This window comes from Haplochromis burtoni, unplaced genomic scaffold (assembly GCF_018398535.1).
Source record: "Haplochromis burtoni strain Fernald_Lab_line unplaced genomic scaffold, NCSU_Asbu1 Contig_199, whole genome shotgun sequence".
Classification (NCBI taxonomy): domain Eukaryota; kingdom Metazoa; phylum Chordata; class Actinopteri; order Cichliformes; family Cichlidae; genus Haplochromis; species Haplochromis burtoni.
The window spans coordinates 293,565-414,476 of record NW_024582560.1 but is presented as its reverse complement, the minus strand read 5'-3'; the positions used below and the strand labels follow the sequence as shown (position 1 = coordinate 414,476).

Here is a 120,912-nt window from a genome sequence, read left to right as displayed (position 1 = left end):
TGTGTGTGTGAGTGTGTATTCATATATTTGTGGGGACCAACAGCCCTTATGGGAACCAAAATCCTGGTCCCCACAAGTACAGTTGGGTTACAGTTGGGTTATGGTTAGGCATTCATTTTTCATGGTTAGCGTTAGGGTAAGGGAAAGCATTATGTCAATTAGATGTCCCCACAAGATATGAATGCCCGACGTGTGTGTTTGATTGCATGAGTGTGTCTACTATTAGACCAGCAAAGACCATACATTTGTGTTTCAGTTTTGCAGGGTGAACGTCTACTGTGAATTATTTTACACTAACTGCACGTGTCTATGTTTGTGTAGTTCACCCATGTGGTCTATGGGCTGACCCAAGCTGACCCATTTCAGAGTTCTTCATAGGTCTTTATTAATTACTTGTATCCCAAAATATGTGTTTATAAGGAAATTGTTGTTTCTGAATAGGTCAAGACTCCCACTACATTGTTTATCCAGTTCAGCTTATTAGAGTCTTAAATCCAAGCATTAGCACGTAAACGCCACCTATGTCTTTGTACAGTGTACTCAGTTCATTTGATTGTCAACTAGTTCTAACTAGTAACTATTCTGATATTTAAGTACAGTTTTTAAAGTGGCATATACTGGTTATTTTCCACTCAGTAATTTGACTCTTGGAACCTTCTAGAGAAACTTTGCATAATTTACAGTTTAAAATAATCTTTTATTTTATCTTATAATGGGCCTGCAGTCCCTCAGGTCATCTTAAAGAGGCCTTAAAGAATAAAGGCCAACTTTCTTCTGATTGGCTGCTTCTCGTAAACAGAAGGTCCAGACAGCAGCTGGGTGTGGCTGCTGTGCTCACAGTAAATAAATCAATAAAACTGTGGAAATGTAAATCTAAATTGCTAAAACTCTGATTTTGGTCTATACGGATTACATGCACACACTGACCACATGAATTGAAATCAATGTGAAAATCCACATTATATAGATATAGTATATAGATGGCTGAACATAAGGAAAAGCATAATAGAGCCACATTAAGTTATAAAGCCTCTCTCGATCTGTATTTTATGAGTAATCAATCATGAAAACGATCCAGTTAAACTTAACCAAATGTTATAATTTCAGCTTTACTTGAACCATGTGTTGATTGTATTAATTTTTTTATTTTTTGGTGAATGTTCCTTTAAATGATTACATCATCCACTTTGCTCCTTTTTCCCCTTCACCATGTCCCTCTGTACTCCCAGCCTTTTCTGCCCAGAGACAATTGGCTAATTCACCAGTGTATAACACTGCCACCTCCTGATCCACAGGACCGCCAGCTGTCTGGCACACCTTTCGGTGGCACGCTTAGTCCATCCTAACATTCAAAATCACATCTCTCGCATCAGAATATGCAGACTCAACGATGTTAGCTGCAGGTTTCTTTACCACATGACTTCAGCCATATTTTCATTAGTGGGGGGGGGGAAATGGAGAACAGATTCATTTGCCTCACGGTCACAACCAACCCTGTCTGGGTTTATTACATGTTATGCTGTGTGATGGTGCTGGCGTGCCATCTAGTGGAACAATGAGGAAAATCCCATCACACCGTTGCCTAAAGACACCTATACTGTGACATTCCCTGCTAAAACGTCTGCATTTTCAAACAAGGACAGTGTAAAAAGTTACAGCTTGATTTTGCGTGTTGATCGCATTTTGTAGCATTCGGGTCACAAGAGAAAGCGTGCAGTTGCAGTACGTCTTTTGTTTTTCCCACAGGCTCAGCTGACATCCACGAGTCTGTGACTTTAAGAGATGACCAGGACACACTGCAAAGCTTCCATGAACACTCAAAGTCTCTTTGTTATCGGCTTCATAAAAACAGGTGCTGGAGGGGAAGAAGCACAGAGCGATTTATGTAGCAGTTTATTTTTTGTTTGGAGGTCTTTGATTTTGCAGCCACTCGTTTCACATGATGTCTAGTTTCTCCAGACAACTGGTGGTTCTTTTATGGCGATATGTTTGCTTTGATGTTCGTTTTTTCACTTTTTTCTCCTTTTTTGTAAAAATAAAAAGAAGACTAGAGGGGAAAATGGGGGAGAATCGAAAAGAAGCTGTTTTCTGGTTTATATATAAATAAATAAAAAAAATAACCAATCTGCTTAAGAAAGTATTTAATAAATATCAGACAAAAGCCACCGTAGCCAGGCCTCATTTGCCATCTATTAATGTTTTATTTCTTGCACTTCCACAATCAGTTTTTTAGAGTTAATAGGCCGAGGTGGGTGCATATTAAAAGCATTTTTTAAGCAGTCTATGATGTCAAATATTTAGATGCTGTGACTGATTATAAATGAACATGTAAACAACATTATATTATAGCTAAAATATCAAATTAAGAATGTATTAGATTGCAGTGCCCTACATATAATTTACTGTTCACTTATACGTCCTCATTTTCCTTACTGTTGGAACTGTGGGGATCTTTTAAAATATGACTCATTAACAAGGCTGATTATTACGATCACTCTGAGCCACTGTTTCTGAGGTCCCATATAACAAATTTCAATGATTTGTTGTTTTTGAAAGTAATGCAAATAATGTTTAAAGCGAAATCAAAGTTACTCCCGAAGGTTTTTCTGACTACGGGACAGTAAATATGTTTTGTCAGATTTTTGTAAGTTGACTGTAAAAAAAACAAAAAAAAACAAAGAAAGAGATTAAATGAAGATGTATTTCTGTTGTTGATGCTGATATGTGCATAAAAATGTGCAATTCACTTGCAGTCTGCAAACAAATGTTCTACAAATATATTTTTGAGCGTCATATGTGAGAGTATTGTTGCTGTTCTGTTTGTTGATGTTATGTCGTTCTAGTCTTTCTACTTGGAAGGTGCGGTACTTTTAAAGATAGAATATAGGCCGAGCATTAATTTAAGCACTGCCTCACCCTGAGCCTGTTCAATCACTATTTGTAACATGGATCTCATATGAACTGTTTTGTATAGTTTGCGTAAATGTGATGACTGAATGAACGATTAAACATCAAATATTATTTTTTTATGTCTCACTTTTAAACCCATGTATCTATCAGATGGTAAAGTGGTGGAGTAAATGATTGTTTCTCCTTTAATCTCCTAAAATGATTGAAGAAACCAGAAAATTACACTTTTGCCCTGCAGCAGAAACATGGCCTCTATGCCTCTTTTCATAGGCGGAATAAAATAATGGCTCTTGGGAGGGAATGACAGACATGTGATATAGTTTAAATAATAGCAATTACAGCACGCAGTCTTTCCAGAAAGTGACAGTGCTTTTGGCACATGAAAACTGTTTCAACCAGTTCTGAAACTCACACTTAAAGGTTGAATGGAGCAATGGAAAGACTGTTTTGTGGCATATTATGATAATACATTAAAGTGAAGGTGCAGTGTAAAGTTCATCAGAGCTAAAAAAAAAAAAATATTAAAAATTAAAAAGTCATAGCTTAGCTGGACAAGATGTGGAAATAGTGGGGACATAAGATTGAAACAAGAAGGTAATAATGTGGAAATAGTACGTTATTACCACTTAATTACCAAAGTAATGTCTTCTCTTTTCTCTCCTGTCTCCCCTCAGCCCCCAGATACTCACAGCAGATGGCTGCCCCTCCCTCAGCCTACCTTTCTTGGGGTTTTCTCTCTAATATTGTGGAGTCTTGACTTTACAACATAAAGCAACTTGGGGGCCACTGTTGTTGTGTATTGGTGCTATATATGAATAAAACTGAATATATTTAAATCAAATACTAAACAGCAATAGTTTGCACAGGTGTACCTAATAAAGTGGCCTCTGAGTGTAACTTCTGTAAGGCTTGAGTAACTTTATTCAGCAGGTGGCAGTATTGAGTCACTAAGAGCGAAAGGATTTAGTCCTGTTGCAGCTTCCTGCAGTTAGATCTCTGTGCAGGCCGTCATTAAAATTCAGTCTAACCTATTTGTACACTGTGTGGGACAGCATCGCTACAGCCTCGCACATCTGCGTCTGTAGACACATGTTTACCTAAATAGCTGTTTCTTGTTTTTGTCTCACTAATATTTGTGATCTGTTCACAGCTTTCTTTCACTCCTGTCTCTCTGACACCCAGAGCCCAACAATAGCAGTAATGCCAGGCTAACAGAACAACTCACACCTCATTCTCCTTGTGCTCTTCTCCGTCCGGCTCTCCTTTGCTAATCCCACTTGCCATGACCTCTGAACCCTGGATGTCATCTTACATAAGAGGCTGATTGAGGGAAGCACGCGGGTGCAGCCTGAGGTGTGTTGTGCCAGCTCGTTTAAGCTCATTAACGGTTACTCTAGGATACAAATAAACAGCTACAAATAAACTTCAGTGGCAGAAGCTGGGGAAACTTATTCCGGTTTACAAGCGTCGTGTTCAGCTTCTGGTTCTCTGAATATTTTAGGTTCCAAGGTTTGGAACGTTTCTTGTTTTTCATTTGGCTGCCATAAAGGACACTGACTCTTTAGTTGTGTCTGCATCTGATTACACTCTGAGTATACACTTAGCATAGAACAAAACAGCTGAGGGAAAGAACACACGCTTGAATTTTCTACTGTTTTAAAATTATGTGACCTCCACAGTGGGGTCTCTCCCCAAACAATCACACACACACATACACCCACAGACCCATCTGTCCTTGCTGTATCGGTGAGGGTGAGTCACTCTGCTCCAAATGTCCAGCACGCTGCCATTAAAGCAGATGAATAATCAAACCACTGCTTTGACTAAAGCAATTGGTCTAACACGCGCACACAGTCATAGTTTGTCCTTTGTCCTTCCCGCTCTTGCTTACTTCCAGGCTAACATTTGGGGTCCCTCCTCCCAGCGAGCACGTCTTATGATTATAGCTGACAGGGTGTACTCTGCGGTGGTAGATTTTCTGCTGTTCTCAAGTGGGACACATTTTTAGCAATAGAAATAGTCTTGCAGCTTTGTGAAGTCAGTATATTGCTCTTGTTTTCTTTCCAGAGAACCAGCAAAAAAACCTCTGAACCAAAAAAACTCCCAAAAAGTGTGTCTTCAGCATTTTCCCCCCACAAATCAAAACCTATGTGACTGAAATTGAACAAATGATCTCCTCTTGTCATCCTCTCGCTGTTAGATCTGATTGCAGCCCTCCACAGCATCAAAGGCATTATTCCAATCCACCTGCTAAAGCTTAAGTGGCTCACTGGTTCTGATTTGGACTTGTATTACTGATATTTTCCAGTCAGATTCCACTGGGATTTCTTGTTCAGCTTCTTTTTCCTGAAGGGCTACCCTTTGGATGACTCTTTCCATTACTGTGTTTTTCCCAATAAATTCAATGGTCTACAAGCCACTAAACGTGTTTAGTGGTAAATTAATATTTGTAGTAGCTGCACAACTGTTGTCTGATACTTCCTAACTTCCTAATGAATGGAAGTTATTAGCATCTAGACAGACAAAATAAAAATAAAGCAATAAACAAATGCAGGTTTTATGGATTGCTTCTTGTTTTCCTACACAGTATGGGAGAAAAGGCTGAATGTAAAAGCTTCTTTGTTTCTGTTTTCAAAGAAGAATCACACAAATACAGTCATGAAAAGCCGTAAGGGATAAATGTAGGGTTGTACCACATTATTTATGCACATGCTCAAATATTGATGTCTAAAAACAGCAACAGCCCCACCTGAAGAATGGATTAAATATATTTTTGTATTAACAGAACACTCTATATGAGGAAAGTTTCAAGGTTAGGTTTCATGATCAGCCACCAGCACAGTGAAGTGACCCAGTATAGGCACTGGTCCACTTTTAGCTGTAGAATATTTGCATGAAAAAGGACAACATAGAGCTTTAAACTCAGTTTGTGTGGGTGTTTGAACCCACCGGCCTGTGGGGGGATCCTTCTGTTTGGAGTTCTACCTGTACCTCTGTGGGTACTCCAGCTTCCTTCCACAGTCCAAAGACATGTATGTTAGGTTAACTGGTAATAACTGGTGATTCTGAACTGGCCTTAGGTGTGACTGTAAGCATGAAAGGTTGCCTGTCTCCCTGTGTTGATGGCGAGGTGTTTCCCGCCTCTCGCCCCAGCATGTCTGCAAAGAAAACGGATGGGTGACCTTTTTGCAGTTCAGAAAATTTTAATGAATTTAATCATCATAAATCATAAAAAAAAAAATACAACAGATTTATTTTCAAAGCAAAAGCAATATTTGAATTAATTCAAAATAAAAGAAAATAGTGTATTGTATTTTATAGGACCTTGCATAGCATGTAGTGTGCCTGCTCAAGGCAAGCCAAGAGGTGCTTAGGCATCAGGGGACAGCAGCCATGTGACCGTGGTTTCAGGGATTGGTTTAGTGCAGATGTGACATCAGCAAGCCTCCCACTCCCTCCCTCCGCCCCTCTCTCCCCTGGTCTTTCTCTGCCTCTCTCTGCCCCTCTATCTCTCTGTAGCGCTCTGTTTTTTCTCCCTCTGCCTTTCCTCAGCATCCCCCCTCTCAGCGATGGCGTGTGTCAGTGCCGCTCGGCCGTCTGTGGCCTAACGCACACAGAGAGGACCCCTATTCCTCTCCCGATTTGCAGCGCATTCCTCGGGTGTCTCTTCTCCCCGTGTCCTTCACCGCTCCTGCTGCCTTGCAGCTCCCACCCCGCCTCCCCGTGCGGGTGTCTGGGAGTCGGGCCCTCGGGGGTGGAGGAAATCAACATCGTGCTTCGCTGGGGAGCTGTGCAGAATTAGCTATGCCCTGCCCAGGCATCTTTTGACCGGTCGGATTCCTCCATTTCTGCCCGCCTGCAATCCAGAGGGCAGCGTAGGATGAAAATCTGCAATCATGATGCAAGGTAAGTGATGTGTGCACTCCTTTTATTTTCCACGTCCTGTTTCTCAGCGTCCTCCTCCTGCCCTCTTGTGTCCTGCTGGGCCATTAAAAAAAGTGAATGCAGTGATGTGATCTGTCATGCCGTGCGGACCTCTGGTACGACTGAGCTGTATGCATGACCAGTGTGACAATGTGGCTATTGTGAGTACTTGTGCGTATGCGTGTGTGTGTGTGTGTGTGTAAGATTTATAGAAAGGTAGCTGTAATGCCGGAGAAGATGTTTGTGGTGTAGAAAGGGGGAGCTGCCATTCACAGTGGTAAAGTGTGTACAGAGTAATGTCCTTTTGGGTTTGTGTTTGTTTTTGCGTGTGCCTGTGTGTGTATGTGTGTGTGCATGCTAATCTTGCAGTTATGTCATATAAATGTGTATGTAAGGAGACATGTGACCACTCCAAGTAGCTGTACTCATTCATTACTACTAGCTGTTGCTATCAGGTGATCCTTCAGCCTGAGAGCATTTAGTGCATGTCTCATATAAACTGAAGTAAAGGATGCTGTCCTACAGTTAGGTGAAGTACATTATAAACCATCCTGCTCTGCATGAGAGATGCTGGGTCTTTATCATCCATTTGTGCCTACGTGGTAATGGAAGGTGGCTATTATTAGCAGAGGGCCTGCAGTCAACCTAACATGATATTGTACTCGGTTCACAAGCTGGAGGAAACTCACACAGATGTCACAAGCTCACTGTAGCCTTTGTTAGCTACATGTGCACACAGTGTTAGCATGTAGTTAGTGACATTTAGTGAGGTCTGGACTAAAATATAGGTGTAGTAATATGCTTCTTGGGCTTAAGATAAAATGTGGCACTCTCTATAAATCAGAATCATTAATTGCAGTAGTGTGGGCAGTAATCTTGGCCAGGTGGCCTATTTGTACTAGAAGTTTATGCTTTAAAGACCACATTGCTAGTTTTACAAGTTTCAGACACTTAAAAAAAATGTAATTCCTGCTGATCATTTTCCATGGCATACCATAAGGTATCAAATTGATCTTTTCTTCCAGGCAGGAGTAAATGTCAGGAGTGTATAAAAATCAACTTGCAGAAACTTGAAACCTACTTGAGATAGGGCTGGAAGCGCGTAAAAAGAAGAAAACCAAGGGAGTGGGTGGAAAGGATGGACGTCGTGGAAAGGGCAGAATTTATTGTCTGCTAACATAAAGTTAAGCTACTGTAAGAAACTGTAAATATCTAAAATACTGAACAAAAGTCAGAGGATAAGATGTGAAGAGAAAGCAGAGAAAACCTGTTCAAACCGCTCATCGGAGCAGAACTGTTCTTTTTCCTTCTTTATTTGAAACCTCCTCTGTGTCACTGGTAACAGCGGCATGCTAGTTGAGCTACACGCAACTGACAACCAAGATAGCTGACTAGCTGTTTGTTTTAGGGATTTACACAAATTATGGATGCCATTCTTCTGTTTATCGAGGTTTGCGTTTATACAAACTGTGTCATAGTCTGAAAGAACTTGACAGTGAATCCAAGGCATCGTTCTTGACAATACTTTGTCTAAAAACATTAGTCAGTTTCCACTGTGAACATTTCTCCTACAGCTTTAGTCTTATCTTCTTTCCTAGATGCAGTTTCCTTTGTTGTAAATAGCTGTGTGTAGATGTCAGTGTGTAGCTTTCTTCTTGAGCTTCCAGCTGTATCATCTGCTAATTAACTGTGTAAAATGTAGAACAACAGTATATAGTAGAGAAGAGACTATAAGCTGCAGAACAGACACTGCAAGGATACCTGAGGTTAAATTTGGTCATATTAAGAAAATGATATAGCTGTAAAAAGGCTGAAAGTCTTGTAGCACATTACCAATAAATGCAAATCCATTTGTATTTCACGTGCAGAGTAAAAAAAACCCAAAATAACTTGAATTTTAATCCTCGATTTTGAAAGTGGAATAATGGCACTATAGGGAAGTTACATAGTTAAATTATCAGCAGTAATGTGAAGAACATGTTATTTGTGAGTAAGTAGGGTGACGTGTGAATCCATCACTTTGGTCCTTGGAAATGTTTTGCAGAATTGTGTCTAAAGATTGTGTGTCTGTGAGTTGGCATGAATGAGACCCTAACTCAACTATATTTACAGCTAGTATCATTAATTAGTATGATGCCTCTGTTTAATGAGGCTCTCCTCAGGCAAACTCTGTAAATGGGTTACAAAAACAACACAGTCCTGCTGTGACGCACAGTGTGATCTGCATCGCTTTGCAGTCAGTCTGACCAGACCTCTTGTACTCGCTCAGTGTGTCATACGTAGTCGTTCAACAGGTTTGTTACTCATCAGTGTTGGGACTGATCTTTACCAACAATGTCACATGCAGGTTAGGACTGGAGAGAAGAATCGTGGTACAGACCTGTGATTGACTAACAAAGAGACAGGATGCAGGAATAATATTTGCCAGTCGAGCCACTAATACGTCACATCACAGACCCTGTCAGAAGAACGTGAATGCTACTGATTAACATTTATATTTGTTAGGATTTAAGTATGAGTGAAGGTAATCACCACATCAGTGACTCGGTATTAATTTAATTTTGAAATGAGTTTCTCCTGTTTTGTGTTTATCTTAACGACACAATATCTGTGACATGAATTAAAAAAGTAAGGCACAAAAAAAAAAATTAAAAGCGGTAAGTCTGTTTAGAAATTGTGATCCAGTTTAAAGCACAGCATGCAGATTACACAAAGGGATGATGAGCAGAGCAACACACAAACGGTATCAGCTGCTTCTGAGTGGCACAAAATGTTCATCCTCCCAACTGTTCATCACACGTGTCCCTGTCGCTCTGGATTTGACTATCAACTGCGCTCACTTCTTCTAAAACACAGTTATGCAAACCTGTCGGTTGCTTATTGGGGGGGGGGAAAGAAAATGCGTGCACACACACTCAAACTCACACTCAAACACACAGACTTTTTTTTTTTTAAAGAAAACTGCTCTTTGTCAGAATTTGTGTAAGGTGTCTTTCAAAGATTTTTAAGTGGAGTGCATTTAACTTTACACTTATTCAGACTTTTTATTTAAGTGAAAAGTTACATGTTATAGTGTAATAGTACGCAAGTCAAAATACATTAAAATACCTAAAGTCACTCATCTTGGTTAACTGCACTTTCTGGAATATAAGTACGTTGAATTATTGAGCCAGAATAAGTGATTCATTACTGTGACTATCACAGTAAGCGCTCTAGACCAGTGATGTTGGACTGGAGCACTTTTGACCCATTAATTCACTCATTAAACAAAAGAGTACTTTATCTTTAATTATACCAGCAAACAGCCTTCATAGATAACACCCAGAGAATTTTTGTTTAGCATGTTAGCTAATTCTCTCCGCTTTGTATTGCTAATTAGAGAATGTTAGCATGCTAACATTTTATGCTTTAATTTGCTAACATGTTAATAGATGTGATGAACTCCAAACATCAGAATGCTAACACTGTAAATGCACGTTAAGCTAAAGTTATTATTAGTCGGGCCTAGTTAGCCTCACGGACCTGTTAGCATGCTAGCATGGCTATAGACTTGATGTAATTTTTAAATCAATACACTCCTGCAGCATGGAGCATCATTAAACAACCTCCAGTTATTTTTATTGTCAGTTGATAATAAGTGCTCCAAATTACATTTGCATACAGCATGTTCTGTGTCCTAATCATTTCAAAAACCTTTGAAAAATCACCATAAGGTGAAACAGAAAAAACGTTTTTCTTTGTGTTTATCGTTCTGATTGCATCGCTGCATGTTGCCAGCCGACAGTGCTGCAGGACTTTTGGCATTCAGTTTGGCTGATGGGACGCTGTACTAGATCCCTGGCTGCTCTGCTCTGAATCGTGCTAATGAAGTGAACACATTGATCAACGGTTGTTCATTTTTTCTTAACAGCCTACATAGTCAGGAAGGGGACACTGCTTCGTTTTATGTGGAGGCTCTCTCCAGATTGCCTGGGGTTTGTTCCAAATCAATACGTTAATTTTTATCTCCGTATTGGGGTTACTGTAACTTCTCTGTATCCACTAGCCCGTACTCATCCCCAGGCTCTTATACACCCAGCCCATTACTCTTCTTTGTTATTTGCTTTCAAGTGCATTTTAATGTCTAGATAGTTAATTTTATATTTGGCTATAACAACTTCAAATGAGTTCTTAATGATAATGTTCACACGCTCCTTTCCTGTGTGTGTTTCTATGCTAGGACTGAAAAACCGAACCAGGAAAGCCCTGGGCTTACGAAAGAAAGACAAGGACAAAGAAACAACGTGAGTTTCCTCAGACACTCACTGGTAACAGGAGAAAATCCCTAAACCACTTTGAGAACTCATTGGTTTGAGAATGTGAATGCATAGAGATGTAAAACAACCCAAACTACTGCTATGACACTAATAAAGTTCTTGTTGGATTTATAAAATTATAGGAAATTTTGTGCTATAGGTCTATGCGGTACCTGCAAAAGATACCAAAAATAATCTGAATACCACAACATGGGTATTTTACATTAAATAATTTAAAACAAGACCTGGACCCACTTTTTTAAAACCACATACAAATGAAGAAAAATCTACTGGTATACTGATACCTAATTTTTCCATCTGCTTGTTTTGTCAAACAGGAGCTCACCTGACAAAGAAGGAAGTGGAAGTGGAAAGAAAGGAAGCGTACGTACATACACAATGAAAGTGTTTCCTTTAATTTACCTGGGTTCTTTTGGCCCTCTAAGTGTTTGTGACTGTTTAACAGAGGAAACTATACCTAGGAGATTATAACAGCACAACAGGAAACTACAGCACAGTGACTTTAACAAGATTTAAATGGATTAGTTGGAGGTCTCTTCCTGTTAAAAGGTAGTTTTTCTGCACCGCTGTTTCCAAGTGCTGCTTTTTGGGGATAAAAATTTCATTTGGGTTCTTTCTTTACCTGGACATATAAACACTTTGGGAAGACTGTTAACTGGTGCTATGAATAAAATTACATTTAACTGAACTGGGCCTGCAGCAATAATTTATTCTGATTATGGTACATTAAAAAAAATCTAAAAGTATATTAAAAAAATATAATTTTTGATATTAAAAGAATTTTAGTTTAACGTCATAAGCTTTTATCGTTTTGCCTTCTTTATGATCTCCGTTTTGATAGAAAAAGGCCAACGGGGCTCCCAATGGTTTCTATGGGGAGATTGATTGGGACAGATATGTAAGTATCCACAGCCTACACCTGCACATTTTCTCTCTTTGTCTCTCTTTTTGCATGGACTCTGCAGCTCTGGCATTGGAAATACTTGCTGTGCTGTGCAATCAGTGTCATGTGACGCTAGGTTTAAAATTACAGAGTAAAGGGTACAAATGTGTGTGAGTTATGGTGGTGCATAATCTGTGAGTCACCAGGAGCTTCATCTACCAAGTGGAACGTCTCCAGCAAGACATCTGTGAAATCTAATCTGCATTTCTATGCGCTGCTGAAGAGTTTGAGAGTGGCTAGAAACGACCGTCACCATTTCCCTCTCGCTGTCTCTCTTTTACAGGCCTCTCCTGATGTAGATGAGGAGGGCTTCAGCCTCCGGCCTGGTGACGAGGGTGATGATATCCTTTTAGTCGGAAGGAGAAGTAGCACTCTTAGGAGTCTTCGCCAGCAAAAACTATTGATCTGTTTGGCTTTGTGACTCATTGGTTGAGTGCTTCTCAGCATTAAATAGGCCAAATCCCTGCGTATGTGCACCCCTGCTGCAAGGCAGCCGGACACAGCCACATTAGGTCGAACCGGCTTTACAATTGTCGCTAAACCACAGTTCTCATTAACCACTGACGCTCAGTTCTGCTCCCACAGGTGTCAGCAGTGGGAGTATATGTTTGAACTGGATTCATAGATAGTTGACACTGTGGAGACCTTCCCTGAGCAGGAAGATTTAGTGGAGGTGGAGAAGGAGTGTCAGTTACAGCAGTTGTAATACTGGTAACTGGGACACAGAATGGATATCGCACTCCTGTCCTGCACCGTTGTCCTTGCTTTAAATGCTACAGAAGGTTGAACTATCTGCATTTTTGTACAGCATGTTGTACTTCCTCCTCTTTGCCCTTTACAAGTGTTCACCAGCCTCCAAAGAAAAGCACTTTTTCTCGTCCAGCGACTCAGAGGATGACGAGGACAGCAAAAAAAAGTTCAAAATTAAGATCAAGCCGCTGGTGTCAGACAGTGCCAAGTGTGTGCTTCCATCCATGGACGAGCTAAAAGCGTCAGTGGGAGGCCTGGCGCTGTCCCCGTCTCTGGTGAGTGCTGCTGATCTGCAGTCCTGTTCTGCTGCACAGTTGTGAAGAGCACAATAGTCACGCTCAATGCAGTTCATATACTTTACCAGCTGCTAATTTCTCTCAAATCTGTTTGACTCTCTGCCTGCGCTTGTCTTTTCTTCTCACTTATTTGCTGCCCTCTTGTAGAGGAGAAGTCCGGTAAGCCTGTCACACATTTTCACATCTGTATCAGCACCCTGACAGATGGCATGAGATGTGGTGAAAACGCTTGATAACGTGTTCCCTCCTGTCGTAGTGATCTCGTAGACTGTCTTCGCTGGCTTTTTTTTCCCTGGATGCACTTTCTTTCCCAACCTCACTGCCTCACAAAAATCACAACTTTCTTTTTCTTCTTGCTTCTGTTCCTTCAGTTTTTTCCTGCTCAGCGACAGCTTTACTTAAACCTTTGTGGCAAAGCGTGTGCGTTACATAATGCAAAGCAAACCTAACACACATACAGTTCCAAACCCGTTGATCTAGAGACCCTGCTGTCTTCGGTGTGAGGCTGTGTGCGTGCTGATTGTAGGTGATGCTCGTATTGTCCGCATAATCTCCAGGGAGTTACGGCTCATGCTGCATTATTGAGGCTTTGCGGTTAAAGTAAAGAGATGCGGTGTGTGTAGTTGTAGTTAGTGTCCATTTGACTGATTTGTCACTCACTCTCTGACCCAGGTCTGTTCTCTCTTCCTTTTTGCTGGTCTCAGAGACGCAGTCCGGTAAGTTTTCCCTCTGCTGGCTGTTTTACCACTGATAGCCCCAAATGCAGCTTTCTGATCTCCGCTGCCTTACTCTGTACAATGCAGAAAATAAAGAGAAACATTTTTACCTCAGGCTGTAGTGCTGTTCATCCGTTGTTTAGTTAGCGAGTTGCCTTGTCCACCAGAGATACCGACGGGAGAAATTTCCGCCTTCTCTTGAATACGTGACACTTGACTTTTGCCTCTCAAAGCTCCAAAAAATGTACCACAGCTCTGCAGAAGGGGTACGCCATTAATGTTTACACCTTGTCATGCTTTCATGTCAGCATGAGCCTCCCATCACGGGTAGATGCACACTTCCTTCTGCTGACTGACACAGTTAGCATGTGTGCTTCATTCACGAAAAGACTCACACGAAAGTATGTATATTTTTCTGATGATCATTTCTGGAAGGAGGCATTTCTGCTTTTCAGATGCTTTTTTTCTCTCGAATGGAGTTGGTAGTTATGATTTGGCAGCACTAGACAAAGCACAGACTTCTCAAGCTGATGTCTCCAATTCTGTTCAAGTCACACCAAAACTATCAAGACTGATGAAGAGCACTTAAGCCAGAGGAGTAATACACAAATTAGATTTCCTATAATCGTACTGTGTTTTGATATAATAAGAAAGAAGAACATCTTAAAGGACTGAAGATCATGTGTATTTGTATACGGTGTATAATATGATCTGTAGCCTTACTTTTTCTTTTGTTTGGATTTCTTTTTTTTCTTTTCTTTTCTTTTTTTGCAGGGGCAGATGAAAAGGAACTTGTCCTGTAAGTACACATCTCTAAAAATCGCTTTTTAAAATTCCTCCCGTATTCCTGTACTTGTGCTCATAACCACATTGCTACTGCACGCATATTAAAGAGGATATATTATGCTCGTACCCAGCTAGGGGTAGAGGAGCTTTGCATGACTCAGGGTTCAAAATAATCATTATTTAACTTATTCTAAGCGTCTGTGTAGTCATTTTTTAAATTCTATGTCTGAAACAAGCCTTTTAAGCATCTCTTCCTTTAAACCAACTTTCTTCTGATTGGCTGCCACTTGTGAACAAAAGGTTTGAACAGTTGGTGGATGGGACTTCTCCACTCCTAACCAGAACAACATAACAGTAGTCTCAGCAGAGCAGGAGCTGAGCATTTGTTAATTTTCTTATAGGTGAGGAGATCGCTAGACCCAGACGCTCAACCCCGATACCGAGTCCTGCCCCAGAGACGCAAAGGTCTGTCATCCTTTTAGCAATGTTGGCAAATTAAACGCTTCTTTCATTAAGATGGTATGCTATTGCTCTGCTTCAGATGTCCCTTGAGCAGCTATGTGTGCTATTTTTTTACTTGTTGCATGTGTTTTTTTGCAGTGACAGGCTGTCACAGAACACTCCTGCCTTCTTTGAGCTGCCTTTAGAGAGAAAATATGCCAGATATGATGGTCAGTCCTCCATTGATTGGATATAACTTTACCCAAATGAATAAACTCCCTTTACAAAGGTGACACTGTTCCCCCCTTTATCCAATGACAGTGGTACCTTCGGATGCGTGGGGAGATTCTAGACCCCGATCAGAATCACAGCTGAGCAGAAGTTTTCCAACAGGGGGTGAGCAAACATGAGTGAACTTTATCTCTGTTGTAATTCGTGTTTCTAAAGAAGTTGTGCTGACCTTGAATTGTTGCACCTGTCGCAGCTCCGCCTCCACTCCCTCCAAAAAACATTCCATCGAGAAGTCACTACGGCTATCCTTCAGAATCTGCTGGTAAATTTATTTTCAAACATCAGTCAAGAATATAGTTAGATCAGTCAGCTGTGATCTCACTTCTCCAATATACTCTTTGCAGCCGATCTACCCAATGGGAGGGCGGCTCGCAGTTCGGCACCAATCTACCTGAATGTCCTCTCCCCAGCCTCTTACCGAGGCTCCCCTGCCCCCGACCTAGACGACGTCTTTGGACCCACGAGTGAGGACACCATGTCTCCCAGATGGGTTACTTTCACTGATGACAGGCCCCCACCGCCCGATGAACCGGCTCCACCTCCGCCACCGGACTCTCCTCCGCCAGACACACCTTCATCCACCCCTTCCACCCCCTGCCTCTCGCCTGGACCACCTCCAAAAGAACCTCCACCTTCACCTCCGCCGTTTTCCCCTGGGTCTCCTCCTCGTTTCACTCCGCCAGACTCGCCTCCCTCCATCCTACTCGGACCTCCTCCGCCAGATGAACCAGCCCCTCCTCTGCCCCCAGAATTCTCCCCCTCTAATTCCCCTCCTGGGTGCCCTGAAGAGGATGCTATTGATGAAGAGATGCTGCAGTTTGCAGAGTACTCTTCCTCCCCTGCCCCCATCAGCCCTGTGCCTCCTCTGCCAGCGGAGCGTAGATCCCCTCGTGCTGGAGTCACGTCTCCGCTGGTCCTTGGGGGTTTAGGGGGTAAGAGGACTCCAGAAGGTGTAAACCTGAGAGAAGATGTACCAGACTTTGTGGGTTCCCCCAGAGAGCTGACGCCAAGCTTCAGGGGCACGCCACCTCCTCTTCCTCCAACTACCTACAGGTCTATCATGTCTTCCCCGGGACCCTACTCAGGCAGCAGTGAGTACTCTTGTGTTGCTGCAAACACGCACAGTGGCCTCTTCGAGATTCATTTACACCAAGCACGATTAATGTTTTTTATTTAAATTCTGCAGTGTCCTTTAATTTTGTTTGCTTTGAAAAAAGTGAGAATGACGAGGCCACCAGCACAGCCACAAAAATAAAAATCACAGAGATGAGCAGGTCAAACTTTAGTGACATCTAGTGTTGTGATTCTGAAATGACAGCGTTTTGTTTGTAGTGCATAACAGGTCTTATCTTTCCAGAAATATAAGGAAATATAATGTTGATATTTTAAAGGGGGACTGCTGAAAATGCTTAAATGGTCTTGTTTAACATATACCATCATTCAACTGGTGAATACCGAGAACAAGCATCCCACATCAGACCAGTATGAAAATTACAGGATGCTTTCTATCAGCACAGAGATCAAGCGGTAACGTCTTCCTACAGATTTTTTTTCCCCCGTGAATCAGAAGAACACCTACAAAAATCTCAACAGCAATTTTATTTCATGCCAGAACCAACCAGAGTCTCGCACAACAGTTTCTCTCCAAACACAGCTGATAGAAGGGAAGTGCGGCAATAAAAATCTCCGTCACTGTGAACTGAAGGCTGTGCTAACCACAGACACTGGTATGTGCCACAGGCCCCTCATCTCCAGCTCGTCCTACCACACCTCAGTCTCGAGGCAGCCCAGTCCCTCCGCCTCCTCCTCCTCGTCCGTCCTCCCGACCAAAGCTGCCCCCGGGGAAACCAATCACAGACCTGGTATGTGGGAAAAGCCCTTTCTTTTCTTTTACCCTCTCTCTCTCTCCCCCTCATTTATCTTTTGTTCCTGAGACTGTGTTTTTTCATTCTGAACAAAATAACTTGTGTTACATCTCCAGACCCGGCCATTCAGTCCGCCAGTTTCAAGCAGCCCCCCGCCTTTTGCCCCCCTGGCCCGGGCAGAGAGCTCTTCATCAATCTCCTCCATTACCTCACAGAGTGCAGCGTCCACCCCGACTTTAGGAAGGGACCTCAACTTGTCCACCACAGGTATGCTACCAGCAAGATGGCTGTCACGCTCGTCTCTGCGGCTTAGCTGCGCATCTCAGTCCACATGTTGTCTGTCACTCATCGTGTCCTTGCCTCACAGTCTTGTCCCTCTCCATGATTCTCTCTTCCTGATGTCTCTGCTCACTCAGAGGCCTCGCAGCCTCTGGTATGGTTTGACCACGGCAGGTTTTATTTAGCTTTTGAAGGTGAGTTGAGCTATAGTGCTGCTGTAGTGACACCAGTGCATGCACTGTACGCACCTGCCCCGTTTCTTTACTGGCTGTGTCCACAAGAGTGCTGCCACCCATCCCCATCTCCTGCTCACTTACTTAGAATCCAGATCCATGATCGAGGCTTTGGTTTTGCTTCAATTGTTTTTGAACTATTCTGTCCTCTGTGTGTGAAACCCACTTTCAGGCAAGTAAGATATAACCCAACTACGGTTTTATAAGGAGATGTTATAGCAGTGTCACTTGTGTTTATGTGTGTTTTAGGGTGCTCCAGAGGTCCCAGTCCACTCACCATGGGACCCCAAGACACTCTGCCAGTGGCAGCTGCCTTCACAGAAACCATCAATGCCTACTTTAAAGGCGCTGACCCCAGCAAGTAGGCTTACATTAAAAATGCACTGACATCATGTCAGCATGGATTTATGCTAAAACTGAAACACTGCACTGCTAATAATTGCAGACAGGGGAATGTTTCTAAGGCAGACTGGGCTAGGTTGTTTTAAGCCTAATTAGGTACACAGTTCTTTGTATTCAGGGTTTTTATACTGAGAGGGATCCGTGAGCTTTATATTTTGTTTAGTTTGAGTCCTCTCTCTGCCTCAGATGTGTTGTGAAGATCACAGGGGAGATGGTGCTGTCCTTCCCCGCTGGCATAACCAGGCACTTTGCGAGCCACCCAGCTCAACCTATCCTCACTTTTAGCATCAGCAACTACAACCGACTGGAGCAGGTCCTCCCTAATCCACAGCTGCTGTGCTGGTAAGATGAAGATTACAGACAAACACATATACTGGAGCGGACAGTTGCCCATTTTTACAGTCCAAACAAAAGAGATTCATAGTGTTACTTCATGCTGGCTGAATCAAAGATGTTCCTCTCATCCCTTAGTGATTCCACTACAGACAGTGTAGACAGAAAGGAGTTCTGGGTAAATATGCCAAACTTGATTAGCCATCTAAAGAAAGTGGCTGAACAGAAGCCTCAGGCGACATACTACAATGTGGATATGATCAAGTATCAGGTATATAATATCCGTTAATATTCAAGGATGTGTTTTTATATTTTTTCTATCTATCCAGTTATCTCACTGTCTTCTTTGTCTTTGCCATTTAGGTCTCAGCAGACGGGATCCAGTCCACTCCTTTGAACCTGGCAGTGAGCTGGCGTGGCGATGGCACCAACATAGACCTTAGAATAGACTACAAATACAACACGGAGGCTCTGGCTGCCCCGGTGCCGCTTCACGACATCAACTTCCTGGTTCCTGTTGATGGAGGCATTGCCAAACTACAGGCCATGATCCCACCTGCCACCTGGTGAGGATTCCTGGTGACAAGGACTCTTAGTATGTGGTCGTATTGAGAGGCTAAGGCCGAGATAGTATTGTAAACTGAGCAAACTGACGTGTATGTTAGTGCATCAACCGTCTACCTTTTACCATCTATTTGTAGAAACTAGGCTATATTATTTTCATACTCTGTATTTATATAAGTGTGTATAAATATTGGCACAGTTGCCTGTGTATTATTGATATGCACTGTATTCATAGTATTATTATATCTGCTCTTTAGAGTACATGTGAGAGAGTAACATGTAACATGGAATTTCTTTCCTCATATAGGAATCCGGAGCAGCAGACAATACAGTGGAAAATCCCAAGCCTGTCTCACAGGTCTGAGAATGGAGGCAAGTATTCATTTTTGCCATGTTCATAATATTTAACATTTTTAATTTCTACTTCATCTTCTTCTTCTTTGGATTTTAAAAGTAAAATCTTTTGGTCCCGTTACACAAATATCACATGTCTGGCAGGAGTAGGGGCTCTCCTGGGCCGGTTCCAGATGATCGAGGGTCCCTGTAAACCCTCCCAGCTGACAGTCCAGTTCACAAGCGAAGGAAGCACTCTGTCAGGCTGTGACATCCAGCTGGTCGGGACTGGCTACCGGCTATCATTGGTCAAGAAGAGATTTGCTGCAGGTCAGTTTAAGCATCAGAAACAGTGGCTGACTGTCTTCAGTCTGTGGTTTGTTAATATAAATGCACACGGACACTTCCCAACTATCTGACATGTCTTATTTTGTTTCACAGGGAAATATTTGGCAGATAATTAGCGGACCTGTTTGCGAACAGAACCAAGAAAATCAATGGCTTTTGACTGTGAAGACTATGGATCATCCCATGTTTAGTGCATTTGAAAATTTATCTTTAGGAGCCATTAGATTTAATGGCTGGAGTTCATTAGAGTAACAGATAACAACACAGAGGTGAAATGTGACATTCTCGGTCAACTGACTGCTGCTGAGTTTATGCAAGTAAATACAAGTCATTAGTTTTGTGCACTTGGAACACTTATGAGCTTATATAGAGTAACGTTTAGGGAAACCCCAAGTCTATGTTCTTGTTAACTTAAAAATAATTGTGGATTTCATACAGTGATCCAGCTTTATTTGTTCTATTTTCCTCTTGTTTCACGGGTTATCACTTCGAATGCACTCTTAAAGATGATGTGAATAATTTGTATGACAAAACAATCTTAAACGAGGTGGAAAAGATGGAAAACGTTTTAACATAGGTTTGCTTTGCAGATGTATTCCAATTAGTTATAGTCACATGGTACTGTCTGATTTGCACTGCCACCTTTAAATCAGATGTTTTTTGTTTATTTTCAACATGTGTGACTGTCGTGATTGTTGTCCAAGCAGAATGTATTCCTCTGTGTGGACAGCTTTGACACCGTCATATCCCTTTTATCTGTCTTATGATTAAAGGTGACAGTTTAAAATGACCTGCAGCACTGGAAGAACATCAGCACTATGAATCCTAAGGTGCTCTTGACATGGAATTATGTTTGCGCCTCAGTCCTGGGAACTTTAGGGAACAATTTGATCATGGGTCATGATCATTTCCTTCTAGCACATAAATTCGATTTTGTAGGGAAACTTGTCACAATAATAATTAGAGCAAATAAAACTGTTTGCTCTATGATTTGTATGCTTGATCCATTTAATCATCATAAGCCCACGGTAACCAAGATCCAAACTTAATGCTATTTTGCTTCCTTAGACTGAATGAACCATTTTGACTTGGTTAGCAAAGTTACATTTTGATTTATAGTCGTCGTGAGTGTTTTGGATTATTGGAGCTATATTTGTGGCCATATTTGTATGACAGGGTTGCGGGCTAAGTTCGCTGTAGGTTCACTCAAGTAATATAGAGCAGAGACTTCTAGGACATGATGTGCAACACGGCAGGAGATTTGGCAGATGGCTCAGAGAATGATCAAAAAGACACCCACATGCACGACGGGTCCAGTTCCTATTAACTGAGGTGGTGCCTTGCAGAAAACGAGTGGCATAGTTAGTCCACTGAGGACACCACTGTCATTGGAAATGAAAAGTTTTTTTTACTAAACTGTAAATGTTAAAGGTGGAAATCACCAGACGGTTGGGTGAAAGTCACATATCTGTTGATGTCTTCACAGACAAATTCACATTTGAGCCGATGTGAGTTCACTAACTAACATTATCTCAGGATGATGGTGGTTGAGCTGAGCGCTTTTGTTCGTAGTATTCAGAGTATTTTCATTCATTTCGTAAAATATCGATATTTGGTGTTTACGTATTGATAAAATACTGCAATAATATGCAGTGTCGATTTTTTTCCCCACCTCCTAGTTTATGGGGATTGACTCATTTTTGGAGGCAGCCTCGAGTGGACGTTAAAGGAACTGCAGTTTTGGTCATTTCAAAGTCAAACATCAGGCCTCAGTTTGTTGAGTGCAAAAGAGTTTCTTTACAAACCACACTTGATGTGCTGGAAAGACTGTGCTCAGGGCTGAAGCGCATACATAACGCCATACTTTCACACACACAGCCTTTAAACACTACTACTGGAAGCATTTTTACCATTAACGAGTCGTGTTGGCAGAGAGTTAGAGCAGTGTGACCTGGTGCACGACAAACACATCGAATTACCACTAAAGGGCAAGTGCAATGTTGAGATACATCAAAGGTCTCACATTACAGGACACAGGTGGAGTTTGTGGTGGTGTTTTGTGGGTAGAATTGCATTATACTGAGCTGACGCTTATGTGTGAAGCTGCTACTTTCACTGGGACAGCTTGGGTAATTTATCCAGAAATTATATTAGGAAGTCTAGAGATGCAAGAGTGCCATACACTGAGGAAAAGGACCTTTAAGTTTCCAGAGAAATCTAAAGGGACCAGGGCTATGGATTGTAGGAGTTGCCTTTGATGCTGCTTATAAACTCTGACAATAATCTTTGATGGAGGACATCACAGAGCAATGAAAAGAAGTGTCTATCAAAAAGACAGCACTATTTATTTCCCTGCTTTATTTTCTCCCTTTTCCCACCATGTCGAATAAATGTTTTATCATTTTCTAATAGCAATATTTAAAAGACTTAAGTGTAAAAAGTGTACATAAAAAGCTATGTTTCAAATATTTCTCTGAGCATATGGACGTGTCTGTGATCGTCTCTTGGTTTCTTGATGTCAGCGCTCATAATGCATTTGGTTCTGCGTAACGACACACAACACTCTCTTCATCTAACGTGGGTTTCTTGTAACAAAAAAACAAAGAGAAAAAAAAAGAAAAGGTGTTGATGAATAACTCCAAACAGTGGCGCATGAAATCTGCACCTGTCCATCGCCGGTCTTATCAATGCAATACCACTTTATCCATTTCAGTGAGGTCATGATGTGTGTGTTGTTGTATCAGTGTGCTTTGAGAAGAGACTCCTTTGACTTCACTTGCGCCTCCATTCTCTATTTTGCTGGTGATGCACCTTCAGAAACTCATTGTCAATCAAATCTGGCATGCGTTCAATGACGTACCCATCCCATGCATCCGATATAGGTGTTTGACATCCTCCTGTGTTTGACTTGCACACAAAAGCACACCTTCAATTTTCTTCATGAAACAAATCGTTGCTTCATGTCACATGTGTGTGTTTCACTTTTTTACAGAGCGTTTCCATGTGTTGACTCACACTTTGGACTCGGGCGAAATTCAGTTCCTTAGAAAAAGAAACATGGCTTTTTTTTTGGTTGAGTAAGAACGACTTTTGTTTTTCTTCTGTTGAATATGCTTATATTTTTCTTTGCCTTATTTTTGAGTGTACACTAATATTCCAAAACCAGAGGTTTTCTGTAAGTTTATTTTTTCTACAACTTTTTTGGCTGTATGTATTCTTTCACTGCATTAGGATCAGAATATGCAAACATTTCATGTAAATTTCCCATCCAAAGATTTTGAGAGTAAATATATGAAAAAAAAAGTCATTATAATGTAATACCTGTTTTACTTGGTAATAAAGAAGAGGAAATAAGAGTCATTTATCTCCTTCTCATTTGTTCAAAAATGTAAAAATATAACACCTACAGGCACATAACCCGTAACATTAAATGTACAACCTGGCGCTTCAGCGACACTGTAAATTATTGTCTGTCATAACTTAATAGTGAGGTCAAATAGGCTGAAAACCATCATCATCAGTCATCATGTTATATAAATAAACACTCCCAAGCAACTACAAAAACAGTCCTTAGTGGGATTATGGGAATTTTTTTACCCCGTCATGGTCTTATTCCTGCACATGACGACAGTTTATGAAGCAGGATGAAGGATGAAAAAGAGAATGAGCTGCCTAGTTAGTTAAAAATAAACTGTATTATAAGAATATACATAGATATAGATAAAAAGCTTAATTTACTCATATCCAGTTATTTACAAATCATTATCTTTTAATTTAATAGTTATCTTAATTTGATTTAATTATCTTTTAATATTTCTTTCATCTATTCCATATTCTTTTTTAAAATGTATTTAATACACTCTTATCCTATCTTAGAAGAGTGTTTTCCCCCACATATGTTTCTTTTAAGGATGCATTCAAGGATATAATTTTTCCACAGCAGCTATTTGCCGTAAAACACAGGTGTTGCTAATCACATAAATTAAGGATCTGTGCATAAACTGGCCAGAGCATGAATATTATATTTTTTTATTGTGTTATATGATATTATTAGATTATTTGTAGCTCCTGTGTTTATCTTTTTCATGTCAGTATAACGTTTGTGAAAAAGGTATATTGTTGCCACCTCTGTAACTGTTATTATAATTATTGGCCTCCTTTAATAAAATGCGGGGTATCAAGCAAGAAATATTCAGAAATGGTACTTTTTACTGACATGAGCCCAAAGTGCTTTACAGGAACTAGTTTACCACAACACAACGTTAAAAAGGGAAGAAGATGGGAGATGAAAAGGGTACACAACTTTGCCTTTAACGTAAGGTAAGGTGAGCCTTAAAATTATATCTACTGTAAAATGTAATTAACTCAGCCTCTCGTTTCCAAGCTTGTCTCGGTCGTTCACCTCGCGAGACTTTAACAAGCACTTCACCGGAAACCCCTCCCACAGCTTAATGGACCGTTTCCATAACAACACCAAGCCATACCAGACGACTGGTTCGGCTCAGTTCAAGGCTGGTAAACTGGTAATTTGGCTCAGTATTCTAATTTTATAATCTGTAATCGATTTTGTAATTAAAAACTCTACTTTTCAAACTCGGTCTAGTGACTCTGAACGCAAATGACACATTTATGAGCGTATTTTTTTTGTACTTTGTTAGGGTCTACGTGCGACATTCAGGTCATTCAGAAACCAAAAATAAGGAGAAGTGGGGATGTCCGATAAAGAAAAACAGCAAAGGAAAGAGAAGAGGGTAGTCAAGGTGCCTTCTAACGGGAGAGGCAAAGACACAACTGGCAGGACTAAGGAGTGAGTAGACTATTAAGATAATATGGGCCAGTGTCCATCTTTTAGCTTTTTAGCTTCCTGGTAGGTTATGAATGATTTTCAAAACAGCATTCCCAGTGCAGCATGTTTGGTTGTGAAACTGCTGGTCAGTCCACATGGCATCTGTCCTGGTATTCTCTTCAGCATGATTATGTCTTTCAGCTCTATAAGCACTGTGTCATACATTGATGAACTGGGCCACCATGATGACAATGCTCGCCTTGCTCCAACAATGGAGAACACCTACCAGATGGGTGAGTTAGCCTTTTTAATTGCCTACAAAACTGGGGCTGAGTTTTAGGTTCTAGGCATCACAGAACTGACAAATAAACTGAATATATTTTGTTTGATCATTTTAAGCAGAAAAGTAAAAATTCAGCCTCACAGTGGTAAAGAGTGGCCTACTGTTTTGTGTAGGATATAAATTGAGATGGACAAAAATATGAATTTTTCTTCTGTTCACATGCATCCATCATGTTTTTACCCCACCATCAAAACTACTAGACAAATATAAAATGGGATTTTTGTTAGTAATAAATGTTTTCTGGCTTTTTTCGCACCACAGGACCTTACAAACGCTTCCCTGCCAACGCTGCCACAGACATACTTAAAGACGTCCTTACCAGTTACCTCCAAGAGGAGAAATATGAAGTAGAGTGGTCTCAAAAAATGACCAAAACATTGTGCGAGGTAAATGAAGAATAGATGCAACTCTTTCTAAACATGTTTAAATTTCTCCATTATTCAGACTGACTCTTCTTCCAGGTAATAAGAGCCCGCGTGAAGGAACTAATGATCCCCAGATACAAAATTGTCATCCTGGTCCACATCGGCCAGCTCACCGGGCAATGCATGCAGATCAGCAGCCGCTGTCTCTGGGACACGTCTAATGACACTTTCGCCTCGCACTTCTTCAAGAACAGTTCTCTGTTTGGCGTGGCGAGTGTTTACGCTGTTTACTTTGAGTGAATTCTCTCTTTCTGTGCTCTGTTTTTGAGTAGTTGTAAAGAAATTTAAAACAAATCTTAACCAAACCTCACAGTGTGCTTTTTTTTTTACATTTTATTTATTTTTTTACATTTTTGCACTCAGAAATGACGTCATCCTTACAGTGTTCTGTACAACAGAGATTATGCCAAATTAGGAGTAACTGTGACAGACTGAGAACTTCCTTGAGATGTTCCTCTGCTCTAGCAGAGCATGGACAGGTCGCTTTTTTGACAACCCTGTTGGCAGCACGTTCTCATCAAGGCCGCATTTTGGTCCCGCAATTGACGTTCCATTACTGACACATCTATCCACTTTAGGAGGTTTGCCTCTCTGTTGACTGCCAAAGAGGTAAAAATATTTGTTTACTAGAAGTCTCTAATTTAGGTTAGATGAATTTAAAAAGGAAAATAGAGGTGAGTCCATACTGACCTTCTGGGAAAGTATCCTCTTCTCCCATAAATCTTCTCCACCTGGATCCTCCGCAGTTGAACACCACTGCCCTTAGAAAAGCTCGACCGCACAGCTTCAGTGTGTTGGCGCTCTCCTGTGTCTGAACCTGCGCCGCACACAACATGCACAGCAGCACGATGACCAACGGTAGGGATCTCATGTTGATGTTTCTCAGGACACGTCCCGATCGGGTCTTATATCGCACAGCCTTCCTCAGGTGTTTCCTGAGTAAATGCATTATCTATGCATTATCATTGGTGATCATCGTGTGGTGATCATCGTGTGCTTTTAACAGCGGATGTAAATCTGCCAATTTGGGATATGTGTGGGAATCTAAGTCACTGCAAAGATCGCTGATTGACTGCATTTTAGTAAATGTTAAAGGGAAAGAATTGCTATTTTATGTTCGAACTGCAGGGTTTTTATTGCCGTGGATTCAGCAAAGTATTTCATAATGGATCTCTTGAGATATGTGCCCTACGAGATAAAGAGGTGATTGCTCTCTGCATAGCAACGAAGAAGCGCGCACGGCCACTATCACTGGCATAAATCAATGATTCCACGGAAAGACAGTTGCTATTACCGGTACACTTGTTAAATCGAACCTATGTTCTGGGTTAGAGTTGTCATTGCTTGCCCGTGTTTATATGTCAACAGTGGAGGGGTGGTGTTATAAATCGAAGTTTTATAGCCTGGTTCAGTTGGAAAAAGTGTAAAATTCGTTTGTTCTTTATGACATTTAAGGTTATTCATAACATCTGCTATGTTTCTCAGGGTTTTATGGGGAGTTTGCACATACAGCACTCCTGTAAACTGTGACACATTCACAAATGTTATTTTAATATTACTGTAGCGGACACAGGTATTTCTTTTTAAAATACAGGGGATTTCTTTCTATAAATATAAGTGGGTTTCTTGTTTGCATAGTAATTTCTCTTGTGTCTTCAGAGAAGAACCCACAAAAGAAAAAGTTAAACAGATTTCACATACACCTTGTAATAATTATCTGATTTAGCAAATTAATATAACAAGACTGAATTCCAGTGGTACATATGTTCTGTGTCTATATGCAGTTTGTTACTAGCAGCATTTTGCAAAAAACTGTCCCTATTTCCTTAGCTGAATCAACAGAAAATAAAAAAGATAACATACTTTGGCAGACATAAAGTTGTATTTTTCCACCAGCAAGGTGTTTACTAAAGAACTATTAAATGCAAACTTTGCATATCTCTGCATAGTGTGTTGTGTGTCCTTAAGTTTTTGTGGAAACTGGACAAGTGGAGGACAAAAGAAGAATCCGGCCTGAAAAAGTGTCTCCAGCAAATGAACAGTATCTGAAAGTCATGTCCTTAAGAAATAGGAAAAAATCCAGCAAAGACTTCACACAGGATCCTAGAGATATATCTGGCACTACAGTTGATCCACCTACTGTTCACTGAAGCCTCATCTGAAATGGTCTCAGTGGAAGGGTGGCTGCCAAGAAGCCATTCTTAAGGAAAGGAATCAAGGAGAAAGGGCTGAGGTATGCCAGATCACACAATAACTGGACTGAAAATCAGTGACTACAGGTCTGATAGAGTGATGAATTCAAATTTGAATTTTACAGTTCAAATCAATGTCAGTATATACAGAGAAAGTCAGGGGACAGGTGCAACAGTGAGTGTCACAGCCATCTGTAAAGCAGAGTGGGGGCACTGTCATGAATTGGGGCTGAAATTCAACCATTGGTGTCAAAATTGATGTAATTATGAACAAAAAAAAGTGCCATCTGATTTTGTACCAACATGCAAGAGCATATGGACAGCATTTGATTCATGTTGATTCCAAACTCACTGCCAATTCAGTAAAAGCATACCTAAATAAAAAAAAAACACAGTACAAAAGTTATCAGTCAGTCAGTCATGGATTGGCCTCCCATGGTCCCAGACCTCAACATTACTGAAGCAGTGTGGGATCATCTTGACAGAGAACAGAACAAAAGGCAACCAACATCCAAAGAACAGCTTTGAATGTTCCTCAAGAAGCCTGGAGAACTATTCCTGAAGACTACTTCAATAAGTTACATTCCCTAAGAGAGTTCATGCTGTGTTGAAGAATAAAGGTGGTCATATAATTTTTTTCAGTTTATTCCAAAAGCTTTTCCACATTTTGATAATATCTCCTGCAAAACTTTAGAACTGCATCTGAGCTCTGGTGGACAGCCTAGACCCAAACCAGTTAGAACCTCCACACCAGGACACTGGCTGCACACCTTCTTTGTCACATACATCGCCATCACCTTTAGCCTCTGTGTCTGTATTCTCCCTGATAAGAACATAAAACCACTATCATAAGAAGAAACATGTGACAGTGGAGACATTACAGAAAACATTTGAAAATAATATTTTTAATTTACATTTAAAAGTTGGCTCCATGGTATAGTGGTATTTGATGCCTATGGAAGCCTTTATGAATAAGTGAGAAGCTGAAAGTAATTTTAAATATAAAAGCTGAATATAATACAGTAAAAGGCTTTATAAATTTAAATGTTCCGAATTAAATAAAACACAATGAAAAATTTCCTTTACAAAACTAATTTTTTTTTTTTGCGTTAAGCTTGCTGTTATAGGAGTACATTACTACTTCACTGCTTGCGGTCACTCAGTTTTTCTATGGAGACGTAGGTGGGCGGGGCTCCACATACGGGAACTACCGCTGACCCCCGACTTGACCCTGTAGGATTGCGAACATGGCGGAGGTAAGAAAGTGAAATAAATATTCGGAAAAAATAAATTTATACTACGGGATAGTTACTTCAGTCGAATATTCACACTGTTTGTGTGTTGTAGTTTAAGTGTACGAAATTAACTGTGGGATGTTTTCGCTGCTAAATAATGAGCATTTCTCGACTCAGGCATGTTTATTAAACTTCGGGTTTAGCTAACATTAGCGACGCTAGCCCCGTTTGGAGGTAGCAGCAGCGTTAGCGATGTTACTCCGCGGTTTTCTTCGAAAATACTTAACTGTGTATGATATTTTTTATTCAGCCGTGTGGCGGATTTTTATGCTTGGAGATATTTTATGGGTTATTTTTAATCGTTATTTGTTGCCTGTTGATACCAAGCCTAACTTGGACGCGTTAGCATAAATATCTAAAGGAGAATTAACTAGCTTGGAACTTCTCTTGTAAGTTAGCGAGCTGAGAAAATTAACCTAGTAAGCACTTGGCTGTTGGCGCTAAGTTTGGGTGATTGCCGGTGATATACACGCCGCTGTACCTGTGACATTTCAATCAGCGAGTTGCTAAATAAATGTTCCCACAGGAACCGGTGACAGTATTCTTTGTTTCAGTTTGTGTTGAACTGCAGTCAGCTTTAGGACAGGGTCGGGCGCGCTTTTCCCCAGCTCCCGTTTACAGTCCTCTGTCAAAGGAACTAGAATATGTCAAGTTAATCAGGAGTGAGCTTTTTTTATGTTGTTGTTGTCCATCTAATGACGTATTGCATCTGATGCAGTTTTTTAAAATAGTATTTAAAAAATAAATAAATTATATTTTAATTTGTTGCTCTTTTTCTGTTTTTCAGCCCTCCCTCGGGAATTCGAGCCCAGGTAATTTACATGCAGTTGGAGGCTTTCTGTAGTTGTTTGGTCGAAAGACACTGATTTGAAATCTTTTGTCTATCAGACACGGATTCATTTTGATTTTGACATTGATCGATATTAATCGTGTTCTGTGGTTTGTTTGTTTTAAAAAATATGATTAGTTTGAAACGGAAAATAAATGTATCAAGTTTTTAGGCTTAGGTACCCTCTATGTTTAAGACAACACTGTTTTTTCCTGTACTTATTTTGAAATGAGAAATTAATATTACAAAATACTAATTTAAAAAATAAGTCCGTACTTCTTAATCGGTACATTTTGCTATTATTAGTATTTTTTTAAGCATTGTACTCACCACACCAGCTACCTTCATCATCTGAAAATTTCTGTGATCTTGACATCACTGTCACAGTGTTTGTATATTACGATATTAAATAACAATGTTAGACTAAATAAGATTTCTGATGTGGTATCTCATGTAATGTGGTCGTTTCAGTTCTGCACGCACACACCCTGGAGATTATCAACAATAGCGCCTTCAGTAAAAGGCTGATTGCATCAATGTGCAAGTCTGAGCCCTTTTATAACAGTTACTATAAGAATGCTTCACTGAGTGAATGGGTTAAATGCAGAGAGGGATTTTCCCCACGGGGACCAATAAAGTACACTTTCTTCTTCTAATGCATAATAGTAATAATGATTTTATTGATATGTTTGCATATTTGAACATGTTAGCTGGCAGTTTTATTTATATATTATCAACTGATTTATTTAGGAGTTAATATTTTGCTGGTTGGGATATGTGGTGTTATGATTGTGTTGAAACTTCTATGGCAGTGTAATTTTGTGTAGAGGATTAATACAGGATCTATCTGTCTGATAAGAAATTGCAGTGCAGCCAGTGTAAAAAGTAAAAAAAAAACAACCCATGAAGTTGAAGTTAAACTGTCAGCCAGCACTGTGAAAAAGGCTTCATCATCGTCCTCCATGTGTTCAGCTTCATATATGTTAAAGACAGATCTGCTAATGTTAGCTGAAGCTCCTTTGGTGAATCAAGCACAATATAGTCTTCAGCTTTTAGATATATTTTGCCTTTGACCGGGTGTTTTCTCAGATGAGATGTGTTACTGTGGCCAGCTTTGCATGTTGCACTACAGATGTAGCAAAGAGCAGAGCAGTGGCTAAAATTAGGCACTGATTGATTTAGTGCTGTCCGTACTACAGTCCTCTGCAGTACTGAAGTAAAAAGTCCTTAGTTTAGTGCACAGTACTTCAAGTAATCAAATGTGGGTATTCAGTTTGTAAGTAGTTCAACATTTATATAATTTAGAATATAATATTTAACAAATTAAACCATAAAGTAACATTTCAGCCGCCCACACTCATACAGTATATGTGAAGATATGCAAATAAAAATACTGAGTGATTCTTTAGAGCTTTACAATTTGTTGCAATTTCCTTAAATGAAGATTAAATTCTGTCATATTTTCCTTCTAAATTTCCATTGCCTCTTTCATGCTTCCTTTCATAGGAGGTTCAGCAGGTTCCGATGACCATGATTTTGACCCATCAGCTGAAATGCTTGTCCATGACTTTGACGATGAGCGCACCCTGGAGGAGGAGGAAATGATGGAGGCATCAGATGAGACCAATGCCAATGAGATTGAAGATCTTACACGGGTTTGTGTCAGGAGATCATATTTGGTTTGGTCAGGCCCATGGGGTAAATAAAACACTAGTGTAGTTCAATGTTTATTTTCACAGTCTGTAAGGGAATAATCCTGAGTTTCAAATAGTGTTTGAAAACACTATTTTTTGGGGGGGGGGGGGTAATGGATTGACCCAGCCAGAACAATAGTGTAGCTCTACAGCAGGCAGTACAGAGAGAGACAGAGTTGAATGGTTTAGTTGTAAATACCACCATACTGAGTGAATGGATAACAGCTGGCTAGCTGAAGGTACACTAGTGTTAAAACATAATGTTTTCCAGTTACTTTTTTACTTTTGTTTAACTTTGTTTAATTCTGCTAACTTATTCAATGGCTCCACGGTGTAGTGGTTAACACAGCTGCCTTACACATGAAAGATCCCTAGGTTGTTTCTGGGAGGAGACACAAATCCAGGCTCAGGGAATCGTAACGTAAATGTGCTTCTGGTATTTAAGCCGGACTAATTATATCTTTATGTATTAGCCATTTTCAGACATATTGGCATTTTTAATGGCTGACAAAACAAATATGCCTCAACCGTGTTCTGACTGTTGATGTTGTATAGTTTATCCATCAGATGCAACTTCTTGGTTGGCAGCACCTGTTTGGAACGCCATAAACATAAAAACATCTGAGCAGAGTCAGGCAGAGCAATAAAGAGTAATCCACACCTCTAACAGTAAAACAAGCTTATTTTTAAGCTGTGTTGTCTTCTAAGGACTAATAAATACATATAACGTGTGTTAGGGAAATCTACCTGTTTTGTATTTCTGAAAGAAAAAAAAATCAGCTGCTATATTAGATTTTTTTTTAAATCCTAAAATAACATCTTGCATTGGGTTGGTTTCTACCTAATCCTGGTCCCAAGCCTGGATAAATGGGAAGCTTGTTTCCAGAAGGGCATCTGCCAAATCAAACATCCACCAGTGTGGCTCAATGGGAAATAGGAGCAGACCACAAAATTTCACTTTCCATTTAAGTTAATTCATGGTGGAATAATTAAACAACAACCGTGTGGTAGTGGTTGTAGGGAGAGTTGCACTCTAAGCTCCATTTTGCACTACTTTATATTTTGGTCAGTAGATGCCACAGTCTGTGGAACCTCACCTGCACTGACTGACTACACAGAATAGATAATGAATAACTGGGTAGTGGGAAATGCAGCACAGGTCCCCGATAATTTGATTATTTTTCATTTCTAGTTGAAGAAATTGTAACTGTTGTTATTCCATGTTTTTCACAGCATAGCTCGCTCAGGGCTGAAATGTTTATTCTGTATAATTGAACTTCAATTTCTGTTTGTCTCACTGTGTAAGTATGTAGACATTTTAAGACAAGTTCATGCAGCAATGATTTTCATTGTATTGGTTTGAACCTAACAGTTTGAACCTTTAAAGTCTATTTTGTTCAGTTTTTTCAAAGAAAAATCAAACTTTAAATGTATTTAAATGTAACACCCAAGCATCAGTAAACCAATCCGCTTTTAATAGGAGGGAGAGATGCCTATTGATGAGCTGCTGAGTCTGTATGGTTATGGGGGCGGCAGATCACCAGCAGATGAGGATGAGGAGGAAGAGGAAGAACCAGAAGAAGAGGAGGATGATGAGGAAGAGGATGAGGAACTTGACAATGATGAAAGCAGCAGAAGCACGGGCGAGCTGAAAAGAAATGAGGTATGTTTCGGAGGGCTTGTGTGTCATTCCCCTCTGTGCCTACAACTGTATGTACATCTTGTGAGTCTTTCCTCTGAACAGAATGTTAAAGGTCTATCCTTTAAGCTTGGGTCCTCTACCAGAGGCCTGGGGGCACAAGAGTCCTGCGTAGTATCTTAGCTGCCGGCGTGGACACCTAAGTTTGGGAATAACATGAGAATGAGGCAACATAAGATTTTTAAATTCATACCATAAGTGCATCTACGAAAAATCTCAGTTGAATTAGAATCCTGGTGACCTCAAGGTCAAGATCAGAAGTAAACTTTTCTGAAACTTACGTACAGATTTATACCATAGGTGCTGGAGGCTGAGGAATGGCTCTGGGGGCTGCTGGTAAATTTTTTTACCTCACAGAGTGTGGCTAGCACTACTATAATGGAAGGCTCCTTTGCTACCAGGCAGCATAGCCATCAGTCTTCGATGATGCTTCATTGGGCCAATAGAATTTACTGTGAAGCAAATCTCCCAACTCTGGTGGGCAGTATTGCTTTGTGATGGGGGCGTTGTTGCCACTCTCTTTCTCTATACTATTGAGTAAGTGAGGACTAAGGGTGTGGTCTGTGTAAAAGAAGGGATAAAAACAATGTAATGAGACATTCATGCAAATCAGCCATTATCTTTCACTTACGTGATATTGTCAGGTAATGTTGTGGTTATAAAATCACACAAACATGCGGGGGCTTTGAGTTCTGTTAGAGAAAGAAGCACCCACACAGAGCTACACATGCATGCTGGATTTTTGTCAAGAGTGGCAGATGATTTTTGAAATTGTTTAAACTTTTCTAACTTTTTGTGATTTGCTTTGTTTGTTTGTTTGTTTTTCAGAGTGAGGATGTGAAGAACTCATTGGAACAGGCAGGTGAGACCCAGGCAGCCTCAGAGGGTCGCACGCGCTCAGTCAGGTCACTCGGCACAGCAGAACTTATTCGCCCTCAGAAACTCAAGTACTTTGAAAGTATGTGTTGTACTGCTAATACATTTTTCTTATCTTCCTTCTTTTTACTTGTGTTGTTTTATATTTGTAAACAGCTGGATAAGTAAATATCACATTATGTCTCAGGCAATAATGATGCCGAGGAGGAGTCAGATGAAGATGAAGATTATGTTCCGTCTGAAGACTGGAAAAAGGTAAAGCAAAAAAGACATGTGCACCATCAGATGAAGCTGAATTCATTTGGCCGTCTCTGTGATGAGCTGCTGACTTACAATGTCACCACTGCAGAATTATGAGTTTGTTGTTAACTTAATACTGAATACTATATGTTATTTATGTATCTATTTTAACTGTAAAAAAACAGCGATTTAGGCTATGTGAATTGATAAATTTTATATGTATGTGTAAACATTTAATAAAATAAATACAAATATTTGTCATAAAAGAAATCCAGATCTTTTTTTGTGCTCTTAGTACACTTCTGAAATAATCATGGGGCTACACTCAGTGTGAATGATGTTTTTCCCAATAGGAGATTATGGTGGGTTCCATGTATCAGGCAGAAACTCCTGTGGGTCTGTGCAAATACAAAGACAATGAGAAAGGTAAGTTGGGTTTTTGTGTATTTACACCATAACCTTTCTCAGCCTTCCTGGATCCAGATAAACTGAGGAGGCTTAAAAATGTTGATGTCTTGCCCTTCGTTTCATTTGAACCTGTACTTTCAGTTTACGAAAACGATGACCAGCTGTTGTGGAACCCCGAGTGTCTTCCTGAAGGCAAAGTTGTGGAGTTCTTGACAGAGGCTTCCAGGCGGACGGGAGAGGAGAAAGGAGTGGATGCAATCCCAGAGGGATCCCATATCAAAGATAATGAACAGGTGACAGCAGCTCTTCTGTAGCTTGAATCAAATCACACAAAGCAGATCACGTGCTGTTATGTATAACTGTCGTCTAATCTAAACCTGCTTGTCTGTATCCTGCTGGTAGGCATTGTATGAACTGGTGAAATGTGACTTTGACACAGAGGAAGCTTTAAGAAGACTTAGATTTAATGTAAAAGCAGCCAGAGGTAAGCAACCTATTACTCACAGATGTTCTTCACATTTTGTTCTTGTCTATGTAGCCCTCTGCATTTTGAATTTTCTTTTAAAAAACAGTTGAATTCAAATGAAACATTAACACTTATGACTCTCTGTAACAGAGGAGCTCTCTGTCTGGACTGAAGAAGAATGTAGAAATTTTGAACAAGGACTGAAAGCTTATGGGAAAGACTTTCATTTAATACAGGCCAACAAGGTGAGAGAAAAACACATTAGTTAGAGATTTCTGCTTCTAACATGGCGCTAACATGAGATGTTTACTGTCAGGTGGTTTTCTGGATACTTATGGTTGGAATCTGCTTCATTTGAACCATTTTGCTTTTTGAGACCAGTAAAATTGATTTGTTAAGATTTTAAAATGTCTGCAAATCATTTGACTTTTGTCCAGTTGCTAAGCTCTTATTTGATTTGTCTCTTACTTGAATCTGTCCTGAAACTGTGTCTTCAGGTGATGGTAATAATGGTCATTTCATGTCTGCTGAATTAAATCTTTCAGGTGAGAACTAGGTCTGTAGGAGAATGTGTGGCCTTTTATTACATGTGGAAGAAGTCTGAGCGTTATGATTTCTTTGCACAGCAAACCAGACTTGGGAAAAGGAAATACAACCTTCACCCCGGTGTCACGTAAGTTAACTTTTAAAAAAGTGTATGCAATTTTGAAGAACATTGCTCATAGGAAATTAGTAATGGAAGAATGTGCAACCTCCACCGACTGTGAGGTTGCTTATGTAAAAATCTTCTTTTTTAAGTATTAAGAGCTTTGCAAATGCTTGGTTAAAGCCCCTTTGGCACCAGTGATGGCCACATTATTATAAAATAGTCTGCTGAGGCAGCATACCTGAAACTGGTTGTTGATCTTCTGTTGTGCCTTGTCTGCTGCTTCCTTCTGTTCCTTAGTGGTCATCAGTTGTTCTCATTTTCTAGCTTGAACATCTCTCTATCTCTCTGAGTTGTCTCTTCTTTACGGTTAGTTGAATGGACTGGCAGAAAGAATCAAACCCGGTTTATAGAAGCCATCGCATAAGTGAAGCTATAGATTTAATGTCGTAGAAACCACCCACAGTCACTGTCAGACTGGGGAGGGACACCTGACCACACAGACTGCTAAACCATATGAACAGTTTAGGTTGTGTAACAGACTGTGTGCATTGCTTTCTGTCATCAGTGACTATATGGACAGATTACTGGATGAGACGGAGAGTGCGACATCCAGCAGGGCAGCATCGCCTCCTCCCACCACCTCCAACAGCAGCGCCAGCCACTCGGAGAGAGAAGACAGCAGCAGTCAGAATGGTGAGCTGATACACATGATGAGTGCACCACGTTTATCCTAAAATATAACCAGCCTTTCATTTAATGAGAGTTTTGGGTAAATGACAAGAATTTAAGACAAACTATGATCCTGTGCTTGAAAACTGACTCAAAGTTACTCTAATCATCACTTAAATATTCAATACAGTCATTCATATGCAGTGATGGGAATAACGGAGACTAACGGCGTTACTTTTTCAGTAACGAGTAATCTAACTAATTACTATTCCTATCGTTACAACGCGTTACAGTTACTAACAAGAAAATGCGGTTCATTACTATTTTTCAACAAACAGACGGTTGAAGCTGTGTTCAGCTTACCGCATCTTCTATCAGTTGCACGCAAGTAGCTGACTATGTAAGTAATCTGGATGCTACAGCTTTAAGCAGCTGCGCGCTCCCGCGGACGGTAATCACGATCACTGTCTAGCACAACACCTGGAGCTAAGGGGGCAAAACAATCGCATGAGTGCTGCTGTTTGACTGAGGAAGAATAAAGGAGTCGTGGTAAGCCAATCACATGACCACTTAAAGACAGCAACAAGGTGATATATACCAGTTTATAATTGTGTTGATAGGCCACGTAAAACCAGAGTCATGATAAACAAAATATACGCGGCGTTTCTTCCTCAATAGTTTCGTCACGTTTACTGACTAAGGACAGCGCAGCGAGCACTTATTAAAAAAACAAAACAAAACGGGAAGTTTTAGGAGTGGCGGCGAGAGAAAAAGAGAGAGAGAGAGAGAGCAGGAAAAGAGAGAGAGAGCGATTTTTGAGATGTGAGAGATTTGTGACGTTTAGCGTGTTTTGGGTGTGTAGTTAATGTGTTGTCTTGTGTAGTTAGTGTGTAGTGTTGTGGATAGTTTTGTGTTGTGTGTCAGAACAATGAGGCGACTGCTGTCTCCAGGTAGAAACAGGAGTGATACACCTGCTGCTGTCAGACCTGCAGGTATCAGGCTGTGATGTTCTCCTTTATAGTGGACAGAAATTATTGTTTGGAGTGGCACAAATGGTAATCTGTGTGGCATTTTATTGAATGCAGAACAGCTGATTGTTCTGTAAATAGTTTGAAATGGTTATTTAAAAAAGCACGATAAAAGGTAAATGGATGCAAATAACTTTGTTTTTTGCAAAACTTGTGCATAGGATTTTAAAATTGACAATTTATATTTGCATTTAAAGTTATGAAATATGATTCATTAAACATGTTTGTGGTTGTTACAGTAAACTTTTTCTACTCTGATTTTATGTTTTTTGTGCTGAAAAGAAGGATACCAAACAAGGCAAAGTAAATCGTTTTTAAAGGTTATATGTGGAGGGAAAATCAAAAGTAGTTAAAAATGGCCAATTATACCCTGGACCCCAGAGGGTTAAACGTTTTTTTTTTTTTTTTTTTTTAGTTACGCAGTAGTTACTTTGCAAGTAATTAATTACTTTTAGAATATTCTAACTCAGTTACTTTTTTGAAGAAGTAACCATAATTAATTACTTTTTCAAAGTAACTTGCCCAACACTGTTCATATGTAGTTTACATAGACCACTTTTGTCCCCCTCACACCTGTATTCTGCTGCATGGTTGGGTGCAGCAATCATCAAGGACAGAAAGAATGTTTTTTAAATCACTTTCCTGTTGTTTCCTGTTGACCACGAAAAAAAAAAAAACAGTTAACGGATACAGACATCAGATAAATAGTATGACAGTAAAACAATTATAAGCTACTTGAATTTTAAAATCACCAGTCATTTCAAACAATATGACCATTTAAAATTTTTAGATTTGTAATTTCAGTTTTTGCTAGTTTCTTTCTATCTCCTTCATCTGTCTCCTCCACTTCCACTCTTGCCTCACCGTCTCCATCTCATCCTCTTCCTCCTAAACTGAAGTTAGAGATCTAAAAGAAGTAATCCTACATGAATTAGTTATCGTCAGCAGATCAGCCACATAACCCTCCCGTCTCCGGACAGCTGACAAGAGATGGCTAAACAGCAACATAACGTTCAGCTAATATTAGACTTCACCGGCCTAAAAGTGTGAGTCTGCCCACTTTAGATCCACTTCAAAAAAGTGTCAGAAACACCTGTGAATGGCAGCAGACTGGAGCTTTTCCAGTGGCAGTCTCCCACTGAAAACGCTACATCCAGATTTACCTACCTGGATGATTGAGAATTCATCAAGACGTTCCTCTGAGTATATACACTTGTTTGTTTACTCATAGATGCCATGGTTTATCGCATCTACATAATGTTTAGTAGGTTTTTCACTGTGTTTCAGGATTATTACATGTCCAAAATGGCTGTCAAGTAATGTGCCGTGATCACGTCTGTAAATACTCTGCATGAAGGTTGCACTTCCTGTAAATGGTGGAATCTCAGGAACCTGATCGAAAACATCCGACAACACCTGAATGGCTTTTTTTTTTTTCTTAAACTTGTTAAATATGTCTAACCCCGTGTTTCATCTTTCTTCGTTAGGTGTTGCAAGCCACACGGTGGATGGTGCTCAGTTGCCGCCAGCAAACCAAGTCAAATCTGAGGGCGTTCAGTCCAACGGTCCGTCCCATCCGCCGGAAGCTCCGCCTCCACCTTCAGACAACAACTCCAACGGCTGCAGCCAGCCCACTGCACCCACCCTCGACAGAAACGGCTCCCTGGAGCCTCTGCTAGACCACAGGGACACAGCACCCGACAGGCCGGCCAAGAGGTGCAGGACGGAGGCAGAGCCCGTGTGCCAAAGCGAAGTGGAACCATCCAGAACGCAGGAGAATTGATGGCTTCACAGCTGAGCAGCGTTGACTAACAGACACTGACTTGGGGGTGAAAAATGTTTGTACTTCTCCAGTGATGGTTAGATTTAGTGGGGCAGAGGATGAGCAAAATGAACCCTACTGACCCATGAGCATAGCATCTCCTGACAGAGAGAGACAGACTGGCTTTGAGGTCAAAGGTCACTGAAAATCACATCTTGAAGAACAGCCAACCGAGGTCCTCCAGGAGGGGTGGCAGTTACTCCCCCACCCGACGTCCTTCCATCCCATCAACCCCCCCAAGCTCATCCCAAAGTATCATAGCTAGATAACGTCCATCAAAACATCCCCAGCCTCCCTTTTTGGAGCCTGACAAAATTTTGCCAAGAATTCCCTTTTTCTATTTGTTCTTAAAGATAATAAATCACCTTCGATATTTTTTTACACAAGATATTTATATTTTTTAACAAAAGTAAATAAATCCTAGTCTAATGATGGGTGATTGCCATTGAAGCCATTTGCTTGCTGTTATAAGGATTTGATGAAACAGGACATGTCTAAGTGATTACATGCTTACGCTAGAATAAAGATGCTTAGTAAAAACAAGAGGAATAGGCTGGTGCTGTAGCTAGTTCTCACTTTAGTTGCACTTTGATTGTACGTTTCCCGTCTCTAACAATGAGATGTGGCGTCAGAACCCAGCAGAAGTCCATGTTCACTCCTTCACTTCTTTCTCTGGCTGTTTGTTTCAGATAAATAAACCAGAGGGTGACTCCTCCTGCAGGTTTGTTTGTGTAAAGCAGCTGACATCAGTGATGTCCTGTATTATAAGTCACCATGTAGAAGATCTCTGTATTTTTGAATTTTCATAGTCGGTGCATTGCTCAACACTTTGTTTTTACTAGTCAGAATGTGATTTTTCATGTAAAGTTTGTATAGATTTCTTACCTCGAGCGGTTTTATAACTGTCTGTTTGTCTGTATTTTCTGGTCTTCCTTGTAGGCTGTGCTTTTTGTTGGAAAACTGTTCCTACTTTTGTTTCTCCAAAACGGTTATAATAATAAAAAAACAAAGTAGCCATTCCTCTTTCCCTCTGTTTGGCAGTGCTTCCCTTTTCTGTGTGATGTTGATTCAGAGAGTTCGTTGCAAAAAAAGCTCCTTCTTGTGTGCAGCTTTGAATATGCAGAGATTCTTTTTAAAACCAGAGCTTAGTTTCTGTCATTCCTCAGTAATTGGCTTCCACACAGCAGATTTCCAGGAGTAAAAGTGACCTGGCTGATGTGAAGGCGTCACCTGAAAGAACCTAATGTTTTGGTACAGTAGCTGTTCAGCGTAACGATTAAATGTTTTATTTTATATTCCATCATTGAACGTGCATTCAGAAGATAAGAGGAGTTTGTCTCAAATAATGTTAATGGGTTTTTTTGTTTGGACAATATTGTCTTTTATTTCTATGTAAATGATGGCGTGAATAAAAATAAAGTGTATTCCAAGGCTGGCTATGACTTGAATAATACTGACATTTCATTGAATTACTGTGCTAAATAGAGTCAATAACAGAATAACAACAGCTTCATTAGAAAATTATTTATGATGTACAGTTAATTCCGAGTTATGTATTGAAACAGAACTGGAAAATAATATTTAATTTGGAAATTAATGAAAATGAACAATTAAAAAAATTAAGTTCATATAGTCTTTTGGTTGCTCCTTTCAGGGATCACCACAGCAGATTGTCCTCTCTCATGGCTGAACAACCTTCTCTGTGTGTCCTCTTTCACTACATCCACGAGTCTTCTGTGTTTGCCACCACTCAAAAACATTTCCACATAGAAGACGACAAACCAAAATTTTGCTGAAGTTCTTCCGTCCCAGGCGGGGTTTCACTCTTTGGTTTATGCCTTTTCTGTTAAAATTTAAAGCAGTTAACTTCAGAGACTCGTCCACTTTGTGTTACAGTAAAATCTGTAAAATCCTCTGAACTCGTACAGAGACTCGTACAGTGAAAAACAATATAGTTTTTCACAGTGTAAAAACTATATTGTTAAATTCCAAACATCGATAAGGTGAAACCTTGTGTGGTTTTGACTCATTTTAACTGTTCTTACTTGATTGCTCCTGTGTGAAGGTGATATAGGAGTACACCAAGCTCCCAGCAATGCTGTGGGAAACAAAGATGAGAAAATGTGCTCCTGTATTTTTTTTTTAATCGAGTATTGGACTTTTTCCTATCACAGACATTCTAAAACATGGGGAGAGCTTCCAGTTTGGAAAAATGAAGTAAAGGTGGAAGTGGCTTAAACCTGTATTCTATCTGAACGCCACCTAACAGCTTTCTTCCTTGACCACTCTAATAAACACTTTCCTGATGAGTTTATGGCTCAGTCGCTGGGTCATACTAAAGTGGGGGAAAAAATAAAGTCTGTTTTATAAATATTGGTCATAACATGTTGTTAAAAATTAGGATATGAAATTAGGACAGTTTCTAACAGGATTATCTGTGCTGACAAATCGTTTATTCAGTTGATTTTATTCATATAAATATAACTGGTTTCACGGTGCACCCGCCCCACATCATGACACCAAAAAGCATTCACCTTCGAAGTCAAACTTGTGCTTTTTGATTGTGGTGGTAAGCTACAACTTGTACTTTTTGGGCAAATCTGTATCTGTTTTCGATTTGTGTCATCATTTTCTCAAGTTTCACTAACACTTGGCAGTTAGTTGGAAAGTGTCTACTGACAAGCTGACAAACTATTCCAAACTACTGGCGATCTACTGGCTATCAAAGCAATCACAAGGAGATTTTTGGTGCAGCACCCTCTTTGCAACTGATTTCATTGGCAACAGCCAGCAGTCTTCAGAAACGAATTGCCAGCTAGCTGGGGACTACACCGGGACACAGTTTTTAGGGGTTTGCCATCCAATCTCTAGCCCTCTTAGCCTTTGAGAATGAAGTCTGAGCTCCTTTCTCCACCCATGTCTGCTATGCTCCTGCAAGCCACTTTGCAACCCTCTTCAGCTCCTCTCTTTGCTGCATCTGAATGAATCAATACCCTATCTGGTGTTCAGTGAAGTTTACTGCCGATCTCCTCTCATACGCTTTCCACTTATGTCTGGACACACAAGGAAGCCCCAGAACAAAAATATCTCGATCATCCTTGAACCGCACTGGTCCTAAATCAGCTCAACAGTTCAGCTGTTCAATCTGTCTTACCTGATGTTCAGACCTATAAAGTTAGTCCAGGTGAATATGTAGTCCCCTCCAAACACCATTCCAATGTATGTCACGAGGATATTCTGTGGATGTCGCAGGGAAAGTCACTGCACATGTACGCACTACACATCAAACTGTGAGCGTGAGCCAGCCTGAGATGACTCACCTTAATACAGCCAATGATGGAGGTGGTGAGTGCGGAGTTGTACTGTGTGCACAGCATGATGGAGTACATCAAAATAAATCTGTGCAATGAAGCGAAGCAGAGTTAGACGAAAAGACCAAAGTGGGCAATCATGGAATAAACAATGACGATTAGGCGTCTACTTTACCCCATGACACAGGAGAGCACAAACTGCACAGCAAACATGCGATCAGACCAACCATTATACTCCAGCCCCTGTACCCGAACACACAATACCACACACACACACACACACACACACACACACACACAAACACACACACACACACACACACACACACACACACACACACACAGCACTGATTATCTGAGCTCTCTGACTCTTAAGTCTTACAAACCAATCAGTGTTTGAAAACTTACCATTTGCAAGTCCCCTGAGTAGTAAGCGTACGCCAGAGTGGGGAAAATCATTATCAAAGCATTGTAATAAAGAAGACCATATTTGCCCAGCTCCTGTGTGGATGGGAGAAGATGACCCTTTAAAGTCTTCATGACAAACAGCCAGTGTATATACTGTGTGACCTGCTGCTCTGCTCACCTTGGAGTCCAGCTTCTGCTTCACATATGCCCCACTGGCTGCTGTCAGAACATTATTCAGCATTATGAATACGTATCCTTCCAGATCAAAAGCTAAGTCGGCGCTACAAAGCAAAGAACGCCACAGAACGTGGCAAAGAATCACACATGTGCCTCTTCATAAAGCCCGAAGCGGATGGCGGTGTCTGTGTATGTGACCGTCTCACCTGGCCGCGATGAAAGCACCAAAGATCATGGTGAACACCGTCGTTTTAATGGAGGTAGAAAAGGTCTTTCTGTGAGGAAAGTAGACGGGTGGCAGTGTTAAAATCAGTTATTTATGCAGAAAATCTGAGAGAGAAAAAAATATTTTCTTACTTTAGCAAGAATCCCTCAAACACCATGGTAAGAAAAATACTGAACCTCCTCAGCACAGTAAACATGGGTAAACTGAGGCAGAAAAATACAAGCTGTTAAGTTTGGCAAGTCACATTTGGGGCGCTGCGTCTCGTATCATGTTCTATGAAGTTCTCACTTGAGGCGCTGGGTCCCAAACAGTCCTGATATTTGATTCCCGACATACAACAGTGGCAGCGGGAACATCTGGAAAGACACGGTATGTGTGAAATGCGATGACCAGTTCTTCATCTTTTGATTTTCAGCTTTATAAATCCCCACCTCACCTTGCGTGGAATACTCGAATCCAAATCTGGAAATGAGATAACTCCCAACATCTTCCCAATCCTCAGAACTACAACTGTAGCCAGCATCTGCAAAGGAAAGGGGGGCACGGCACATCAGACGGTGCTACCACATAAACAGAAAACAGCTTTAAAGAGATGCTTACTTGGCCAATTCCAACGCATGTTGATGACGGGAATCTGTAAAACAAGACGACACGACTCAGTCATATGAATGATGCTTTACCTGACATTCCATTACAGACGATATGAGGATGAGAAGCTTCATTTCCTGGAAGTTGTCCACTTTTTTGGAGGACTTTCTGGTTTTCATCTTGTTTATGCCCAACTCTGACCCTCACACATATTGAGATTCATAAGAGGTTTAATGTGTTACGCATTTGTAGTGGGGCAGAGGTTACGTCAAAGGTGCGTGTCCTGTGGTACCTAAAGTTTCACCTGGACCCATTTCTCTGACAGTTTTCAGATGTCCAGCTTCGTTTATGTGACACCCCTTCTTCTTCTTCTTCTTATTCTTATTGATAACGGTGTAAAATTGGTCAAACGTGCCCCACCAATCAGCAGCTAACTTAGACTTTGCACCTTTACCTGTAGTTTGTGAGGACGCTTTTGTTGACGACGACGATGACAAACGAGCTGACTCCGTAAAAGACCGCCGCTAACAGCTTCAGCAGCACCGCTGAGGTGTCCCCGGATGTTTGTCTTTCGGTTGTGGAGGATGTTCCCTCAGACGACAAGCTCTTTTGGCCGGGCTCACCCCGACGTTTGACGTGCGCCGCCATCAGAGGGGTCGACAAAGTTTGTTTAAAAAAAAGGAACTCCAATAGGTCTTCCCGCGCATGCGTGACAGACTGTGCTCGGTAATCCCGTCGGCGAAGAAGGAAATGGAAAGGAGGGAAACATCCCAATATTTAAGACTCTTTGAAAAATGTTTTAATTCAGCTATGTCTATCTTAATTGACCTAAATAAAAGCTGGTTTAACTTCTATGTGCAAGCATGACTTCCACAAAATAGCGTCTTAATTTTATGCTGTAGTAACACACCTAGCTACAACCAAAAAAAGCTAACCACCTTCATAACCACTGAAATAACCAGGATTTGTTAAAGTGCCAGCCACACGGGCAAGAAAAATGACAGTAAACCCTTCTTTTTCGCCTCAGGTGTGTAGTATCAGGCTACTTTTTTTTGCTGCTTTCCCCTAATCCTTGTAATCCCTACAAGTTTGACTTTTTAAACGACTTTCTTTCACTCCAGCCTAGACAGGCCCTGAATAAACCACAACCTCATGTTTGCAACATGGAAGGTTTTGTGTCATGAAGTAATTTCCAGAATTTATGTTTGAGACCTAATATATTTACTTTAAATGGTAAACAGACTGTAGTGAATAGGATTTATGAAGGGGTTATAAATAAGATAATTACCTGTTTTGCAAGTATCTTTATGACTGCGTTGCGTTCTTATCCTTTTTGGTCCCTTAAAAGTATCTCTATAACATCTATAATATCCATTTGTTACAGCGTTGCTGCTCTCTTTGGCCTGATCTCTTTTTTAAAAAGGCATTTTTAACAGTAATGAAATGTTTTACCCGGATAAATAAAGGATATATACAACAGTCACTTTGCCAAAAACTGATTTCAGCTTCTACCTTGAGACAGGAGTGTTATTGCCATCTCAAAATGACTCCATATTATCCATGACAGATATGTCTGACAGATTACAGGCTAACAAGTCATTTACAACAGTTTAAATTCCCATAAAAACAACACCCTGTTTCTTTCGCTCTAGCCTAAATGAGGAACTGGCACTGAATAAACTACCGAAAACAGCACATCTGTGAATGCATTTAAAGGAGCCACTGACAGAGCAGACGTAACACCTCTAAAGCATTTTTATTAGAACAGGGATGTTTGCAGAGAAAGTTTTAATGTCATGTGGCTCAAACGGTCCTACGAGGAAAACTGCTCCAGCCTGTTGTATCAGCGCGTCGCCAGCAAGTCTTTGCAGAGCGCGACAAGTAAAGCTTTAAAAATTCACTCCATCAGGTCTTCGGTGTGACACCCCCACCCCACCCCAGCCTGCACCCACCCCAACCCACACACCTGCTTTTATTAAAAGAAAAAAAAAACCAAACTAAAATGCTTGCTGGAAAATGCTGAGACAGGCAGCTGAGAGCACCTTTAACTCACATTTTACATTCTGTAGCTTGTTCCACAATGACCGCTGACATTTCTTTCAGACAAATTATGCATCGATGCTTGTTCACAGATTAAAATAAAAATAAGATTACAAAAAAATCCAAAAACAAAATAAAACATCAAATATGGTTTAAAGTAAAAGGGAAGAAAAACAATCTTCGGAGGAATTGGTGCTAATAAAACCAAGTGCTTTGAGATCTGAAAGACAGTACAGATACTCTAAAAGAGCGAGATATGTTCATGGTCTAGCTACGCTATCATTCTCACCTACATTTCAACAATCACTTCATAAAAGACATTAAGAACTACTTCAGGCGACAACTTGCACTCTCCTGTTTGAGAACGCCAAGTTCAGCAGAGAAAATGCTTCAATCCTAAGCAACTAGCTGTCAAAAATCACACGCACGCTCTCACGCTTTGCTGCAAACAACACACACTCACACAAACACACGCCCGCACGCATATTCTTAACAAAACAAAAAACAAAAACAATATTTGCTTAGTGGTCCTGAAATTACAAGTTGTATAGCCTGTATGACCTAAGAGGACCAGCCTAAAGATACATTGGGCCCCGGTACACCCTTGGAAAAAAAAAAGAAAAGAAATATAAGTGGGTAGCACTTCTGGATCAGGGGATGTGAAACACTACTAACCACTGGTCCACCAAAAAAGAGGCAAACTATCAAAACAAAACAAAAAACAATGAGAAGAGGCATCAACTTTCACTGCACGACAAGCAGAAAAATACCAAGCTTTAGTAGAAGTCACATTTAACCTGGTTACCCATCCTCAACTTGTGCCTCACAAAGGGATGGATAGTCAGGATCCAAGTAATTACACTTTAAATGCATGTTAAGCCGTACTTCAGACATCTAGTACAAGTACAAGGTTCTAATGTAGTGTAGTGCTACCACATCAGCGTGTATTACTGGGAGGGCCAAAAAATACACTCCAGTACAAAGCCTTTTCTAAAGATGACCCCATAATACTGAGCTGAAGTCGTTACAGGGAGAAGAGGAATACACACACTTCAATCTAATTGCAGAAATGCAGAAATTCAAGCAGCACAAAAAATATCAATGAAGTATGCGTAATCTCTGGGGGAAAAAAAGAAAAGAAAAAAAGTATGAAAACATCCCTGCTTTCATGTTCCTAAATACAAAACTTCAGTGTAACAAGAGGTCCTTTTCTGCCCTTTTTTTTTGTCTTTTAGTCTCCTTTAAAACAGGTAAAATTTAAGTCCTTGGGTGATGTGAGTGGTATGGGATGACAGTCTTCTTGTGTCATTTATTTTTTTTTTCTCTGTTTTTCTTATATACTTGAAGATGTGGTAAGCATGCAAGCCTCGTAGAGGAGGGGCCCGGAAGGGCTGATGGGTGGGCTGGTGGTGAAAGAGGGAGCCTTTTTAGGCCAGGGCCGGGAAGGCCTCAGGATCATCCACATTGGGGACTGACACTCCACTAGCCTGGTGGGAACAAGCAGACAAGAACCAGGACAACGTTAGGACGGCTTGAAATGAAGCTGGTTTACATGCAGTTCCTCCACTGGCCACTTGAGGCTGGCTCCAAAAGGGAGTCAATCCTTATACTCGCATGTTAAAATGCAGAACTTCACTGAAGAAAAGCATTTACAGCCTGCTACAAAAACAGTTTCATCTCTGTAACCAATAACCCCCATCATTACTCCTATAACATACCCATTAAAGCTGTTAAAATACTCATAAATAATGCAGTTTTAGGGCCACTTTGAGTGACAGGCAGATGCCTACACAGGTGTCTGTGGCTACTATTTTACCTGAGAGGCTTCACCTCTATTAATTGAAGTCACTGAACTGTATCGCTGTGTGTCTGTAGGGCTCGGGCCTACAGTCACACCGTACTTTTGATTGTACGGTTAACAATCAAAAGTCCAAGGATGCTGATCTGGTGTGTGAATCTATCAAGTTTGTAAGTGTTAGCTGGAAAAACAACAGAGCGTATTATCTCTCAATCAAACTAAACAACAGCAAAAAGATCTCACCTCGCATAATGCAAAATTTTAGGTTTTAAAAAATGGAACGACCCAACCCAGAGACAAGTTGGGTGGAGTAGCTACATCGTTTAATCTACGAATTCTGGGCTGTGGGTTGGTGATAGCTGAGGCACATGGTGTATAAAAAGTCAGCAATGTCCTGCAGACTCAATAACCGTGTGACCATCACAACATGCGTTTCTATGGATGAGCAGCTGACGTAGGTGTAAAGTGAAGGAGGCAGTGCTCCTATCAATGGAGTGTATGTAAATTGACTTTATATGCGGTCAGCTGTAGTGCTGAATCCATCAGTCACCTCTGTAGCTCCCTTCAGTTACAGGGAGCTTGTTAGTATCTTAAAGCTTACTTTTGATTTTCGGGCTCAAAAGTAAGTTTTTCACGTTACAAGAGGCTTTTGACACTTCTGCTGGGACTGTACCTGGATTTGTACATATTATAAACATGTATATTTATGATTTTGTCTGCATAGAGGAAAGTATTTGGAACTCCTCTAAGACATTTTATCCATAGCATAACATTTTTTTTCAGCTTTTAACCAGTTTTGTTAATTAATTCAAGCATAATCCACATTTCTGCTCAAATAGTCAAAAACAAACAAGAAACAGTATAGATGTGTCAAAGAGGATAACACTGACTTATTGTCTTTACTAAGCTAGTAAATACATGGACATTAAATGAAGTTCTAACAACTATAGCGTATATTTAGATGTACACATACACACACTCTGTGATACAGACCGGGTGTAGCTTTGCCAAAAAATATCTTAGACTGACTAACATTCGCCTGAAACCCATTATTAATATGAATGTCAAATTTATTGACAATGAAAAAAAAAAAGAAAAGAAAGGAAAAAGCAGGTGCTTTATTCAAATTTAGACACCAGTATTTAGGACAATTCCCTGCTTGACTGACAAGAGGTCAGTAACGGAGTTTTGCGTGGTGGAGCATGTGTTCAGTGCTCTGTTATTACAGGGTCTTAGTGATCCACAGCAGGTTTTTCCAACTCAGTGATTTTACAGCCGGTTCGGTCAGAGAGCCAACTCTTTTGTGCAGGACACTAAACCTTTGTTGTCGGCAGTGATGGCAGCTGTTCTGTTTGCCATTACCTTTTCGGAACGTCCTCCCCCGCGTGCCGTCCTGCTGCCTCCCCCGCCGCGGCCTCCCCTCCCACCACGTGCGCCCCCACGCCCGCGACCGGGGCGGCCAAGGTCTCCGAAGTTGATCTCCAGCTGAGATGTGATGTCGTTGGCTGGTTTGCGGAAATGGTGGTCACTGGACTCGTCAGCGGCGGCCTGCTGATAAAGAACCGTAGATGGCCATCACGCTAGATGTCAACTGTGCTCGGATCAGAAATGCAGCGTTCCATCAGTGAGCTCTGCTTCTTACCATGCCTTCAGCTTTAATGTCTTCTCAGTATTTTAAAAAGGTATCGCCACTGAGTCGCCGCTAACACTGAACATTTTCATGGGCTGAGTGAATGAAAAAACAAGTGTGAGTAATGCAGGTACCTTGTGGTAGAGATTGTGCGATTCTGCTTCCGTCTCTGCGGTGTCGATCAAAGCCCCAACAGGTCTCTGGAAATTGAACAAACCACAGTTATTTTTAGACAGCAGAGTGACCACCAACCAAACAGCCTGAGCATGTTTACCTGACACTAACCACGCACATCACAGCAAGCCTGTCACTATTGCCTATTTAAATGCAGTTACTTACAAGGATACATGCTGTCCACTTTAAACATGGTTAAGGAAAACGAACCTAAATATCTATATCAGCTGTGACCTGTCAGTGTCTATAGCCAGATTTCTGTCTCTCTCTCACCAACTCACACAAACACACACCACACACACCACACACACACACACACACACACAGACACACAGACGCACACACACACACGCACACACACACCCACACACACACACACACACTCACACGCAGACACACACACACATACACACACACTCACCCCAACTCACACACACACACCTCCTCACCCCCTACCCAACCCTGTGGCTTGTCACTGTAGGGCAACCTGCACGTGACGAATAAAGCCTTGATTGATTGACTTCAAAGTAAACAACTGGAATAATCACAATAAACTTAAAATCATCAGCGTGCAAGTCTAAGCTACCTGAGCCTGACTAGATCTGATGCAGAACAGTTAATTACTGAATGACTGTTCAGAATGTATTGATGTACAACTGTAGCCTCAACAGATGTACGACAGAAAATGTAACCAAGCATGGTGGAAAGTAAGACAAATGACAGCCAGGATGATTGTACGTGACTCTGATGGAGAAAATAACCTGTTTTATGCAGGTGGCGTCAGAGCACCACGTAACCACACTTTGCACATGCATGTGGACATCAACCTGCATGTAATGAAGGCTGCACTTGCCAAGCTAATCTAATAATGTGTGTGCAATGCTACACATTTCAGAAAAGCAACTTTGAGACACATCCAAACTAACTAGCTGAAGCTCCACACAAGACCTTCTTATAGCAGCCGTCCTTGGCTTTTCACGTTTCTCGTTTGTACAATCTCACCACATCTCATTGGCTTTACTGCTGGTGATGCACGGTGGTTAGTAACCTGCGTTGTTTAAAGACAGTTGGCAAGGAGCTTCTACCTGCATCACCGCCCAAGCTGACAGTACTAGGGTATTACATCCTATCAAGCACCAGTAAAAACCAAGGGAAAACAGTCTATATAATGGGGTTTGCAGACAAAACAAAAAGTCTCTTTACTTTGTAATAACTTAATGACTGTTTCAACATGCACATGCCCAAAAGCAATATGTTCCAGTTATTATATAAACTGATTAACAGTTTCCAATGGCTTTTAAATATATGCGCAATAGTTTTTGACTTGTAAATTAGTCCCCAGGAACATCCCAAGTGTAGATGGCAAAGGTCTTTTTCAGGGAGCCAAAGGACTAAAACTTAAAGGTCTAAGCTGCAGGCGAGAAAAGCTTTCAGCACACCACACTCACGTCTTCGCTCTTGGACTTGTGCAGCACGTATCCTTTCTTCCACTGGCTGTCGGCTCCCTCGTTGGGCTTGCGGATGTTGAACTCCACCTTGGTGCGCTCCTTGTCCTGCATGGCCTTCCACTCGTCCAGGGTCATCTCTTTGGGGCCTTCATTTTTTACCTCTTCGACCTCGTTCTCTCTGCAATGCCAGGAACACACAACACTGTAGGAACTCGCCAATCCTCTTACCTCTATACATGCCCTCTAATCCTGAGGCCAAAAGGTCAGAGGCAGCGTTTAACAAAATCGCCCTTGTTGCGTCACAACAGCAGTGCAAACGCTAACGGAAACGCAATGTGACAACTTATTAACTTTGCACACGGGGATCCTTTTCCATCCAAACATCCAACATCCATCCAACACAAGGACACAGGATTCTCACTTGTTCTCGGAGCCAGCAGGCGCGTTTTCCTCGCCCTCTGGGGTCGTCTCAGGGGGAGCGGTTTGTTCAGCCTCACTGGGAACAAAGATGCACAACCTCTGTATGAGTAATGGTAAGCATCCTCTAGCTGAAACATTAACTGTCTGAGCCTCTTCATAAAGGAAACAGCGACACTCCAAGCTTAAAGCGAACAGGGAAACATCCCAAGACATCCTTAAACTGCAGCATCCTGTGATATGACAAAACCAGAAGCACTTCAAAAGAGAGAGAGTGCACACAGTCTGTAAAAATATCACATGCGCCTCATTATCCTGCTGACAGCGGCGCTCCGACAAACAGGCCATGTGTCTGTTTGGGGAAACTCACCTCACTTCGTCCTTCACGTTGCCCCAGTTGTGCGAGCCGCTTCCGCCGCGCTTCTCCTCGCTCTTCGGAGTGCTGCAGCGAAAACAGAAAGGGAAGACGGCCAACGGTGTATGAGTTCTCTTAAATTCTCTCAGACCACAGTGAGGGGCTCTTCTCATTAAGGGAAGTGCTGATTACAGCCTGAGACAACATAAAGAACCACTTTCTTGAGATGCTGTTCCCCCTGGACTCTCACAGAACCCATATAGTCAGGAGCTGCTGGGTCTAGGACTCTAGTAGAGCAGCTTTGCATGATTTACAGATCAAAATAATCTCTTTTTGTAATCTTATACAGGGCCTTGGTAAAGCCCTTCAGTTGATTATCCAATCAAAACTATATTTTAGCCCCTTCCCCCTTTAAACTAGCTTTCTTCTGATTGGCTGCCCCTCATAAACAGAAGGAGTGAACAGCAGTGTGCCTGACACATCCTATGTTTCTGACATCATACATAGCAAAGACTGGAAAAAATAAGCGCTTGTTTATTTATCTTTGAGCTCAGAGATTACCGGCGTGTATGCTGATCTCATTATTAGAAACTGTACGCATATTTAGTATAAACATCTATAGTTGTAACAGTATTTACATGACAAAATAGGAAAATAATATAAAGCATAATAGCTTTCATGCACTGGTAGGTGATTTCTACTCATGACCTCAGCTCAGCGCATACTTACGATTTGTCGTTGCTGCTGTGTCTGTCGAAGTCTCGTTTGCCACGGGAGTCAAAGCCGTCGCCTCGGCCCATGCCCCGCCCTCTTCCACCACGCCCGCCCCGGCCGCCACCACGCCCTCTCGGGGGCCTGTCTCCAGAAGGCCTGGTGCACAGAAACAGATGCAATTTAAAACACGAGGATGAACGTGATGTTAAGAGAAACATGCACTCCATCAACAACAGTTGCAAGCTCTCAAACCCTGCACACGTCTTGTCAATGCGCCTACATCTGCACCAGCCGGCATGTTTTAAATAAGCCCTCCATCCCTCTCATCATTGCTGCTCACTTTTCCACAGTAAACTCTCCAGCCCCTTCGGGTTTGTCCTCAGCAGGTTTCTCAAAGCGGCGCTCACGGGGTGGTCTTCGGTCCGGCCTCTTGTCTCCAGGTCGCCCTTCACCCTGCACGCCCTGGTGCTGGGAACCAGACTGGCCCTGCTGGTCTGCTCTTCTTCCCACCCGCCTGATACCTGCAAATCAAAGGAGCACAAGCTGAATTTATGCTCAGCTGTGTTGTTTAGATTTTAGACCTTGTGTGTGTGTGTGTGGGAAAATGCTAAAAAAAAACGAGAAAACAACAAATGCATGACCTGATGTGTGGTCTCCCATCATCTCCTTTCAGCAGTACACACAATGAGAACTTAATGTAACTGCACTGAAGATGGCTCTATTTACTTGCTTTGGATGAATTCAATTAAGACCAATACACTAATAAGATTAGTTGGGGATAATAACAAGAGCAGCGCTCTGTCTAGTCTTCCCAGCACAGGTGATGCCTTTTCCTTTCTCCCCACATTTGCTTAAGTCAGAAGCTGCTAATAGAGCTGTATCCTCCACACAGAAACCCAACACTGCACCTTCCTGTCAAACGCTAGCAGAAACCATTTCTGCAACACAGGCTCGCCAGTCTGCACCTCGCTGCTGGCTTTAACCCGCTCTGGTTCGGTACGTGTTCAAGTCCAGCTACGTTCCGTCTGCGAGGCTTTATTTTTAGTCTGTCCTCTAATAACAGCAGCACAGGGTCCATATTGACCTCACGCTGTGTCTCGCTCAGCCGAGTCGAGCTAACGTGGCTAACGGGAGCTGCACATGACAGTTGCTACGAAAAGCAAAAATAAACATGCATCGCTCATTAGCGAGAGAAGCAGGTGCATTGTTTCCCTTCCTTTCTTTTTCATTACCTTCTTTCTTCAGGGGGACTGGCGCCTGGGTCTCCTCCTTTTTGTCCAGCAGAGGGTTCTTTCTGTCCTTCTGTGACTCCTTCTTCGGCTGCTTAGCGGCTTGAGCCGCGGTCTTGGTGGAAGCAGCGGCGGCCCCCTCCTTCTTCTTGTTTTCGGCAGCCTTCAGGATCTCGAAAGGGTCGGACTCATCGTCCAATAACTGGTCGAACCGGTTGGTCACGACACAGCCGAAGCCTTCTTGCAGTTGTCCGGGCATGATGGCGCCCCTTCAACGGGATTCACCTCCGATTCTACGAGGCTTGATGCGACCAGTTCGCTGGATGCTGCCACAAGATGGCTGGGAGAGCTGCCCCTTCTCTTCCGGTGCGAGCATCATCCGGGACATCGTGCAGCGCACACCAATGTGTGCACGCGTCGGCTGCAATGTTTTTATTTACATTACGTAACGCTACGCTCATGTCCTCCGCGAGTAATCCGCATTTCTGAGAAGGTGTCACATGCATAGAAGTTACAGGTACTGATGAAAGTAACTTTATAACTGCAGACTTCATGCAGAATAAACACAAGGCCTAAACTGTGCCCACTTATACCTGGATACATCTGTATGTGCAGCTACACCTCATCCTGATGCTACTGACAGGCACATCATCAGATTAAGTCGGATTTGCCAGTTTATAAATAATAATAATAAAAGGGTGGTGTGGGTAGGGCCAACAGGGACATGCTGAGTAACATATTCAGCAGAATCAACTCTTTAGGTTCACTGAGAAAGCTGTCACACGGGTTGAACAAAAATATCGAGGAAATATCTCCAGGCATTAAATGTTGGCCCAGTTTTTTTGTTGTTGTTGTTGTTTTTAAAAGTGTGCTGAGGTTTGTCCTGGAGTGTCTCAAATGGACAGGAAGTTGACTGTGTTCACTTGGATTTAGGTTTTCAATTTTTGTATTTTATCCTTCTGCAGTCTCAAAGTGAAGCTGTCCAGATGAAGAGTCGGCTTTCTGCCATTTCATTTTTGTAATAACAGAGAAAACTGGTACAGTGTGCCACTGGATTTACACTTACAGTCTGCAGATTCTCCATTAAACATTTAATAGGTTTGATAAAATATCGTTTTAGAGGGACATTTCTGCATAACTGTAAAGCTGGGCTTTGTCTCTGAAATGTGTCCGGAGTTCAAGGCATGATAATGTGAAAAAATGTACTTTTAATTTGCTTACTACACTACTTTCCTGTAATTTACAAGAAGAGCTTGAAACCAAAAGGAGACATGCATCGCACGTGGTCAGCGCAGCTTTACTTAAGGCAAAACTTCAGAGGGATATACGATGAAGGATAAAAAATAAAGTCGCCAAAATATATCGATACTTGAACCAATTCACCACTCTGCATCATGTCTGACAAATATGACAGTGTACAGAAGTGCACCTGTGTGACGCAGTAATAACTGTTTTTCAAGGCGTGCTATTATTAGCAAATGAAATTCTATTTGAATTGACATCCATCATTTCTTTATATTTTACTTGGAAAATTAAATGAATTTATTTAATCACAGGAATGGTTGACTCAAGGTTCTTTATATTTTAAGACCCAACAACAATACAGAGAAAACCCCAATAATCAGACCACCACCTATGAGCAAGCACTTGGCGACAGTGGGAAGGAAAAACTCCATTTTAACAGGAAGAACCAGGCAGCCATCAGCTTTAACCAGTTGGGGAAAATAGGTACAGCAATTCATTGAAACGTGCAAACACACATGTAAATAAGAGGCAAAATGAGCTGAAAGTTAATATTTGGAATGACCCCATTACATAGTAGCACATAGTAGTGGTGTGGCATTTAATATGTCACATCGCTTTATGAATGTGTAATATATTTAAAATGTAACTTTTTACCTATATGCACTGTTAGGCACTGTTGTATTCTTCAGGTCATTTAAAAGTCTATTCATTACCAAAACTGCCACAGAAGCTTTAGTTATTTGAACATTTTTTTAGATTTTAGACTCCAGCACATATACATTTTTTACAAATAAAAATGGAAACAAAAAAAGAGAAAAATCATTGGATAATGGACAGGACTAAACATCCTTTCCTACTAGTCACCTAACAAAGAAAAAAAATATACTTGGTTGTATTTTGTATATTCCCTCAGAAAATGTTGGATTGACTTTTTGTTTTTAGTTTAGTAAATGCAAGAGTCGATATCTGAGGCGACTGAAAGATAACAAAATCTAACAGTGGGGTGTGATGCTGTGGATATATGGTAATGAAATAAATAAGCAAAAAAAATGCTGATACTGGTCTAAAGCAGCTGATTTATTTACTTGCACACTTATTCGTCCTATTGCAAACTATACGTTTTTCCATTTATTTACTTGACAATCCTTCCATAATTTATTATTTGTATGGAAACGATCTCCAGATCACACAGAGCTGATGGTTAGTCAGTGGCCTCAGGGCATTAACAAAGACCTAATTAACTTTGTGGGGCAGGAAACATGATGCAGCTATCAGGTGAAAACACAGCAGGGTCCACTTTACAACAGGAAAGCGCTTTCTTGTTACTGATCTCACGTGAACTTGTTGACCCTCGATGAACTTCCACTGTTTGTTTAAAAACAGTGATTCTTGTGAATCTGAGTTCAGAAACCGTGACAGGCTCAGCTCATGAAACATAAAATATCTTCATTATTTTAACAAAGTTTCAAGAAATGCAAAGCGTGTTTCTATTATTAACATGTTGAAATATGAAACAATGTGAGTAATGTGAGGAGGTTTGTAGAGAGCTCAAAGTAGCTTATCAAAAAGGCCCTTCCTGCCCACACAGTTATTTAAATCAGACCTCTCAGTGTGATGTGCTTCAAGTTCACGGTATGATTGGAAAGTCTTTAGAGCAGTGTTGACAGAGGACTGAGGGAATATCGGTGGACTTTAAAAAAAGAAAGGAACAGTTGCATTTCCTTCATAACTGATTTGTTTAATTACATAAAAACAACCAAGCTAAGCTTTGTCTAACCTGGTGGACAGGTGCAGCTTGATCAAAGAAAGAAGCCATTAGATGTTGAGACAGAGCTTTCTTTAACATTTTGACTCAGGGAAAATCTTCCCATGGGGTCCCCTCAGAAGTAGTCAGAGTTAACATAATCACTTATATAAACCAAAGCTTTGACCTTGGCTGAGGTAGAACAAGCATGATCATTTCACCCTCTGTTCAGTGCTCCACCTGGGAAGGATGGGATGAATAAGGGCAGTGACACTGGTTCAGATTTCACAGGATCCATTTCAAGAGAGCAAAACCTTCCGGTACAAAAGAATCACTTTTACTCTATCTCATTGAGATACCGCTGATGAGCTTCATTGTCAGCATTTCTCTCACACAGTTTCCTTCTGACCCCTTTCTCAAGTTCAAGAAGTTTTGAAAAGAGGACGTCAGCCGTTTCACCATCAATATCCATCTGAGACGTGAACACAAAGCAGAGAAAACCTGAATTAAGTTAAGTGTAAAAGCAACACATCACACAAATACCATCTGCTACTCTAAAAAAAACGCTCTGTAACACAGGCCTGAGCACTTTCTCTGTGGAATACAGGGCTCTCGTTACTCACCTGTCGTGGCTCGGTGTAGTTTGTCCCAAGCCCTGATGTTAAACTGTGATACTTTGCTCTGGGATCCAGAGATTCTGGCTTTTGCAGAAACAGCCAGTGCTGTGAGCAGAAACACCAGGCCATGAATCTGGGTTCACAGAGCCTTTACAGTGCAAATATTCAAATGATTGTAATAATTTTCAAATGGAAATACCAGTGCCTCTGCTCCATTGTACGGTGTAAGGGTGAAAGTGTTGGTGAAGATCCTAATCTGTTTTGCACAATTAGAAAATACATGAACGTGAGTCTTTTCATACGTAACTGCGGTCACGTTAAAAGATAAAAATAAAATAAGTTAGCACTTACCAACCACATGATGGGCATGATTAGAGTCCAGAAGGAGGAGGGGAGGATACCATAGGTCAAATTAGTCATCACCAGTCCTGGGCAGACTACTGAGGAGAACAGACCCTGTCACAAGACAGAATTTATAAATCACAGTGACCTCGTAAGAGTTTCACAAAGCTTGCAGTGATAGTTACCGCACTGACATCAGAGTACGTGACCGACAAACCTGGCCGTTCATGCGCCTGTTAAGAGCCACGCTGAGCATGTCTGAAGCGTATTTGGAGGAGCTGTAGGGCTCCGTCCCTTTTCTGTGTTGAATGTCATCCATGCTGAAGGCAGACCGGCGGGCATTACTCGAAGAGGTCCACACTACCCTGGACGTATGATCTGTCTGACACAGCAGAGGCTCCAGCTCCCGGATCTGGAAAACCAGGAGAGAATTATATCAGGTCCAAGGTGGAAGTGCACAGTAAGGAGTGATGTAGGAGGGGTGCATGAATCACTGATTTAAGCAGGCCAGCATAAGAATATATGGATCAGCCTGAGGCAGGCATTAATAATTCACTGTGTTAGCCAAATCAAATATTCATTTTATAAAATTTTGTAAGAGAATAAAAAGCAAAAGATATTTTATCTTTAAAATTATTATTTTATTTTTAGCAATCTTTGATGGATGCTTCACTACTACATGATGATCCTACAATCTTAATGACACATTTATTATGCTAAGTAAATAATGATAATAATTTATAATAATTCAAACATCAGGAACAAAACTTCCAAGAAAGAACAACTTCAAAACATTAAAAACTACATCACACTTATTGGCCACTTTATTAGAGACACCCGTTCAACTGCATGTTTGCCCAAATATCAAATTAACCAATCCCATAGAATCACCTCAATGCATTACAAATTTGGTCAAAACAACCTGCTGAAGACAGATATTCAAAGCTCTAATAGGTGCCTTTTGGTTGGGGGAGACAAAAACTGGGTTAAACAAACATATTGTTTACATTGCTGCACTAAGCAATGCAACTAAGAGCAACACAAACAGCAACAAAGTTTGTAGCTGACTTACTGTGTCAAACACATCCGCATATTAAAGTCAGTATCCTGAAGTTTATTTATGCTACTGTAGGTTAAAAGACAGCGCTGTATGTGTGTGTGTTTGTGGTGTACCAGGACAAAATGACCAAACAGGTTGGTGGCAAAAACTTCCTGTAGGCCATCTGAGTTGAGGTGGTCTTGTTGAGTCAAGAGACCCTCTGCTGTTGCAAACATGTTGATGACATTTCTGCAGTGGGGAAGGTACACTCTTATAGAGCAGCAAAGACATGCAGCTTGAATATATCCAATATCAAACAAAACAAAACAAAACAAAGACATCATAAACTGGCTTTAGAAATGTACCTGGAAAATAAACCCTTAAAAAAAGCTCTGATGTCCACTTGTGGATTGGGCATAATTCCAGCATTTAGATAGAGAAAGTCAATTCGGTTGTATCTGGAAACACACAAATGTGTATTAAAGGTTGAGCTATCAGTTCCTTATTTGTAGTTCATATCACAAAGAGAACAATCACCAGTGTGATGACGTCAGCACGCGGCATCAAACATCTCTCACCTGGACTTGACCACCTTAGCAGCGTTGAGCACCGACTCCACAGAGCCCACGTCGAGCTGTAGTAAGTCCACATGGGCACCGGCGTGAGAGGTGAGGAGGGCGCTGCGGGCGGCCTCTGCCCGCTGCATGTTCCTGCAGGCCAGACACAGCCAGAGCTGTGTGTCCTCCGTGAGAAGCCTTTCACACAAAGCCAAGCCGATGCCGCTGCAGACAGATGGCAGACAAACACAGCCGTGCACTCGTATTAACAAACTTTCCCTGAACAACTGAGAGATTACCTCACAGATGAAGTAAAGCAAACTGTAAACATAGTCTGGAGTCACGTTACTGGAGAAGAGATAATGAAAAAGGATTTTCAAGTGACGTGAAGCTTCCATTTTCATGTACTGTTAATTATGGTCTTTGTTTCCGAAGTGATATTTAGTGGATAAGTTAACTAGTGTGTGGAACGTGAGGGGGAAAAAAAGGAACATATACAAGTGTTCTGTTTCGTCTCTTTTATAGCTGTATGTTAAGTAAAGGGTTATAGGAAGCAGTTATTATAGCTTGACATAAAGCTGTAAACCTGGAGAAACAGCTAGTCTCACAGGGAAGCAGACTTATTTCCACTAGTAATCTATTCTTGAGCTTTAGACTCTAAGGCTGAATGATGTTATCCTAAAGGTTTCCCTTTATAAATACAGTCTAGCAATTGCATAAGAATACTTTAGACATCAATGAGTGAAACAAAGGAGGCTAGCAAGTGCTGAGTGTATGGGAAAGACCTTTACAAGACTGCTGGAGACATCTGAAGGTGACGACCACGTTATGAAAGCTTGGGATGGTGTCAAAGTTTGTGAAAGGAGTTTGATGCGAGTGAATAAGTCTGTGAAGGTCACTTCTGTCTGATGATGGTGATACTGAGGTGTGTGGTTGAGGATATACGGACCTTTCTGTCAGTAAGAGCTGAGTTTTTGGTGACGTTAGCTGCTGTTAGACTCTATTAGCTGTTGTTAGCTGGCGTTAGTGTTGGACTTAGTAAGTAGTAAGTAAAATTTATTTATATAGCGCTTTTCACAGATAAAAAAAAATCACAAAGTGCTTTACAACACAGAAAATGGAAATATAAAACAATATAACAGTAATTAAAACAGCAAATAAAACAATGTAATATAATAAAACTATAAAAACAGCATAAGAGGAAATTAATCAAATGCTTTTCTAAATAAAAATGTCTTCAGCTGTTTTTTAAAAGAGTCAATGGAGTCCGTGCAGCGTAGAGACCGTGGAAGAGAATTCCACAAATGTGGTGCCACCGTCTGAAAGGCCCGATCACCACGAGTTTTAAAACGAGTGCGTGGTACCACCAGCAGTCTCTGATCTAATGACCTTAAAGCTCGAGAAGATGAATGTGGTTTCAGCAGGTCAGACAAATATTGAGGAGCTTGACCATGTAGGGCCCTAAAGGTTAGAACTAAAATTTTAAAATGAAACCTAAAACTTACAGGCAACCAGTGAAGGGAGGCTAAAACTGGAGTAATATGATACTTGGTAATAATCTATCATATCAAGTGAGAATGTAATCAAACTGGTTACAGAGGAAAAGTGTGATTTTTAGGACACTTGAGGCCAACATTAGCTGCTCCGGGGACAGGATAGTCTCATGTCTGATCGGCTGATAATAAGAAACTGTGACAATATCGGGAATAAATGAGCATGTTTACACATGTTTCCGTGTTTAAGAGCCCTGACTTCAGTTCAGGAGATGAGGCTTCAGGTGAGGATGATGTGTTTGTCAGATGCTGGTCGCCTTGTTTGTTTCCTGCATGTCTCTGCTTCTTTGGTTAGGAAGACCCCTTTGCAGACGATAAAACATATGTATCATCCCTTATATCTTGAGTTTGAAGGTACAGACACAAATTGAAATTTCCCTTCACGGCATGCAAACTCCTACGAGACCGCTTCATAGTGGTCAGCCACTGTATTCAATATGACATTCCAAGTTCATGAGAACGCATCAATTTGCCGAAAGATGCAAAAGATGAATCAATGCATATTCATGAGTACGACCTTCTTTTTTTTGTTTTAACTTGTGACACACATACATTACATACATTACATTTGAATATATGTGCTAGTGAAACATTATTACAGAGTAAGAAAGACAGCTTATGAAAGATTTAGAGGCCTTTAATCTCTCGCTGTATGAACCTACAGTATGTCTTTTACTAACACGCACTGATACAGTTCATAGGTGGTACTTTGTAGTGTAACTAACTATTGCAATAACCTCCATTACGGTTCCGAAAACAGGTTATACTTGAACAAGTCCAACATGTTTTTTGAAACTCATTGTTTAAAATGAAGAGTAGAAGTCCCGAACAGCATCTTCTAGCTAACAGCACCCGGTGGTCCGTATGAACCGTTATAAAACAGTTTTAGCGGACTTACCTGTTGGCACCCGTTACGATGACGACTTTTTCCATGCCTGAGCGGAATGAGCAGCGGCTGTAGAGGAAGCAGACACCGGGGGCAAATTTTCAAACCAGCTGTATTCACCGGGGACGCTCAGCCCCTCGTCCGATGCCGTTGAAAACAGTCAGCCTATTGCTTAGGCAGTTGCGTGGTGTGATTGGATGTCAACAAACAGCTGGCCAATCAGATTTCACTACAGAGAGCGAGGTGGTCCAAAACGATTAAAGAGCGCAACGGTTGAAAGTACAGCTGTGTTAGCAACCCCAGCAGGCTAAAAAAGTATCAAACTTATTGTATATTAAAAACCAAACATACAAACGAAGGATAATAATAGCATTTCTTATTTATTTACAGGTATCCTTGGTCCAACAGGCGTTAAAACGTTGTTCTTTGCTATTTCCCCCACTATGTACAATAAATTCATTTCTGAAAAAGGACATAAACATGTTTATAAAAAATCTACATCAGCTTCTGCATACGAAAGCACAATCTCATCAGGAAAACGTTTTCCCTCATGACAAAATTCAAATATAAAAGACAAAAACACAAAACAGTGCTCACATAATAAATGTGCAATAGGATTAGATATATGATGGAAAAGAAAAGGGAGGGGGGATATTATTGCATAAATAGACAGCATAACAAATCATAAGAAAATAATAAATACACAGAGGTCTGAATGCACTGTACGAATAGAACTATCTGCATTATAGCTACAATAGGAGGCTATATTTAAGTGTAGTCTGTACCTTCACATATCTCTCCATTTAGAGCATAATTTCTGAGAAGCAGGCATTGACAAAAAAGTGAATATTTTATGGGTCTGACTCCAAATAAATGAATCTAAACCAAAGGAAGCAACCGAGACCCTGCACAGCACAGTGGAACGATACATCTCCTCTGCTACGCCAGGCTCTCTAACAGCTGAGCGTGTATCTCCTGAAAGCTCGGCCGCTGCTTGGCGTTTCTCCTCCAGCAGCTTAGCATGAGATCCTTGTAAATTCTGTCAGGACAACAGGGAGGCTTCGGCAGGTACACCTGGTAGGATGAAGCACAATACTCTCAATACAGTATTATGAGTATTATAAGTGTTACAAGACACATCTACATACATATCTGAGAACTATTACATCCTAAAATCCTCCACAGTGGCACTCAGGAGGACTGTCAGGTACAGTGGTGTGAAGCTCACCTGTTTGCCCTGTTCCCTGAAGAACTCTCCTGTGTTTTCAATGACCTGCTCGTCAGAGAGCTGGGAGTACGGCTGCTCCTTACACAGAGTGAGAATTTCCCACAGAGTCACCCCGAAGGCCCACACGTCACTAGCCATAGTGAACTTACCCTGAGGAAAAAAAAGATCATAGACAGATTGGTATAAATTTAAAGCTTAAAAATTCAAAATTAAAATGTATAAAATATTTAAAATTGATCTGCTGTCACCTCGGTATAGAACTTATACTAACCTTATATGTGGATTAGCAATAATCGTAGAACAATAAAAAACCCAATAAAACTGTAGTGGAATGTCAGATTTCCCTTAGTCTATAAATAACGGATAAATGGAGGCGATAATGTCCCAAATCCATAGATTACTCACTAGTAGGATGCTCTCCCATGACATCCAGCGAATGGGCAATACAGCTCGGCCCTGGATCCGGTAATAGCCCCCTCTATAAAGGTTCCGACTCATGCCGAAATCAGCGATCTTTATGGTGTATTTCTTACCCACCAGGCAGTTGCGGGTTGCCAGATCACGGTGGACAAAGTTAAGAGAGGACAAATACTTCATACCAGATGCAATCTGCACTGCCATGCCAATCAGCGTGGTGTAACTAAGACAGAGAAAATACATAGGGTGAGCTAAGTGGCTCTTTGTGTCATTTCCCTGATGATCATTTCAATTACATGTGAATTACACCTACCTGACCATGGTCTTCCCCTCCGTCTCCTCTTGTTCGATCTCATCTTCATCAGCGGCCTTTAGTCTGAGATTGCAGAGGAACTGGTTTAGGTCACCATTTTCCATGTACTCAGTGATCATGCACAGAGGATCTGTGTCCACACACACTGCCAGCAGACGGACGATGTTGGGGTCCCTCAGACGAGACATGATTCGGATCTCCTTCAGGAAGTCATTCCTGCAGAACGACAGGGTCACGTAATCTACAACTTGACTGGCAACTGAATGAAAAGCCGTACCAGTACATCTCTGTAAAAGTTTCTTTTACCTTGCATTCTTGTTGGCATCTTCCCGCAGTGTTTTAACAGCAACAAGCAGAGGGGACTCATTGTTTCCCTCTATGGACAAATCCTCACCCAAAAAGTCCTGCATGCCCTCTGCCTCGCACAAGTGGACCTGTTTAGAGGAGCACTTTGTCAGTTCATCATCCACTTGGCATCCCTCGAAACCATCTGTTTAATACCACTAAGTGTTTCCTATCTGTCAGCATGTAGTGATTTCATAGTCTGCTGCTTTTACCAGGCAGCAAGCGCTGTCATTGAATTTTATAAATGATAGCTATAAAGTTACAACAGCATAATGGCGGTGAAGAGAAAATGAGTTTAAAGCCCTTAAAGCATCTCCAGCAAACATTAGAGCTACTGGGCATACTTCTCCAAACTGGCCCTCTCCCAGTTTCTCCTTGAAGGTGAGCTTCTGTCTGGGGAACTCCCTCATGGATGAATCTGTGCCAGCAAAGAAATTCATGTTGACAGCTGTGATGGAGTAGATGCTGTTGTCCGAAGACTCCTGCAGACTGATGATATCTGCCTCAGCATAGTGGGGGGCACCATCGGAGCCTCCGGCTGCAAAGGCTCTGCAGGGGGTACTCGATTCTTATTTGGAAAAGAAAAGACGGAGGATGGGACGTGTCGCTGTAGCTGACCTCCAAAGATGTTCACTTATTTCCTTTAGACAGCTTACCGAGGCGTTCAGTGGACTGAGAAAACTCGGGCAGTTTCCGGATGAGACGTGAGGGCTCCTGGTAGTCGGCACAGAGGGGGAAGATTCTTTCATAGGTGGAGTTGGAGGTCGAGCCACTCTCACTGGAGAGAGACGAGTGGTGGAAGGAGAAGGCCCGTGTCTGGATGGCGAGACGAGCCGTGAGCTCGTCATCCAGCATGCGACGAGATGCCTGAAGATGCAAGAGAGAAGCAGTTGGTATCTGCGGTGTTTTTACAACGTGAAAGTCTTGAGAGGTTTTGCAGGACATCAGTGTTGTCATGTGATGATATAAGAAGAAACTGACATGGAGGGAAAGGAAAGCTCTGGTGCTTTTGAAAATGACGTCTTTTTTTCCATATAATATCTGAAGCCAAAACCCCCCCAAAGAAACCCAAAAGAAAGTAGCAGTTAAAATGCTGATTTGAGTATAGATCATCTATCGCCTTCTTGAGTCTACTTCTTGTTTACCTTTGTTCTATATTTTTAAAATTTGGGAACAAATTTAAGTTTGCCAACTAATTATGAATGATGTTTTTGTGCATCCAGGGTTCAGTGCACACGTCACACCATATGATCAGTTGTGGATGTTGAATCATTACTGTAACTTCAAATAACTAAAATTGATTAAATGATTTTAAAATAATTTTTTTTCTCACCTTCTCCAGCATCTTTTGCCAGACCTGTCGCCACAGGATAATGACAATGATGGCCAATAGGATGGCTATAATGGCCACCAAACAGCCAATCAGGATCCTTGTATTGCTGTCATCCACTTTATGTGTAGGATCATCCCCTAACAAACCACATTAGAGTTGGATGTTGACATGAATTTAATGTAATTCATTACAGATCAAATTCTAAAATAATTAAATTTTCTTTCAAACATAATGCTTTTGTTTCATTATATTTTATAAGAAACCGGCCATTTATTCTAACAATAATCAGTAATTCTTGCTATTATCAGCAGGGGGCAGTGTTGAGCCAGGAGAAATTTAGGTCATGCAACCTTTTAAAGCATTAGAAGTCCAACCACATCTAAAATAAGGTGCATTACACGATCAAGGAAATATAAAAACAGATTTTTACATGAAATCAAAATCAAACAGTAACAACACATTTATGTCTTCTTCTATCTCATATTTTACCCTATATTCAAAAATGAAAACAGTGACTTAAATAAGAAAATATCAGAAGAGGTTTGGCTGCTCACCTGGTAATATTTTTATCGGGTGTCCATGCTTGCGAGGAGCCATTGATGTATTGTACACTGCTGAGCCTGTAATTGAAAGAAATAAAGGTGGTGGGACACGGCACATGCTCCCTTTAGATTATTGAATTAAAGTCTCTAAAGCAAAGGCTACACCTGATCTTTGCTTTTTCTTTTTTCTTTTTACCTGACTGGAAGGCCACCTCACTGAACAGCATCCAAAGGTCACTGAAGTGGAAGCGGCATTTAATGGTGCTGGCTGTGCGGTCCCCGAGGGGCACCGTGATAAAACGAGCGCTTTGGCTCACACGATCAACAGCAGGCCTGAAGGTCACCGGGTCTGCCTCCCACTCTGATCCTGACCGAAAGTAACAAGTAACCTGCCTGAACATCCTCACCCCTCGGCTAAACATGTTGTTGCAGTGAACCTGCGAAGGTGAGATGTGCAAGTATAAGAAAAGCATGATTAAAGTACTTAAATAGTCTGTTATTATTCTGCAGCCCTTACCGACCTGGCAGTTCTCTCTGTCTCTCTCTTTTTTTTTTTACTTAAAAGTGCTCAAAATAGTCAGAGCCCGACTGAGATGATGGTGCAGGAGAAGGTGTAGCCATGACTAATCTGTCTAGCTGTGCAGTAGCAGAAATATCATTCATCTTACATCTCTGATCTCTTGCCACGGCACTTATCCACGAAGATCAGGCTAATTATACAGAAAATGTAATTTTTTTTCTTCCTCCAGCAAGGCTGTCCTGTTCTTTTTTTAATGCCCCAATAAATTTTACAGCAGCTGTAGAAGGTGGGTGCTTGCCCAGCATAGTGCAGAATAGCTCAATTCAGCAAAGTGTTAGCTCTACAATTTCATGCCGCTCGCTTAAAATACCCCCTGCGCTGACTTCTTACCTTCATGGACGAGAAGTTTCGCACATGGTCGAACTCAAAGATCATCTCCACGTAACCTCTGGGGAAGCTCCTGTTGTTCCACCCTACATAGTCATAGCCAGGCCAAAAGTTGTAGCTGTGGCTGTGGAGAAAGTCGTCCAGACCCCAGGTGCCATCGGTCAGCTGGCCGAGCCCTTTCGTCAGCCTTGAGGAAGGATTTATGGTTGAGCTGAAGATAGAAATAGGGGTTTTTTAAGGTTTGCACATATGCACATTTTTAAAATGCACAAATGTTGTTTTAGTTCAAAGAAAGTTTGTTAAACTCAGACCTTTCAGCTGATGCTCCATCGTACACAGAGTCATTGAAGAAGACATCCAGGCCTCTGTAGATCATTTGGTGTCCATCTGGAATGCTGTAGGACATCAGGCCATCTAAAGCAGGCAGGTCAAAGAGAACACGCAGCTGATTCAGTGTTTGCTCACATCATTTTACTATATAAAGTGTAATGTAAAATATATCGTTTGGTTGAAGTTTCATGTTCCACTCTGAGTGTCATGACTAACCGAGCCATTCACAGCCGTAGAGCTCCACTCTCATACACACGATCATGGAGTGGTCGGTCACGGGCATAAAGCGGACAAAACGGGCAATGATGGGAGGCTCCAGGTCCTTCAGGACCACGTCATATGCATTACTGTTGCCTTCGATGATCTGGCAGAGGTGAGGAAAGATGTCTCATTTCCCACAAATACTCAAGTTGTTCGTGTTTCCCCATTTATAATAGTAAACAAGCACCTTTTACAATGCTTTTGAAACATGTTGCTAGCATTCAGTTAGAAGTGAACATTTGAAATATTAAAAACAAATGCTCATATATAGTATTTGATCTGTTAACATTTGATAAAAGATACGATTTAAATGATTTTCAAATATACACAGTTCAATTTTTCACTATCATGGACAATGTTAAACAAATTAAGATGATAAATAGCAGATTAGTATTACGTTTACACCTTATTTGAATCAGAAGAACACATCTTTACATCTTTACACGCTCACCTGCCTTCCCTTTCTGTCATGCCAGCCCACCCAGCTGCTGCCGTCACGGCTGTACTTGATCCTGTATCGCTGGGCAAACTCATTACCCATGCCGTCGGCGTGCCGACCTTGGGTGCCCACGAGCGTGATGAAGTGCAGCGAGCGCAGGTCCACCTGGAGATACTCTTTGAGGCCGTCCGGCTCTGACATGATGTCAGGACACCAAGCCCCGTCACCGTCTCCGTTGTCAAAGTCAAGTCTGACGGTGAGCAGGAAAATAAATGGAAGAGTCGGTACAGGAAACCGAGGTCACAGAGTTCAGGTACACAAACACAGGGTAGAGAAGAAAAGACATAAAGCGAGGAAAAATGTTACAAGATACGAACAGAGGAAAAAGCAGTGAGGAATAATGAAATTATATCCTATGTACCTGATTTTTCCTGTCTGAAAGAAATCATGTTTGCACACTTCCTGTTATTCCATGTTACAACTGAACACATTGTTAAAAGGCTCTAATTAGTTCACTAGTACATGATAGATAGACTAATCAGCCATAATTACTTTGTAGGGATTGTGATGCATTAGGCAGCAAATGAAGACTCAGTTGAAACTCATATTTTGGAAGCAGGAAAAGGGATATAGGTGATATTGGATTGTAGCTTTGCCAGAACAAATACTCATACGCAGTGTTTCCGTATGCTTTGGTTTGGCAGCCGGTGAACCTGCAATAGAGCCTTGGATGCCCAGGGTTATACTTTGGGATCAAAGGCTGGTGTCAGTAATAGCAATAGAGCTACTGCAGTGCTGGCAACGATTGAACTACGTCGCAGACCATAAGCCACAGATCAGCCAGAGTACCCATGTAGACCCTACAACAACAGACAGTGAGTGCCAGAACCGGGCCATGAAGCAACCTGGAAAGAGAACTCATCTAATGAATGATGTTTTATTTTACATCACGCGGAAAGCCACGTGCATGCGTGTGTGTTGTTTACCAAGGGAAGAGATGGAAGCAGGGTACACTATGGGGACGGAGCCAGCCAGTGAAGCCAGCAAAGTTTTGCCATGAAACCTTGGGCCCCTGCGTTGATCTGGATGTTGCTTTCACACGTGAGATGCACGCTCATTCACTGCAGTGGCATTCGCTCATTTCCAAACAACATTGGAAAAAAATACTCAGCAGGGATTTGAAGAACATGGCGAAGAGTGTGGACTTCAAATCCCCTTGATCTCATTTTTCAAATAGATGTGATGAAGAATCAAATCTCAATGGAGATTTGATTTAAACCAGTTAAAGAATCTGCTGTGAATAGACTGGAGCCTGATCCCACAGCACACCTCACACCAGGTCAGTACTACTACTACTGCTAATAATAGTGGTTGATTGCAGCATGCTACTTAAACATGCTTGCTGAAAGATGAAAGTATATTTTCTTTGGCTGAGTGAGATCATTTTATGAGAAAGAAAGTATTCTAAATATGTGCTATAACACTATTTACCCCTTACCCTCAACACAAGCCTGTTTGTGTCACTGCTCAGGAGCTTTGGAACGTTAAAAGATGAACTTCTATCATGAAATATATCAGCAATTCAACAAATACAAATCCATCTGGTGAATAACTTTAAATGTTTTGAGTAAAAGATAAACCAATTTAAAACAAAACTTGCTATGTTGGTTCAGACACAAAGTCTACGGTGCTTTTTTACTAAAAGAAAGCAGCAGTTAAGTTTAGGAAATTTCTTCAAATTTAAAGAAACTGAGTTTAGGGATTATCCCTGACAAACTATAATCTCTACATCTAATGAGAGGAAGGAAAGTGGAGTATAAGAGCACAAACATGCCTTCCAAATCTTGCAGCGGTGGACTCAGACCAGTGGCTGGAAGCAGAGATGTCCTCATCCTGAATCTGCCCACCGGTCATACCAAGAGGATAGCGGCACATTTCTACAAGCACATGAAGCACAAATGCACATAAATGTCTGACGCGTTCTTTCATATGTGCGATATGGTTAAAGTCTTTCCACATATGAGGGTAATATAAGGTTACTTTTACATAAAATCAATTTTAAAGCATTTTCTGGACTTTGAGTAGTTGACTGTAAGGTGGTCAGAGCTCATCCCTTCCCCCTCTAGCCCTCTTCCTGCAGCCCTGCAAAGGCCTCTAAAGCCAAACAGAAGCGTCACTGTGTAGGTGCCAGTCTAAGCAAAATGAGAAGGGAGTGGTATTAGAGCTGCCCACTCTTCATTTTTCATCTTTTAAAATCATTTCTAGCATGAGAAACGCTTGAGTTTGAAAAGCCTGACTCCCTTTGTTCTTATGTTGTGCGTGTGGCGACGGGTTGACAAGCAGTGAAAAGAGATTACAGTCCTGCGTTGATACAAGTAAGACGCCATAACCGTAGAGTCAGTTGAGGGAGCAGAGTGACATTGTTTACTTCCCACCATCTCGACTTATATTTGAGTTTTAGTTAGAGCTCCGGCGAAATCCCTCACTCGGATTTTTAGAGAGCGGGCAAACAAGCGAGCCTTTGACTGTGAAAATATTCTAGGGAGGAAAGTGAAATGAGTTCATATGTGTAAGGGAGTGTGTTAGTAGGTGTGTGTGTGTGGGTGCATCACCTACAACTACGCCTACAAATTTTCTAACTTTTTTTTTCCACGAATTCTCCCCCTTGCCTGTGAAAGGTCTGCCTGTTTTGAAGATGTTTGCTTTCTTGACCAACAGCTAAACCGTACACACACACACACACACACACACACACACACACACACACACACACACACACACACACACACACACACGCTTGCCTTCTGAGCCCACCCACCTCAACCTGCTTCCCTCCTCTCCATCTTGTCAACATGCTTGTCCCTCAGGAATATGAAATAGTTATTTTAAGCTTGAATATAACATATCCATACATCTGACTCTTACACTGCTTTGATCACACAATGAAGAAAATTAAAAAATCACTCTGATTGGCTCATGCAGTCATGGCCACTGTTTCCAACTTAACTTAATAAAGATAAAGAGCGGGTATTTGTCAGCGTAGTGCCAGCAGGGTAAAGATAAACGTCTACCTGGGTTGACTTGAGATCTCACAGTGACAGCCTGCAGGAGAACGAAGGCGATCAATTTAACCTCCATGATCTTCAGTTTCATCTCACGGACGCCTGAAAGGAAGCTTGTGAAATCAGATAAACCAGTGTAAATTACTGTGTTACTTTTTCAAATATCCTCTCTGCAAATTCTCCTCAGCAAAGTCTGGGACTTGTAATTACATTTTGGATGTTTGGGATGAATTCAAAGGTTTCATTTACCACAACAGCATGTGCACAGAGATGCACGGTGGCATAATTTGCAACTCTGCCGTTACAAATTGCTCTATAATAGGAGACTATTAAAAGCCACAGCAACAAATGCCCACACAGACCTCTCTGTAACCCAGAGTCCTGCTCTTTCCCACGACAGTACGTAGTGCCTGTATTTTATTTACCCTGTATGGACCACGTGAAGACGCGTGTCCGTGTCTGCTCAGAAACTGCACTCAATGTCACTGATGTGAAGCGTTAACCAAAATTTTTACAGTGGCAAAAATGCAGCAGGGCTTCTTTCAGACATAAATGTGAACGGAAATGTAAAAAAACTGAATTTAACACACTGCGTAACACCAATAAAGTGAATCCCTGAGAGCCACCATTCCAGTAGAGGCGTTTTTATAATCAGTGAGTAACTTTACAGTAACTGATTCCTTACTGAGTATCAGCCAGTTGCTACTTTTACTTGAACATAAGGTTAATTAGTGAATGTCTTCCTTCATGTTGTCTCTCACTAAACTTAGGCAAGCTGACACTAAATTCCCTCAATGTCTACGTGGACATTTGAGTTAATAGCCACATATGTAAAAAAAGAAAAAAAAGAAAAAAATATACGTTTGACTTACTTTTGAACCTCAAAACAAACCGTTTTTCTCGGGAAATATTCCACATCTGTTGTGCGCCGATGCATTCAGGACCACAAGTTTGTGACCTCTGCCTCTGAAGGACTTCTTTCTGGAATAGCAAAGAGAGGGGAAAGGAGAGAGAGGAGAGGAAGAGACGCAGAAGGAAAGAGAGAGCGAGCAGAAACGAAGGCTGATGTAAGAGTCCTACTGGCCCGAGAAAAGAAAGAGAGAAAATAACACACTTTGGGATTTTGAGGTGAGGCCAAAATCCCAGAATTCCACCTGATCCACAAATGGCTTCAATTATGGTGTATAGAGGCAGCTGAGAGCTGCAGTGGCAGCTTTCACCAAGAGCTGCTGACAGAAACAGGCTGGTGGTCATTTTCATGTGAAGATAAACTAGAACTGAAGGAGACGTGATGTTTGAGTAGGAAAAAAAAACCTCAAACTGCTCTTACATTTAAATGGACCATGCTCTGTGTGTGTGTGTGTGTGTGTGTGTGTGTGCGTGCACGCACGTGTGTGTACTTACAGGTAAGGATTAGAAATTGGCCTTCTTTGCTAACAGTTTCATATGAAAGCCCAGAAGCATCCAGATAAACTTTTGTTGCTGTTGCATTCGTTATGCTCAGCTATTGCAAGTTTAGCATTGCTTTTTACATGTTTTATCTTCAGTTGCAACAGCCAGGCATAAAGCTCCTATTTAAAAATGTTTGGAAAGCCAACCAGCTCTGGGTTTACATTCATGTTTAGCACATGCTATCATTTAGGGGTTTTATGCTGAGCTAAAGTACTTTGATATTGATTTTTAACTAGGATTTCTTGCAGATTAATTTGGCCTGTGCAAAGCAGTCATCAGCATAAAAACATCACTTATGTTGAAAAACTCAAGCAAACAAATTAACTCCATAAATCACTGTGTGACTATTATGCACAGAATATAATTAAAACTAGACCACAAAAACAGAACAATCAGAATCGTTCCTGTATTCAGCACTGCTTAAAACATATTCAGAATTTGGGTAATTTAGCCTGGTAGGCTGACATATCTTAAAATAAGATATATTTTGGTCTTTTATTCTACCTTTGACAAGCTAGAGATGTGAACGCTCTCTATCCGAGCTCCAATTTTAGTTTTTGGCTGGACGTCATTGTTTCCTCATCTCTTACTGAACATTTCTTTCTCACCACGTGGAGCGAGATTTTTAATAGACGCTCCTATGGTATAGATTTCATTACATCGCCTCATTCTTGTGTTCTGTACTTTACCTGAGTATTTTTTTTTACTCAATACATTTTTAAACAGCTATCTGTACTTTCAATTTCTTACATTTTCAAAACAGGTTTGTTACTTTAATTTAACACATTTGAGGGGAGGTATCATTTCATGCCACTGCGAGCCTTCAAACAGCATTAAAGCAACATTAAATTGTAACACATGAAAGGCAATCCTAATAGTGTATCAATCACATACAAAGAGATGAAAGCGCCAAAACCATATGATGTATGGCATCGTGCAGTCATGAGTTAAAGTGTGCCAGCTTTTTAAAAATTTTTTTTAACCAAATGTACTGCAGTAGCAGCGACTCAGTGGATTCCAGCATGTAAATGTGGTCAAGATGTTCAGCTGAGCATCATAACCGAGAAAAAGTTGACTTATAAGTCACTTTTAACATGTCGTGGTTGTTGGTCCCAGACAACTTTTACTGTTACCACTAGGTGGCACTATAACAATTGCCTGAATCATGAAATAATTGCTAGAAAATGTTTTTTGAAAATAGTGTTTAGTGAACCTCCTGGCGAATAAAAAAAATAAAAAAGAATCAAATATTTACATGCACATATACGTTTTAAGTTGTATCATATTTCCCTTTTCACACATACTTGTCCTTGTAAATATATATATATATATATGTTTATTTTAATATTTATCTATCAATATCTTTGTTTCTAGACTTCATTTTATGTGAGTGTTTGATGTTTGCTGTATATTAGTTGCTATGACAACTCAATTTCCCTATGGGATTAATAAAGTCTCTCTGATTCTGATTTCCTAAATCAGGCTTTTTTTTGGGGGGGGGGGGGGGGAATATATTCCTTAAAAGTGTACTATGCAATTTATTTCAGTTTTTTGGTGGGAAAGATAAATCACACTGATGACGTAGAAGCCTCAAAAACTCATGTATGAAATATGATGCACTAGAGAAGTTTGATCCAGACTGGATAGTGTATGTGTGAAAGATAGCAAATTAAAATTTCATGGCAAATGATCAAAATGATCCTGCGGACACACGCTTCAGTGAAACCTCAAAAGCTTTGCAATTTATATTCACCAGCGTCTTTGGTTTAGATTGAAATGTGAAGTTGATTTGATAAAATCCCAAGGAGGATTTTGAAAAGGTATAACATCAGCAAATCTCCAAAATGGCACAGTAAAGTAAAAATGGTGGACTTCCTGTCATGTTTGGATCATAGGTCTCATTGACCTTTCGTACATCGTGGGTTGTTGGACCTCTGTAAGAAATTTCATTCAAATAGCTCAGTCTGTGTGCTGGTTCATACTTTCATAGGTGACGCTGTGGAGCCATTTCGTCCTCTCCATACGTGAATTTTCACCAGGCCTGACATGTGGGCAAAATTTCATGCGCTTTCAAGTGTCTTCAGACCCTCAAAAAGGCGATTCATTTGACCAAGTAATGATAATAAGGAGAGCAGATACAATTTGGCCTTCACACTTTTAGTGCTCGGGCCCTAAAAAACCCTCACAGGGCTATGATCTTAGTAACTAGTTGCTAGCTCCATCAAGTATATCTCACGTGTTCCTTTCATGAGTCAAAGCACATTGTTCTGTTTGACAGGCTTTCAGTGTGGAACTTGACCATGATGGGGTCACAGGGCTTGAGCTATTCTTCAGGAAGCGAGTGAGAGAGGGAATAAAAGATGGAAACACTGCCGACTGCCTCAGGTATCCATGGATACATGACGCACAGCGATGGCTCATGGAGCTACTCACATCTGTAGGAGGGCACAAATATCACCCAGATGGTGCATTTAATCGGAACAAATAATGATGCACTGGAAAAAAACAGGTGAGGAATATTTGTACTTTATCTTTTCTGATTCTGGTTCTTAGTGATGAGCTAAGGTATCGCAGGTGTTTGAGCTACATGCTAACATGCTCAAAACTCATTTTAAAAGCTCAACTGTTTTCCTTTGATACACTTATTTCACATCACAACAGAGAAACGTGGCAATGCAAAGATTCACTGCATGTGGTTGGAGTACTAGAACAAATTGTAAACATTAAGCAGGTAATGTATACATTTCAGCCACTGGAACAAAGACTGCACACAAAAGATGCTTTTGGAGCTGAAAAGAGAAGCCAGTGCAAAAAAGCCTTAAATTCACATTCCTAATAACATTCAACAGGGTGAACTCTGAAAGAAGTGCAAAAAAAGTCCCTTCTCTTGTAAATGTGAGAAAATGACGTCACTATTTAATACTAAACAGTCACAGTAAATAGATGCTAAAGCAGCATTAGGGTGAGGCTACCCTGTGATTGGCATGTAAAGACTTTTGGTTCTCCCTCAGATCTACCTCTTGCTTCTGGTTGGCTGATTAAAGTACAACAAAGCTGGCCCAAATGTCTGACTACAAGTCCAAAAACAAGTAGACTGTGACCTCAAGGGACGAATGCTCTGGAGGAATTTTTATTGCTCAGTATTCTTCCTGTGGGGAGCATAAATGTAGTGAAATTCGTGGCAGTCCATCCAGCAACATTTAACTCACAAACTACAAAATAAAAGTGAGTCTAACTTGCAAAACTTTCTGTTGCTTACTAAATTCAGAGTCACAGGGGTGGAAAGCCTATCTCAGCCGTTATGGGGTGAGAGCCTGGATGGATTACCAATCAGTAGTTGTCAATATCGAGGAAACGTGAATTCCTATAACAAATTATGGCGTTCAGTTTTTGAAACTCTCAGATATTTCACTGAATGCGTTAAAGCTTTGTTGGCAGTGTTATTGAGATACTTCAATCTGGGCTCATATTTTCATTCCAGTCTGTCTCAAAAGACCAAAACTAAAGGATAAATACAACACTGCACACAAAGTAAAACTGCTTTTCAATCCATTTCACCTGCAGAGTTCAGAGAAAGGGACTGAAAGGATTCAGAAGGGGTGTGTGTGAACAGAATAACACTGCCTGCAGACCATTTTTTCTTTACAGTATAATCAACCAAATGAAAGTAGAGACCAAATCCTGGAGGCCACCCACTATCTGTGTCAGCAGCAGCTGCACTACCGGAGCTGCAGGGTAACGTGGCAGGATGTGGGAGGGTAATGGCTAACGTTATTCATATTTTCTACCTTATCTGCTTACATCAAGCTGCTTCTGTCTGCAGTGTGCTTAATGGGAGCTGACCCTGTTTAACGACCACAGCTGGTGTGTCTCTAACGATAATAGGGGGCCATCGGCCTCACGGAGGACCACATCTCATTTTCTCAAGCATTTGGAAATACTAACGAGGAAAACATTTCTAAAAGGTCAGCCCAGAAACTGATGCGGCTTATTATTATGTTAGGGACATATTTAGGTTTGAAGCAACCCTGGATACATTTCAGCAATTTGTAAGTTTCACCAAACGAAGAGGACACACATGACAACCGATGGCATTTGAGAAAGGGCATTTAATTCCACGAGGAGAAACATCGATGTAAGTGCACTTTCATTTTCAGCACACTTCTTGTGAACAGACATAACCTTGAAGAGAAATGTTAAGAGACTGACGGTGCAGGGTGATAAGCTTCAGGGAAGAGAGGAAAGGAAGGTGAGGAGAGGATGGGGGAGGGAGTAGGGCCAAGACGAGATTAATTGATTTTGGAAAGAACTCAAAAACACATCCCCAATCCAGTGATTTAAAGAGCTGGCTCACAGTCAGCGTGATGGAGCCGGTGCGGCAGCTGGCTGCAAGAATATGAAGGCATCCGGAAGTCTTTTAGATCACATATTTTTTGGAATTTGTTTTTTGAGGTCATTTTCAAAACAATTTCTTTAAAGGGTGTTGCAACAGTGACACAGCAGGTTATCACTGCCGCAATACGGCATTAATGAATTATCCCTACAGTATGGAGCGACTACAGTTTTTAACAGCATAGACAAGACTGTAGCAGCACCTGCCCGGTGATATGTGCACCTCTGACACACAGAATAATCAAATGAGAAAATCATCTTTAACTACATAATTAGAACGAAGACCATTATGAACAAAATCATGCTGAATATATATAGAATAGCTAAGTTAATCAGACTTTACTATGTACAATGTACAGAAAAAAAGGTCATACTTTCAGAGGTATAGCTGCTTATTAAACCCATTTCTTATATGAGATTACAGACGAGTGTCACAGCGAGGGTTAGCAAGGTCCCCACTCAAACCTCCCCAAGAAAGCCAACTATGTCAACATGTTTAAACACTTTTTTCTTTCTTGACGGTAATGAAAAAACAGCAAAAATGACTGTGTCCATGCTGGACATGTCATCAAACCACAGTGTAAAAAGCCGTTTGAGTGGCTCTCAGAGGCAAGGAACCAAACATTACAACAATCATCAAACACACACACACAGCAGAGATTTTCAGACAGCCTGCAACACCACAGCACTTGTACTGACTAATAGGGTTTGAATGAAGCTGCACTGTGCTAAATGTCCCACTGCACTGAAGCCGAGAAGCAGAAGGTACATTTTAGTTTTGAGGATTACAGTACGTAATGTTACTCCATGTATGTAGTGTTGATTTGATAAAAATGTAATCTGAAAAATTAATATTAACTTGTAGAAATTGGCAAATTTATGAACTGCTTCAAATAAACAAGTCACATTATTCCAGCCTCAACTGTTTAACTTAGCTAGTTATTAGCTAACATAATAGCTAAAAGTTAAATTTGTGAACATGATAACACACTAAATAATTGCCCTTGTGCCTCAGGCTGAATTTAAACATATGCTCACATGAAATACACTATGTACATACTGTCATAACATGAATTTTAACTGCTTGAACATGGCAAGTTGTGCACAGATTAGCATTTTAGTGCAACTGTCATGCTAGCTGCCAAATTTTGTGAACACCAATCCGTTGAGTCTCTAATCACATATTATTCTATTGGAAGATGACAGTTTAGCACTTAAACATCACACAGTGCCAAATATAAGTGCTTAGGTCAGAGAATGCCACTTTCAGCTTGCTAGCTAGCATCAGCACAAATGTTTCTACCAAATTTGTGACGCAGTGTGGGAAACGCCGGATAAAGATGCAGGCTTTTCCCACACTGCTTGCACACAAAAAAAACGCCACGCAATCAATACTGAACAATGGGGCTTTTTCAACTTCACTGTCAGAAAAATCTTGTTTAATGAACAGTTTCTGGTGCACAAACTGCAAATGAAAAACACAGTATTTTCCATGAAATTCTTAAACAGCAAACCTCTCGACCATGAGGGGAAAACACTCGCTCAGCAGGCCTACACAAGCCTCGAGGCGCAAACTGTCCAGGAAGCCAGTGAAACCTGCCCCAGTAACGCAAGCACCTTTTCTGTATTTGGCCTGTGGCGATAAAGCTGTGTGGACCGTGACGGATCAACAGTTTCTTTAAAACCTAGAAGAATCAGAATTTTACTAGCGTGCTACCAATGGCTATTAATCTATTTCCATTTTCACTAAACCACAGTACTTGAAATAAGAGACTCATTTTGACATCTTTTAGTTAAAAATTAATGGAAAATAAACAAAAACAGATAGATGAAATCCATTTTTTAAAAATCTACAGGTTTTGAAAGTCTAGGAAACAATAAAAAAAAAAAGTGAAAAAAAAATTCATTTTGAACTTTAAACTGGTTTCACATGCTGTGTCAAGCAAGCATGAAAAAATCAGACTAGTCTTCACTCACAATTGTTTGGTGCAGTTTATGCATGAGAAACTACTCAGTTACCTCCACTTTTCAGGCAGTGTTTTGCTTAGTCCCTTCCATTCTTAACGACTTTAACTGTAAACTGTAGTTTTCCACACTCAACTTTTTGAGTCCATCAGCTGGGTACTTATAGTGCACTCTGAACATGTACTCAAATGATCACGTGTAATTATGGAAGTACAGCAATTTTTGACACAGCATTTGTGTGCATATTAGCATAGCATTTAGCTCACCCTCATAGAGCAGCTAGCATGGCTTTAGACATTATGATGTCTAAATTTATTATATAGCAGTTACCAAGGATTAACAAAAATATGGATGATTTGCAAACAGCATGCTCATTGATTCTAAGACGTTTCTGCTATTATTATTATTATTATTATTATTATTATTATTATTATCATATTACTGCCCTAGTTGGGTGTCACGGATTCTAAAGTAATGCATTACATTTTTCTGTGTTGCAGAAGTGTGACATATTAACTACATAATAGCAAGAAATAACAATCCACAGAGCTACCAGTGAACCAGACGGACATTTTCTTAAGCTGTGCAAATCAAAAGGGCAAAAAATGTCAAACTTTTGCCAGGACAGCAGTGAGTGAGCGCGACAAGCAATTTATTCCTGCAGATTATGCAGTTTTCTGTCACGTTATACAGATAATTTCAGATTCTGAATTTTACTTATTTCCCATTGGGCTTTTACATAGATTCAAAGTTGCCTAGTGCAGCTTTCACAGCACCACTAAACAGCCATTTCATCTCCCAAGCAGTCTGGCAGACTCTCTGCATTCAGCACATTTAAAAGTCGGGCTCCTCCGTCGGCCCCCGCTCCCTCCCCCTGGCCCCAGCTGTCCCGGTCATCGCTCTCATCTGTGTTTGATTCGTACTCTGATCCAATCCCAGATTCCCTGAAACGAAGCAACTCCAGGGCTCCCAGGACCTGCTCCCCCAGCAGCGAGCTTTCATCGGGGGCCCCGTCGCTGGGAGTCTCCCCTGTGTCCTGTCCCTGTTCCTGGCTGTCTGCCGCTCGGGAAGCAAAGCGGAAGCACTCAAGCCTAACTCCGCTGCTGCTAAGCCCCGAGGGGATGGTGTCAGCGCCCATGGTGCCTGGAGAGCAGGACCCGGGCAGGACAGAGACCCAGGCACTATTGCTAATCTGAAGCTGGGACTGAGCTGCTAACAGGCCTGTAGATGAGGAAGGGGTGGGGGGTTCATGAGGAACACCGGGAGGCTTTGCACGAAATGTGATCTCCAGAAGACTGTCCTGGGAACCCACTGTGGAAAACAGAAATGAGAAGAGATCAAATATAATATGAGATATTTATAATGGATTAAGCAAAGAACAAAAGATATTTCATTAGCACATATAAACAGAGATGCAGATCATGTAAGCAGAGGGGACTGGTCAAAGCTGAGATTACAAAGAGTGGGATGACGTCTGTGCTGGAACGGGAGAACGGGGAGCGGTACCCTCTAAGAGGGCTGTCATAGTATAATTAACTGTGTGCCAGAAGCAGGAGAGAAAACGGAGTACAAGAACATGAGCGCAATGGGAAAGAAAGAAACTAATTAAAAGTAAAGAAAAATAGGGAGAAATTTTAACGTTTTTATTACAGATTAGATCGGAGGTAAACAGGAAGATTAAAGGCAGCCAAATAAAAATCTACACTACACTTTAAAGGAGAAAATGATCTGAGTGGAAAGTCAATTACAAAAGTGTATTAGCCACTCACTGGATGTTAACTGGCCCGCAGCTTTGAGCTCCAGCTCCTGGATCTGTTTGACCAACAGGGAAATGTGCTGCAGCAGGTCTGTGTTCTGCTGCAGCAGCCTCTGCACTCTGGCCTGGGCTTCAGTCCGAGCACACAACTCCACCGACAGCTGTTCCTGCAAAACATTTACCTAAACACACACACAGACATACAACTTTTAAATGCCACTGCCCGGGAAGTGTTACCTGAAACTGTTCAAAGTTTATGTAAAGGTTTAGTGTCTGAAAGCGCTCTGTGAATTTCATAATCATAAATACAGATACTCATGTCCTGTTTCCTGGGAGGTTTTGATAATTTTTTTATGTGATCAGGAAGTTTTGTGTCAAACAGCCTTTGCTCAGTTACATTAAGTAAAGCACATTTCATTTAATTATTGAGCATATTTTAACCCCGTAACATCAAGCAGATCATATTTTAGACATATACCTCTACATAACCCAGAATGAAGACTCATAAATGCAAATCTTTTTCTTTAAAAAAATGTCCAGAAGGTTCAATAACCACTCCACTTTCAACAAATTACAATTTTTCTGCCAATTATTTCAGGGTTTCGGCTTTAAAGGGTTAAAACAACTGATGCTGGTATGCACAGAGGCACACAGTGAATTCTTCAAGGCTTGTGATTTTTTATTAAATGAATCACAGCTGATGATTCAGTGCACAAAAAAGAAAAAAAAAAACCCTGTGTGCATCAATACAGTTAGTGAGAGTTTCATCACAAAAAGGAAGAGAAGAAAAAAATTGTGTGATAGCGTCACAGTGGCATGAGATCACCTGCTTTAAAAATACTTGTGGATATTTTTAGCTTCATTTACTCAGTACTTATGGGTTGGAACACGCCCCTTTTTAAATGCAAGCTTCATTTCGATCTCAACTGCACTTCCGTGACGTTTTAATGGCGCTACCTCGCGTGGTTTCAACACCATCGCGCTGACAAGATCTGTCCACAGACAGGCAGACACACATAAACAGCTGCTATACTCAAAACTGCCATTGTGGAAGTTTGCACTACGGTAAAATTTTCCATGAACACATTTTCCCATGAAGAGACTCACACAAACTTAAAAGGTGAAAAAATCTTCTTTGAGGTTCCAGAAGGGGAAAATTACCTGCGCTGAAGCTGCTAGTGCTTGTTGTTCCTGCTGCTGCAGTTGTTTCTGAAGGAAGTGGACCTGGTGCTCTGCAGAGCAGGATCCCCCTGCTGCAGCATGAGCCAGCACAGAGGCTCCAAGGATGGGCGAGCTCAGCAGAAGAGACGGGTTATCAGATACCTATAATGAATAATAAAATGATGGTGATTTAGGCTCCACTACTTCTACAAGCTGAGTTGAAGCACTTTCACTAGTCATTCACTACACACATAAAGACTGCTATCTACAAACTTTAACAACCACTATGCTGGGATCAGACTACACAGTATTTTTGTAGGAGTAGGCAATTATAGACTTATTTTGGCTTTTCCTGACCGAGTGACATATAGGAGTACACACACACTCGGGATCAAATCAACGTTTCCCAAGAAAAGAATACAATCGGACAACGGCAACCAAAGTAGCTCTTTTGATTCCTCTGTTATGTGCCTCTCAGTTCCCTCTGTCCTCCTACCTGTGAACTGGAAATCCATCTCAGCATATCCTCATGGAGGATGTCTCAAATCCTAAAATACACCCAGAGGATGGAGGAGTGAGGAGAGATGAGTCTCACAGGAGGAGCTATGATTGAAGCTGCACAGCTCTATCCTTTATGGAAGTGATTTTTTATTAGTGACTCGTGAAAAACATTCAAAGGGACAAAGCTGGAATATACAAAACCTGAAGGGCGTGAAGAGGACTCCTGAAATAAGTAAACGCTGTTATGCTTATCTGAGATCGTGGAATAGAGCAGTAGGTTTTAACAAAATCATGGACAAATGATCCAGCAGTGTTATACATCACATTTAAGTGAGATTGCTTTTAAATGACTGAATCTGTCAGAATCTGACTGATGTAGGAGTTTTAAAACCGACAGCGAAACAATATTTGGTGATTTAAAAATCTGCCACCTCAACACCCCCGTGTGTGTTGGGGACAGCTCTTTCATTATGCTTGCTTTGTTTATGCTATATACTGTCTTCAATTACAGTTGTGTACAGTATCTTATTCTTATTCTATTCCAGTGTTCACTAATTTTTGCTATATAACTTTGCACTGTCCACTTTCTGCTGTAACAAAACAAATTTCCCACGTGTGGGACTAATAAAGGTTATCTTATCTTATCAATGATGTTTTAGACAATGTCCAGTTTGCTACCTGGTTGCCTGTCCAAGTGGATCCCACATACCTTGGTTGTATTACACTAATGCATTAATAGAAGAGAGATAGTTAGACAACAGTGTAATTGTCTGGAACTACTCTTCGATTATTAAAGCGGTTGTGTTTTTAAAACCTTTGAAAGAGGAGTGAAAGAAGCTATCAATGTCCACTGTAAACAACCATCTTTGAACGATGACCTGGATGACTGAGAACCTTCACAGACAGATAACTACAGCCCAGCCCAGGCAGCAATATATTGACGACTAACCTTGTATTGTGGATGAATTATCTCAGTTGTTCTCCTGACTGAAGATTGGACCGTTTAGTGGAAACAAAGTTAGCGTTCATCCTCCAGCTTCACTGTGCTAATGTGTTTATATTATGCTAGCCATAGCTAGCCACCACGTAGCACATCATTATATACCAGCTAGCCCAACTTCAGTAACCCTCCAAACGTCACTGCTGTTTAGTTTCCTGTCTTCATTTATGTTGGAAGTGATAGCAGAGCTGTACGTTTTAATTTTTTCAGAAATCACTCAGTCAGACAATAGTATATTATGTTTAGGTGGAAACTAGCGAGCTAACGCCCTGCTAACATCTAACTCCATTAAACTTCATAAATTCTGTTTTCATGGATGCCTGGATTTTAAACTTAATTGTTACACCTGGTAAAGCAGCAACACTGATTATTTTATTAAAGATGAAAGAATTTATACAGTTTGTAACTCTCAGTGATGCCACAGTGTTTGTTTGACTTTGGGACCTGAAGCAGAGTTTGGACCCGGAAACGGGTAATGACATCAGACTTAAACACCGGATATCAGCCGATAATATTGGTCTGCCCATGAATTGGCTTTAGCTTTTATCCATTTTGCCACATTATATGAGGCACACTGGTAAGTTGACATAGGGTTGCACGATTTTGCATAAAATGAGAATCACGATTTTTTGGCTTAGAATTGAGATCACGATTCTCTCACGATGCTCTTTTCCAATATAAATATTTATTGCACTTATTAACTGCACATCAACTTCGTAACAGTTGAGACTGAACATAAAAACAATAAATAAACATAAAAACAACAAATGTCTCACGTTTTGTTGTTGCCGCAAAATGTTGTACTGCTTGAAATTCCGTCTCCACCGTTGCTCGACGCTGCGTGTATAGAGCAGGTAGTGCAACAATAGAAAAATAGTTGCGGGACGGCACTGTGTAGCGTTTGTCTAGGGTGTTGATCATTTTCCTAAATCCCTCGTTTTGCACAGTGTTGATAGCTTCTGGTCAGGTGATAAGTGATAGCCTGATCTTGGCCTGGGGAGTTCGACGTGTATAGGGAAGCGCTGTATAAGGTTCCCGTTATTGATGTTTGGGTGGTTGACCGGGACGGATTTTCTCCTGTCACTTTCTCGTCATCCCTGACGTGCTCTCCGTTGTTTTTTCCTGCTATTGCAGCACAGCTTCTGTACACGTGATAAGGCTCCGCCCTTGTCATTTGTTGAGCAGGAAGAGTGAGCGCTTGTTTTCATGCAGATTACGTCCCGGATCAAAATGCGGTACAATCGTCGTCGTCTTTTTTTTTTTTTTTTTTTTTTTTTTAAATCGTTGTCATTTGGAAATGAGATCGCACATAAGTATGAATCGAGATCGCGATTTTCTAACGATTAATCGTGCAGCCCCAAGTTTACACTCTGGTTTCTTTCCGGACACGAATAACCAACCTGTGTTAAGCTGATATGCTGTAGGCTGAAGTCGGCATTAGTCCCTGACATCAGGAAGAAACAGAGCTTGGCCACAGACAGAGAACAAAGTATAAGGCAGCAAAACCCACAATCCTACGTGACTAATAGCAGAAAGAAAAAATATATGAAAGTTTGTATGTGTAAAAGCATGTCTACAGCAGTGGTTTGAAAGCCTCTCTTTGCCAGTCTGAGCTCCTCAGGGAGGAAAATGCAAAGAGATGCTGCACTGACAGCAAGGAGCCTGTGTGCTTTCATCCCAATGGAGAAATCCACAGATGGTTTCTTAGATATCCTCACTGCTTGATGCTTAGGGTGTCTACAAGGAATTTTGTGATGATCTCTTAAAATGTGTGTATAATGTGAATCCACTTTTACTGCTCAATGCTGCTGAAGTGCAGGCAGGTAGAGTGAAGTGCAGCAAGCCTGGAGCGAGCGAGAAAGCGATCAATGCAATATCTACCACGTCAAGTTGCATAAATGAAGAAAATATCAAAGTGGGAACTGTATTTCACAGCAAATAAAAATCAATAAACGCTGCTATTCTGTTGAAGTTGCTGCTGATGGAGAATTCTGTAGTGTTGGCTGTTCTTCTGTAAACTCTCTACTACTTGGTGTTTGATTTTTTCTTTGAGGTCCTGACGACAGGCATGAAATTTACCAACATTTTAGAGCTGAAGATTGAATTATCTTGAAGTGTGTGAGGCACTGTGATAAATCAAAGTCTAATATTTAGACTGGCATTTTTTTTAACATAAGCATGATAATTATACTGTAAAGAAATGACCTTAGTCCAATAAGAATAAAAAAAATGTGAAAGCAGTGCTTTAATTAGGGTTTCTATAAATAGATGTGTATTGACTGTATGGGCCGCTGCTGCTGGGGTGAATGACTCACACAATTATGCTGGAGTGCTACAGCAGGAATTGTTGACATGAAAGTCTTATCTGTCAAGAAAAAGATGGGAAATCAATATGTTGGACTCCATTGTCATTAACACTTCACTGTGAAGGACACTTGACCTTCAGATTACAAACACAGGACTGAGACAGGTTGCACGTGAGACCTGATGAAATGCTGCAGGAAAATGAATAACGCAAAAACTATGACGCTTAAATTCCCTTGTTCTTGGGTCATTGTGCAATTAGACTTAATAACTGTTCGATTTGAACCAATTAACACCTCATCAGAACAACACCGGTTTTCTCTCTTGTGAGTAATAAAGCTGACAGTTCCTCAGAGACTCGGTGGGAAAATGAGCAGACAGGCAGATAGCAGAGAGCGGCTTGTCCGACATCACAGGACGAGCAGAGCAGCACTTAGAAATCCTGGCTGTGATTTCATCAAATTACCATATGGTCCTATCAATATTGAAGAGCCCGTCTTCACAAGCAACCCTTAAAGACATGATTGCTTACAAGATCGCACATCCCTCTGAGCTCTGAGCCGTTTTCTGATCTTCTTTTGAGCTTTTATGAGGACAAACTTTAAAATTAGCAAACTACCCATCTGTGAGCTGTGGGACTCCAGGAAGCACTGAATAATACAATATTTTTGACTTTTTTTAAAACCCCATCCATCATCTATATATTTTGGTAACCTAATTCAGGATTAACAAATGGGTGGATGGACACTGGGCTTGAGGTGGCGTCGACTCTGGTCATCAGTTAATTTGCATTCATATTCAAACTTAAGGATAATTTATAGCCGATTAACTAATCAACATTTCTGGAGGAAACCAGAGTTACAGCCACTCCTACCCATAGTTAACAAGCACAAGTTGCTTCTGCTCACTCCTAAATATCTCAGACCAGTTCTTCTAAAACATGGATGTAACCACAGTGACGTCACACTTTGGTACTGGGTGCATTTTGAAGCTTTATTTTGTTGGCGTTTTGGCCATTGTCCAGTTGTTTTTTCTTTTATTTTACCTTATATGAGAGGGTGCAGTGCAAATTTACCAGCTAAAAATGTACATTTACCTTTACTTGGGTAGTAAGCCATATTCATAAACTGTATGGCTGCAATGCAGAGACACAAATATCTGCTTTTACTTTTGTCTTTGAGATACTGATGTCAAATTTGCTTCCTTTCATATAATTCCCTTGTATTTACTTTCATGCTGTAAATTAACTGTAAATATTTAACTGTAAATAGATACCTTGCTTGTATAACTATCTAGTTTGGAGGCTCAGTTTGTGGTTTAGTCTGCTGGGACACATGTGTGCCCCCCACATATCTGTTAATTAGTGCTATGTAATAGACTAATGAAATATTAGACTTTTATTCTCCAAAACAGAAGCACAAACGTATCGGATGGTTGCTATCACACAGCAAGGCATAATATTAATATCGGAATAGTCCAAATCAATAATCAAAGCGAATGAGTCATAATTTTTTTTATTTTTTTTTTACCACACTCACACTTTCTATTCAGGGGGAAACTATCCAGGGACAAAACACGCTGTACCAGTCTGTAAACATGTTTTTTTTATGCTGTAAAGCTCTTATTTCAACATGGCAGGATCGGGGGCTCACTCCCTTTGGAGGTAGCCTCCAGTGGCACCAAGAGGAACTGCAGTTGGCTTGATTTTTCAAGAAATGAAAATGCCCCGTTGGTATCAATGAAAAAAGGTTTTACAGAAAAAAACAGGAGAGCGGTATTCTAGAATATGTCAAGGCCTGAATCAGCTCATTGGCATTTAAAGCTATAGACAATGGAGCCAAAAACCAGAGGTATACCTCTGTGAAAAATTAAAGATATGTTGGTATTTTTAACAATGGAACTTGAAGGATGGGAACGTGCTTGACTTATTTTAACTAAACTAAGGTACAAAATAGGAGAAAAAGTCCCGTTTTTGTTCTGCACATTCTGATTTAAAGATCATATTTTGTGGTTACCTGACTTCAAGAGTATAAGATCTGTGAAAAACACTGCCTACAAATACAATATGATACTACATACTGTTTTAAATGTGTCATATCTAAACATGACTTCCTATAACATCCTGGGCTATATACAGAAATTTGAGAAAACTCCACCCACATTATTATAGCATTATTATAATAGTAGTATAGTGTAGATTACTATAGGTAACTTGCCCTTAGTTATTTTTCTAACAGTAATCCTAATGAAATGCTTACAAGACAAAATAATTGTTTATTAATAGTAAAAATGACTCATTTATAGTTCTTTATTATAGTCATTTAAATTTTATTTATACATCTCCTAAACTCTCACCTAAAGATGCTTTACACTGCAAGGCAGAGACCATAAAAAGAGAAAAGAGAACACCTCAGCTGTCTATGAGCGTGAAGGAAAACCTGTCATGGTTCTGGGTCCCTTTGACCCAGCATTTTGAGTTTCTTTTGTTTTAGTGATATTTTGTATTATGTTTTAGGTTCAATAGTAGTCTTAGTCTGTTTTATATTTTCTCATATTCCCTGTTTAGTTCCTTGATTATTAGATTCCCCCTTGTGTCTTTGTCCACTGTGTGTCTGGTTTCCCTCCTTGTGTTTTATTCTATGTTCCCCCCGCTTATCATGTTTATCCGTGTTTCTCCAGCTCGTCATATCGCTCTCGTGTTCCCTCGCTACCTCTCGTCTGCCTTTCCTCCACACCTCTGTCAAGCTCATGTTTCCTGTTTTATTGTAAAAGACGTGCGTTCCATGTTCAGTGTGTTTAGTTTTTGCTTTCCTGGTCTCGTTGTGTCTAATTCGTCTCAGCTGAGTTTCCCATGTGTTTTCTGTTCCCTCGTCATTCCCTGTGTATTTAAGCCTTCCCTCTGTTCAGTGTCATGTTCTCCCTCATTCCCTGCCGTGTGCTCTGCCTACCTGCCTGTTTAGTTTCATGCATATTCTAAGTTTAGTTAGTTTTGCATTTTCTGCTGTGTTTTTGAGTTCAGTTTTGCCTCTGTGAGTCTACGTTTGGGTCCTATCTTGCCTGCTTTACACGGCCAGTCCATGACAAAACCTTCATTTTAACAGGAAGAAACCCCCAGCACAACCAGACTCAGGGAGGGGGGCATCTACCATGACCGGTTGGGGATGAGAGGAGGAAGACAGAGCAAAAGACACACATTGGGAAAGAGCCAGAGTTTAAAATTAATTACTAAAAATTAAATGGACTAAATGCAACTTGGTGTATAAATACAGGAGATGACTGAAGGAGAAACACTCAGTGCATCATGGGAAACCCACCCATGTGCCATACCCATCCATAAATAAAATGTAAGTGTGCCTATATCATCTCCCTGCAGGATTTCTGTGTTTCCATGTTTCATAACAGCGATGCTGAAATGATGAAGGGCAACAGTACCTTTCCATCATTACCAAGAGCCTCGTCCTTTTTACTCTTCTCCGGGTCTGATGATGAGACGCACTCAATGCTCTCCTCTGTAGTGGCTTCAAGGTCTGTCTCCTCTGACAATGCAAACCTCTTCTTTGCTGCAGAGACCAGATGCACAGGATGGATTGTCATGCTTTATAAAAAAAAAAAATTGTGCTTTAAAGTTCGCAACATATCTAGAGGCAGTGACAGCAACAGTGTCGGCTGGCAGCAGCCCACACAAAAAAGGGCTTTGATCAGTGGGCTCGCACAACTAACCAAAACCAATTTGCAGCTTCAACATTCAAAGTGGCAAGTTGAAAAAAAAATGGAGGAGTATAATGACATCTTTTCACACAGAGGTGTGCTCAACTGCCACTGTTTGATTCTGCCTCACTCCGAGTTTTAGCTTGTATAAAGAGAAAGCGAGAAGAAACAGGAGTCGCAGGCTGGGCGGGGGGGGGGGGGGGGGCGGGGGGGGGGCCTTGTGTGCGTTGTGTTGTGTGACAGAAGCAGAACGGGAAGACGTGAGAGAGAAGGGAGTGGTTTTGCGGATGCAGATTTGTGTGTTTGCGTTTGTCGGTGTGACTCACCTGGCACCGCCTGCAGCTCCTCCGCCTTCCCCTCCTCATCCTCCTGCTCGTCGTCTTTCTGTTGCAGGGTCAGCTGGTGACACACATCAAATGCCTGACCCACTGTCCGCACAATCCTCATGGCCTGAGACTGTGAGAGGGGGTGGGGTGGAGACACCAAGAAGATGGTGTGTGTGTGTTGAAGTTTTGAGAGAACAGCAGCAGGAGGCCAACGAGGGTGGATGCACAAATGAAAGTACACAGTTGGGGAGAAAATGAGGCCCCAGAGGAGTTGCACAGGAAGAAACGCGAATACAGAGAGAGCGAGTGTATGAACATTGTGCACAGGTAACGAGAGAGAAGATGAAAAATGCAAGCAGGAGGAGGAAAGGGAATATTGGGGCAAAGCAGGAGGTGAAGGCAGACGGAAACGGAGGGAGGAGAAAGAAAACAAATTAGGACAGCAAATGCTGGGAGGACTTGAGCTGCTTGTCCTTGTGTATCTCTTTTGTATACATGCTGCTGTCACAGCGATGATTGGTGTAGTTCAGGATCAAGTAAATTTGATGGCAGAGTGAAGATTAAGCCATTTTTAGTATAGGAGGTTCAATTTAATTTGAATTAGACACAAATATTAACTACTAAGATCTTTTTAGTTGGGTCGCAGGAATGGCGCTACAGTAAGGACTACAACTCATCTTAAATGTTTGGTAACTGTGCTAGGGTTAGGATCTGATCTGAAGAAAAAGCCATTAGAGATTAACCCTGACATTTACAAGCATGTCCTAAAAGTTGATTTTCCACTAATTACAAACCCTAATTATACACAGGAGGAGAGACGCCCAGAGAGTTACAGAAAAAATTACACAGTATTAACCCTCGGTTGAAAAATGTCGACTATTTTACTGTAATCTCTTTGTTTTATCTCCACAGTTAGCTGGAAAGGGTTGCATATTGAAACAATTGAAATATGACACACTTAGCTCTGAATGATGTGAAACACCACAAATGTGGGAAGTGAAATGATTGGCCTACAATAAGCCTCTTTGAATAGAAAAATAAAAATCAAGCAAGTACAAATGTACATGCTGGCATCAAAAACGAAAGAAATTCCATCCATCCATTCTCTTCCGCTTATCCTTGTTAGGGTAAGCATGTCCTGGGAGAGTGGGAGGAAGCTGGAAGAGAGTACACGGAAAGAACCCAGCAGTGCTCATCACCGCGCTGCCCATGATTAGGAATATTATTCTCAGTTAATTATTAACTGATAAATGGTCATATTCACGATTTCTTGTGTATAACTGTTTTCACTGATGCACATTCAGATCAAAATCTGTTGTATGGTGAAACATCGAACACGGAGGAAAGCATCAAGTTAAATAAATAGTTAGTTTACATGTTGTTTTTAGTCTTAAGAACAAACAGCTTAATGCTTCTTTTTCTTGATTTTTTTTAGGTTGTCAGAGCCAGATCTGCATTTGTCATCTGTCCATATTTGTCTGTTTTAGTGTTTTAATAAAAAAAACCCCAAATGGTTGCAAAGTGGTTTAGCTCAACAAGAGGAGAACTACAACAAGTGTCATGTGTCAATATTTGATTCATGAGTTTTCCAGACTTCTACATCATCAGTGTTTCAAAAATGCAACCATATATGGCAATACGATATAAAAGGCAAAAACAGAGTTTATACAACTCTGGACTCTCTTAGGCAGCTTTCTTGTAATTGCCTTAAGTATTCTTCAGACATTCAAAGCTCTTCTTTGGATGTTTCTGCCTTTTGTTCTGTTCTCTGTCAACATGCTCTCACACTGCTTCGTTAGTCTGTTGAGGCCAATCCATAACTGATGGATTGGCCTCAACATGTATTTCCATTCATTCTTTTGCTGCATTGGCAGTACGTTTGGGATCAGTGTCATGTTGAAAAATGACACCCGATGGCGCTGTTCTGCATTCATAAATCCATCAGTTTTGACATGCTCTCCAACAGCACAGTCACAAACTGTGACAGAGCCTCCACCGTGTTTTACAGACTGCTGTAGACACTCACTGGCTACACCGCTCTCCTGACCTCCTCTGTGCAGATGCATCTCTCAGGTCCTCTGTCAGGCCTGTCCTGGTTTTTTTCTCTATTTCTTAAAGACATGACTTTCAGATGTTGTTCTACTAAAGATTTTTTCCTCATGCCAAGATATCAAGATAACAATTTTTCAGCTAATAGGTCTTTGAAAGCTTTTTTTCAAAAATACTATTTCATGCCTGTCAAACTGTGCTGTGTTTGGTATTTTAAGTAGATTCAGCTAAAGAAATGGGTGCTAAAGCTAAAGTTTTGGGTTTTGCAACTGGCTGCTAATAACAAAGTGGTTCATCCTTTGAGTTATGTGTCTTTTTAATTTTTGGATGGCTCAACAAACCAAAAAAACAACACTTCTCTGAGTGAAAACAAGTGAAAAAGCAGCCTTTGGAAAGCCTGGAGATCTATCTATCTACAGCTCAACCTCGCATTTCTTTTTCCATAAAGCCTTAATATGCAGTCCAGAGGCAGCAACCTTAAACCACCGGAGTTAAACTTTATCCACCATATCCTTCCCCAGTCTCATTACAGGTGACGCTTTCCATATTGAACAGTGGCACAGAAATGCATTTATTGATATCTGCCTCTAAAGGACCATCCTGCCTCCAGGCATTCATTTTAAATTTCAAGGTAACTCGAGCTTGAAAGTAGTTCAATCAAGTGAAATAGCAATATAAAACAGCAAAAGCAAAAACACTGTAAGAAAATTTGTCATATTTCTCAATCGATACAGAATTTAATTCTTCTTTAAAATTGTCAGGTTAAACTGACAGGCCTCCGAGGGCTGAGCACAAAAGGCTGTGTTGGTGTACCGAGCTGACATTGAAGCTTTGCTACGCTGCAACATGCCGTGATGAAAATAAATCAAATCTCCTCTTATCAGCTGGTCCATCTCCTCCTACTCAGCACACATGCTTGGCCTGCAACAACCAGATAAGGCTCAACAGCCCCAAGGAGGTAGAGAAGCACCACAGACCATGTCTCTAACATTGTGATGTGTATTTGGTTCAGCTGTAGTGAAAATGTCTTTAAGCGCGGAGCGAAAATGCCCCTTTTTCTTTTCGCTTCCCACCAGAACGATTAGTATTCAGCTTCACTAAGCCACTGTCTGTCTGGTATCCATGGTGAAGGGATGGGAGTCAACCTCAGTGATGCTCAGTCTTTGTCGTGGAGGAAAAATTGACGCTGCTTGATATGCAGATATGTGGAGAAGAACACGCCTCTCATTTTTCACAAGTTATTTACTAGCACAGCCATATGGGGTCTGATTCTAGAAGTGCACGCTATGGCTATACATCCCTGAGATTACAGACATGAACGCTATTAACAGATGCTTCAGAAGCTGAACTGGAAATGCAAATAAATGTGCTTTTGTTGATGTTAAAAAAGAAAAAAATCTGCAAAAGATGTTTGTCTATTTCTGAATCGCTAAAACAGTAAAACACTGGAAAATATACTTTCAGTCATTCGCTCAGAGGTGGTTTTAGATGAGAAGACGGACAGAACCATCCAGTCTTTTTCATGTCAACTTAGCCTTTCACAGAGATTGAAGACTGGGAAAAAGAGAGTCAACATGTTGCCTCTAACAAAAAGGGGAAAAAAAACCCTACAAGCCTCTGAGCAGTGCTCTGATTAACACATTCTGTTTGTATCTTGTTTAATCAGCACAAAACTCAGCGCGTGACGTCACAGCGCCTACAAGACGAGCAAGCCGAACGGCCAAAAAAAAGAAAAAAAAAAGAAAAGTCCAAACGACTCCAAACGCAGCTGTCAAGTTAACATTTCATTTATCTCTGGAGTAAACAAACAGCACGCCAATTAGCGAGCTTCAGAGATCCTGGCAGAGTTAATTCTGTTTCCACTGAATAGAGTTTGGCTTGCTGCTTCCCTTATTTCTGTGAAGCTCTATCTTCAGGTAAATGGTATCTTTGCCCTCATCAGACTGTGAGCCAGAGAGTTTAGGAGCCTCCTAAAATGACCAAATTGTTAGCATAGAGAGCTATTTGCTAACAAGGTGAACTGGTGAAGATATTCTGAAAGCAGCCTTTAAATAATGCAAACTAACCCTTTTTGTGCATTTGTGAGAAAAATGAAGGAAATGGAGACTCGGTGGCTAATTGTCATTTTTGAAAGTAACGTCTGTTAACAGGAGTAGAAATATTAAGCTGCCTGGTTAATGTCGCTAACATTACCATTATCTCCAGAGAGGAGAGGAGACGGCTACATTGTAATGAAAGGTAATGTGTCATTTATGTCTGCAGTAGTTTTGGGATCTGTGAGCAGTGAGGCTTACCTTTCTCTTAGACTTAAACACGTTGCAGCGGAAAATGTTGCTCTGTCCGTCTCTGGCTATATAACTGAATATCTTTAAGTCTTGAGCATCATGTGAGACGTAAAAGATCCTGTTGAGGCAAGAAAACATGTCAATTTTTTTTTAAATTGGGTGTTTGATTGAGCTGGTTTTTTAATGTAAAGTGCTCATTTTTCTCCCTGCTATGTAGCTTTTTTTCCTCAGTAGAAAACGCTGCCACTAAACAGCCTCCAAGACCTTGTTTTGTAATCCAGGCCTTTCTTCTGTGACTTATTTAGAAAAACTGATTCTCACGCACTCACAACATCTGAAGAATTTATCCCAGCTTGGGACCAGCACTGGGAGAACACCAGCTTGAGGCTGGGTTTGTGTTTCCTCCAGAGGATTTTTCATATGCAAGCAAATGTATGAAGCGCTACACCGCATACTGTAGTTTAACTTTAAAGTTTCCACATAAACCTGAGATATGTATGAACCAGCTGCTCTGCCCTGCTAATGTCCTGATTTATTTTTTAACCCTATCAAAAATCACATAAAGTTAAATCGCTTATGCTGATTTAGGATCTGACAAGTAAAATGATCACTGAGAGAAAAGTTAAAAGCCACACGCAGACTTCATTTTCACCAAAGTTTTATGATGGCAGCTCTTAAAATATGAGCCTGCATTTCTTAGCTTTTGTCACATCAAATGAGGAATGAGACGTCTGGACTTTTCGAGAGATGGGTACCAAAATGAAGCTTTTCGTTGCACAGCCTGACAGGGAGGTTGTGTTTTGGATGCATGTAAACATATTCCAGCAGAGCGACATGTACACTTTGTTACAGTCGAGAGGGCCCACCTGTGGATAGGATCCTGTGTCACCAAGATGGTGTTGTCGTCCCACGACCACCCTTTTCTCTGTTGCAAGACAAAAATCACACAGGTTCACGCTGACAACTGTGACTTAAAACAAAGATGTCATTCAAGGTGCGAAAACAAGTAAATGGAAAAATCATATGTGGTTGTGCAAGACCGACCTTCCTCTTTTTGCGCAAAATCACTTTGACGAAGTCAGTAGATACGACAATGTTGACCTTCTTTTTCTTTATGTTCTTCAACTTGAATTCATACTGTGAAGGAAGAATAGATAGAATAAACAACAAATCCAAAAGTTGAATCAAAGCAAACTGATTACAGTACTACCCGGTCTGACTCGCATTAAATATATTTATGGTCCTGCAGAGATGGAGCTCGATGAAGCGGAGGGATCACACAGACAGGAGCTATCTTTTTTCACTGTCTTCTTCCCCGGAGGAAAACTGGGATGGCGTAAACATCGAGAAACTGTCAGTTTCTCTTTCTGGGAGCTTTTTAAGTTTTCAAAGGCTGACTTCCCAGAGGGAGGCGGACATGTGTGGGACGCTTTCATCCCTCTGCTTGATTAACAGTGTGTCCTCCAAATCTTACATTCATAGGATGTAGGGTAAAAAACAAAAAACAGAAAGATTTGTATGAAATAACATGTTTGGCTTTGAAAACACAAAGTCCAACATCAGATTATTAATTGATCAGATAAGGTTTGATGAAATCACTCTCCAGCACACACACAGTTGCCCAGCGTGTGCAGCAGACTTGGATATTCTCTGTCAAGTTTCCTTTGGTTTGTGTAAATATGAGAACACAGAGCTTTCTCTTAGTTTCATCAGAAACTGGAGGCGGAGCTGATTTTAGTCCAGAGAGGTTTGACCATGCAAGCCTGCGACCTGTGTCCTTGTCATCTGGTCTTGTCCCGTTAATGCATCTGGTTGTTGCTGTGTGAGTTTTTTCCCCACATGCAGGCTGGATGCAGGTGCTCAGGTGAAGGACATTGATCTCTGTGGTGTGTGTGTGTGTGTGTGTGTGTGTGCAATCCAGGCTAATGCAGCTCTGCATAAACCAGGACCATCCATCTCCGCACACGCTGCTGTCAGAGGGAGATGAAGCGTTCGCGCCACGTTTTCACGCACATGAGCCTGAAACTAATTCACACTGAAACCGCCCCCGAACAAAATAATGCTACAGGTTGTGGAAGTTCACCTCTCGTCTTACCCCCTGAGCCACTGCGAGTGCTTTAAGGACAAGTTAGCTTTTGAATATTCACAGTCTGTCTCCCCCAGAAGCAGAGACTATTAATTACTGTGTGATAACAGAGCTCAAAAACAGCCCGAGCGTTTTACAAACCTGCTTTTATGTTATCCATCTTAATCCCACACACATTTACAATCTTTTTTTTTTTTTCAGTTTTATTGTATTTTCATCATTTGTCTCTTTTTGCCTCGTTTGCCTTCTTATTATCAGTTTGTTTCAAAGACTTAGAGCAAAGCATTTCACAGTCTTTTAGATAGGAGCTTTGTAGTAAATTAACATTGTCTGCTTAAGCACAGATAAATAAAAGCTAAAATGCAGGAGAAAAGCCTTCAGCGGTTGGATTGCTTTGTGCATTGTGTGGGTTTCTCTCTCTTCTTTCTCCATTTGAGCTGCTCTGTTGAACGTGTCTGTCATTTTCTCCAAAATGCATAAAAGCAAGTTTAGAATCTACTTTCTAAAAATGTGCAAACACACACACACACACACACTACTGGGATGCCTGAAAATACAAGGGGAATCCAAACACACACAGCATCCCTACATCTTTGCCAGTGTGATCAAATGACCAGCATCGCCCACTGTACGGGATGCTGGATCAGGATTAAGTCTTTCCTTGGGTGTCACTGGGGAGGCGGCCGATCTCCGAGTGACACCATAAACTTGGTTGTTAGATTAGATGCAACAGCTGACAAGCAGCTAAATCCTTTCCTCCCCGAGTGTCTCTGTCACACTGCAGTGATGTTTAATGACAAGGCCGCGTGTTGTTTCCAGCGGCCTTGCATGATCGTAACAAAAGGAGGCTTGAAGGATGTTGTTTTTTTTCCCCTGATGGCATCAAACATATCCCTGTGCGCCGTGTCTCTCCTCAGCCAGAAAATCCAAGCTGCCCTACGAATCCTGCCCTGATTTAAACTGCTCCTGACGGCCCACTGAATCTGCCCACTGTGTAGTTTTACACAGACAGGTCATTTATGTGTAAAGAGGGGACGCCGAGCACAGAGAAAGGAACTTGTGAGGAACGTGCACAAAGACGTGCAGCGAACGTCACCAGTGTTTCAAAGTGGGTTTTGTCAAAGAGGCAAAGTGTGTGTGCTTCAGGGAAATCTTACTCTGATTCTCCTCATTGCTGCAACTATCTCCATTCGGCTCCCGGGGCGGCCCACCTCCAAACTGCCTATGTACTGCAAAACATAAGAGAAAGGTTTGAAGACGGGATTGTTAAGGAAGTGAATACTTGGGGAGTGCTGGGATGACACACTGTCTCCTCTTTAGATTGAACCAGTGTCAGCAGATTTTTTTTTTACACAGTTTTGGATAAGCAGACAACTACGTATAAAAATGTAATTACACTGCACATTATTTTTTCAAGTAAATATCAAATATAGACGATTCTACCTTCTCAGATTTGGCAATTTGCAGTTTTTATCTGTCATAAAATTATGAATTTGGCTATATAAGTGTTGGTCAAAGAGGACAACACATCCGAACAAACTATGTGATTTTTTTTTACAGACCAAATCATGTTATTAGTGCAGACCAGAGACAAAACAGTAAAACTTAAAGAACTCTTCATAATTCCCACAGTGCAGTCAGTCTCATTCATCTGCACTAAACCAAAACTTTGTATTATCCTTGAAACAAGATTATGAAAATGAATTTTAAAAAATGATAAAGTCATAAAGGGAAATTTAATATAAAATATAAAATTATTGCATGATCAGAAGACGCAACAATAAACTAACACACACAATTATGCAAGAAAAAAAAGAAAAAAAGAAATATAAGACGACATCTGAAACCCAAGAAGCCCACATAACAGTGTTTAGCATATTAGGACTCGCTGGTCTTCAAGCCTGAAATGCTGCCCAGAAAGTACAATCTGTTGCAGAGGCTTCTTACCTTTGCCTCGAAGCACACCCCATGCTTAAACACCTCCTCGTTGTGCATGGGGATCCTCAAATCTTGCGCGTCATCCACTAAATTGTACTTGGTTACTCCTGGCATCGCTTTAATTTTAGCTCACTTGCTCCCGACACTTGTTTTACGACAGCGCTAGAGACCTGCAGATATGCGCATCTCCTCCGGCGCTCTTCCCTCCGCCCTCTCATCGGAGAGACGCGTCACTCCGGAGGTCATGCCGTGGGCGAGGCGCCACGGTCGCGACCGAACGATTGGTTGATGGGCTCAATTAATGTGTTAATCGGCGATCGGTGAGCGGTCTCACTGGCCCGTTTTTTTTTTAAAGCCGGGTTGAAGCGAAGCACGACTGAGGAGCAGTACGCGTCACCACCGCCGGGGACCCGGTGACGCACGGATCTCAACACTGGATCGTTTTCTTCTTCAAGTTCCCTCAGAATTAATTAATGACTCACTGTCTGCACGTGTACTAGCTATTAAACTGGATGCATGACACCTAATAGATGGAGAAATACTCAGTGGTGTGTAGGTTATATCAGCAGCTGCTGCTGGTGTTTGGTTGTGTGACATCTAGCGGCATCACAGGGAACAAACAAAACCCTGAAGACAGTTTAGTGGATTCGAGATTCTCCAGGGCTGTGTGGCCTCCTCAGAGTGACAATTCATGTCGCCAGCATTTTCAGAGAAGCTCAAACACCTACAGAAAAATCAATCAATCAATCAATAACCCGACACATGCCTTTAACCGTCTGGTGACACACTGTTGATATTTATTTATCAGTTAACTCTTACCATTATAAAGAGCATGATTATTAAGGAGACCAGCTGGATATTTTTTTGGGTTAAACGTACATATATGATTTTCCATGTGGACATAGATTAGACAAAGTAAGTAAGTAAAAATACATAAAAATTCTCACTATGCAGTTTCAGAATTCAGGAATTCAAATTTTGCCACATAGAGACAAACATTCTTGGGTGAAAAACAATATTTGCTGAATAAATTAGACCGACCTGTTTCTTTTTTTGTAAAAAACAAAACAAAAAACAACAACAACAACTTATGATGTCCCAGCAGATATTAATTTAAACAAACAGAAAGCATTAACTCAATTTACCTCTCATACAACTGAGGTATGGTATGCAGAAGAGCAGCGAGCAGCAGCAGAGCACTGGGTGCCACTCCTGTCAGCTAAGAACAGGAACCGAGGCTAAAATTCACACAGGCTCACCAAAGTCAGACAACAGAGGATACTAAAATTATTGCCCGGTCTGATGAATCTTAATTTTTTGTTGCCACATTTGGATGGTAGGGACAGAATTTGATGTAAACAACATGGAAGTGTGGCTCCATCCTGCCTCATACCAGTGATTCAGGCTGTTTGTGTGGGTGTAATGATCTTTTCTTATTTTCTTAGTACAAAATGAGCATTATTTAAACACCAAAGCCTCCCTGAGTAATGTTGCTGACCATGTCCATCCTTTTATGACCACACTGTACCCATCTCCTGATGGCGGCCTGGAGTTCAAGGCGGTCTCCACAGTCACAAGAGATTCATGTCACAGGTGTGGAGCTGACTAATCTGTGGATCAGCTGTGTGATGCTGTCATATCAATATAAACCAAAGTCTGAGGAATGTTTCCAGGAACTTGTTGGATTTATGTGATGAAGAATGAAGGCAGTTCTGAAGCAAAGGGGAGTCAAACCTGATGAAATGAAAAAAGATGTGATGAGTGTTTTTTTTTTTAGATGAGCAGAAATTGATAATTTTAGAATGAATGAATCAATACTGACAGTTGGAAAAGGTGAGTGGAGCTGCTCGTCCTTTCACAGCAGGAGGAGATAACTTTAAAGAACTTTGGGACGATTAACAGCTCGAAGGCCTTTTTATTTCCCTGTTGAGTTGCTGGAAAACCAAAAACAAAGCCAAAAAGGGAACATTTTTTAATTTAGAAACTGTAAACATTTGCTGTGCGAAACAGAGTGAATGATGACAGAGTGATACACAGCAGAAAAAGGTGTGGGTGAACAATCACAAACAAAAACCATCACCTAAAAATCTTTCATGTCCTCATATGCACCTTATACAGTGTGACAAGCCTTCTCCACAGATTTGAGATATTCTGAAGCGAACTGTGCAGATGTGCTTTGCCCTCAACTAGTTCTGTTTTGAATTCAGTCACACCATTTCCCCAGCAGGGGGCAACAGAGCTCTTTACACTTTCAGGAGGAGTCAAACGCTCCCAATAAATATCAGGCACACATGTTCTCCATATCCTTCTTTATCACTGTATGCAGCTTGTCTTTCACTGACCTCTGACAGAAGACACTGTGTAACTGTTGTGCTCTCTGTGTCAGTGTAAGGCACACACTAACTCACTACACACACAAACATTTTTCCCACAATGCCAGCGTCTGACAGCTGTTTTCTGGGGACTATTTGTTCTGGCATTTGAGGTTGTTGTCTTTAAATTGCCTCATTTCAGGTATTTAAGATCTTGCTCCGTGCGTGCGTCTCCTCCAGAGATAATAACTAGTTTTGTGCACCTGCCATCTTTTCTAAGCCCTTAACGTGGCAGGTGAGATGGCCCTCACGTGTTTTCATGTCACAAGGGTTCAATCTGGTGCTGCAGGTAAACAACCAAAACAGCTTTGTTCAGATGAGATGTAACATGAGTAAGAGAAAAGATGCAGGTGCATTATTTTTCTTCTTATGTTTCTTTTATGTCGTATGTGGGTGCAGTAGGATTTTCTTTCTCATGTGACGTCAATGTCTGTTTACCGATTTACATTTTAATAAAAAAATAATACATGGAAAGAGCTGGAAACCAACCTCTGTGAGGCTGTATTTAGTGGGAATTCTTCTGAGGGATCCCAAAGGAAAAAAGCTAACAATCAGGGAATTCATCAGCTGTGGTCTGATAAGTTAGCCTCTTGGGGTAACTTCTAATGTATCAGGGTTTCTGGGGTGGCCTGCGGGTGTCCAGATAACAGATATCTGGGGCAAGACTCCACAGAGCACTGATCTTTTACAGTCCAAATACGAATGTAGATAAAATCAGACAAGAGTTAGTGGTTTCAAGATTACTCCCTGCACAGACCTGCATGCAGCCAAAGGCCAGACATACTAGGTATACACTACTCAGAGTACTAAATGATATGGAAATTTCTAAGATCCCCATTGATAAAATCTTATCCCATCCATCCATCCATCCATCCATCAGCTTCCGCTTATCCTTTTCAGGGTCCGCTGGAGCCTATCCCAGCTGTCATAGGGCGAAAGGCGGGGTACACCCTGGACAGGTCGCCAGTCTGTCGCAGGGCTAACACATAGGGACAGACAACCATTCACACCTAGTGACAATTTGGATTAATCAATTAACCTATCCCCACAAGCTGCATGTCTTTGGACAGTGGGAGGAAGCCGGAGTACCCGGAGAGAACCCACGCAAACACGAGGAGAACATGCAAACTCAACACAGAAAGACCCCGGCCTGATGGAGGAATTGAACTCAGGACCTTCGTGCTGTGAGGCAACAGTGCTAACCACCGTGCCACCGTGCTGCCCAAAATCTTATCCCCTGCTCACGTATTCTGTGTATTCATTTGAAGATAATATCTGATAAATAATAACTGATACCAGCTTCTCAAATGTGAACATTGGTGCTTTTTTTTCTTCAAATCTCTGAGCCTTTGGTGGTGTTTTTACTTTTTTCTGAATCATTAGAGGCCAAACGGTGGATTAGTAAAGACTGATAATGAGTTTCAGGTAGCTAAACTAGTGATCAGTATTAATTCCCTGGAAAGCAAGAATTTAACTGCAGTTTAGTTCTACTGAGTCATGCTGTGAGTGCACAAGCAAACAGAGGAAGAAAGCAGGCTTTCTCTGAATCTCTGTCATTGTCCTGATTGCTGGTGACATTTTTTTTAACCTTGCACTGGGCAGTTTTACTAGTATACCGTGTCACATGGGTAAAAAGGAATCAGCTGTTGTGTTATCTACAAACTGCTGCTCGACGTGCAGACTGACACGAGATCATCTGCTTAGGCACATTCGCTGCTCTTCATAGATCAATAAGCACACAAGCCTGCGGCGTTTGTCAAAGCAGCTGAGCTCAAAGTCGACGTTCCCACAAACCCAATTACCTTGTCACCGTTGAAGCCACTCTAGATAGTTATTGACACACGCATTTGCCAGCGTTTCTGTGGATGAGGTTCACAGTCGTGAGGCTATACGTCACAGCGCTTCCCGTGTCTTTGTCGTGCTCCACGGGGAAACAGCCTCGGAGAATTGCTATAATAGCTGCATGCTGTGTTTATAGGATGCTGCAACAATCAGTTAAGTTTTTCATCACTTCAGGTAGATTTCATTCAAACTGCTTATTCATTTTTACGTGCCTCTTTGAATTTTTCATGGTAAACTTATGATACACACTCTTAAGACTTCCATCCTTGTGGTGAATAAGCACAAACTCAACAGCCAACCAATGATATGTGACACACGGTCATAGCTACTGGGTCAGAAAGGGAAGCCAGTGAAGAAATGCTTTAAAACTGGATTCTTTCTCATGGTCAGCGAGGGCCAGTTTAGATTTGATCAAAGTCTGAGAAGTTTAGTATTTCAAAAAAGTTTATCATGTCTGCCATTTAGAGTCAAATACATGATAATGTAGGACGTGTTTAATGACCAATGCTGCCTCCATGTGAACGTGCAGTTTCTCCAGTCAGACATCTGGTTTAGTATCACAACAACAACACGATGTCACAACGGTGACGGCATGCATGTGTGCGGATGTTTCGCATTGCAAAAGTGAGAACTGCATCAGATACAAAAATATTATTATTACTATTATTACTTGCAAAAATAAGTGTACGTGACAAAGGTGGTGTGGTTCATCATTTTCATGTCAGTGATGAAATTGAAATCAAAATAATGCGCCTAGCTCACAGAACAAATGAAGGAATAACGAACAAAGTAAATCTTTTTATTATCTTTTTAATAAGATCGTGGGAAACTAATAATGATAAGAAGAAGAAGATGACAAAGAAGAAGAAGAGTAGAACAAAACTTTTAAGTCACAAAAAGTGTTGTATAGTAATTTGTCTCATCTCCACTGCAAGGAGTGAATCATGAGGTGCTGTCAGGATGTTTGGTGAAAACTCCATATTCTCTGATAAATCAGAAAGACCAAGCATCCGTTCAGTTTATGGTAAAAACCACAGAGGAAGTATAACCCAGGCTTACAGCACACCTTGTTTATGATTTGTATTTTCTGCTGTTTTTGCCTAAAACTGCTTTCATTTTGATTTTATTAACATTTCAGTAAAAAGGGGAATGCTACCAACAGCATGCCGGATACTCTGACACTCATACGTGTAGCAAGTTTAGGTCTCCAGTGTGACTAATTTGCAACTTTGGACCATACCAACAATGCCATGAAACACTGAGGAGTCGGTTTTCTTGGAAATGTAATGGTAAAAGAACCACATGGGGGTTTACCTCACTTAAATAAGTCAGCATTATTATTGCTAATGACCTCTGTGCTTTAAGTTCCTGCTGGCTTTATGTATGTCACATGAAATAATGCAGAACACATGTTGAATTATGGTCTCATGTCTCAGTCTAAGAGTCCATAAGTGTTTATGATGATTTAACAAATGGCCACAAAGTACAAAGCAGTTTATTTGCAGTAGCCTATTTTCTCCTACTTTACAAACCAAATAAATGAAAAAAAAAAAGAAGAATATTGTGCTGGGTTGGTCACCTTGGTAACCTGATAACCATGCCTGCAGCTCTTTGTTTTTACACCACTCCAGCGGGTTCAACCTCTGATGGCAGAGCCATTAATCACCACTCACACAGCAAGTATGTTTTAGAATCAGCATGCTGACTCACTTCCAGTACAGCACTCAGCGCTCTAATAATCCGGTTCCATGCTCTAGCAGAGCTCCACCTCTTTTGTTCTGAATTATGTTTCACCTTCCTGACATTAAAAGCTTTCCACTTAAAACGATCCGTGCTTTGGAGACACTCATACAGAAAATACCTGGTGAAGCCTCTCCTGTGCCAGCTCATCCAGGTGTGGGATCTATATGTGTCAACAGTCTGTAATAATTAATAATCCTGCATGCTTAGTGAACAGATTGCAGACATATAAACTGAGCCTGTTGTGTCTGTTTGATCATATATGCATTGCATCATTACAGCCAGGGTACTTCTGGTCACAAAACCAGTGAGTTTCCACCGAGTAAAGACGCTTCATGTCGGGAATTAAAATGCGTTGAAGATACCACTGATGTAATTTGAGGCCAGCAAGTTTGAACTCAGTCCAAATTCCTCAGATCCCTCAAGTTCTCTCTTAACAGTGGTCAAAGGGCCCAGCCAGTGCATATGGCATTCGTTATTGCAGAGTTTTGTTACTCACTTGCGGTAAATACTCATGTTAGTCTTTACTTGTGAATCCGCTGACGGCCAAAACAACTTTTTCCCACCTAAAATCAAGCAGACGAAGAAAAGTGAAGGAGAAGAATACCAAAAGCTTAAGAAGTTTAAGAAGAGTTTTTACCCATTTGATGATTAGTTTAAGATCAGGTTTTTATGTCTTTAAAGTAAGTGAACCAAATATTTGTCTAAACATTGATAGCATCTCTATCTGTGCACTGATGAGCTGTGTTGTTTTCACTGATGTCCTGTTTGGGGCGGGGGCAGCTGCAGTTCAGGAGGTAGAGCAGGGCATCTGCTACTTGGAATATTGGTCGTTTAATCCCCGAGTTTGCCTCCAGTCTCCAGTCTGCATGCTTGAGTATTCCTGGGATAAGATTCTGAGTTGCTCGCCTATGCCTTCATCAGAGTATGAGTCTGTGTGAATGTTGTCTTGTGTGAATTGGTGTGAACAGGTGAATGATGCATGTTGTATAAAGCACTATTTAAGAACCATTTACCATCTTTACACCTTCTGTGTTATTCAGATGATGTGTTTCTATTGTAAACTGGTTGGGGGATTTATTTCAAAACTAGATGCATCACTATGAATTTCAGCAGTGTTTTCTTTCACATTTGTGATCTCTGTCATCAAAGAAAGATTTAGCCCTGCACTCCATGTTTTCGGTCAAGGTCGCTTCCCTCGCCACATTGGTGACCTGTCCGGGGTGTATCCTGCCTCTCCCCGATGACAGCTGGGATAGGCCTGAGCCCCCTCCGCCCGGCCCCACCCATTACGGCCCTGAAATTGAGAAGCGGAATAAAATGGATGATGGATGGATCGATTACGGGCTGTGGAGAATGATAAATCAGATTTGGACATGCTTTTTACATTATTACACTGAAAATGATTTTCCGAGCTTCTTTTAAATCTGAGTGGCGCATCTTTGAGTGTTTTAGCTTAGCTGAGGATGGACTTTTTACAATTAATATCATTTCTTTGATGAATGGTAGATGTCTTTCTAACCAAGCAAAGAAACTGTTTTATCAAATTGCTAATCAAATAATAATTGTTTTCTTTTTCAACTTTTTTTTTAAACACGCTGAAAGTAGCAACTAGAAACAAAGTATCGATCCTATCGCACTAATCTGATATCAATACCAGCATTAATGTCGATACTATTGATATTTGATTTGATGTCTATCAGTAATATTTTAAGCTTCTTTGCTCTTCTACTTCTAATATCTAATGATTTATTTTACGTTTATTGAACAGCTTTAGTTAGTTTCAGATTTCTAAACTATAAATTAAGTACAGATGACACCACATAATGATTTCTGAGACTACACCCATCTTCATCATCAGCTCTACTTTTTTTAAAATCTTGACAACCGCAGCTGTAAAGTTTCCTAAATGCTTCTTGCAAACTTGTGACGCAATCGTAATCTGTCAAAATCTGACCACAGACGAGCAGAAAGAAACAAACACAGGAACAAGCAAAGAAATACCACACACACACACACACACACTCTATAGCACTCTGCGTAAAAGATTACTATCAGATTAATGGTACCCAGCATAATCTAGAGTTACTGAAACAGGCCCTACAACTTTCAGTATCACTGACGATTACTCATTTATCGTCACTAAAGAAAAAAGAAAATTGAGGCATGAAGGTATTTCTGGCTTTCATTTAAGACATCATGATTCATCTTAACTTTCTTTGTCCACCCATCTGCATGCAGTCAAACACATGGCAAAAAATTTTATTGTTTGGGTCACAATGCACACGTATTCTACACCATATCGGTTATAGCCAGAAATTTGTTACTTAAACTTCTAGTTTTTTTGTATCTCTTATTTTGTGCACCAAATATTGATCCTAATACGTTAAAAACAAAGTAAACCTCTCTGTCTGTTTTGATAACAGATTTTTTCATTCATTCATTTTCCACAGAAGTCCCGTCGGCCCATATGTATCTACTTTATTGGATCTCCATATACTCTTTTGACTAAATTAAATTAGATATAAATGATGAATGTCCACCCAGCAAAATATCGTCCACAGGGTTGAATTCAAATTAAATACTGCTGAATACTGTATGTGGGTAAGATGATGTGTTACAGCATGAGCAACAGTTAAAAATTAAGTCCATCTGTTCCCTGAAATTAAGATGGCAGTGTTTGAATTTACAGTGACTGAAAAACAAATGAGTTTTTCTCCACTTAATCTCAATTACCGTACGTCGAGGCTCAGAAGAGGCCCTCTTTGCTCATCACTTCTGTGTGGAAGTGACACAGAAGAAGAGGGATGGAGTGGAGAGATAGCCACTGTCTTTTTCCGTCAGTGTCGGAGTGGTGCTAATGACTTCACCCTCTGCGTTTTAGTTGCCAAGTGTTTGAACAGGAGTCATTTGTTTCAGCAGGACAGTGTAGGAAGGGGAGAGCAACGAGGAGGTGGCGCTGATGGATGGCGGCAGTATGAAAGGATGAGCCTGATTTACCGAAGGGAGGGGAGGCTTTTGTGACTCACAGGGCCCTAAGGTAGGGCTAGTAAACAAACCTGCCAGTGGAGGTGCATGGTAGGTAGCTGCTGTATCCATGGTGACCATCCTTCACACTCAGATGTTTCCCGGGAAAATGAACTCATGTTTTGGACACAAACACATTTGCCGCCCGTTATGGGCTTAGCATTTTACAACATTTAGCTTAAAACCTTTTATGAAAGCCTAATCTGCCTGTTGACACACTTGTAAATCTATTCATCTTTAAACAACAGTCTAACATTTTAGGATAACACTAGAGCTTATTGGATTGTTGACTTTATACAAGAAATTTCCTGATCTTTAAAATTTAAATCAAAGCTTTTGTCTCGTTTATGTAAATAGGTTAGCTTGACATGACTTCCAGAGATGCTACCAAAATAGATGCTGAAATCTGATATTTCCTGTAATGTCTGTTGATGCCACTCTCTTGAATGGCAAACATAGCACTACATGATTGTTTAATCTTTAAACAGTAACTGTATGTGTACGTGTTCATTTAGTATATTTTGAATGAGCCTGGCTTGCAGTTTTTTGTCTTTCTAGCCTTTATGCTAAGCTAACTGGCCACTGGATATAGCTATATCCATCAGATAGGATGATGGTCACATCTCAAAATAGGAGTTTTTATTTTTTAGATTCACATAGACAAGAAGTTTAATGCTACTTTCATATGGGTATTCTAACTATAAACTGCAACGTACAGCTGGGTAGCCTAGCATAGGATGGGAAACATAAACAGCTAGCCTCTGTTTAAACAGCAAAATCCACCTTGTAGAACCTCCAAAGTTCATTAAAGTACTTTAATCCATTTTTAAAGATTCACAAAGGAAGCAAAATGTAAAATAAAACACAAGGTGACATTTTGTGTGAGGCAATTTCTCTCCCTGGCAAGGTGGGAAGAACTAAAGCAAACCGGCTGCTGCCTGCAGCTACGTTTTCTACGGTTTTGGAGTTTTCCCAGTTTTCCCAGAAAAGGCTTTCAGTTCTTAGAGTCTCCTGTGTACGTGGCCGTGGCAACAGAAAATGAAACAGAGGTTAACTGGTGGGAATAAACCTCATAAAAATACATTAAAAACAGCTGTTTAGCGTCCATTCTTCTTATTTTTAATTTCCAGGTTCTTGAGTCTATTTCAAGTTCAGGCCAATTTTGAAACGAGTGGTCATAGGAAACTTTGATTGTGTGTGTTTTTTTAATATAAAATGAAAACCTCTTTTGAAAAACCTGGATGTAGCCTTGAACTTTGTATGGAAAAAAAATGTAATGGATTTGAATTATACTGTGGACGTCAGTGGATTTAGGACAAAAATATTTCAGTTGTATGTGTTTTACATGTCTGTGCATACTGCTAATACTGTCTGCCTTTTATGTGCCACTTGGACCTTTAATCTGACTCTTGTGTTTGTGACTAGATCTGACATTTCCTCTGGTGATTAATGAATGTATTTATGCATCTATCCACCTTCAGTCTGGTTTTAAGGAACTGATCGTGGACTTCAGGAAGACCAGGAAACACTTGACCCCTGTTTCAATCCAGGGGGTCAGTGTTGACATTGTGGAGGACTATAAATACCTTGGAGTACACATTGACAATAAACTGGACTGGGCTAAAAACACCACAGCACTTTACAGGAAGGGCCAGAGTCGTCTCTATTTTTTGAGGCGACTGAGGTCCTTCAACATATGCCAGAAAATGCTCAGGATTTTCTATGAGTCTGTTGTGGCCAGTGCGATCCTCTATGCTGTTGCATGCTGGGGGAGCAGGCTGAGGCTCGCAGATGCCAACAGACTTAATAAACTAATCCGTAAGGCCAGCAATGTTGTGGGGATGGAGCTGGACTCCCTCAAGGTGGTGTCGGAGAGGCGGATGCTGTCCAAGATAAAGACAATGTTGGATAACACCTCCCACCCACTCCATGACATGCTGGTCAGTCACAGGAGCACGTTCAGTGAGAGACTGAGATTACCGAAAAGCACCACTGAACGACACAGGAAATCTTTCCTGCCTGTGGCCATCTCCCTGTACAACGCATCCACTTAACACACTGGTTACTGCTACAACTGCACATGTTTCTTTTCCAGCTATTTATTTATGAGTGACTTATGTATATATTGTACTATTCTTAGTTAGCATATTGTCTGTCTTGTCTTAATGTTGGTTTATAATGGAGCACTGTAACAAAAAATAATTTCCCCCAGGGATCAATAAAGTATTCTGATTCTGATTTTACACAAACATACGCTTTTTACATATCATCTATTAACTGTTACCTCAGAGAAAATGAGGGGTCATCTTGCCACCTATCTGTGAAGTGGAACAAGGCAACTGTAAGTCATTACGATTACAGTAAGCACGAACTAGCCTTCTACTCTCTTTTTCCTACTGTGACTAACAAACTCCACCATCTCTACAAATGAATTTCCTCTAGAACAAGTTCCTTTCTCTCATGATTTTTTTATTCAATGCATTTACTTTTCCATACAGTACTCCAGATACTTCAAAAAAATACAATGTAAAAAATAAAATAGGCAAATAAATACAAAACATACAGTTTTCAATAATCAGCAAACTTTAGCTTCGTAAACATTTATTTTCAATAAATAACGAATAAATAAGCATTAATGCTACACAGCAGTATCTCTCCTAGTGGTACTTTTGTTGTGCAACTCATATCAGAATTTTTTTAGTATCGCCTTCATGCTGTCTTTCATCCAGTCTTTTATGCACAGTACACGTTTGCCCTTAAGAGGCAGACATTGCCTGCAGGTCAGTTCATCCTCACAGCCTCGCAACTTCCGCCTCTCACTCCGATGTGGAATCTCTGGACGTCTCCAGTCTCTAAAGTTATTCCACAACCGGGCACAAAAACTCCTCGGACTGAGGTATTTATTCCGTCCAAAACTTGACAGTTTCCACTGCGTGTCTGTCAGCTTATGTCCTTTTGAAGAGTCATCGCATTGTAGGGCAGTGTTTTATCATTTTTTATCTTCCAGTCTTTTAGCCCGTCTTGGTTTTCCTGGTGAGCTCCAGGTATGTTGAGGATTTGAGGAAGCGAGGGTAGCAGTCTTTCTCCATCAGGGTGTAGATTTTGGATTGGGCCACATTGAAACAGGACTGGCTGGGCTGCTCCATGTTCTCTTTGGTGATTGCTTTGGTTTCATGGTCGAGATTTACCTGTAGACGGGACAAGGGAAAACAGTCAATTGATTATCAATACTTAACAACAAGATAAGAGAAACCAGCAGTTTGATAGAGTGTGTCTAGTTCTGCTTATCAGATATTTACCTCACGGGGTGCGTCGGAGCCGATGAACTCATCATAGATTTTCTTTGCCTTGCTAGCTAGTTTTGAAGGCTTAGTTGTTTTGTAGTCTTCACATGCCAAGTAAAAGGCAACGTTTTCCTCACTGAACTCTGTCACCAGGAATGCTCTGAAAAGACACAGCCCATCTGGAGAAAGGAGAAAGAGAAGAGAAAGAGTTAACATCTCATAGAAAGCTCAAAACTTATTTACATTTACTTCTGTGAGTGATCTGGTGGACTTACTTGGGCTGGTCAACAGATTGTCAAATGATTCCTTCCATTTAAGAGGCTCCTCAACATTAAACCTGCAGAAGCAGAGACAAAGTAGTTAGGAAATGTTCCCACAGTATCCAGGATTCACATGAACTCAACTGAAGTGCCGAAAAAGAGATGCTGAATGAATGTCTTACCTCAGTTTGTCGCTTTTCTTTGAGTGCCCAGTGATGCTGTCTGACTTCTGTAGCAAACTCCCAAACAGAGCTTTCAGCTCTTTTGCCCTGTTAAAAAAGGAGGAAAAGTTAGAGTGAGATTAATCCATCCTGTATTTTCTACAGATGACAACATCATAATCTCTTGTTTAAAAAAGAAAAATCTGATATAACATCCTCACATATCTAACCTTTCGAGGCAGGTGATAGGCAGCGAGTCGCGTCCTCTGCACATGATGAGTCGTATGTGGTTCACAGAGCCGTCTTCCTTGTTCTAAGTGAATGAGCTCTCAGCTTGTCTGCTGTCTGTGTGGGAGTGTGACTTCTTATAGGTTTTTCCACTCTGTGACATCATGCCTCTTAGCCAATGAAATGAGATGTGGGTAGATGAGGAGACTCCTCCACTCAGATTTTTCCTCCTGGCTTTACTTCCTCAGAAATGAGCAACGTTTGTGACTGAATTACTGCCCAACACTCCGTGGTCATCCAGGGTGTGAGAATGCGTCTGCGTGGGGTGAAGGGCAGTGTGTTAATGCATTTCAATGGTTGTAAAGGAGAACCAGACATTCTCACAAGGACAGAAGATCCCCTAAAGTGAGAACATTTTGACAGTGTTGATTTTTGGGTCAACAGGCCCTCCATACGTAAAAGGCTGCCCTTCGGTGCTTTCCAAAATCTGGACTGAATTCGTGTCCGTTACTTGAGTAAGGTACAAAACAATATATCGGTTTATTATCAGTGAAAAAACAGGCTTGTTTATTTATAATCTAATTTTACAGGTTTTTACAGAACAACATGAGCTTTGTCTGTTTATTAGAGACAAAAAGTATACAGCAATATTTTCATCAAAAATTACTTATGCATAATTGAAATTCTTTTTCATGACTACTAATTTTTAGCTTTTATTACTGCGTCTTGTGAACCAGTTTATTAGGTACACCTGGCTGCTGTTACTGCAGATTTGTTAAGATAAACTAGAGACGGTTGTGTGTAAACATCACAGGAGATCAACAGTTTCTGAGATGCTCAAGAACAGCCCATTTAGCACAAACAACCATGCCACATTCAGAGTCACCCAACTCGCCTTTCTTGCCCATTCTGATGCTCAGTTTTTGTCTAGTGACTGGTGATTGTTAACTGGTAACAAGCAGTTGAACAGCTGTACCTAATGAAGTGGCAAACAAGTATATGTTTACATATACAAAATATTCAGTATCTAGATATCAAATATAAGCGGACTGCAAGTAAAATAAGTAAAAAGTACACTATATGAGATAAATAAGGACCTCCCCCCCCCCAATTAATTACTCTCATAGTTTATGCTTTGACTTTAGCTTTCTAAGCTTTTTAAACATACATGTGATACGTTCTCTGTCCAGGATAGAATTGGGGGGGAATTGTTTTGTCAGATATCAGTATAGAGTATAACTGAGTGAAATGACCCCAATAATTGGAGGCAAGTAAAAGAAGACCAAGACAAGTACCTATAGTGTCTGCCAGGTGAGGGTTAGGCTTTTGATTATTAATGGGAAAATAGATAAAGAATCAATTATAAAACAGGAAAAATAAACTAAAGCGTATAATAAAAAACGTGTAAATGGTTTCAGTACTAAAAATACAAAAAACAAAAAGCAAAAGATTTCTCCTCACAGTTATATAAAATAACAACAATTGTTCCTTGGGACCAAAAGTCCCATATGTATGTCTTTATGCACTTCATTATCTTTTCTCGATGGAGAAATCATTTAGCTTCAGCCTGTGTCATAGAAAAAACACGCCGTCTGCACTTCCAGCCTTGCCTGTCTTTTCTTACCAGGACCTGACTAAACAGAGGTAATTGTCTCCATATTTAGCCCCAGGGTCGAGAAAAAGGTTGGTTATTCAATCCGAGAAATCTATTTTTGGACTGGTAAGGGAGCCAGCAAACAGTAAACTCCACTAATAGCTCATTTCTCATTGAGTTTAACTAAATGGACAGGAAGGGGAAAGCAGCCAGCCGGACATGAAGGCAGAAAGTTCACTGATAGTGTCTGAGCCACCTTCCTCTGGCGGCAGCCACAAACAATACTTTCCCTGTAACGGGCCTACACTAATGAGCTTCTCTTCTGCTTGTTCCAGTGAAATACAAGCTACGTTCCTGCAAGGAAAATGTACAAAGATAAGGCAGAGCGACTGCTTCATCTCCTTTTTGGTGCTGTAGGAAAGCAGCATTTAGTCATCTTTAAGAACGAGTGCAAAAATGTATCAAGTGTTGCGATTACTACTAGAGAGTCTGCTTGGTTACAAGTAATAACTTTTTTCCACATACTTCTCCCTTTCTCTTTTAGCCCAGGAGGAATCTAATGAGAATAAATACAGTGAAATAGAGACTTAAAGGCAGAGAGATAATAATGAACTGAAAGTTACTCTTTCTGTTGAAAGGGAGTTTTTCCTTCCACTCTCACCAAGTGCTTCGCCAACGATCTTTAGCTAACAATATAAAGAGTCTTGAAGCGACTGATGTTGCGCTATATAAATAAAATTGAACTGAACTGAATTAAGCCTTTTCAGTCACTGTGAACTTGTCTTAAATTCACAGCGCTGAGGTGGAGCTCAGTGCCTCGCAGTCTCACTCTTGGGTCAGTGGTTTCATCATGTTCTTTAGCTGACCTGCTGGAGCCTTTTGTATGTGATGTGATGCAGTGGTGATATATGGTACTGTAGCTTAGAAGACTTTTCAAAATGCATCAAATACATTCAGCAGTATTGGATCTACAATGTGCTTTGTGTTACCTTAGTTCAAGGTAGTGATTACTCTTTAATGTTACCTGCCTACATGTATATCCTTATGTAACCCTTTGCATCCTTTTGTGTCTCTCCTTTTTGTAAACAGACAGTTCACGATATGAAATGATTCTCCATCAGTGACACAAGAGATGATACAATTGATGTTATATCACTGAAAACTCAGAAGTTATACAAGGCCTGGATGTGTCCCTGCACCTATTAAAGTCCAGTGACTCAGACACACAGAGGGCCTGATCTGATCTGAACTTCTTGCATCTGTATGCGCGTCGTGTTGTGATTATTGCTGTTGATGTTGTGTGGGTCAAACAACGGTGGCACACACACACACACACACACACACACACACACACACACACACACACACACACACACACACACACAGGATGATAGAAAAGGGCACACAGATATTACAGTCAACAGCGTGATAAAATTAATGGGCCATAAACTTGTGCAAAAACTGGGTCATTTAAAGAATATTTGATTTTATGAAACCTGTCTTGTTCCTCACCATTCATCTTTCACAGTCAGCAACTCTGCCCCAGTTAGGTCTATTGTTTAGGAAGAAAAGCATATGATTTGGTGCAATATTAAAGCCTTTGTGCTTGAAAAATATAATAAGAATATTCTGGTCAAGGCAAGATGAGGAGACTATCCGAGTGTGTCAATTTACTGGCAGACTAAAATAATATGACACACTTATTAATGATTGAAATTTTAGACAAAATGCACTTTATTTTGCATGTATTAGACCCCAGTTCAGCAAATTTCCCAGTAAGATAAATCAGCATATGACATAAATAGTACTCATTGTTTCACTATAAAACCTTTAAAACCATTCATATGAGTTACCTACCCGAAACACATTGTGTAGAGTGTTCACAGCAGAGCATTTAGTATCTACAAAGATGTTTTTCTTAAGAGCTGAAGGAAACCAAACACGAAAGTCATAGAAAGGTCAACTGGATGGTCCTCAGGTGGGCACCACCGTAATGTCAAATAAGTGAATTTTAATTTAAAGTGTAACTGTTTGCGAACCAGTCTACTATCTCAGCTCCATATACTCTGGATGATTCTGGTAACACCTACTGGTTATCTGTGCAGCTGATGCTTTAAGCTGCAGGTCCCAGAATGCAAAGACCAGAACAACAGTGACAGAGGAGCTAATTTTGAGCTGATCTTGAGCACAATTTGTGTGTATTGCGGACAGACGAGCGGACGCCTTGCTATGGTACATTCTTATCAAAGTGTAGAGATAATAAATGCTAAATACTATATGATATATATATGAAATTTACAAGATCATGCATACACACTGACCTTCTGTAATTAAGGCCCCAGTCAACCGGCTTTAGTGAACCCCCCTGGCAACCATCTTCACTAGGGAAAAGTTAGCAGGTTGCTGGAGGTCGCTGGTAAAGAGGATTGTAAAGAGGCCGCACTGTCACCTGTAGCTCGCATGTTATGCAGCGACTCATCTGCGAACAGTTGCACACGTCTCGCTAAGCAGTTGAGAAACTTAAGGGTCCAACGCAAATCGGAGACGACTGACTTTTAGAACAAACAAACAACCCATTTTTCGAAATGGGTTGTTTGCAGCAGTAAGCAGTGTGAAATTTACACGTTCATTGTGGAAGTAGAAGAAGACAAAATCCATCTCATTTGACAAGTCCACTTCTGGAGACACAAACAAGAGAAACTGCTTAACAGAAAACTCGTGTACATAAGTAACAGGAGCTGTCAACTCTGCAAGCAAAAAGACTTTGGAGATAAAAAAAAATAAATGGTTGTACAAATATCAGACACATAAAGAAGTGTCAGAAGAAGAGGATTTACTAAAGAAAAAAGTCTAGAATGATAATAAGAAATGCATTCTGTGTCAAACTGACGGTTTGGTTTTATGTTAATCTCTGTCTCGCTTTATTTTTCATTTCCTCCCTCACCATATCAGGCTTGCTTTGTTTTCTAAAGCATTTATTTTCTAAGATTAATCACATCTGTCATGTTGTTGTGAAGCTTTGTTGTACTTTCTGCTTGTCTATCTGCACTTTATAGCCCCCCACTATATGTACAACATCGTTAAACAACTGAAGAAGCTTCTCGAAAGAGCTTTTCTTTCTAAGCTCCTCAGACTATGATGACCTGGATGACTGAGAACCTTCACAGACAAGATCCTTGTTAAACAGCATTTTAGCGTAAATAGATTCTATACGCAGTTAATTTCTTCTTAATATCCAAAGATGGACTTGCACCTGTGTACAGCATTGCTGACTTGACACCGGCCTAAATTACTAATATACTGTATATTAGTGACTGTCAGTGTAGTTTGGTGAAAATGAGAGTTAAATGTATGCTCCTCCTTTGAAGTTCTGTCATAGACTTGTATATGTTGGTGAAAAAAATGCTAATTTCCCTTTAAGATCAATAAAAATAAATCACTCCAAAGCTTTTAACTGTCAGAGAATGCAAATATAACTCCACTGTTAAGAAGGTTCCCATGCTCATCTGTTGAGTCTAGTATAAATATGCCAAATTTATGTGGATTCACCCTCAATTTACTCTAAACTGATTAATCTGGGATAAATTCACAATAAAAATTGTGTTGTAATCAGACTTATCATGATGTAAGGAGGAGACTGACTCTGCATCCTGTCGCACTGTGTTTTCTGGAAGCTTTGTTTTCGACTGCGGGAAGTAACCAGCACCGTGGAATTCCCAGCTACTCTGGCCATTTCCCAGTCGATGTGACCCTGGCCTCTATTTGGAAGACTTCCAACAACCACACCAACTTATTCCCTCCTCTTGGGTCCGCATGTTTATATTTAAAAATTTTGAGCTTGCAGGCAGAACAAGTCAAAGATGGAATACACAACAGCAGAAACTGTGGGCAAATCTTGTTTTTAAAAAAAATGTGTTTACTTTTTTTTGAGAGATACCATCTGGCAGTGGACAGAGAAGTCATGATCTGCATATTCACTCAGCTGACAACGCAGGTGGAGGCTTACCTAATGCATTCCAACTAAGACTGCCACTGGCCACAAGTGGTGCACGTGATCCTATCTATGTATTATCAAAATGTCAAGTGGCCATTGAACAGCTGGAGATAAAGCAGCAAATCAGTGTTAACTAGCCTCAGATTCAGTGGAACATCAGTGACTGCACATGTGAAAGAAGAGTCACAGTATCCAGTGCCAGAAACACGTCTTTCATTAACTTTCTCTTGCAACCAGCTCATAAAACTGAGCATATTTCCAATCCTGACACACTATTTTTTTTTATTAATACATACACAAGCTATTTTTCACCCATCTGGTATCAAGCTTCATGAGCATATTTAAGAAAACATCATACTTTGTTGATACACTCTTGCTTCAATTAACTAGGTTAGCTTAATTATGAACCCCCTGATCATGCACATGACCTTTTTTTAAGTCATGCAAAGCTTCATCTTTTTCCTGGAATAGTCACAGGCAGAAAAGGAGTTTTCCAAAGAAGTCTCTGCAGGAGGTTAATGAATCTGCACTTGCTGGCACTGAAACATATCCTCCTGCTCCAAAGCTAACAAAACCCCCCCGGCAGGTCGGGAAGACACATGGCTAACTGGGTACATTGCCAAAAAATTAGATGCAGGCAAGAGAAAATCATTTTTATGGGAAGTGATAAGCAACAATATCAAGTGCTAATGTGCCATCTCTAATTCTGAAATATGGCTGTATTTTAGGACAACTTGGTGAGCGGAACAGCAGGTTCACAAGGTTCCTGGAAACAAGACATCCATGTCACGTCAGCCCAATTTGTTCATTGCTGTCTAGTCGACATTTATCATTTAATTTGCTAAATTCAGACCATGCAAGTCAATGGGTCTGGCAACGTGTCAGCGTTATCTTGTCATCATAAGACATTAAAGACATTAAAAATGAATGAACAAAAAAGCAAAAGAAAAAAATGAGAAAACCCTCCACTTTGTACGCAGAGTTATAAAAATAACACTCATCGTTAATACAGTTTTAACCAGTAGCATTTCGGGTTTTCCCCTCTCCTTCCATTGCAACAGCAAGTAAATGTTTGACCGCTTTTAAGTGCTTATGTGCTGTTTTTGGGGTCGGGTATTCTGGTAAAGGCCTGTTAAGTGTATCTAGGCAAGCACATCGCTGAGAGCTCGGTCTGCTTGGCAACACTTGAGTGGGGAAATAAGAGCCGAGCGCTTTCCGGAAATAAACAGTGAATGTGGATCATTAGTACGATCTAACATCAGGTCGCTAAAATGCTCACACTAACCTGCTAATGCTTGTCAAGAATAATATTTACCATCTTATGTAATTTGGCACACTAACATTTGCTACTTAGCACTAAACACATGGACAAACAGGGCTGTTAGAGCACATCAGATTTTCCTGGTATCGACCTACAAACCTAAGTGAAACTTAGGATGGTACTTTGCGAAAAAAGAAGGGGATTACTTTAGTGCCACGCGCTCTCCTATCAGAAACATTAAAGTGTTTATGTGTTTCTGAGACATTCAGAAATCCATCCATGGAAGTCCATCTGGTACTGAGCTATGTCTAGATATTGTCATTACTAGACAAAATCAAAGGTGGGATATGAGGCTCCTTCTCAAGCACTGGGAAAGCCTGTATTGTTGTGACGGTGAGTTCTTCATTTCTCTCCATTAGAGTTAAAATCCAAGCTACTAAACCCATTGCGGGGAGAGTTAAAGATTAACCTTCAGGTGACTGAGTAGAGCCTCATATTTAAAGATACCGCTGGGATATTTCTCATTATGAAAATGTCTCCTACCATGAATCTGTGAATCCGCTGGTCCTAGTTCAATTTCCTGCTGCAGAATCCCTGAGGCAGACACTCAATGCACAAAGTGATGACAAAAACAGTATTGGGATAAATCTTTTTTTTTTGCATCAATATAATAATAATAATAAAAAAGATTATTTACAGGATTTTATCATATTTGGTGGTGGCACGGTGGTTCGCACTGTTGCCTCACAGCAAGAAGGTCCTGAGTTCAATTCCACCATCAGGCCGGGGTCTTTCTGTGTGGAGTTTGCATGTTCTCCCCGTGTTTGCGTGGGTTCTCTCCGGGTACTCCGGCTTCCTCCCACCGTCCAAAGACATGCAGCTTGTGGGGATAGGTTAATTGATTAATCCAAATTGTCACTAGGTGTGAATGTGAGTGTGAATGGTTGTCTGTCCCTGTGTGTTGGCCCTGCGACAGACTGGCGACCTGTCCAGGGTGTACCCCGCCTTTCGCCCTATGACAGCTGGGATAGGCTCCAGCGCCCCCCGCGACCCTGAAAAGGATAAGCGGAAGCGAATGGATGGATGGATGGATGGATATCATATTTGGGGAAAGAAATGTATTCTTGTATCATCACCATGATTCCTGTTGCTAAAGTTGCTTGGTCACTTGAGAGCTAATCAGCTCTATGTGGCCAATTCGATAAATACGCTCTTTCTAGCACGTTCAAGCAAAGCAATGTTCAGTGCAAATCAATACACAGTTGCTCTGAGTGGTCACGTTCACCCTCTGATGAAACATTTCTTTGCTAACGGCAGGGGTCTCTATCAAAATGACAATGCCCAATCAATAGGGCGGGAGGAGCGCTCACTGAAGGGTTTGATAAGTATGAAGTAGTGGTTGGGCCCTTATTGCCAATACCAATACTGATTCTTTTATCCTATAAAAGCAGCTCATGACTCATGAGACTAATTACCACTGAATCACCATGATTTTTACTTTCCACAACTAGCAAACAACAAAACATATTGTGAAGCTTTTCATGTATTTTTAAACTTTTTTGGGGGGCTAGAATGTGCCTGTCTCTAAACAACTTTGGAGGCTGTACAAAGTATCGATTATGTTGCGCTAGTATCCATCTGAAACTAATACCAGTGTTGGTGTTGACAGTATCCATATTCGGATAGATCTGCCCACCTCTAGTATGAAGCCAATGTGAATCTGATGGTATGGTCTTCCCTGAAGCAAGATTTCAGCCCAGCATTTGTGAGATTTTCAGACTTCAGGTTTAATTCTTGTTCGGTCATCAAAACACCAAATGACAGAACATCGTTTAGAAGATATGCTTGACAGGGTCACAGGGACTTATAGACTGAAAAAACAAGGCAAATGGAAGCTGCTCTGGTGGCACATAGTGGGCTAACATCTTAATGAAACTCTTAATGCAGGCTCTTTATTTTGTCACCTATCTGTAGATACACATGCCTCATTTTTAAAGTTAAATAGAAAGAAAACTGTTGCTAAATCTACATTTTCTTTGGACGTACAGCACACAGCAGTGTGCAAAAAGGGACGAATTGCCTGCTGATGGTTTGAAAATGAATATGTGGATTGAATCCCATGGCTTCTGTCCATAATCCTGATTCATTTTTGCCCTCTATTTTCATGCGGCTTCCTCTGCACAAGTGATCCCTGCGAGCATTGCTCATTCCTCAAGGGATCAGATGTTGTAGACAGATTATGCAACAGTCAGATATCTATGACGACTTGTTAGATGACTGCAGGAAGTCCTGGAGAGAGTTCAAGAGAATTATTATGCAGGACGATTGTTTCTTTAGCTGCAACACAAAACTAAGATGTGAATTTTGCTGGTGGGAAACACAAGACCTAAAATGACCCAATGAGTTTAAGGTTAATCTCACTGATATGTAACACAAAGTCAAACAGGAAAAGCCTTTGATCTAAGTTAAAGAGGTGAAAATGTTGTGCATGAGTTAAAAAGAGAGAGAAGGCACAGCAAAACTAGGAATGTAGAGCTTAATCCCAGAGTTTCTCCTGAAGTAATTCAGCCCCTGTTGTGTAATACATGATTGTATCCATGTGGTGCTCAGTCTTAAATCAAGTTGTAAAAAATAAGAACTTATCAAAGTGTTGCAACATATTATTGGAGGAATTCTCAAGAAAAGCTACACAATCATCACTGTATCACAAAGCGTCTGCCCTGGAATGTAACGCAGCCGGTTGCCCTCTCCAACAATTCACAGGAAAACTGAATTCTTTCTGTGAGGCTCTGCTCACTCTGCTCACCTTATTTGGAGCAGAGGAAGCCTCTCCTTGTTCCCGCTTCCAGAGCCAGATGTTTATACAATGTTAATGTATATGAAAAAGAGAATAGGTTAAACATGCCACACAAAACCTGAGAACAGCAGAATGGATGCGTAGATTCCTCAATACAAAACAGATTGTCAAGCAGTCGACTGTCACAGCTCATGAAACAATCTGCTGGTGGTCAAAAATCCACCATAATTTCCATAAATGGTCAAACAGTGGCACGATCAAGGGCTTTTTATGGTTACAGGTGTGGACGAGTGACATTTATCATTAGCACAAGCCTTTGGATTTGGGAGGTTGTGGATCAGCTTTTTGCTGTTTTTTGAACAACATATTTTTTATTTGGTCAAAAATAATACATTTTTATTCAGTCTAATAATTGTTCAAAGCTTGCAAAATGTACCTGATGTGATCTAGTGAAGTTTTATTATTGTGGAAAGATTTAGTATTTGAGTGTTCACTTGATTAATGAAGAATTCTGATGAGTGTGATTTAAATCATTTAAGACATTAATAAGAAAGATCATATCTTTTAAAGACCAACTATGTAGATGTACACTTTCTATATGTT

The 120,912-nt window shown here is 40.8% G+C and overlaps 10 protein-coding genes across 14 annotated transcripts; 3 read left to right on the top strand and 7 right to left on the bottom strand.

The window, feature by feature from the left end:
* Window positions 1-6,383: 6,383 nt before the first annotated feature.
* sgip1b (SH3GL interacting endocytic adaptor 1b) lies at window positions 6,384-23,086 on the top strand. Of its 2 annotated transcripts, XM_005935686.2 has the most exons (23): window positions 6,384-6,816; window positions 11,054-11,117; window positions 11,468-11,513; window positions 11,992-12,048; window positions 12,377-12,434; window positions 12,943-13,118; window positions 13,287-13,298; window positions 13,844-13,855; window positions 14,630-14,654; window positions 15,043-15,106; window positions 15,242-15,312; window positions 15,404-15,478; window positions 15,567-15,635; window positions 15,718-16,464; window positions 17,114-17,235; window positions 17,355-17,505; window positions 18,000-18,111; window positions 18,339-18,494; window positions 18,624-18,756; window positions 18,849-19,051; window positions 19,357-19,421; window positions 19,548-19,712; window positions 19,824-23,086. In XM_005935686.2, exons 1-23 carry the CDS (start codon window positions 6,807-6,809, stop codon window positions 19,844-19,846), a joined length of 2,616 nt encoding a protein of 871 aa, XP_005935748.1. In that variant the 5' UTR covers window positions 6,384-6,806; the 3' UTR covers window positions 19,847-23,086. The 2 variants fall into 2 exon arrangements, with proteins under 2 accessions (XP_005935748.1, XP_014193406.1); XM_014337920.2 differs by lacking the exons at window positions 11,992-12,048; window positions 12,377-12,434 and having other exon boundaries at window positions 12,936-13,118.
* A 1,019-nt stretch (window positions 23,087-24,105) lies between these two features.
* On the top strand, window positions 24,106-25,619 carry dynlt5 (dynein light chain Tctex-type family member 5). Its single transcript, XM_005935687.2, has 5 exons — window positions 24,106-24,253; window positions 24,389-24,537; window positions 24,718-24,809; window positions 25,121-25,245; window positions 25,321-25,619. Exons 2-5 carry the CDS (start codon window positions 24,443-24,445, stop codon window positions 25,522-25,524), a joined length of 516 nt encoding a protein of 171 aa, XP_005935749.1. The 5' UTR covers window positions 24,106-24,253; window positions 24,389-24,442; the 3' UTR covers window positions 25,525-25,619.
* Window positions 25,608-26,155, bottom strand: LOC102304192 (relaxin-3-like). Its single transcript, XM_005935688.3, has 2 exons — window positions 25,975-26,155; window positions 25,608-25,882 (listed from the first exon to the last, which is right to left on the bottom strand). Exons 1-2 carry the CDS (start codon window positions 26,153-26,155, stop codon window positions 25,746-25,748), a joined length of 318 nt encoding a protein of 105 aa, XP_005935750.2. The 3' UTR covers window positions 25,608-25,745.
* A 2,488-nt stretch (window positions 26,156-28,643) lies between these two features.
* mier1b (mesoderm induction early response 1b, transcriptional regulator) lies at window positions 28,644-40,172 on the top strand. Of its 2 annotated transcripts, none has more exons than XM_005935690.2 (13): window positions 28,644-28,732; window positions 29,559-29,583; window positions 31,107-31,255; window positions 32,775-32,957; window positions 33,822-33,951; window positions 34,057-34,124; window positions 34,463-34,535; window positions 34,659-34,810; window positions 34,920-35,001; window positions 35,134-35,228; window positions 35,610-35,656; window positions 36,198-36,325; window positions 38,817-40,172. In XM_005935690.2, the coding sequence occupies exons 1-13, from the start codon at window positions 28,724-28,726 to the stop codon at window positions 39,110-39,112; spliced, it is 1,437 nt and encodes a 478-aa protein (XP_005935752.1). In that variant the 5' UTR covers window positions 28,644-28,723; the 3' UTR covers window positions 39,113-40,172. The 2 variants fall into 2 exon arrangements, with proteins under 2 accessions (XP_005935752.1, XP_005935751.1); XM_005935689.2 differs by having other exon boundaries at window positions 35,529-35,656.
* Window positions 40,173-40,675: 503 nt separating this feature from the next.
* On the bottom strand, window positions 40,676-45,472 carry LOC102311709 (UDP-N-acetylglucosamine/UDP-glucose/GDP-mannose transporter). Its single transcript, XM_042226166.1, has 13 exons — window positions 44,316-45,472; window positions 43,874-43,907; window positions 43,710-43,796; window positions 43,562-43,629; window positions 43,405-43,476; window positions 43,254-43,322; window positions 43,049-43,151; window positions 42,871-42,963; window positions 42,638-42,705; window positions 42,472-42,550; window positions 42,306-42,388; window positions 41,197-41,249; window positions 40,676-40,994 (listed from the first exon to the last, which is right to left on the bottom strand). The coding sequence occupies exons 1-13, from the start codon at window positions 44,507-44,509 to the stop codon at window positions 40,984-40,986; spliced, it is 1,014 nt and encodes a 337-aa protein (XP_042082100.1). The 5' UTR covers window positions 44,510-45,472; the 3' UTR covers window positions 40,676-40,983.
* Window positions 45,473-45,601: 129 nt separating this feature from the next.
* On the bottom strand, window positions 45,602-54,051 carry serbp1b (SERPINE1 mRNA binding protein 1b). Its single transcript, XM_005935691.3, has 9 exons — window positions 53,670-54,051; window positions 52,778-52,958; window positions 52,453-52,593; window positions 51,739-51,810; window positions 51,373-51,447; window positions 50,952-51,129; window positions 49,464-49,529; window positions 49,062-49,250; window positions 45,602-47,388 (listed from the first exon to the last, which is right to left on the bottom strand). Exons 1-9 carry the CDS (start codon window positions 53,923-53,925, stop codon window positions 47,329-47,331), a joined length of 1,218 nt encoding a protein of 405 aa, XP_005935753.1. The 5' UTR covers window positions 53,926-54,051; the 3' UTR covers window positions 45,602-47,328.
* Window positions 54,052-55,967: 1,916 nt separating this feature from the next.
* On the bottom strand, window positions 55,968-61,884 carry LOC102306130 (3-keto-steroid reductase/17-beta-hydroxysteroid dehydrogenase 7). The gene is made up of 9 exons (XM_005935695.3): window positions 61,662-61,884; window positions 59,232-59,435; window positions 59,019-59,111; window positions 58,788-58,902; window positions 57,832-58,026; window positions 57,624-57,728; window positions 57,472-57,528; window positions 57,279-57,377; window positions 55,968-57,127 (listed from the first exon to the last, which is right to left on the bottom strand). The coding sequence occupies exons 1-9, from the start codon at window positions 61,694-61,696 to the stop codon at window positions 56,993-56,995; spliced, it is 1,038 nt and encodes a 345-aa protein (XP_005935757.1). The 5' UTR covers window positions 61,697-61,884; the 3' UTR covers window positions 55,968-56,992.
* A 126-nt stretch (window positions 61,885-62,010) lies between these two features.
* LOC102306454 (discoidin domain-containing receptor 2) lies at window positions 62,011-72,309 on the bottom strand. 2 transcript variants are annotated; one of them, XM_014337921.2, is made up of 17 exons: window positions 71,699-72,309; window positions 70,836-70,939; window positions 69,599-69,701; window positions 67,777-68,014; window positions 67,281-67,428; window positions 67,046-67,148; window positions 66,738-66,945; window positions 66,024-66,264; window positions 65,840-65,905; window positions 65,286-65,422; window positions 64,609-64,819; window positions 64,297-64,520; window positions 63,914-64,041; window positions 63,608-63,823; window positions 63,283-63,517; window positions 62,878-63,027; window positions 62,011-62,723 (listed from the first exon to the last, which is right to left on the bottom strand). In XM_014337921.2, exons 1-17 carry the CDS (start codon window positions 71,761-71,763, stop codon window positions 62,589-62,591), a joined length of 2,712 nt encoding a protein of 903 aa, XP_014193407.1. In that variant the 5' UTR covers window positions 71,764-72,309; the 3' UTR covers window positions 62,011-62,588. The 2 variants fall into 2 exon arrangements, with proteins under 2 accessions (XP_014193407.1, XP_042082099.1); XM_042226165.1 differs by having other exon boundaries at window positions 70,836-70,928.
* Window positions 72,310-78,842: 6,533 nt separating this feature from the next.
* On the bottom strand, window positions 78,843-98,327 carry LOC102306748 (carboxyl-terminal PDZ ligand of neuronal nitric oxide synthase protein). 2 transcript variants are annotated; one of them, XM_005935697.3, is made up of 10 exons: window positions 97,759-98,327; window positions 96,969-97,040; window positions 94,770-94,862; window positions 94,592-94,650; window positions 93,735-93,843; window positions 89,392-89,521; window positions 88,790-88,917; window positions 81,553-81,714; window positions 80,405-80,573; window positions 78,843-79,946 (listed from the first exon to the last, which is right to left on the bottom strand). In XM_005935697.3, exons 1-10 carry the CDS (start codon window positions 97,861-97,863, stop codon window positions 79,414-79,416), a joined length of 1,560 nt encoding a protein of 519 aa, XP_005935759.1. In that variant the 5' UTR covers window positions 97,864-98,327; the 3' UTR covers window positions 78,843-79,413. The 2 variants fall into 2 exon arrangements, with proteins under 2 accessions (XP_005935759.1, XP_014193411.1); XM_014337925.2 differs by having other exon boundaries at window positions 89,392-89,464.
* An 11,402-nt stretch (window positions 98,328-109,729) lies between these two features.
* Window positions 109,730-110,794, bottom strand: rgs5b (regulator of G protein signaling 5b). The gene is made up of 5 exons (XM_005935698.2): window positions 110,666-110,794; window positions 110,457-110,543; window positions 110,290-110,351; window positions 110,030-110,193; window positions 109,730-109,918 (listed from the first exon to the last, which is right to left on the bottom strand). Exons 1-5 carry the CDS (start codon window positions 110,707-110,709, stop codon window positions 109,742-109,744), a joined length of 534 nt encoding a protein of 177 aa, XP_005935760.1. The 5' UTR covers window positions 110,710-110,794; the 3' UTR covers window positions 109,730-109,741.
* Window positions 110,795-120,912: the final 10,118 nt, after the last annotated feature.

Excerpts from the sequence above, each read along its gene's own strand:
- LOC102306130 (XM_005935695.3), bottom strand. The coding sequence starts at position 61,696 with ATGGAAAAAGTCGTCATCGTAACGGGTGCCAACAG. Across the intron at positions 59,112-59,231 it reads GCTAAGGTGGTCAAGTCCAG|ATACAACCGAATTGACTTTC; the intron begins GTGAGAGATGTT and ends GTGTGTTTCCAG. Across the intron at positions 57,729-57,831 it reads ACAGGCGCATGAACGGCCAG|GGTCTGTTCTCCTCAGTAGT; the intron begins GTTTGTCGGTCA and ends GTCTTGTGACAG.
- serbp1b (XM_005935691.3), bottom strand. The coding sequence starts at position 53,925 with ATGCCCGGACAACTGCAAGAAGGCTTCGGCTGTGTCGTGACCAACCGG. Across the intron at positions 52,594-52,777 it reads GGAGAGTTTACTGTGGAAAA|GCCTTCTGGAGACAGGCCCC; the intron begins GTGAGCAGCAAT and ends TCTGTGCACCAG. Across the intron at positions 51,448-51,738 it reads AACGTGAAGGACGAAGTGAG|TGAGGCTGAACAAACCGCTC; the intron begins GTGAGTTTCCCC and ends CTTTGTTCCCAG.
- dynlt5 (XM_005935687.2), top strand. The coding sequence starts at position 24,443 with ATGTCCGATAAAGAAAAACAGCAAAGGAAAGAGAAGAGGGTAGTCAAG. Across the intron at positions 24,810-25,120 it reads GGAGAACACCTACCAGATGG|GACCTTACAAACGCTTCCCT; the intron begins GTGAGTTAGCCT and ends TTCGCACCACAG. Across the intron at positions 25,246-25,320 it reads TGACCAAAACATTGTGCGAG|GTAATAAGAGCCCGCGTGAA; the intron begins GTAAATGAAGAA and ends CTCTTCTTCCAG.
- LOC102311709 (XM_042226166.1), bottom strand. The coding sequence starts at position 44,509 with ATGGCGGCGCACGTCAAACGTCGGGGTGAGCCCGGCCAAAAGAGCTTG. Across the intron at positions 43,477-43,561 it reads TTTGGGACCCAGCGCCTCAA|TTTACCCATGTTTACTGTGC; the intron begins GTGAGAACTTCA and ends TTTCTGCCTCAG. Across the intron at positions 42,389-42,471 it reads CCATCATTGGCTGTATTAAG|AATATCCTCGTGACATACAT; the intron begins GTGAGTCATCTC and ends CGACATCCACAG.
- LOC102304192 (XM_005935688.3), bottom strand. The coding sequence starts at position 26,155 with ATGAGATCCCTACCGTTGGTCATCGTGCTGCTGTGCATGTTGTGTGCG. Across the intron at positions 25,883-25,974 it reads AGAGGATACTTTCCCAGAAG|TCAACAGAGAGGCAAACCTC; the intron begins GTCAGTATGGAC and ends CCTCTTTGGCAG.
- mier1b (XM_005935689.2), top strand. Across the intron at positions 29,584-31,106 it reads CCTCGGGAATTCGAGCCCAG|GAGGTTCAGCAGGTTCCGAT; the intron begins GTAATTTACATG and ends TTCCTTTCATAG. Across the intron at positions 31,256-32,774 it reads AGATTGAAGATCTTACACGG|GAGGGAGAGATGCCTATTGA; the intron begins GTTTGTGTCAGG and ends CGCTTTTAATAG.
- sgip1b (XM_005935686.2), top strand. Across the intron at positions 18,112-18,338 it reads AAAGGCGCTGACCCCAGCAA|ATGTGTTGTGAAGATCACAG; the intron begins GTAGGCTTACAT and ends TCTCTGCCTCAG. Across the intron at positions 18,495-18,623 it reads AATCCACAGCTGCTGTGCTG|TGATTCCACTACAGACAGTG; the intron begins GTAAGATGAAGA and ends CTCATCCCTTAG.
- LOC102306454 (XM_042226165.1), bottom strand. The coding sequence starts at position 72,086 with ATGAAAATGACCACCAGCCTGTTTCTGTCAGCAGCTCTTGGTGAAAGC. Across the intron at positions 70,929-71,698 it reads GTTTGTTTTGAGGTTCAAAA|GCGTCCGTGAGATGAAACTG; the intron begins GTAAGTCAAACG and ends GCTTCCTTTCAG. Across the intron at positions 64,042-64,296 it reads GAGAGGGCCAGTTTGGAGAA|GTCCACTTGTGCGAGGCAGA; the intron begins GTATGCCCAGTA and ends TCCTCTAAACAG.
- rgs5b (XM_005935698.2), bottom strand. The coding sequence starts at position 110,709 with ATGTGCAGAGGACGCGACTCGCTGCCTATCACCTGCCTCGAAAG. Across the intron at positions 110,352-110,456 it reads AAGAAAAGCGACAAACTGAG|GTTTAATGTTGAGGAGCCTC; the intron begins GTAAGACATTCA and ends CTGCTTCTGCAG. Across the intron at positions 110,194-110,289 it reads CAATCTGTTGACCAGCCCAA|ATGGGCTGTGTCTTTTCAGA; the intron begins GTAAGTCCACCA and ends TCCTTTCTCCAG.
- LOC102306748 (XM_005935697.3), bottom strand. The coding sequence starts at position 97,863 with ATGCCAGGAGTAACCAAGTACAATTTAGTGGATGACGCGCAAGATTTG. Across the intron at positions 81,715-88,789 it reads CTCTTGGTAATGATGGAAAG|GTATCTGATAACCCGTCTCT; the intron begins GTACTGTTGCCC and ends TATTCATTATAG. Across the intron at positions 79,947-80,404 it reads TGCGGGCCAGTTAACATCCA|TGGGTTCCCAGGACAGTCTT; the intron begins GTGAGTGGCTAA and ends TGTTTTCCACAG.